The sequence below is a fragment of the Calonectris borealis genome, chromosome 15, assembly GCF_964195595.1.
Source record: "Calonectris borealis chromosome 15, bCalBor7.hap1.2, whole genome shotgun sequence".
NCBI lineage: Eukaryota > Metazoa > Chordata > Aves > Procellariiformes > Procellariidae > Calonectris > Calonectris borealis.
In genome coordinates this window covers 15,863,611-16,002,324 of record NC_134326.1, presented here as the reverse complement: position 1 = coordinate 16,002,324, position 138,714 = coordinate 15,863,611, and the positions used below count along the sequence as shown (strand labels likewise).

The following is a 138,714-nucleotide window of genomic DNA, read 5'->3' as shown; positions in this document are numbered from 1 at the left end:
AGTCTGGCATCTTGTTACCTGTCTTGGAGGGAGCGCAAACCTGTTCTCCATTAGCTATAGCTACATCTCTTCCCACCAGCTCTTGGGTGCAAGGGTCTGTAAAGCCAGCGCAACCAGCTACTGTGGGGAAGAGTTTCATGCTCAGAGTCCCCGCACATACTAACTGCTCCCAACTCAATCATAACTTTGGGTGGATGTAGGCAGCTTGGAATAATCTAGGACTGTCAGGGCTGAAAGCTGCAGAGGTGATGGAAAGGTACTTCTGCCTCCTCCTGAAGTCCTGTGCTAAGTGCAGGAATGAAGGACCCAGAAGGCTCACGCTGCTCATCTGCACCATTTCTACCATCAGCCAGGTCTAAATTTGTCTCACTGTCTAATGGGGCTATTTGCTGAGGGGACAGAAGGGGAGGATGTAACAGCAAAACAACTGTAAACTGTACAAAATAATGTGAGGTTTTTGTTATCAAACGCCACGATTCCTGCATTCTTGGACTATGGAGTAACCCAGTGTGAAGACCCAAGAGTGACACTTCATTAAAGGATGTAAAAAATAAAGAAACTTGTAAGGGAAGCAGAGCACAAAGAAATTCCAGTGGATACTACATTGCACACGGTCCATCTGAGTCCCTTTGTTATTCATCTAGCTTTTTCTGTGCTTTCTTAGTATGAGCTTCCAAGGTGTTTATAGATATCTTTGTATTTCATTTGTAACTGTTAAAAAATAACCCCATATCGGTAAATACAGAACTCCTTATTCATTTTCTGCTATGCAGTTTGTTAAAATATTTGCAATATGACATGATTCTCTCATGTGATAGAGTGAGGTGATGTTTGGGTGTAATAGCGGTTAGCGAAAACACAGTATTAGTCATAGGAGAGAATAACACTTGACTGTTTTGAATATGAAAACCTTTAGGCTGTGGAAAAAGCCAAACTTTGGCCCACTGTGTTGTTTTCAGAAGTATATGAGAACATATGGGGCAGAGTGACTCACAGTGTAGTGTCCTCTGAGTGTCACCTTGAGTGGGACAGGGCACAATATCCCGGAGAGGGAGCTAACGACCCATTTCTTTTTCCATGAAATGCCTTGTCACGGCCACCCGTGACTTGCCCACGTTGCTCATGTCCCATTTGACTTGATCAGCGTTGGGCTGATCTCATTGCCTTGCTGTGAAACCTTCAGGTGAGTCTAGCAAGCATTCGTGCTGTCCTTCTCCGAAGCATTGGACAAACTATTTCTTGATGGGGATGAATGAGGAGTGAAATCATACAGCAGCGTTGGCTTAAATGAATTTGCCCAAACATGGGACGTTTCTCCCGGGGGGTGGCCACACGCGTGGCCAGACGCCCTGCGGCTCTTGGAGCCCGTCGCAAGCTGTGATTTCACCTCGGCCGCCGCACAAAATGCTGAGCTCTGTTTAGATAGAGGCCCAGCCAAAGGGACGCTCGCATGAATACACTTCTCAGAGAGGTTTTTTTTACAGCTGCTGTGGTGTAAAAAACTCCTTTCCCAATAAAGGGGGAAGGCATCCCATAAAAGCAGCAGGCTGAGGGGAGCCCTAAAATGGAAGGGGTTGAAAGTTGGGGGAGACTTTCCTTCGAGCGTGGCAGCTCCTGGACGGCATGAGCAGCCGGACAGCCCCACGATGGTCACAGCTTCGCGTGGACGGGGACCCTGCCAGCCCCCACCCGGGGCAGCAGCCGGGGAGCCCTGGGTCTGGCGAGGGGCTGCACTGGCAGCCATAGAGGGAAGGCAGAGATGGTCTCTGATTTTAAAACTGATCTGATTACCGCAAGGTTATGCTGAGAAGCACAATGTCTCAGATGGAAAGTGGGGACAAGAGTCCAGGTGTTTTCCCAAGGCCTGCCGTAAAGATTTCCTTATGTTCTTACATATCTTATGGCCGTCTCTGAGAACAGACAGCTCTCACGTGTAATCGGGTAAATCAATAATTAACACCCCCCCCCAAATTAACTGGTTGAGCCAGTCACAACCATAATTAAGCTTCACAGAAAACAAATTAGAATTGAATAGCTAAATGAAATACAGGACTTCTTTTAAAAAAGCAAAAATAAGATCATTACACTGGAGTTATATTTGAACACAACCCCTCATTTGAACACCCAGTATTTCGAAAACATACGAAATGTGAGCCAGGGGCTGAATTCTGCAGTTTGGGCTCTGATCAATTTAATAATTCAAGGTATTTTTTCCTCTCTTTTTCCTCTCTGTCTCATTCAGGTTTAGTTCACGTGCCAGGCCCACCAGTGGGATATGTCACATCAATCAGCAATCACTTCGCTTTCCTCCTCACTCATTTTTTTTTCTTGAAAAAGAGGAACAAGAAGTGAAATTAGCTAAAGCAACTGGGCACATTCTCAAATGGTAAATACAAGAGGAGCATGAATCATCCTCTTATAGAAATGACGAGAAAGGATGGAAAAGGTAGCAGTTTGGGAGAAGCAAGTTATGTTCTACATGGCTGACTCAGCTCTCTGGACTGAAAATGAATCATCAGAATATTTAAATCATATTACCAGTATTAACACACACAAAACCCCCAAGCTCAGGAAGCCTTTGTTATGAAACAAATTTGATAACGGGTAACAAAAGAACAAAGGGACAGCTTCCTAAAAACCCTGTACTCGCTCAGCTCTGCTGCATGTCCCAGCCTGCAGAACCCTCAGAGAATTGGAGTTTGCTGCAATTCCAATTGCAAAGCCCTCGCCACAGCAGAGCACTCACAACCCCAAATCCTTCAGAAACCAAAAGGCAGACTCTCCTTTACCTTCTAGAGCTTTTACACTTCAGCAGTGACATAAATTTTTTAAAACAAAGGAATTACCCACTGGAGAGTACACGTCAAAGAGTTCATTACTCCTGAGTAGCTGATGACACGGACATCGTGGTGGAGACCACGACGGTTTGACACTGGAAGCATGGCTTTTCTTATCTAATTGTACCTGAGCCCAGGTACAGCATTAATGAAGCTGTAACACATCAGATTTCAGGCAGACTCTAGGCAGAGATAACAGAAACTTTAAAGGATGGTTTAAAATCCCCTTATTTTCCTTCCACCGTTCTGGCTGAGCTTAGCTCAGCTGGGATAAAAAAGTGATCCATGTGTCCAGAGATGTTTTCGTTTGCATAGGAAAGGCAGCAGGCTCCAGGATATAGCACAGCAGAGGCAGCAAAGCAAACCACAGGGCTCTTCTACATAATGAGTTGCAAAGGTTTTGTAGGGAAGTATCTTGTTGCTATAAAGTACATCTGTATATTCCATACAAGTTTGTCACCTTAAGAACTCTCAATGATAACATAAATGTGTCTGTTCAATAGCTGGAATCCAACAGCTGGATCAAAATGAGGTAGAAATCCATCTCCACCTAATTTTTTTTTGTGTTTTTTTGTCTAAATCTTTTAGCTTCCTTCTCAAATCTCCAATTTAGTCTTTCAGCACTAACATTATGGAATGAAAGCTTTCATTCTCTGCTAGCAAGCAAGAATCATAATGAAGATTAGCCAAAATCCTGACAAGCTATTTTTAACAAAAGCTGTTTCAATAAAAGAATGTATATTCCTGAAGTAAACATGGACAGGAAAGGCAGAAAGGGAGAGTGACAGGCAGGGAGACAAACGCATCTTCGCAAAGAAGCCTTTGAAACATCTGGAATGTTGCAGCGAAGGGTTATTTACCAGGAACATCAGCCAGTCCCCGCGCAGATGGTTCCCATTAATGTAAGATCAAGAGACCAGCAAGGCTAAAAATATGTGTTTGCTTTTTTAGAAACTGGACTTCATTTTCTGTACTTTAAAAATAATAATCACTCTTACGCAATTTCTGTAACTTAGAAATATTTTCTTGGAATATTGTTTGGCATGCTGGTTGGGTTGCAGGCTCTGTGCCATTGCGATTACTCACCACCTTTCCCCCTGAGGACTTTGGGATGTATCTTTTACATAGAAATAGGAGGGTGGCACATTACGCTGAAACCGATGGCTTTTGTTTATAAAGTATCAGTGACAAAATATCTGAATTACTGCCGTGAGCCAGTCTCTTGCCTGGCACAAACACGTGCAGCTCCCCTGGAGTCCATCAGAGTACCGTACAAAGCCACCATGGGACTGCGGGGACCGCAGAGCCACTTCCCCAGCACCAGACCCGCAGCACGTGCCGTGCCAAGCAGTGCACCTGGGGAAGGTTGGGAGTGGAGTGCTTGTAGTCTTCCTGGTAAATCTATTTGGGAATAGTGGATTAGAGTCAGTGGAAAAAAGTTGATTTACACCAGGCAGGAGTCTGGCTCAATGAGGAGGGGAGCAGGCAGCTGTGGGAACGGATCCTTGCCTCTGTAACTCTAAGTGGAGATGAGAGGTTCTGATTTCTGCTGGCATTGCCTACGAGGCACGTGGTCATCTACCCAGAAATACACCAGCCTTGCAGGCATTTGGGTCTTAAATAAGAAAAGCAGATCTAGCATTACCCGTCATAACACATTTTATCTTGAAAGCCCTCATGGTCAGCCAGCGGTCTCCAGCTCTGTCCAGAGCACAGAGAGAGAAAAATCTCATTCCATAGGGAAAGGTTCAAAGGTTCTCATTGCCACCTGGGGTTTTGCAGCTTCTGTTCAGACTTTGAAACCAAGTCTGTGTTCTCCCTGTTAGGGTAACGGTGGCACCTGTCATCTCCAAACGTAATGCATGGTATGGCGAGAAGCATGGCTCAATGCTAGGCGGCAGAGGCACTATGGGCCACAATAATACGCAAGAAGTACAAGCAGAGAAATGTTGCCTTGACTGCACCCATTTGAAGGTCCTGTGCACGTTCCTCACTGCTGGCTTAGCTCTGCTATTAAGGGCATGCAGCTTATTAAAGAAACATGTCCATGGTCTGCAAAGCAAGTGGAGGTGGACTCCAGGTCCACTCCTCACCCTCCTCTCCCCCTCACCCCTCTGTGCTGAATGACCCACCGGTACGTGGAACTGAGGTGCCTGAACCTATGGGCAATGGAGCTGGAAAAGCCCAGTCAACACTACAACCCCCTAAGCAGTAATACATGATTTGGGGTTTGATCACAATCCCTTCTCTCTGTAGAAGCTCAAAGTGAGCACATCCAGGACAACAGGAGCTGCTAGAATCCTAACTGCTGACTTCCCCCTGGGGTGGAAATGAAAGGAAAATCTTTCCAGTCAACCATGTTACATCTTCTTTAAGAAAACTTCAGTATTTACTGTCACAGAGGGAAAACTCTCTGCATAGATGGTTTTGATTTCCTTTACATTGACTTTTCTTGTCAATGTATTGCCTTTCCAATGGTAAAAGAAGTTTCTGCGTTACTTTCTCAGCATAGGTTTAACCCAATGCAAGGAAGTGGGGAAGGGAAGGGAAGGGAAGGGAAGGGAAGGGAAGGGAAGGGAAGGGAAGGGAAGGGAAGGGAAGGGAAGGGAAGGGAAGGGAAGGGAAGGGAAGGGAAGGGAAGGGGGAAGGGAAGGGAAGGGAAGGGGGAAGGGAAGGGAAGGGAAGGGAAGGGAAGGGAAGGGAAGGGGGAAGGGAAATGGGAATGTGGTCTAATGAACAATTCTTAAGTAAAAGATTTGAGCTCTCAGTGGAAATACTGAAGAAAATTGTTCACGTCTTTCCTATGGACCCCAACTGAAAAACAGGTTTTGGAAGAATGCATTTGATAAAATGGTTCCCACTGTCATTGGTCTTCCAGTGGTAACCAATCCTAAGCAGAAGAAAGCAACAGGAATGAGTTCAGCATACTGGAACTCATTACTAAAGCCAACATTTTTTGTTGGGAAAGAGAATTTGGGAGGACGCCTGAGCCCAGAGCACCAGCAGAGCCTGACCATCAGCCCTGGCTTTGCCAGCTGTATGGTGTCCTGTCCATGACTGGCAGCAGACCCACAGGAGCCTGGACACCTCGACTGTGACCTGATGGCTCAGAAACCTTCTCCAATAAGCCAGCAACTTTCAGAGTCTGCACACTGCGGGCAGCTCACAAAGCGTCACCTGCCGAAGGCGTTTTTGTATCGCCAGGGACCCGTACAAACACATGAGCCAGTAAAACACGGTCATTGTCCCAAAGACCTTGACTTTTAAGCCAGGGTACAGCAAGGTGGTGTGACAATCGGCAAGAAAGCTAATCAGATGATTAGATGAGTGCACTCTGTCAGTTAGTTTTGAATCATTTCCTTTTTTTCGTTTGTTTTTTACGGTCAGTACTGACAGAAAAAATGTTTCAAAGCGGAAATATGTGATCAGTATTTCTCTCATTGGAACTTTAATATGTGGAAGACAATTTCTCAGAGAGGCTAGCTGTTATGGGACATGCTGTTCAGATCTTTCCTCCCGGACAGGTGATCTACAAAAATGAGTTTGTGGGTCTTTATTAGTCTTTTTTTCTGAGCAGGGTAGTAGAAAAAGCACCCACTGGTGTCTTTGTGTCAGTGAAGAAATCTAGTTCAAGTAGGCAGCAATGAGAGCAGGGAACTCTCTTGTCTCCCTAAGAAAAACCAGAGGCAGCCTTAGCAGGCAGAGCAGGGGAAATCTGCCACTGCCCACGCTGAACCCCCTGTACAGAGAGAGCATTTGAGCATGTAGGGATGATTTATGGCACCTATCAACAGCATCAAATTCACCACAGGAAAAGAACAGAAGCAGATGCAAAAAACCTGAAAGTCAGAGCTAGCAGGAGAGCGGTGCAGAATGAGTAAATAACCCACCGAAGTATTCAGTGACAAATTCCAAGTCCTCTCATACATAGAGCTATTTCTTTTTGAACCCAACACTAACCATGTCTTGAAATAACATCAGCCCTCCTCCCTCAGCCCCCATCCAGGGCTATGCACCGTTCAGCAGGGCTGTCAGCTTGGCAAGTGGGCGACCTTCTGTGTAATGTATAATTCAAGTATCCAATACACAAATGATTGCAGCAGAGTCAGAGAACATGCAAATTATGTCCCACATCCTGCTGTTAGTCATCCTCTTGGGGGAACTCACCCCTACAAAGCCAGTATCCCAGAACACACGGTATGTTTGCTAATCCTCACTTTCTAAATGTTTCAGCAGCAGCTGAAATCTCACAGCTCTTCTCTTGAAAATAACCGTAACCTAAAACTGCTGGAGTAAAATACTCGGTTCTTTCCCTAAAAATAGCAAATGAATTATCTGTATTTCATTTTACTGCTGCATAACAATTAGAGGTATTACTTTAAAATATGATAGCAAATTGAAATAGAATATTTCATCAAAGGGGATCAAAGCACTTTGCATATTAATTAAATCTCAAAATAAGACTCTGAGCTAAGCTTTATTATAGAAGATAGTGAGTTCTAGGGATTCATATGGATGAGAGGAAATCAGGACATCTGGTGATTTACTGCCTGTGACTTGCTATGTAACCTTGTACAAGCCCTTCAGATCCTCTGTGCCTCGGTTTCTCTGTCTGTAGGAGAAGGATAGTTATATTTAACTTTGTTTTCAAAGGCTGAAAAAAAAATCCTCTGGCAAAAGTGATGCCTAATGGTTTACATGGCAATTACAGTGCCAGGGCGTTATACGTAGGTAGATAGAGAGATGAGCTGACAGACGTATCCAGCGGAGTCCTAAAGCTGCTCTGTCTGCCAGGCAATTTCCCACTGCGTGACAGGGCTACCGTAGAGGTGCCACCAGCGCTCCTTCCCCCTTTCTCTTTCAAATGCTCCTGAAGGCAGAACAGGGCTCTGCCCCAGGCCACCTAAGCAGCACTCGCTGCCACAGCCCTGAGCATCTCATAGGCTTGGGAAGCTGCCACTTTCACGGTGACTTTCTAAGATACCATCTACTATTTCTATTTGACAGTTCAAGGCAGTCTAAGGATGAGATTGTCAAGGTTTTCAGGGGCTATCAACAGGAATTTGGTAACAAATCTCCTTTAAAATTTCATTTGAGAGTGATCTACTGATCCAGGCTTCATGCATGCTGCCCTGCTAGCGCTCTATGTGCTCGAGAAACCTTCCTTCCTCCTAGGAGAGACCGGAGGGGCAAGTCCTGCTCGTTTCTTACTGTAGCTGGGACAAAGCAATTCATGGGGAATGGATCTAGAATCAATCTCTAGCATTAATGTCATGAAAAGGCATCCTGTTTTACAACACTGATTAACAGCGGCTTATGAAAAAAAGAATCAATATCAAATGCCATGAACAACGGTTATTTTAATTTGTACATTATTTAAACAAGTCATGTAGAATGATAAGTGCACCTATGACTAAACCCAAACAGCTTGATGTCACGAGACCAATGATAAAATTATTAAAATCAGCAACAGAAAACCAGCCCGAGAGTCAGAGACGACGGGCCACAGCATTTGCTTCTTCATTATCGTATATGTGAAGAATAAACCAAAACAAACATTCAGTCCAACCTCAGGTGAGTACATGATTAGACAGGAGTGTGCACAAGTATATCCTAATCCCAAATTAGAGCAAATACCAACTTCCATTTGCTTTTTAGCAGATGAAGAAATATTTTCGAGTGATACCTGAGTGCACTGAGATGTGTTGAATTTTGTTTGCCCTCACACACCAGGGTTATAGGACCATGTGTTGGGGGGAGGTCTGTCCTGCTATTGCCAAAGCCTATTTATCTTGTTTAATGACTTACTGGAATTAAACTTGGTGTCCCCTGCAACAGCAAAGAAGGTATTCCTATAGACACGCCAGCGCACTGAGATGCTTTTTGTTCTTCTCTTAGAAACCAGAATGGCCTGTACCGCACCTGGGAGGAAGGGGAGTACAGCTGGTCCCGTTTTACTGGGGAGAAACGGAGCCAGCGGAAGCTGAACGGGTGAGGAGGAGAGCAGCGGTCGGGGTGAGACCAGCCTTTTTGCAACCAAACCAGTGCTCCCCCCCAGGGCTGCCCTTCCTCTTTTCTACCTGAAGCAGCGTGGCATTGCCAGCAACAAAGCCAACAGAAAAGCCACAAATGTCGCTGCGACCCTGCTTCAGTTACATTTGGCAATTGGCAGAAAGCCACTTCCCCAGACAACAGTTGTGCACGGTTTGGGGCAGGGGTTTTCTGCAATCTTCATGAAGAATCCCTCGATAACGTGCTCTTGCAGAGTCTCAGTCCCTACTGGAAGCAAAGGAGATATATTCAGTGGCCCCATCTACTCCTAGCATGATGTGACAGGGCCCTCTCCCCCTCTTGTCTCATCCTCATGCAAACGAGGCACAGCATGACGGGCAAAACTAAAAGCCTCCAGGGTTCTGGGTTGCCACTGCCACCACTGTCAGCACTTGACAGAGCTGTTCTGAGATTTGGCTTGCTAATGTCTGAGAAGTTGAGATGAGAACGATTATGGAAATCAGAGACAGAAGTCTGGGACAAATGCTTCTGGATTGCTTCTTATGGTGCATGTTCTCATCTGCAGTCCTTTGTAATTGCAAAAAATGGTGCCTTGCAGATACCTTGAAGAGACTGGAGACAGACATATGCATCTCATCATCAGGAAGTCTGTCTTGATAGTCAGCCAAGATCCAAGGGGAGCGTGCATTATTTATTATCATCATCATCGCCGCCACGAACCTCATTTCCCTAGGGATTTGGCTCCAGTATAAATGCATGAAGCCTTATCCTGGGTTGTTACGCCATTTTTGTTGACCATACTGTCATACAGCCCCCTCAGTCTTCTCTGGGAACTTTCTGCATGAGGAATGGGTTACACTGACTAAAGTCCTCTGGACACTGCTCAATCTTTTTGATTGCAAGCTGCACTTGAAAGCCATGTTACAGGAAAGTGAAAACTGGAGGTACTGTGAAATGTCTGCAAAGACTGACTGACTACCTGGCTCCCCGCAGACATCAACTTCATTGGAGAAAAGCAGAACAGCAGAAAATCAATAGCAACAAGCAAAAATTGTTTATTTGTGCCAACACTGAATTACGAACCCTGAGCTTTTTGCATATTGCATGTGCAGGAACATGATGTCCACACCACTGTGCTGCAACAGGAAGCAAAAGATAAGACTTGGTGAACCATCAGCTCTTCCTGAGCACCAGCCCGTCACTATGTTTTTGTTTATGTTATGCTTTACAAAGAAGAGGTTACCAATACAAATAGTCTTTTTGGCAACGTTAGCCTTTTTTTATTTCACAAACTGTTTTAAGCTATTGCCAATACATCTTTTATTTCTAAATACTTGCCTAATTTTTAGCAAGAGGCATGTATACAAATGCTACACCATCTGCGGTTTGTGGTGTACGGTCACAACATAGAATTTCTGTCCCTTGACTGGATGACAAAGAGAAATAAACCAGAAAATGAAAAATGATGTGCTCGTCATAATTAGTAGGCATTTCAGAATATATTTCTGGAGAAGTTATTTGTCCTAAAGATTCATACGCCTTCTTTATAATTGTCAGATGACTATGCAAATATTACCAGTGACATGACAACAAATGACATTACCCCACATATGGAAATGAAGCAAAATCTAAATTTATGAACTCTTCATTTTCATTATTCATCTAAGACTAATCACAAACACTGGGAAATATCACTGTAAAATCCAGTGAGTTCTTATTTTTTCTTTTTTTCTAAACCGAAAATCAGGGGGCTGTTTCCTTATTCTGACAGCATACTGAATTTAGCACACACGGCTCGTGGTATTCTCTCATCCATGGCAGCTGAACTGAAACGGCTGAGTTTCTGGGGCCCTGACGCTTGACAGCACGGAGAGCGATGCCCCATTAGGAGCAGGGCGAGATCCTCTGCACTGCTCCCTGGAAGGAACAGAAGCCGGCACAATGGAGCCACTGATTAAGGAGAACAATCATGGAGGATTTCCTATTATGCCAAGCTTCAGGGGGAAACAGTAAGCAACGTAAAGGAAATGAGTGCATTTGCTCAAAATGAAAAGGTCAGCCAGCCACAAATTTTCAGCTTTGATATACACGTAACATTTTAACTCCCATTTTTATCACAAATTATAGCTTCCCAAGGTCTTCAGGAAGTTGACAGAGAGATTGTAAGGTTATTGGGTGGTGTGAGAACGGAACTAACTATGATTTACAAACTTGTCATTGCAGCATATCCACTTTTGTGTAATGAAGAACAAAGCAACCACCCTAACAGCATCCCTTTTGCATCTTCATCCTACAGTTTTAAATAACAGCTCCTGTCAGCATCAGAGAGATTCAGACCTCCCCCCTCTATGCGAAGTTAGTTTAACAGAATACAACATGGATAGGCAAAAGCTGGTACTCTCCTGTGAACTGCAGACTGCGTTGCAAGTCTACACAGACTCTGCCAGATGCTCATTCACATTGACATCACTCAAAGTTAAATAGCAGTGACTGTAAATACAGCAAAATCTTTGATACAAAATATTGTTGCATTGAAAAAAAATGTACAGGACTCCTGGGTTCCTTTGCCTCCCTGTCATAACTTAATCTCCTCCAACCTTAATTCCCTTGTTTATAAAATAGAAATAATAGCATTTAGCTTTCTGTCATGGGCCATCGTGAGAACTGGTGAATCTTCACTGAGTGTCTGAAAGATCACCAAATTAGTGTTGACCGAACAAAAGGACTATTTCTATTAATGCAATAGGACCAATGGGATTCCTATTATTTTAGTTATGTCCCAGCCTCCTCAGCTTTCACACAGCTCTGAAAAACAACTGTAAACTGTTTGTATTGTTTCCGAACATGTCATGATGCAGGTGTAAAGGGAGTTTTGTGCGTTTTTAGCTAGGGAAGCACACAGCACACAAAGAGTGAAACCATGGCACTACTGAAGTTAATGGGAATACTCATAGCATATAATACAAAACAGCTCCTTGTACAGCATCTATTGTATCTCACAGAGCTTCACTGAGACATGACTAAAATACCAAATCAAAAAGACTTCCAAACACTACCTCAGGACTAGACTGGTAGGACAAAATTTCAGTCTATGGTACTTGAATGTATAATGAAAAATCCATTAGTGACTCACTTTTTCTAAGGATAGAAGGCAGCATACCTTATGAGTCAGCTTTCTGCTGAGAAAAAAGTTCTACCTTCAATGGACCAGGAGACATACCATTGAAAAGAGCATAATTATCAGCCATTACATTGTGGGACAGAGTGGAGAACAGGCAATGAAAAGAGCAAAAATATATGAAGGACTTAGCTCATGGAGGAACTCTTAGCATCATAAGACTGATCTTTAAACTCAGTGAGAAAAGAGAGTTGAATCAATTCATCACCTGTCTGGGAAGTTTACTGGAGACTTCTCTGGAAGTCAAAGCACACGCTAATTCTGTAGCTGCAATACTAACCAGAGTAGGGCTAAAATAGGTAGGACTGGTTGCCACAGATGGATGTCTGAATCAATTAGAAAAGGAAAAACCGAGACAAAGGTAAACAAACTAAATGTACTGAGCATTATCAAATTAGGATGACTATAATGGATGAGAAAAATTTTGTATAGTGTTTCAGTCAGATAATATCCACAGATAAAGGAACAGAATCATACATAAGAAGAAACATGCTGAATGCTGAGAAAAATGATATGGGCTCTGAAAGATTTGAGGGAAGTTACTTGCATCTGTCTGAACAGAATTACAGAGTAAATAAAGGGAGTCACTCTTCTGTGAGCTCTGGGCTCGCAAGGCAGATTTTTTTTCATCTCTCATTTCAGCTCCTAAGTCCTTACTCAAGCAAAACTCCCACTGGAGTCAATTAAATCTTCCTTCTGATTTTAAACAACATATCTAATGCAAGACAAATCCTTTCTAGTTTGTCGACTTTTTCATACCTTTTGGCTCTCTGCAGTCATCCGCAGTAGTCAGACTATGCTATATCTGCTAGCAATATACATACACATGAGTCATGGCATCCTAGAAATAAGACAGCTAAGGAGGTCAACATTTTGGAGGTTGGCATTCTTCTCTCTCATATTAGTTTTACACTAGATTAATTCCATTGTCTTCAGTAAACTTCAGCGTGATTTTTGTGTGGGTGAGTCAGAGAATTTGGCCCTCCACCTGGAATAATATTATCTGTGGCTTTGGATAGACACAATTCAACTGCACTGCTTTTTCATGCTTCCACTCCTCCTCATTGCTCTTGCCCAGGATACGCTGCCTACACAAGGCCATTAGGAGAGGGCATGTAGTATTATGCCATTTAGCAGTAGGACTTTTTCTTATGCTTTGAATAAGCTAAATGAGTTTATTAGCTATGTCACAGATGACCCATAAATCTTACTAAAACTGATTGATTCCCAGGGAAAGAACGCTTCACCTAAATTCACTACCTCCCCCTTATCTGGCTCCCCCTCAGAATTTACAGTCAGTGGCAAGAGGCTCAATCAGTTTTGCAATTGACAGCAAAAGGCAACAGCAAACTTTCTCCAGGCATTGCTGCTGGGAAGGAATCTTCAGTTGCAGGGGTTTCACATTCAGATTCATTACCAGTTTTGACCTATTGCCCTCTCTGGGGGAACCACATCTATCTTACCCCATTTCCCTGCCCTGCCTCAAAGACAGAGGGGACATGGGAACGCAACATCACTGACGTGAACTTTACGTGGCCTCATTGGTCCAACAGGACGCAACTGAAGACGTTCCTCATTTACATAAAGCTCCAGTCATGAGTCATCTCTATCTTCTAGGGCTCCAACTTGTCACTCTGACGAGTCTCCGGACGGCAAGTGAACGTACTGTACCTTTCGTCAGTCATATGCTCACAAACGTCGGCCTGGCTGTTTCAGCGCCTGCAGTGGAAATAGAAAAATGTAAAATGTGCACATAAAATTTCCCTGCAGTGTGGGAAAGTTGTGTGTCTGGCTTCTCGTGCAGCGGAAGGGATCTGTTCATTAATTGTTAACCCACATTATCACAAGCCAACATCTCAAATGTAAGCCTTTGCTAGCTATAGTTGAATGTCCATCAGCTGTCCATCAAATCTCTATCCTCCTGGAGAAAAGTCTTATATTAATTAACATAATGACTTACATAATTTCCCATGCAGAAAACTAAGGCCAGAGGGCTCCCTGCTCAGAACTGCTTAGAAAATTGGCTGCAGAGCTGGGAAGAGAATGGAGGGATGTTGTCCTGTACAATACACCAGTGGTTACCCAATTGAGAACATCTTTCTCCATGTCAGCACAAAAGGCCAACGCATCTACAACAGCAGGACTAGGTGTATGTCTGTTGTAACTCCCCTGAAGACGAGAATGGATTTCAATTTTTTTAAGCTTTTAAGTTTTAGGCTTAAGGAGTTAATCTCTCTGGATACCCGATGTTCTCCATGGAATGAGGTTACTGCTCTGAATTGCCTCTGGAGGAAACCTTTCCCTGCACATAGGCTTGAGAGGGAATCTAGGAAAATTAGTTTCATTAGGCTAATGTTAGCCTTTGCGAATGCCCTTGTAATGAAGTTGTCATCTTCCTGACGCTGTTCACACTACTGTCGCTAGCAAAAAACATCCACTGATATGGAAAAAGGGCAGCAGGGAAATTCCATTGAAATAAGTAGAATCGGAAACTTCTCTCTTTTTTTGCATAGGGTTGTTCCCATGATGATTTCAGGGAAGAGAGTGCGTGAGTAAGAAGATGAGGAAGGGGCAGGGAAACACCAAATACTTTGAGTGTACACCCTCAAAGACAGGATAAAATTTGAAAATAGTTACCGTAGAATGGAAATATTTGGGAGAGAGAATGGAAGAAAGTGAAACACAAATGATGAGAGACTCATGTTTCAGTGCTGGAAAAATCATGATGAACAGGACAGTCATCTTTGTTTATGTGTTTGTTATACCCATACTACAAAGCCAACCAAAAGGGAAGGGGCTAAATATTGTACCACTGAACCCAACCTAATACGTCAAACTTTATTACCTTGGGCTCAATACTGTGGTAACCAAAACCTGTATATAGATTTCAGAGTCAGCACAGGCCAAAGAATGGCCCTGGACATTATCATTTTGGCAACCAGTATTGCAGAATGATAAAATATTAATTTCAGGAGAGCACAACATGGATGTTTTCTCAGCCTTCTTACTCATAGAATCTCGTCAAATGCCTGTAGATTGCATGTCAGGCGATCACAATCTGCCCACGTTTCTGACATATTCCCTTTAGTAGCCTCTGACACCAGAGATGAAAGGGTACAGACATCTTACTTTACACCATAGGATGCACCAGAGCCAAATTACATTAACATATGGCAGCTAAGATTAATGTTTGGAAGTAGCCCAGTCTCTGAGTCAGACTGATCCTTTCCGTTCATAAACTTTAAAGTGCCAGGAAAAAAGTTAAAAAGTCCAATTAAAATAAACCCCGGCTAACGCCACTGCAGGCTTACCCTCACGGCATGAGGAGGGCAGTATTTTGCTCTTTCTCCTGCGAGAAGCTTCAGCAAGAAACCATGAAGTGGCCTCACAGGAGACAGGGTGAAAAGGGTCTTCTTTGGCGAGGGCAAAGTCTGGAGACTGCTAGGCCTGGCTTCCTCTAAAGGCAGGGGGAGTTTTCTGTGAGTGTTGCTTTGTTCAAGCCACTTTGGTTTAGTGATTTCTGATTATGCACACCGTCATCTGAAAGGGACCTTTCACTTGAGCTTTGTTTCTGATGAATCAGCTCCCCAGATACATCTCCTCTTAGCTTCTGCCATAGGCTGAAACTTCTTATCCTAACCTCTAAGTTCCTGCACAAGTCTGTCTACATATCTGCTCTGATTTCCCAATTCCCTTCTACTGGGCATTCACTTCTCAAGCAGTTTCTCTCTTCATTCTTTCATATCTTTCCATGCTTCTTTGCGTGCCTTGTGTATTTACAGCATTCTCTCTCTCCATCTCCATCTCACGTACGCTAGAGCCAACGCTTTGAGATAATCACCAGTTTGGAGTCTCTGGCCAAATGGCAGATTGCTGAAGTCAGTGACAAGCATAGATGCTAGACTGGATCACAAGTCATATGAAGATGACGACCCAAAACTAACCCCACTGCAAATCAGAGGCCAGATACTGAAAAATCATACCCTAAAAATGACACTTCAGAAATGCTGAGTCCACGGGCTCCAGCTGAAACCAACACAAGGCCAGGGACGACAACCTCTGGCTTCATTCGTTAGAGGGTTAATAAAACCTCTTTACAAAAGATTTTCTCTAGCCACGCCCTGACTTCTGCAACAGATTCTTTAGCACTGAGAAAGCCTCCCCAATCCACTGACCATCACAGGACTGCCAAGCAACCAAGCAAGAATGATGAAAACACAAGTGTCATTTACAGAAGAGGCAGCCTGCTAGCACATCACAGAAGAAGCAATTAAAAATCCATATCCTCACTATGAAAAAGATGAAAAAAGAGTATGTATCTCCTGTCTGAAATGTCCCACTGGGCTTACTCAGCTCCCTGAACACTACACAATATCTAGAGGAAACCACTGAGAAAGCTGATAAGGCAGCACAGACGAGCATGCCAAAAGTAAATCGGTGAAGTGCTATTCAACATCTCACGCACACGGCCGGTTCCAATGGGTCAAATGATGGGTGAGAACCCGGTAAGCTGCAGCATGCCCACAGATTGCTGTAGTAGGATTTGCCAAGTCTTCCAACAAAGCTTCCAGTGCCTTCTTTGAAAAATTCCTCCTTGTCAAGGTTTTGGTTTGGTTAACTTGTTTACTGCTTGAGGGTCTTTGTGATGACCCAGGGCTATTGAAGCCTCACATACTCGTTCTCTTGAAAAATGCTGGTTTCCGTGTATTGCTGGCCATAGGATAGCATTCCCTCCTGCTAGACAGAGACCTGAGCACAGCCTGACCTTGCATTTGGATGCCCGAGCTGGCTTCCACAGCTCATACCTAAGAAGAAGCCACCCATTCTGAGAAGGTCATTCTTGATGCAGCAAGCCAGGCACTTAGCATCCCCAGCCCCTGCTGAGCTTTCGCACTGACTCCCCACTAAGAGCATGCCGCTGCAAGGTCTCTGGGAGAGATCCAAAATAGCACTCAGGCACCGAAGTGCAACTTATGCAGACTGCTGGCGCCTGTGCTCATGAGAGCAACCCAGGAAAGCTCTGCCTCCCCTCCTCAGCTACGTCAGATGCTGTAAGTGCCTACAGTTTCTGGTGAAAGCTTCTTTAGGCGCCAAAAGGTCTGGCGCCTTTTTGTGCCCAGCAGCCCCACTGCTCTGGGTGGGCTGGATTCTGTCAGCTACTTCTTGCCTAAGTCCATCCAGAAATCAGGTGGGGGGTTTTGCCAGTAAGGTCTTAAGGACCCAATTTCCTAGGCATGCTGTGACTGAATAGGACTCAAAGTACACAGCAGAAGGGAACTCTCCGGAGTGCTTATGTGCTTATAGGTATTTAACATTAGTAAGTCATGGATCCTTTCACCAGTATCCCAGTCCCAATATTGCCACTGTTTCCCAGCTAAGAGCTCTAATCAGGCACCCTATTCCGACACAAGAAAGTTTGCGCTCCTGGTTACACCGTGGCTCAGCTTTCAGAAGTTGGGCAGAGCACATTTTCCTCCCTTTCCCTGAATGCCCTAAAGCTTTTCACAGCACTCCCTGTTCAAACGTCCAGAACGAGCTTCAGGGCAGTGCTCCTCAGCGCTTGGTGAGTATTTAAAGTAGAGGGGATGGCTCATCTCCCAGTGAATATTTTCACTGAGAAGACTGATTCAGGTGTCCATGCCAAACGTATTACTTAAACCCATAAGCAAACACTTTTTGGTCCTGTATCAGAGTTTCACAGTGAGATATTCAGATGTTCCCTTCTCTTAAGTATTCCCTACTGGCTGACGTAGGCATCTCGCCACTCGGTGTACTAGCTAAGGATACTTCAAGTCCTTAGGTTCCTAACTATTCCTCTCCAGTGTACAGGGAATTTAGGCATTTAACTCACTACAGAGCATTCCCCCTTTGAGAATCAGGTGCTAATCCTCAACTCTTCTTTGCTGCTAATCCCAAATCTCTTTGAGATTTAGCCCTCTGTTTTAGTGTTCAAAGTCCTCTATTACAGGACTTTGCTCTAGTTAACTATTAATTTGCATCTCCCTTTGGCCATGACCTTTCATGTGTTTGCAGTCTCCTGAACTACACTAAACACTAATCAATATAGGGATGCTGCGAAAGCATGAGGTAAGCCTGTGAGAGAAGCTGAAACTTCTTTGTGAAGTTCATTTCCACAGCCGAAAAAAAACCCAAATACAAAAATGTTTTGCTCACTGTAACTTTCCCATAGTAAATTCCTGGCACCCAAAAGTAAAGCAAACAAGCAAACAAACAGATACTGTATTAAAAACAGGGTAAATTTTCTAGGGACTTTAAGAGGGTAGATTCCCCTCAGCATTGCCCAAGGATGTGCTTGCCACTGTCACAGGACAAGGAAGAGGCCACATGGCTGCACAGACCCCCTTCTCCATATTCAAACATACACACGGCAGCTGTACCCAGCCCCGTGATCTATCAAATAATCAGATTATTTCTTCTGCATATTGAGCAGGAAGAAGAGAGGTGGTTGTTATGTCTTCTTAAGGAAAAAGCTCAGATACTCAATAAAGAAGGACCTTACATAGTAAATTGAGTAGATACTAATTTATTCTACTGTCCATTTAAAGTCCAGTCTTACAATAACAGATGGACAGCATAACATATGCGATAATGATAAACACATACTACACTGCAACAAGACTTAAAACTTGCTTTTTTGTTCCTTGGTATTTGGAAAGTATTGTCAACATGTAGCTTACTAAAATCCTAAGAGGAAGGGCTGAGCTTTCATTACTGATTATACTTAGCACAGCACTTGTATTTGAATTCTTCACCTACATGCGCATCCTGTTCCTTCAGAAAGATTTCCTCACATGCTGTTATTTATATTTTTAAATGCTTTATAACATTTTCTCTTCATTCTCTAAAATGTTTTTTCCTTTTCCTGAACGGCAGTTCTGTTTAATGCCTCATGCAGTCGGCGACACACCCTGCAGAATACAACACATAATCAAGTAAGCACGCCCTGCAAAGCAATGCGCTCACTTCAATCCCCAACCCACCCTGACATGGGTGCTACAAGCATATTCCGTGAATAAATGCACAAGGATAAAATCTCGCCGTGTGTACGCTGCCACACAACATCCCAAACAAAAAGCTACGCTTCAGCTGGGAGCAAACACACCTTAGTAGCAGAGGGGCATAAGTGAATAAGCCCCGCACCTTCCTTAACAGTCACTGCACATTCCCAATTGATGAACGAAACCTAATTGACCTAAACGATGACTGTATGTACCCAGCTTTACCTTTAGCAAACAATGCTGCTCATGACCTAGTCACAGCACTTACAATACATTCCCAGTGCAAGAGCCGTAGCACAAGCCAGAGGCTAACATAAAACTCAGCTGTGTGTAAGGAATCACAAACAAAACAAAAGAGGAAATCATACATGAGTGTTACAAGATGTTATATTATCCAAACCCACGCTGAATGGGTAAGGATCAAGGCTACACTTTTTTGGGAAAGAGGAAATTTTGAGATTACAAAATAGAGATAATCAAAATTATCAAGGATTAATAGAAGCTGTATTAATGTGAAGTTAAAAGCAAAGAATAGCACATCATCTAGAAATTAGGAATATCTAGGAAACCTGGAGAAACAATGAATTTATGGAGTAAATATCCAGGAAGGTGATATAAAGCACTTTTTGGCCACTTTTTTGTATAGGAAAGAGGTACCAGTTTTGTTGCTGTGAGGCATCAGTTAGGAATCCAGATAGAGTCATCCATGATCTGATTTATCCATAAGAAAGTGAACTTGAATGAGGAAAATATTCCTTTTTGCAAGAAGAATTATGAACACAGAATTAGGAATGAAGGGATTTGCTTGGTAATTTTAGAACTGAAGCTGATCTTATTCTGTAGTCTTAGGTGAGTCAATTCATCCTTCTGCTTCAGTTTCTTCATTGTCAAAAGAGTTCTGAAAATATTTACTTACTGATTTCAGAGTAGCAGTTTGGCTCAATTAATGTTCCTAATGCAATTTGAAGAGAAACAATAGATAGTTTTCGGGCTACTGTTGTCAGGAAAATGTTAGTTTATTGCTCACATGAAACAGAGAGTTAACTTTTAAATCAGTTGTCAGTATCAGTTTACTCATTCCAGTGCTAATGATGTGACAACCACCTCGAATAAACCCGTGCTTTTAGTTCCCATTCTAATACACAACATGATCTAAGCAGCCGCACCCAGCTGGACTGCGGACAAATTCCTGTTCTTATCTCAGGCTCACTAGAAGCCTTATGTAATTAAACAATATTGTGACGAGGGTCTTATCTCAGGGCGCTAACTTCTTCTTCCCTTGGCAAGGATGTAAGTGAGCTGGACCCAATTAGAAAGCTGTCCTGGCGCTGCTCTGAGCCCATTACTTTCTTCAGAGTTTGACCTTTCAGTTGCAAACAAAATCTTCACAATGTGAGCTCTTACTGTGTTGTGTTCTTGCGCCTTGAGCCTGCAAAAGGAACGACTCTTCAAGGCCACCTCAAGATTTGTCTGTCGTACAAGTGAAGTGCTTTTGTAACCACTTCAGCACCCTCTTGGCTCCTGAGAGTTGATGCCTTTGCACAAGACAGTTAATAATAGCTAATGATATCGGGGCCTTGCCAGGGGCCTAGACGAGCACTTGGTTGTGTAACTCTGACTTGATAGGTACTGTTTTGTTTTGTTTTGTTTTTTCCACTACAGATAGTACCCGCTGGCTATGCCTATGTAATTGGTTTGACCTCATGAGAGATTAGAATTGTCTCATTAATTTCAGTGGGTTGTTCAGTTTTGGAGCACAATGCAAAGTGCAGCAGGATTTCGTGGCTGATCAGTTAGCAATCTGCTGAATATGCTTGCACAATGCGGTTGGATAATTTAGATGTCTGAGATCAAAAAAAAAAAACAATTAGGTATTTTTATCTATTCCCTGGGGGCTTCTGAGGGATTGTGCCTTGTTATCTCATCCCTGGGATTCCTCCAGTTTAGTTTTGAATATTCCCAGCATGAATTATTATCTCTTGCTTTGAAAGGCTATGGCATTGATTAACAGCTCTGACTCTTCGGTAGTTTTTCTCTGCTTGTTTCAATCTGAATTTCTTTTTTTATCCAGGTACGGGCCTTGTTCCTGGGTGAAAGGAAAAAATGGAAAGATGTGAATCTCTAAGTACAGAGATGATGACAGCAAGAGGAAGAAAGCTGCGGAATCAATTAGAAAATATGCTGTATGTTGCACACAGCATATTTAGATTGCTGTCATTTCCCTCTTTCGCTTACCCTGCTTTTAGACTTAAAAGGCAAGAGTAGTTGTATCTTGTTCCAGAACTGTAATCTAATGTGCACCGTATGTAAGTGACAGCACTTCTTAATACAGGAGTGGTCACACTTTACCTGCAGCAAAAAGCCCCTGACTGACGCTATTAGCTGGCGACGTTATTAAGGGAAGGACCCGGGGTGGTGTGTGAAGCAGTGCGGGGTTAGCCATGTGCATTGCGTTAAACCCAGCAGGGATGCAGTCAGACAAAAGCATCAGTACTTCGGGAAAAACGGAAGACTGGGGAAATGTCTCGCCTAAAGAATAGGGCCTAAAGAATTCCTTGGCCTCCAATAAAACTGCAGAAAGATTTTCAAGAGAAAGTGAAAGTGCCATGCTGGCACCAAAGGAGTTCATCCTCTACCGGGGAGGGTGCATGTCTCGGTAGTGCAGGGGTGCTCCTCCTTCCTTTATGGGCACTTTGAAGCATGAGACTTTCCCCAGTCTGTCACTGTGGCTTGACTCTGTCTCCAGACAGAGAAAAAACTACACCGCATTCACAGGCATAAGCTGTTATTATTGCGATGCTGACCGTGCAAGAGATGCCTGACAAAACCTGAAACACCGCACCCGCGCGAGCAGCCACGCTCCGGCCTGCAGGCCCGGGCAGTCCCGCTGGATCGGCTGACGCAGCCCGTGTCTGCAGGCGGCTCAGGATTGCTGCGGAGGAGCCAGCAGACTCCAATGCGGGCAGCTAAGGCGGACTGCGGACAGCCAGCCGCACAGGGCTGAGCCTGCTCTGCCGGGCAGGATCATCTCCGGGTGGCCGCGGAGGCCAGGAGCCCTGTGGCTGTAGGGCAGCTGCCAGGGCCTGGACAGGTGCCGAGAGGGCCCGCGGGCACCAACAGAGCCCTTGGGGTGCTGTGGGCACAGAGAGGCTCGGCTGAGGGGGCCACCGGGCAATGGAGTGCTGGCAGGGGCCGTGGGGGGCTGAGGGGGCCACCACGGGGCGCTGGCTGGGCCCTCAGAGCAGCGGGCACTGTAGGCATCTAGGGGGCCCTTCAGAGCTGGGGGCGGACCTCAGAGCTGTGGGATGCCGAGAGGACCCCCGGGGCCATGGGGTGCGGTGGGGCAGGCGAGGCCCGCGGGGTGCCTCGGGGGCCGGCCGCAGCCCTCAGCCCCGCTGGCCGCCGCTCCCGCCGCTGCCCGTAACCCGGCGGCGGAAGCGGCAGCCGGCTCCAGCCGCCCAATGGGCTGGGGCTGCGCGGCGGCGGGGCCCGTCACTTCCTGGCCCTGCAGCCGGCGGCAGCGAGGCGAGAGCCGGGGCCGGGGGCGGCGGGACCCGCAGCCTGCCCGGCGCCCGCCACCAACATGCCCTTTGACTTCAGGAGGTGAGTGCGGCCGGGCGAGCCGCCCACCCCCCCGCGGCGACCGGCCTCGCCTGCCGCTCGGCGGGGCCGCCGCTCCCCGCCCGGCCTCCCCCGGTCCCGCCGCCCCCGGCCGGGGCAGGCAGCGCGGGCGGCGGTGGGCGCCTCCCGCCCGGGAGCAGCCGCTTGTGTGAGGCCGCCCCGCAACAGCGAGGCGAGGGCCGGGCCCGTGACCGGCTGCGGGCGAGGTGAAACCCGAGGGAGGAGGGATGGAAGAAGTAGGTCTGGGCAGGGAAGGGACGTGGGAAACTGGGAGGCTCAGCCCAGCGAGCGGCTGTTATTATATAACGCTGTTGTGCAAAGCCAGAAGGAGGTGTGCGGAGTTTCGGGCTCCCCCGGGCGGGAGGGGTGGAGCGGCGGGGCCTCGGGGGTGAGCGCTGCGGGTGTCGCACAGGGCCCCGCAGCGGGTGTCGGGGTGAAGGCGCTGGGCCCCTTCTCCCGCAGCAGCTTTGGGAGGTCACTCGTTACGGTGAGGCTACGTGTGAGAAAAGCCGGGCGCCGTGGTTCTCCGATGGCCAGGAAACAACGTCGGCGCCTCCACCTTTGGTTGTGGCATTTTGAGCAGGTGTGAGTTGTGGGATTTGGCCTTCCTGCAGGCGCCTGTGTCCCATGGGCCATCGCAGTCAGTTTCGGATACCAAAGCGGAAGCGAAAAAGACCCCTTTGACTCAAACGGAGCTGAAATAGTAACTGTGGATTCATTTTCTTTTTGAGCCATTCCTGAACCAAAGATTTGTAACTTTCCAAATTCATAGATGCCATGGGGAAGACGCACGCATGCGTTTTCTCATGTAGGTTTTACTAGAGCATTAACATTACAATAAAAAATACAGGCATTTTTGGGAATCGAGAGATAGAGTTGTTGCTTGATGCTTCTCATGTAGGACCATCATGAACCATATATCTGCACCCCTTTGAGATGATGGGGGGAAATGGTGATGTTGCAGTTTTTTAGTTCTCCCAAACAAAAGTTGTGTATTGTATTTTTGCTGTAATTCTAAATCAGGCCTCTTATTTATACAGGCTAACAGGATCTTGTATGTGATCCATGGGGCACTATTGAACATGGAGGCAGTTGCTTCTGAATGAAAACTTGCTGAAGCTGGAAACAGCATCTGCTGGATCATGTGGGATCCGGGGCCCAGAGCCCCGTTTCTGCTTTTGTGTAAAATTTGGTAGAAAAAGTCTTCTCAGCTTTGGAGCCATTCTGCCAGCTGCAAATCCCATTGCCGTCTATTTTCAGACTTGTACAATACATGAACAATAAGGGATCCTGGGTTGTGGCTGTCACTTTGTAATAGCAGATAAAGAAAATGTTATTTCGGATGTCTTCGAAAGTGTAATTTTTGTTGGATCTCAGAATGTGCATGTGAAAACACTGGCTCACCAAGAGTAGTCATCTTAAGAGACAGCACTAGTGCTTCACTTTGGAATGGAACAAAGACATTAAGTAAAGGCTGAGTTGCAGAGTTTGTGTTAATGAGTTACAAAAACATAGAGGCATCAGTTCAGATCTGCATTTTAAAGATTCGCAATTGCAAATAACTACTTTGTCATTCAGATTGGAGGGTTAGAATAGACACTCCAAAGCACCTTCTCAAATAATGTAAGCTTACTGAAGTTCAGCTTTCTCGCAAAGATGAATTTTTAAAAGAATGCCATTGATAACAAGAACTTTATATTTAAAGGTACAGAGAAACTATTGTCATGCACAACAAACCACTTTCCTGTTTTAGAAGCGTGAACAGAGTTCAGGACCAAAATTTTTGCAAAGGTTAGACACTATCTTTTAGCTGTTGTGGTTTTTGTTCATTGTGCAGTCAGTGGAACTGCTGAGGTTGGAAAATTTTACTGTCGTAGGTAAAATATGATGCATACATTAAAAAAATGTACAGTTACTTCCTGACAACTATAGAACATACAATACAATACTCTTAGAGAAATAAGGTTACCACCTGGAGTAAATTTCTGAATGAAGAGGTGATGTTTTTCATCATGTAAAATGCAAGGTTTTCCAGAGATTTCAACTGGATGTTCTCTTTGGCAGGTACAGTTTGGCACCTTGTCTTTAGCACACTCTTTAAAGTGGTTGTTATGCCTATGTATGATTAGAGGGTTGGACTGTTACGAAACTTTTTAAATTGCCCGTGTATATCTTCTAGAGTCCAAAATTCAGAGGTTCCAGATGGAAAGGCATTGTGTTCTTATAGAGGCCACAGATTTCACAGGTCTGTGTTGCTAATGCATCTGAACAAATCACTGTCCTTAACTGCTCTGCTAGGGCATTTGGGAAGGCAAGTTCTTTTTTTGTTGTATCCTCCCCTCACTTAGAGCTTTTAGTTTTGATATTTTAGAGTGGCAGGACATTGACAGCTAACATCAGTTGTAGTGAGGGGCATAGTAGACCAGCTAGAAGTTTGGGACTCGAGCTCTGTTTCCACACAAAATAGCTCTAAGAGGAATAGGTTGCCACAGTCTCATCTGGAGAAGATAGAGACAAAAATGACAAGTAATGAAAACAGCCCATGACCAAAAAGTTCTTCACCAACTAAAAGTCAAAGAAAGCATTTCCATCCATGTGACTAAATCTCTTTCCTGTCTCCTAGACTTATGGGTTCATATTTTGGGCAGACTGAACAACTCAAAGTGCTTGAACATGTTTCTTGGAAGTTGTCTCCATGGGTTAGAGTCTGAGGTGTATTGGTATCCGATATGGAAGTAGCTTGTTTTGTTACTTGTACTTTTTCGTACTGTACTTTTTTTTTTCTGTAGGACTTCTGTTTTCTTGGCTTATCAATGGTTCCCTTTGCTAATATAAAATGCATTCAATTTGTAAATAAAATAATATTTTCACAGTAAAGTAATTTCAAGTGAATAATAATCATTCTGTCCCAAGTATCTTTAGGGTTTTAATAATACTTAGTACTTACCTAATGCTTTTCATTTTTCAAAGCATTTCATTCGCACTAATCTCTACAGTCCTGCTGTGATGTTGGTAAGGAACCAAGTTTTCAGCTTCCAGATTGGAGCCTTCAGTACAGGTCTGTTCAGTGCATGTCACGAGACACCAGCCCTCCTACAGAACTACTAAATCGGTTTGTATTTCTGGAAGGCCTGGTTCTTTCTTATTTTTTTAAAACCTATTTGGCTGCAAGAGAGAGACAGATTTTTCCTTGTTGCCTCTCCCCCTGGTTTGTTAGAACTTGTGTCAGCAAAGCAGCTTCATACGTATTTGATTGGGGATTTTGAGTTATATCACTGGAGCTGAAAGGGTATTTCCCCTTTGAGCCTTTAAGACCCAGTGTCACCTGCGTACTTGCAGCATGTGTGGATGGTTAAAATCGTAATTAGATTAAACTGTAAGCCTGGGTCATCTTGAATGGTGATTGTGGGCCAGAAGGTTTCTCACTTGTGATCCAGTTAGCAGGAAGGCTTAGCTTCAGCAGTGAACGTCAGTGCTGGACTTTATACTGCTCTGGTGTTGAGAATTAGAGAACTAAAAATGAAGTGACTCCTGTGCACTGGACGTGGACATGGTAGAGAGAAACGTTGCTGCGAGTTCTCTTGAATTTGTTGGCTTTTCTTGGCATCTGCCTATTTGCATGAAAGAGTTACTGATGGCTTTGTAGCAGATACTGAAACTTCTGAACTATTTTGGTAGCTTTAACTGATTAGACTGAGAAAAACTAAAATAGACTGTTCTGAAATCAAGTTTTTGTTCTAATTGTGGGCAATTCTCAGTTGCGCACTGGCCACTTTTTTGGCATAGAGTGGCAAATACCCGGGAATCCTTATTTTTATATTTAACTGAGAAATTCAGAATTTATTTTCCACGATTAATCATTGTGATGTTTTCATTAGGGTGTTTTTTTTGTTTGGTTGGTTTTTGTTGGTGGTGGTTTTTATGGCTTGATAACCTGAATGAAGTAACAGTATGTTATGCCTGGATTTTGGAGGTCATGGGAAAGCAGCCAGACTTAGAAGGGATTTAAATTTAAATGCTGATTTAAAGTGGAAGTTCTTTGCTGCAAAGACTCTTATTCCATCAGCGCAGTACAACGGGCCCCCATAGTCAGCTGTTCTTTGGCACATCTGTGATAAATGATACTTTTTACGTGAGTATTCTCATTCAGATGTAAACAACATTTTTGTTGCTTTGGGACACAGACGGGTCTATGTCTTTTTTAAATCAAACTGTCCAGTCTTAACCGAAGCTGACACACTTCCAACCTTGTTGCCTTTAGGAGAGGCAGTATGTTTGGTTTTAATTTAGACCTAAGAGTTTGATGGCTAATAGGCAAACTGATGCTCAAGACACCTGACCTGGCACAGTTGCGAAACCGGTGATACAGACTGCTTCAGCAACATCAGGGAGGTCTGTTTGTCTGCCTTCGATTCCCGACCAGATTAGTGAGGGCAAACCAGTAGATTGTAGGCGATTTGGAGTCTTAGGAGAAAAATCTTTTCCAGACTAACCAACCCCTTGGACAACAATTTCTCATTCACTTGTGAGCCAAAGGAAAATAGCTTTATTTTAGTCTTCAGGCTTAAGAAAAGAAGGAACAAAGCTGTCTTTGGTAATCCTTCCATTTTTCTTTCAACAGGTTTGTGAGAGTCACAACTTAAAATCTTTCTGCAACCCCTCAAATCTCACTTAAACTTGTATGGGATTTGTTCGGCCTATGTTTGAACATTTGCCAATTGTTAAGCAGAAATGGTGACTACGCGATGTTTTGGCACTGCCTAATAAATATCAAATGTTAGTGGAAACATACATATTTGCTCAGGAGTTTTAATTTGGAATCTCTTTGTGAAGTCTCAACCAGCTCCGCGTTTCTCATCGGATCGTGGTGCTCTGTACTCCATCCACCTCCTTGCTCTTTCCCAGCACGTTGTCTGACTAGCTGCATTAACACACACTAGTTCATTGGCAAAATTAGTCGCTGAACTTACTTTACAAATGAGCTCATGGTGCCTCTCCTATAGATGGTACACGGCGGCGATAGCAGCAGGTAGGTGCGTTCTTGGCTGAAACAACGTGGGGAGGACAAGAGAGAAGGATAAACAGCTAAGGCCGGCTGGTACTGCTTCTCCTGACTGAATGAGTTGTGCCTGCTGCTTTGTGTGTAGGAATGGCATATCAGAAAGGTTTGCATGTGTCCTGTACGAAACTCTGCATGGTCATGCTCACTTCCACAGCCATAGACGTTGCCACTTGTACAATGATTTTTTTCCAAATCTTAATCCTGTATGTGATTGAGCTGGTACCTGTCACTTCCTAAATTAATGTCTACATTTATAACTAGTGGCTGTAACGTCGTTCTGTGTTGGTTAGGTAGTTGCCTCTCTACACTTTGAAGGGACCTGCACTTTTTCTCTCTAGCCACTGAAGCGATAGCTTACCGCTTCAGAGCGCCTGGTAACTCTGCAGGCGTATTTTCATCTTGAACTGCAGCCACATCTGGCAAGCATGTTCCACTTCACATTGTGCAATGTCGCTGGTAAACAAGCCTTCCGAGTGGTATTGCTGCCACCTTACGTAATTACCAAAGTTGATTTTGGTGCCAGGCAGTACCATGACTAACTTTGTTTCAACAATAGCCCTTTGAGGGCACCTGAGAAATTATTCTGCAGTCACAGCAGTCAGATGGGCAAGCAGAGTTGTACAGACAAAGTCTATTGATGTTTATGCCACAAATAACTGATTATGCATAGCGTGCACATGTGTAAATATTTCTTCCTAAGTCTCCCTAATGCATTATTTATCTTAAAATATAGTTGGAGTAGAAAACTTTTCCTGAGTAAGTACAGAAGTATTAAGGTCTGGCTTTATAGGAAAGTTTTGTATTGTTCCTTCTGAACTTTAACTGTCCTCCTTTGTTCCCTCGTTGATGACACAGATGCTTTCTTCATGCCATCATAGTTCATTGCTGTGAAAATGACTGAATCACACTGTAAACAGAGTTGAAGCAATACCACCAGTGTGGAGTGAGAAGCTGTGGAAGTTGTTGAGCTTGTATTTTGGAAGTGTGCATGTGTATTTTTTAGGCTTGTAATTCAAATGGTGGAGGTGGTGAGAAAAAAATACCCTTGCAACGAAAGAAGAAATAGTAGAATCATCTGGGTTTTTTGCCTTCTGTCCAAGCCCAAGCCCTGAAGTGTTGTCTAGGTATTCCTGTACTGAGCCAGCTGCCCCCAAAATGGAAAACTTGTTCTGCCAAAAATTTATTAACCAGAATTTTGCCATAGTGTACAAAATCTTCCTTATACTGAAATGTGGAGTACACACAAGTAGGGACTGCAATTAGATAGATGGACAGTGCGATTGGCTGCATTTGAATTGTGTGTGCTTGGATGTTTGCTTTTTTGTTTGGTTGGTTTTTAAGGATGTTTCCAAATGAGATGTATCTAGTTTAATCCAGAGAAGCCAGAAAGATTGGCATTTAATAGAAGAGCCTTCAAAATACTATGTTAATATAGACAGGCATGTATTACTACTAACTGGATTTCAGGCACTAATAGCTTAGTATTTATTTAACAGTCATATCCTAAGGCAGATCACTTGCCTCCCTAATTGCTGTCCATTTCTGTAGACCACTGTGTGCTGTGAATAAAACAAGGTTGGAGAGCCTGCTAAAACACCAGTACAGCCAGTAATGTAAATATGACTGTGTGTTTTCTGATAAAAGTGAAGTCTCAGAGCGTCACTCAGATTCCACGTCACTCTAAATCAAGTGTGACCCTACTGAACTGAAATCTGAATCTGGCTGCTGCATTATAACAAGTGATATCTGCTATTAAATGCTGATAAACCTGGTCCCCAGCTACAAGCTGCAGTTCTATCTTGGGTCTGTATCAGTCACGTTTTTGTAGTGGGGTAGCATCTTACGGATGTTTCTTGGAAACTGAGTCAAAACCAGGAACTTCACTTGGAAGCTAGATAATACATTTGATTTGTACTTGCTTGTAGGTAACACAGTTATATACAACTAAAAAAATAGGACTGAGTTGTAGAAGCACATACAGAAATTCTCGTCTCCTTAGATTGGAATATAAATAGGAGAACCTGAGCTGGTCACTGCATGTTTATTGATATTGTTAGGTTAGAAACTGAAAAAGTACGATATATTTGAATCCCTGCTGGATGCTCTGGGTAAGGGTATGTTTTTTGCCCCTAAATCTTGTGTATTAAGAATGGCTTTTGTCCTATAGAAATTGCTTTGGAGGAGAAGGAAGACTTTGTGTTGTGTGTCTATACAGCAGTCAAGGCCATTGTCTACTCCCTCAAGTCAGGGTTGTGCTATTCTTAACTCTCTTCAGCTTCAGGCAAATAGCAGTCCCGTTCTGAGCCTCAGTTACTGATTTGTTTCAATTCCACTTTGCAGAGCAGTGGCTGAACAGTTTTTGCTTGGAGTGGTTTTCTTGGCCTGGTCCAGCATGAGATGGTGAGCCTAGCAGATGTCCAGGAGTTTCCCTTATTGACGTGGAGAAATCCCTCTGTCATGCAGTGGGGTATGGATGGGCCTGTGTGCTTTTGAGGGAAGCCTTCTGAAGGTGGAGCTATTTTTTTCACCCCCCTCCTTTTTTTTTTTCTTCTCCAGATATTATATTTGTTCTGTTTTGTACAAATCTCTGATTTGTGTGCTGTCCTTAAGCTGGGACTTAAACCTTTCAGAAAGCAGCATCCACAAATAAAATTTACACGGTTCTGATGCTAAATTAATTTTACCAGATCTTGTTTCAATGTCTTCAGCAGTACAAGGCAGCAGCAGAGTCTTAATGTTTTGTGATTCCTAGAAGCTATGGGAGAGACTGGTACAACTCTTTTTCCATAGCTGTGTCCTGTTTTTGCTCTGAGTTGTGTGTAGGTGATTTCTTGGAAATCACAGTCCAAGTTTGAATTTTGTTAAGTGTCTACTGGAGATCAGGACTTTGTGTCTGTCGAGAGGGCTGAGGAGTTGGCGGCTGAGGCCAGTAGCACTGGCAATACTGGGAACCAGCAGCTGCGGGCAGCGAGATGGAGCCGGAGGCACATGGCAGGAGGCAGAGGAACCCTGCGCTGGCAGGTCTCAAATTGGGAATGGGAGAGACGTTCAGGACTGGTGGGCTTACAAAGGAGGGAATGGGTGAGGGACGGTGCTGGAGGAAGTGTCTGGGGGATGCGATGGTGGGAGGCGCTGGGGAGCTGCGAGAGCAAGAATCTCTGAGCTTAAGGGGGACGAAGGCTCCGTGACAGGAAGAGTTAACAGTCTACTTATGACATTCAAGTATCTGAACAATTTACTTAGTTTGGGGAGCAGCCATATATGTTTAATCCTGTTCCCTGTTCTCTCTGCCTCCATTCTCTCTTTCTGATCTCCAGAATACGGTACTACCATTCAGAAATACAATTGCTCTTGTTTACAGTCCAGTGAAGGGCTGGATCCCTTTAAATACCAGTCCCCTTACTTGAACATTTTTTCTTCATGACACTTTTCTCCTGTTTTGATGAAGCACAGTATAGTTTGCTCACTTTATTAAAAATACATTTCTCTTCCATCCTTCATTTTGACACCGGCTTCACTGCCTAAAAGGAAGTAAAATGCTTGCTGGCAAGGCTCCACCATTGAGTATTTGAGATTATAAATACTTTCCTCCTCCTAATTACCTTTGAAATATGTTTAAGCCTACCATTTTATTTTGGAAAAAAAATGTGATGTACCGCTTCCTCTCTTCCATTCTTCAGTGCCACCTAAAATAGTTTGCACTTTTGGCGTATTTCACCAATAGCAATTGCTGTGTATTCCTGGGCAATAGAGAACAAGCTTCTTACTCACTGAAAGAATAAGAGCACAAAATTTAGAACATGGTTGACAAAAAGGTGTTATGCAGGACAGCACAATGGAGTCGGGGAAGCTGGCAGAAGAGAGAAAACAGGAGAACTAGCTCCTTGGAAAGAAATCGATTTAAACGGCAGAATGTATTCATTTTTTGTGACCTCTTTCTGCAAGTCTTTTGTCCTAGACATAAATGTGTTTGGGTTTTTTTTTCCCTATACAAATGCTGTACCTGCTAAGTAACTAGCAGACCAGATGACATAACGCTGCAGAGGCTGATGCCTCCGACATTCTCTCAGCCCCTTTCTCTAAATGTCCAGTTACCCAAAGGCTGGATTATATAATTAATGGCAGTCCTCCTGGCTAACCTTGTTTTCTTGTTCTCAGTACTCCTCCTTGTTTCAGAAACTTCCTCTGTAGGTTTCATTATGTTCTTGGAACTAGAATTAAGAGGGAGGAGCTGGCTGGCAAGGAAACCTATTCCTGCATTTCACTCCTGGGCTTAAAAGTGTGGAGAGTCAGCAGGTCAAAAAAAAATATTATTTGGAGGATCATGCTTTGAAAACTGGTGTGATGTTGTGAGTGACAAGTCAGTTATACAGAATTTGAAAATTGCAGCCTTCACTTGCTTGCAATACAGAAAAACTAGTTTAAATCCACATTAGCCCCTCCATCTCCTTGTCTGGTTCTTCGCATATCAGAGCTTGCTCAAAGTAGTTCTGGATTAAAGAGTTTCCAATATAATTTTGAAGCCTTGAGAGTTTGTCCATTAAAGCTCAATTTCTGCAGTATGTGTGTTAATACCCTATTGTGTGTAAATGAGGACTAGCTGATTACTTAATGATGTTTGTATACTATCTGCTGTTACGCAGGTGTTAATCTTACAAAATGTGTTAATAACTGCTTGGTATTTACAAGTATCGGCTTATTAGTCCTGCTCTGAATCTTTATTTGCATCTCGAACTCACATTCAGGGCCAAGCTTTGGTAGCTGTGTATTCAATGTTTACTTTCTGTGTGAAACTTAGATTAACAGAATCACCTTATTTTACTTTCCACATGCTTGGAAGTGTGTGTCCCAATTCACAAAACCATTTCTGATCAAGATTGTTCGTAAACATGCACTCTAGGCACAAGCCTCTTGCTAAACCAAGGCTTAGCTCTTGCAGTACACATCCAGTTGTTTTCATAAGCACATCTTCCTGGAGCTTTCCTTGTACAGACCTTCAAAAAGTTGGAACTTTGATTGGAAATTCTTCATATTTCTTCAGTTTTTCAATTGTAGATTTCAACGTGCTTGATGAAAAGTAGGCAAATGTCACCAGGTGCCACTCTACAAAATGAAAAAGCTGAAGAAGAAAGATTTAATTGACTGGAACAGAAATTACGCAGTGAGTCAGTGCTGGGAGAGGAACAGAATTCAGGTCTGTTGGCTCCCACTGCTGCATCCCATCCGCGGGTTCGCAGCGTGGCTGTCCCAGAAGCTCTCTGAGTTGCTCTCTGCACATTATGTTCTCATCTGCTATCAGACAGGAAACATAGAAATTGCATTTAAACAAAGAATTAATAATTGCAAAATGATGCGCTCAGAGTCAGTAGTTCCTATTTTCTTCCCCTGCTGCTGACTTCTTGCCATTGTTTTCCCACCCTATAAAACAGGGTAATAAATTTCACCTGCTTTGTTGGAAGAAGCGTTATTACTTTTTATCTGTGCTGGATTGTGTAGGAGCTAAGTGTTCTTGCAGAGTTGTCAGAGCACACGCTTGCCTTTGAATGGGAAGAAAAGCAGCATGATCTAAAGAAAGGATTGAACTAATATTTCTCCATAAAAATAGAAAATTTAGGGCTTCCTATACATGTATAGAGGAAGGCCTTAGAATAAGGCACCTCTACTTCCTTTGGACTGTTTTAGAGTGAATTTACTGGTGGTGTAGAAATTCTTCTTTCTCTAATAGATCCGTGGAACAAAATTTTGTATTTTTGTCCAGAACAGGTACAGCAAGGACCATAAGAAGTTGAAAATGCACAGGGAGTTGGAAGTCGCTGCTTTTCTAGGGTAAAGTAAGAGAGGTTTTACTTAAAAAGACATGCTGTTCTTGATGTTTCCCCAACTAAAACCAAAACAAAATAACCCAAGAGAATTAGTAGAGCTTCTACTCTCTAAATCTTCTTGTTCGATTTTAATGCTATTTCCAGTGTCCCTGAGAGAAGGAGACCCGCTTGCGTTCTGACATTACTTTGGAGGGAACACGGCTCTTCAGGTAGCTTCCCTCTCTCTGTCATTTAGAGGTCTCCAGCCTTCTTACTCAGGGGTTGCATCTTCTCTCATGCCCATGCTTTCCTAGTTTAGGGACTTGCTCCAAACTGCTAGTCAGACCAGGTCTGACTTTTTTTTGTAGCAGCTTTCAAACATCTGGAGTACATAATCCAGCCCACAAAATTGCTGAGTAGTCTCCTGTGTCACCTGCCCAGCTGTCTGCCCATTCCTCTCCTCTCTCCCAGGGGAGTCTGGTGATGTCCAGCCCCTCTCTGGGTCACTAGGCAGAGGGGAGTCTTGCCCCACTTGTTCCTTTATCATCGTTGTCCCAGATACTAGCTGTTCTCCAGGGCCATCTCTTTACAGTTTTGATTATTTCAAATATTCTGTCGTAGGCACATGGAATGGGGTAACTGGTCTTTCAGGCCATCTCTGCATACCCCAGGAGTCAGCCTGCTGTTACGCTGTTGAATGAAATCAATTTAACAAATAAAGAGGCTAATCTTTTTCTCTCTGGTCCTGGTCACAGTAGTTCTAGGTCTGGTTTTAACAACTGTGAACAATAAAAGTCCCCCCAACAACTTCAAACAGGTGCTTGGGGTTTTATTTTTATTTTTTAAGTAGATGGTCTTTTGTTAATCCAAAGAGCACTATGTGTGCAAAGCTGACTCAGCTGTGCTGTTTGTTCTACCTTTACATTTCCCTCGGCTTGAACAGTCACATTAAAAATGAAATTGGTGTTTTTTAGATTTATCCATTATACGAACGTAACAGCTTTGCTTTTAAAGATCTTACCGTGAGTGTCTGATATGCTTCATAGGAAGGAGCAAAGCCAGAAAGGTGTTAACACTCGCTGTTAGAGGTACCTCGATTAGAGGTACCTGTCTGCGTTTGGTGGAGTGAGGGCTTATACATAAGCCTGCTTGTTTTGATTTAGAGTTAGATGGCCTCTGAAGAGGTTAAAAGCTACTGCAGTGACTACCTACAGCTGAGTGCCTGATGGCTTGTGCTGTTCGGTTGGTGTGGCTGGCCTGCTCCTACTGCCCAGTGTTCAAGGGCTGTTAAGGCAGCTTTGTTGACAAAGTGGGGATGAATTGTTCCAAAGTCATTATTTGAGAGCAGTGACCCAAGGAAACAGAGGAACAGTTGCTGCCTGTTAAACAACTTTTTTTTTAAGCTTTTAGCTAAGTAATTTGATTTTTTTGGTTTAGAATCTTTTGTTCTTCTAGTAACACTGGAGTATTCTATATGCTTTCCTAGTTTCTCTTAGTTTTTCTAGCACTTTGTAATCTTTTTTTTTTTTTTTTTTTAATGTCTGTCTCAATTGAAGAAGCACCGAGAGATAAAGTCCTGGGGCCGCAATTTCTTCCCGTCTTAGTCGAGTAGCTACAGCCTGAGAATCTGTTTTGCTTCATATTTGTGTTGCAGAGTATGGGGAGGCAGATGGGGAGTGCCAGTTACTGGGTGTTCCAGTGCTCTCTGTAAGCCAGCTCTTTTGCTGAATTGCTTCATGAAACCTCTAAAACATGTCGGTGAACAGAGACCCCGCGGTACCTTGGACTGTTGGGGAGGCAGGTTTTCTCTTATGCACTTTGTACTTCTGATTCTTAAGCTTTGGTTAGATGATGGACGTCTCTTTGCCTGAGCAGTCAGCAGATTGCAAAGATACAAACGCTCCTTGACACAAAACAGCATGCCTTTGGTGGGAAGGTTGCTGTAGAAATACCGGTGGGTACTGCTGGAAGGGTGTTTCCCTTCTGCCGTTAGTCTCCAGCCTGAATGATCTTGCTCTGACAACAGTCTCTCCATAGCTTCTTTTTGATTCCATGAATTCACATAGAAGGGATTCAATATGGCCTCTTTTTTTTCTCTTTTTTTTCCCTTCTGCCTCCAAGCTACACTGATTTTGGGGGGCAAAAGGAAGCTCCCGAGGCAAACGTGGTGACTAAATTCTGACCTCTCCTTTGTAACACCAATCTCTGCTAAAGTTTTCCTGGAGAGAGAGAATGGAGTTTATTGGTGCACAGCAGTCTTTGAATGTCAGATGGACTTAATCCAACATGTATTTATCATGACTGAGTTTCTTCCTGCTTCCCATGTCCACCTTATAAATGATAAAGCATTTTATGCAAAGTGAATTGCTGGATTCTCAACTGTAAGTGGCATCTCTGCTAAGAGCCTTAATAGTGGCAGGTGTTGAATGAATCATAGTCCATAAACTCTTCTGTTGTCTCTAGGGATGCTTCTTCCAAAGGTGGTAGCGGCGGTAGTACCAGGAAGGTAAGTTGTGCAGTGGCCCATACTGCGGACTGGTTGAAAACTCTTCAGAGCCATCGTTCCAGCTCATTTCATGTGCACTTAAACATGTTTCCTGAAGTGGGGTTGAGGTTGCTCATTCTTCTTTCCCCACTTCACACCCACCTTTGGTTTCCTGAACTGTCGTGAAATGACAAACTTAAAAATAGATACAGCTATACAAATCTTGTGGGAAGAGCTGCTTGTCCGTCTCTACATCAGATCTATAGCTCCTGTGGGGAACCAAATAAAGGTGACTGAACCAACCATTTCTGCTCTCTGAATCATATGTCTGTAATACAGCAATATAAGAGAAATGCTTGAGGAGACAGATGGGAAGCAGTAAGAGGAAGAATAAAAGTGATAAAAGTGAGTAGAGTGACAAATCCCAAGGTTATGTCCTTGTCTCCAGGGAAAATTAATCCTTCTCAAAGTTAAGGATGATTCGTCTCTTCAATGGCAGCTGAATAGAAATTGTTAGTTGACTGGATTCACTGATGTCTACATGAAGTAATTAAAGAGTGGTGTAATTCAGAAGGATGTGGCCTAAAAATGAATTTATTTATAATGTCTAAATGGTAGATGCTCTCAAAGAAGAGAAGACACTAGATGTTTTCTAGCCTGTTATCAGACAAAGCTGCCTCAAGATGACTCTTAAAGAAGATGAAATGGATGCTGGCACTAGCTTGACTGTCCAAAGTTGTGTTTGGCAGCTGCCTTGCTCTTTGTGTACCTTCCACAGCGCATGTAGTTTTCATCAAAAGCAGTCTGGGGTTGTTTTGAATGAATATACGTTCCTAGAAATGCACTGTGCAGCAGTTTTTCTATTCACCTGAAAAAGAAACCCAGTATAATTAATAAATAGAGTGCTTTATCTTCTTTTGACAAAAAGCACTTTTTTTTTTTTTAAGAATGAGTTTCTTAAAACTTAATGTGTCTACTCTGTGTGGGATACCTCTGTGCTGTTATGTTTCTTGAGCATGGCAAGTATAGTGTGTAACGGTAGAAATTCTCTTTTCCACGTTGTAACTCCATTTACTGGTGAGTAGGTAGTAAATGGACTTTGTAAGGAACAGGCAAACTCTTTGTTACATTAGTCAGGAATTGATGTGTGTGTGGAGAAATACTGACATCCAGCCATCTTGGATTCTTGATATTTGAGGCCTGCAGCCATATTCTGATTCACTTTTCTTTGGTTTGCAAGAAGGACTTGACAAATGGAAAAACCCAGCAGCAACGTTGCACTTGAATAGATCTCCAGTTTGCAGGAGCTGTGCTACTTGCTGTTAAACTGGGTAAGGGCATTACCAGCACACACAGGTAGAAGCACAAGGGGAAACGAGTTTTGAAAACTGCTTTAACCGGCTTATATTCCCCTGTGCAGTGGCAAGGAAACATTTCTTGCATTAAATGATTTTTAAAAAGCCAGCCTCATGTTGTTTCTTTTTGTAGAGCAGAGAACTTAGGTACAAATTCAGTGTTAGCTGGCGTGCCAGGTTTTAGAGCTTGCTTTCTTGGTATACGAAAGGCTCAGTGGTTTTAGTGTGATACAGTCTTGCTTTTGAAAAGGTTCTGAAAAGACAGACTTATTCCTGCTTTCTGACTTACACAGCTATCTTGGGAGTGAATTAACCTGTACTGCAGATATTTAAATGTGTGAAAGAGGGAATCTCAACAGAAATCTGAGTGATGCAGCCCGTATCCGTGCCCCACAGCCTTCTACTGAAGTGGGGACTGCCACAGGGGTTTGTTATTTCTTTGCTCCTTTGTGCTGTGATTTAAACTTGAGATGATGTTTGACCAAGGGCTTTTGTTGATCCAGGAAGCCATCTCAGCTTGGGAAGGTGTATTATTCTTCATTTCTTCAGACAAGCAACCTGTCCCTCTGTGTATGTGTCATAGGTGCCTTACCTGTCTCTTCTCCAGTCTGCAGCCCCTCTGTTTCTCAGAGCAGTCGTGTTTCTTGCCAAGAAGGAAGCAATCGGGAACGGAGATTTTGCTGACCCTAAAAGCCCTTTGGGACAGTTCAGACTGCAAGGCTTCACCAGTTGGCTTCTTCTTTCTTTTCTTTCTTGGCTGGGTTTTCCCCTGTATATGGGAAACCCTAGGGACATCTCCCCCACGCCCTTTTTCTTCCCTTTGAGAGACACTATGGTATCTGATAGATTATGATGGAGATGTTGCTCCCTTCTCGCAATGAATGAGCACTTGTCCAGCACTGGGTCTCCAGTGTGCAGCATGTTGGAATACACATTCCACAGTTCTTCAAATTTCTTATTGCCGTAGCAACATAATCTTTGTAGTATTTTCAAAGTTAACTTTTTGTATCTGTACTCAATAATTCCCCCTTTGTCTAGTTTAGTCAAATCTGCTGTAAAATTTTCAGTTATTTGGTTAACTTAATAGTGAGGTTACATTTCTGCTGTTAAATGTGTTGTACTTGCAAGTCACTTCAAGTAGAGTTATTTGTTAATGAAGCAAACTGGTTCAGCACCAGGCTGTCTCTTTTTTCAGAGAGATCTCAAAGCTATTGATGTGTGATAAAATTAAGATAGTTGTTCACTGTGCACTGGACTCATTATTGATAGTGAGTAATGTCACCAGGAATTAGTGACCTTAACTTCAAATGTGGTATTTGCTGAAAAATAGATGCCACTTCTAAAAGCTGGTTAATATGGGAGGTGGAGAATCAAGCGTTGTTTCAACACCCACATTCTTCTGTGTGAATCACAGCCATGGACCCTTGCTGCTAAGACAAGATGACATGATGTATTTACGCCACCACTGACCTGCTAAAGGTGGAATGTCAGCCATGATACTGATTTTTTAAATTTTTTTTTAATCATCTTTGACATCAGAAATGTAATTTGCTATAATGAATGATCATGTCCTCTAAACACCATCCCCTTTCAGTACGTGCTGCAGAAGTACTTACTATAGAGCCAGTATGCTTCGAAAAGAAGACTAATGTTTAAATATTCAGTTCTTCTGGGGAAAAACATAATCTGTCTGAAGAACAAAAACGTTTTTCCTGCGAGCATTGAGGCTAAATTTCTGAATCATCTGAGGAGTGGAAAAGGATGAAAATTAATGTTTGCTGCTGACTTACAGTGCCTGAATTCTGTTCTGTGACCAATGTGTTGCACTTTTGTTTGGCTGCTTGATTAACTGGAATCCAAAACACAGTCCAAGAGCTGCAAACAAATCTTTCCCTTGCCCCTTCGTTAAATCAGTAAAAATAGACCTCGCAGAAGGGTATATGGAGACATCCCACTGCTGCTCGCTCCAGAGTTGTGTTTCGGTGCTCCACAGGCAGAGCTAAAGCATCTGCCGTCTCTTTGCAGCGGCCCCACGCAGTGAGTCAGTAGTGTAGGGAGATTTATGAGCTGTGCTCTGAATGTCTGCCCTAGGTGACACGGCCAGTGCGTTGGTCCTCTGTTTGTGCCGGGGACGGGTGGGCACGCTTGAGGGTTACAACAAATGCTGTAAACTGAAGGAGGAATCAGTGTTCTTCCTTCTCTGATATGAACTCCTTTAGGTATCAAGAGTTTCCCTTCACTACAAGACATTCAAATTTAACCACCGTCTAGTTAGTTATACTTACAAGTAGTACTTTTTTGTATTGCCTCAAGTTCTTTGCTTTTTGTTCATGAAAAAGTTAACAGCATCTTACAGAGTTGTTGCTGTAGTATTTTATTGAAGCTCTTTTCAGACTCCAGAGATGTCAGAGAGGATTTTTCTGTTCGGAGAGGTGGTAATCTTCAGTGAAATAATGTATTTATTGCTTCATTTCCTGAAATATTTCAGATCCAGACTTGAAACTGTTCAGGTGTATATAAAGCACGCCCTGGCAGAAAGCCCTGCCTGTAGCAGCTCCTGCTGAGGGAGTGAGCTCATCCCCGTTCTCAGGGCAGACATTTGAAGTATCTACTCCAGAAAAAAATGCAGTGTTTGGGTAGACATCTTCTGCCCTCCCTGTCACCCATATTGCACTGTCAATCAGATAGATTTGAAAGGAAAGTCAGAAATCACCCCAGGGCTGATGATGTCAACTTGCCCCGTTCTGTTGGGTTTGACCTACCATGGCCTCTGCGTAGCCAGCCTTGGACATGATTGATTGTGGCTCAGATGAGCACTACTGCATCTGCCTCTGGCTTGTTAAATACTGTGATGCTTTCTGTGGCTCTAGGAGATCCTGAAAAATGAACGCGAAGAGCATATACTTCTATCTGAAGAAAAAAAATGTTTGAACAGTCCATATTAGTCTAGGTATAGCTTTTGAAGTCCATCTGATACTTATTGGCACTTGAAATCTGCCATCCTTTTGTTCGGCTCCATTGAGGTGCCCCCATCTGCAATTTTACCTCGCTGTCCACTTGTGCAACTGCAATAAGGTGAGACGAAACATGTTATTTCTGTATTTCTGAGAGGGCTGTTGCACGCCTGTCCATCAGACAGCTGGGGTTCTGCCTCAGACCTCACTTAATCATGCTAAGGTTTGTGAATTCTCTGCTTGAACCTATTTAAGAATGATCCTTGTGCTGCTCTTCTTCATAATGCTGTTTGACCAGTTTGTTGACATTCCTATCAGGGAGGTGAGAAAGTTTTTGATTACGTCCCTTCAGCATTGGATTGAGAAAAAAGTACTGATGTTAGTTATGAATGTTGGTTCCTGCAAAACTCTCACATTGCCAAACAGCCTTTTTTTATTTCTTTGTTTGCAACCATGTTCTCCATTGAAAGAAAAGACAACAGATACACTAGATGTGTCAGGAAATTCCTTTGTTATACTGATGACAGCCTAGTTCTATCTTTAGCCTTGTATTCTGGTATTGCAAGGTCCAGCCCTCCCTTTATGAGGATACGTAGGACCTGGAGGAAGAGCTTTCCCAGCAAAAAGTTTGTTGTTTCCACTTTGCAGCTATGTCAGTTGATTGACTCAAAGAATTACTTCACCTTTTACAGGTTTTGCCTTTCTGAGCGAAGGAAGAAAGTTGCCAGAAGCTAGAGATAAATAACGTGCTGGTCGTCCTGTGGAAACTGTACGTCTGCATCCTTTGTAAGCGTAAAGTAATATCCCTGCGTGAAAGCGGGGTAGACTGCTGCACAGTACTGCAGGTTAAGAGAGCTCGTTTAGCAGTTACTGCGAGGCAGTGAACATGCTGTAAATCTACACCCTGGTTTCTCATGGTCATTTTGGCTATGACTACAAGACTATCAAAATGGATATTCACGGTGTAGTGCAGTGCGTCTCGCTGTGTTATGAGCTGGCTGGTGTAACCTTTCTGAACATCCAGTCTTCCTCCAGCATTCGTAATATCTTCCACTGCTGTGAATGTGCCAGTATCAGAAGTCTGTAAGGCAGCTTTTGCAATATATAGAGCACGAGGTTCCTCTCTGTTCCTAGGGTACAAATACTCTTCCAAGTGACCAATGCCTCAGGAACCTGGAGGCTTATTGGAATTTTTACTGCAGGTGCTTGTAGGAACATCTGACCTGAGGGCAAGTAAAACCTGTTCCCCTTTACCATGCATACAACTCCGTAGCCTCCTCCCTCATACATTACAAATCATCTATGGTGTCTAATCCTCATTCTTTTCTCTTCCCAGGACAGTGTAAGTGATCCCCTGAAATCGCTTTGAGCTCTGTGATATAGGCAGGAAGCCAGTGGCAAAAGGAGAGGGGGTTTGTCTAGTGGAGTCTAGAAGTTAATCAGATTTTTAACCCTTAGGTCTGATAGGAGCTATGGCTTTCACAAATCTCTGATTTCTTGGGGCTTAGGGTATCCCGTTACAATAACTCTTGTCAACTTTGTGGATTTATTTGAGAAGTTTACTTGATTTACTTATTTATTAGAATTACATGTAATTAATGAGGCCTTCTTTGGGGTTCCATTCTCTACTTACTGCTGGGATCTCATATCTCTTGTGTCTCACAAACATACATTTCATTGAATCCTCTGCAATTTTTATCTTCTTTTGACTCAGAGTTTAAATCAGAGTTTGCAAGATAGCTCTGTTCCCTGGCCATGCCAGCATCTCCATCATTCTCTTCAAAGTTTGATGTTTTGCTATCCCTTGGGCTTCCAACTTGCCCTTCTCTGAATGCGTAAACCCAACTACTGTTTTCACCATCCTGGATCAGACTAAAATTGTACTTTCTCAAGCTGTGGCCAGTATCAGATGCTTTATGGGAAGATGCCTGGTACCCTAAAGAGTATTTTTCCTTTATCGAAGTATAAACCCTCCTAATCCGAAGCATTTATTTTCCAAGCAGATGAGGCATGCACATACCCAGTCCTTTTTCTTTTGGTTTGGTAGTCTCTTGGACTTACTGCTATCATGTGTCAGTGAGAAAAAGCTAGCCAACAGTGTTTGTCTCTTATTCCAAACCTGTCTCTTTCCATTCCCTGGCTGTTAATGTTAATTGTTTTGATCATTTCAGCATACTCCTGCAAGCTTAAATACACCTCCCCTGCTTGCCTTCCCTTGTGCTGCTTGAGTCAGGTTCTGGATGTCATCCTTCAAGCTTCTGCGTTCATCCATAAGATCTCAGCTGAGCTTTCCTTCTTCCTTCCTACCATCCAGTCTGCTCTCATTGCTTCTTTTGCATATGTTGTCCACTCTTGATTCTGTGTTATTCCTTAATGTCTGTCCTTATCTAAAAATGTGTTAATTCTACAAAACAAAGTCGTTAAAGCTTTATGCAATTCTCCTGGATTGTTCTGTACTCTTCTTGTATGTGCCTCTAGAATGTAAGTTCAAGGCTGGGATGCTGTTTGCCTGGAGTTCTTTGCCTAGCGAGCTGTGTACGCGCACTGTGCTCATACATTAAGTGATCCTTAAAGTGCGTTAAGGGCCTCGTGTGACAACTGTTGCGAATGTGCTGTACTGTCCTTGCAGGGAGGCTTCAGCCTGTAAATACAGACCCAAGAGTTCTCAAAACTCCGGGCAAATCAGATCTAGAGACTTGCTTAAAGCCCTTTTTAGATGTGTGTCATGGTAGTAGAAGAGAGAGGGAATGTAACGTTGTGGTAGAAGAGGTGGAAGCAGAATAGCACAGAGGGGGTGGACTGTCTGTAAGCACTTAAAAGCCAGGCGATAAATGTGGCTGGGAGCCATTGATCGCTTTCAGTATTGTCTTTGCCTAATCCTAGCCTACTTACGCCATGTAAAACTTAATTTGTGGGGTTTGGGTGTTACTTACGTGATTAAAATGGCAGCCTGAGAGGAGAGAACACTGCCATGACATCAACTTTCCACTGAGTTATTTAAAAAGCTAGATTTTTTTTTTTTTTTAAATCCTGTGATGGGTCATCATTTTAATACTAGTAAATATTTCTCACTGTGAGAACAAATTTCCTTTTATAGTATCCACATGCTGCTGTTTTTACTGAATCCAGCACAGAGCTATTTCCTATTTCTAATTGTTCACTCACACTCAGCAGTTCTTGCGTGTTCCTGTGCGCTCTCTCGCTCTCTCTTTCTTTCTCTCTCAGCTTTTTTAGCCTCGCTGATCTATTATTGTGGCTTTGGCGAGACGACGCCAGCTTTCAGCGTTTAATGGGCTGCGAGCAGGAGCGATCAGCTACTTCCTCTGCCTGTGAGACCATGATGTCATCAGCTACTCCGGGTTGCTTTACCATCCGCTGCTGCTGTTGCTTTGGTGTATGTGGAAAGAATGTAAACAGCACTTTCCAGATGTTCTCAGGGCAGCTGGAGAGCCATAAATGGACTGTTTGGTTCAGGAATATTGCTAATCTTTTTAGGAGATGGCCGTGAATGGAGTCATAAAAACATATAGCTGCAACGCATATCCTGTGCAGCATGCCCTGTCAAGTGTATCACAGTGGGTTGTTGGAACGGTTAAGTGATTACATAGCGTGTTCAGGACTTGAGCTGAGTAGGAGAACTGTCTTTATACCCTCTCTCCTTCCCTCTCTTACCCTTCCTTCCTCCAGCTTCAACTCCTGAGTGAAACACAGCAACGATGTCCTTCTGATCTCATGCACAGCAAATGCTGTTTTGTTCACCCAGAGTGCCTTCAAGTTGTAAGTGATCTCAACAGATGAAGAGCGAAGAGAAGAAAGATGATCTAGTTTTTAAATTCTCGGTATAATATTTGGTGTAGTAGGAACTGCTGAATAAACATGGGGATGTTTCATCTTGGTGCAGTGTAGAATAAGAATTTGGAAGCCGGTGTCTCTCATGCCTCTCCAGAGCTGGAAAAAGCATCAAATCTCACCCACTTGTGGTATATCCAAAAAAAGCCTGTTTTGGGGGAGAACCAGTCACTTCCTTCTTTAGGGGGTGTGTGTGTTTTTAATGCATTAATTAATTTTTATTGAGTGGTGGAAAAACTGATGTCAGAGCTGCATTGCGGCTGGATGTGCAGGAACACAAGGTTGTAGGAAATAATACAGCTAACATCATAAGGGCAGTGAAAGTTTAACCATGGAGAGTTTAAAATAGCAAAGCTGAGCCATATGGATATTAAAAGATATGACTGAATCAAAACAACGTTCTAATATTAAACTAGATTTTGCTGGGGGAGTAGCAAACTTCTTGGGTTAATTTCTCCTGTGTATCCAGTCTCCAAGGGTAGGTTTCTTGTCTCAACACCTTGATTTCTGACTTTGGTGGTGTCAGTTTCTGGTTATTGCAGGATACAAACTGCAAGGGGCAATACAGGTTGTGTCTCGCTGGTTTTTTGCCGGGCCTCTTTATTCAGGAGTCTGTAGAGTATCCTTTTCCTTTTACGGTGGTCTATAAACTTGTCCAGCATGACTTCTTCCCTGGCACTTCTCACAGTTCGGATCGCACAGATCCATGACAGCAAGGGGAGGGAGGTGGAGAGAAGTGCTTTGGAAACTGGAGCCAAGAAGGAGCGCAGTTACATAATTGTACAAAAGAAAAAGGATTTTTTGTTCTGTTTTGTTTTTCCTTCTCATTTCCTTCTGCGAACTGAAAAAACGTTGTTGGAAAGCTGGATGGAAAAACTTCAGCATCATTCATCCCTGGGGGGACTTGGAATGTATTGAAATGTTCCACCTGTTTTATGGCTGTTGCTTTTCCTCTTTCAGGTTTGACATCTACAGGAAGGTGCCAAAAGACCTTACACAGCCAACCTACACAGGGGCTATTAGTAAGTAACACTTCTTTTTGATGTCCTTGCATACCCCTGGTCTAAAATTAAAGATCATTTGCTTCTCTGTCTCCGGGGAATTTTTTTAAAGGGATATTAAACACTGGAAAGGGTATCTTTTGTTGCTGAGACAGCTTATTTTGCCCAATCTGTCAGGTTGTACTAAATGGCAGAGTAATTTGCATGGATTCAGAATCTCAACAATAAAAAGTAGTAAAGATAAATTGTCATGAAAGGGAGCTCCTAGAAGCTAGTGCTGAAATACCCGCTTTGCTAGCTGCTGAGGTAGCTAGAGAGCTTTTTGCTGGTGTCTTCCCATGAACAGAAGTTGTGAGTTTGCTCCAGACGCTGGTGGGGAGGATGATTGCAGATTTTTTTACCTCTCTTTGGTAGGCATCCCCTCAGTCAGCATGAAAAACAGCTGGTAACAGTTGCATTCACAGTTAGTGTACCCAGGCATTTGCTTGCTGAAGAGACTTGAGGAACCAAACTGCAAACAGGGAATCCAGGTTCTGGATCGGTAAGGAGCAGTGTGGGTGGCAAGATGTGGTGGCCAGCGGTGAAGATGATTTGGGAAGCACATATTTCTCTCACAAAGTATTCAGGGGATTCATCTGATGTTGTAGGTGGGACTAATGAGCAGAGATCTTATTTTGTTGTTATTTGTCATGCTTTTAAAGAAGAAAAATTGCTTGGTCAGAAACCACCGATAGCGATCCACTCTCACTCCCGTGTATCAATACATAGACTTCGGCTGATATAAATCTCTTGCCTTGGGCCCGTTTTCCTTCCTTCCTCCTCCTGAGGGAGGCTGTAGGCTGAGTAATGCAATTTCACACAATTATATGCAGTGAGCGCACTGTGTGGAGTGGTAAACATTGATCAGGTTGATCCTGCCAGGCCTGTAATTAGACGCCTAATGCAGCTTTCCTGTTCCATTGAACAGTGACTTCCTTTGATCGTGTAGCTGTGCTCCATTCATCCATTCTTGTAGATGGGTCAGTAGCCTTGTATGTCATTGCTGACGTGAGTGATGTCATATCCCTTGGTGACAGCAGGCATCAAATAGAACTGAGTCAGTAGCAGTGAATCAATGGACACAAAGGAAAGCCCCCTGTGAGCTAAAGAAAATCCTCGCTGTGAGGATGGTCAAAGACTGGAACAGCTTGCCCAGAGCGGTGTGGAGTCTCCATCATTGGAGATACTCAGAACAACTAGACCCAACCTGCTTTAGCTGACCCTGCTTTGAGCAGGGGAGTTGGATGGGATGATCTCCAGAGGTCCCTGCCAGCCTCAACTATTCTGTGCTCCTGTGAAGATAGCACGTTACTCTAAATATTTACTTTCAGAGAGTCGTTGTCCTCCGTGTTCTCCTGACCGCTGAATTACTTGTATGTTGACTCCCTTTTAGGTTGCTGAAACTGTGAACAAAGGGCTTGAATAAAACTGTTTGCTAATTTAGAGGCGTATGAGATTTAGTGTTTTGAAAGAACACTTTGAACTTGTTAGTGATCCTGCTTCTTTTCTGTTTTGGAAACTAAGAGTTCCCACACTATAACTGGGCTCCCTTTGAGAATTTGTCTTGTTATGAATCACCTGCAAAAGAGTATGTTTTAGAAACAAAAAAACCCATCAAAGGCCATCCAGTGTTAGGCTTTCTGATCTGCAGTAAACAGCTCAAGTGATAAGTCTGTTGTGGGAAGGCTTGAAGGCTGTGACTCTTACTTAAAGTTATTAGCTGACTTATTTCTCTCTATTGTTATTTGCAGCTTCTCAGGCTTTGATTTTCTTCTCTGACTGGTTCTCCTTCTTTTTGTCAGAGTGTTTTTAGACAGGCTGATATAAGCTTTTGAACCACACAGTCCACCAACAAACTGTGGTGGCTTTGCATGTGAGGATCTTGTGTGCAGCTTTCCTAATGGGCTTTCTGTCTGACCAAGCCTCTGACTTGTAATTTGAAAGCCAGTAATCCTGCATGTTGTAGGAGGCTGTGAATGAGACCAGCCCATCGCCATGCAGGTTTGAAGCCTGGGAAGGTTGCATGATTTTGTGATAAATGCTTTAGGGAAGTCAGCTTGTAATAACACTAGGGGTTTGGGGGTAGGGAAAGGTTCTGCCTCATAAAAAAAATCTTCTAGGATCTAGTAAATACGTGAAACAACTATGGCTGCTACTGTATTTTGGCTTTCTTTAAGTCTTCCAAGGTTTACAGAGCAGATATAAAATAGCCCGTAGTAGCTGACTATTAATTTAGGCCCTTCCCACGTGACTTCTGCTGAAACTTGAGTTCAGTATCACTTCGGGTGCTGAAGGCTTTCTGGTGTAGGAATGGATTTACCGCAGGATTCCTACAAGGTTTTTTTGATTGTAAAAAGGCCTTTTTTTGAAAAGTTTGAGGTTTATTAGGGAAGAAGGAATAGATCAGATTACGGAAGAAAAGAGATGGAAGGTACCAGCTCTGCTTCTGACCACCAGGGTTAAAGTGGCCAACTCCTCTGGGGAAGAAGCAGCTCAGGGAGAATAAGTGTTAGGGTATTTTGGTGGAGAAGAGCAGGCGATCTTGAACACAGACAAGTTCAAAAGCCAACTGGAAGGTTATTGAGCCTTTCTGATATGTAGGGGTTTGTAATTTCAAAAATTGCAGTGAACGCGGTGCACAAGATATTTCAAATCTGTGTAGCAACCCTCCTGGCTAACAAAAATTAGTAGGAATGAAGGAACCAAGAACAGTCCACTGCAGTTTACCGGAGTGAGGTTTGTATAGAACAACATACCCGCTGCTGTAGACTTCTCTGAAAAGTGTGCAGAAGTTACTCATTCCTTTTTCTCAACAAAAATCTCTTCTTTCAGGCAGCATTGCGATCCCTGCACTAAGCCAGTCGTGCCATTGTTGTCCCTCTTCCACCAGATGCTTGTGCCAGTCTTTGCAGGCCTTCCAAGCCCTGTGTAGCGTGTCTGTGATGCCAGCACACGGCCGTTCTAACAGACCTGACTAACGTGGTGAGAACTTGGCCATGTTTGGGTATGTAGGCAGCAGCAGCACGTGCCCTGGCTGGCTGACAGTTGGCATCTGGCTGGACAGAAGCCGTCTGACTTCTTGAGAGAGAGGCCTGCAACTCGGACAGCTGCTGTAGCAATCCTGCTCTTTAACAGTCAGCGTGGACGCATAGTTTGCGTGCACATGTTGTATGCACACATGGTAATGTTATCCAGAAATACTCTATGCTGTTTGGAGGCTGGAGTTTTAAATACACATCAGGAAATATCAAAGTTATGATTCACATGGCATCTGTAACAAGACCCATTCCTTGCACTTCATAGCAGTTTGCTCCATTGAACAATAAATACTGTTAATTTTATGCCTTAATATAGACATGGATCCACGTTCTCAGTCTGTATGATGTGTTAAACACTTCGCGTTTCTTTCATTTCTTGTGGGGTGGGGAGGAAGAGCCAGGAATGTACATGGATGGGGTATGTATCAGAAGGGATATGTACAAAAAGGTTAGGTTGTTGAAGCTAGTGTAGGAAAAAAAAAGCTTGGGAGAATTTCCCATCCTTTTGGGATTACTGATTAGCCAACAGCAGTGTGTTCCAGCGTGTCTAACACCAGCAACATTTGATGCATTGATCGTGTTATCATATTAGAGTTTTAAGAAACCTGTCTTAGATGGTCCTTCGAGCTCTGTGGGAACATTGCAGTGCTCTTGCAGTGAAGCTAAGCTGTATGCATTAATTGTTTTATTTTGTCTGATCCTAGCCTTTAATCTACTTTCCCAAATATAATACAGTTGTCAAATGTGGGTGGCAGAAACTGCACATTTGCATGGAAGCAAGTAAAGGCCTTCACTATGAAATAAGTAGCTGAAGCACTGTGTGCGTAAATTCTTATGCTGGGAACGTCGTCTATGCCTGCAGCTCCACGCTAAGGAGAGGAGCTCGCGTTCTGTGTCTGAAAAAACGTTGGCTCAAGAGACAGATTAACACATAAGTCTTTCACATAAGTCTCATGCCAAAGACACCCCCCTGTCCTGAAAATGTGTGTGTACAAGAGGAGTTTAACACAAGAGCGGCCATGCTAGGCAGGTCGGTGCAAATGTCCATGTAGCCTAATATCCTCTTCCAGGAGCGGTCAGCAGCAGGTGCCTGAAAAAGAGCACGAGGGCAGGTTAAACACGTCGCCAGGCTTCGGTCAGTTGGCGGTTCTGAACTTCTTGAGCTAGAGGTGGTTCCTTTGTGTTTAGTAGCCCTCAATGGATTTCTTCTTCAGGGCATGTCTGATTCCTTTTTGAAATCTTACAGACTTTTTTTTAAGCATCCCCAACATCCATAGTCAAGAATTTTCAGATTTTAATTAGGTGTTGTGTAAAGGAACACCTTCTCTTGTTTTTAACCTCCCCCTTCCCTCCCATTCCCATACTGGAAGAGACAGTGAGTGGTTGTTCCCCATTTATCTCCTTCAGGCTGCCCATGATTTTATATACCCCTCTCATGTCCACCCTCAGTAATCCCCTTTACAGGTTGAAAACTGACTACATAGTTTGAAGACTGGCAAAAGCAATGAGGAGCTTTGAAAGTCAGTCCCTGCCAGGTGTTTCAGGGCATTTTTACAGGATTTTTTTAGATATAGGTTAGTGAAATTTTACTGTACTGTATTTGGTAATGGTGTCACAAGCCTTCCCTGCAAGAGCTGAATTGGAGGATGGACTTGAGGGAGCAAATACTTTGTATACTGGAAAAGGAGAAGATAGTTTGATGATGGAAATGGTAGAGAAGAAAGTTAAAAAATTGGAAGAAAGAGAGAAAGCTCTGGGAAAGAATTTACAGTTAGTAGTACCAGGCTTGCATAGAAGTGCTGGAGAGCAGAGAGGTCTAGCTGATGCTGTGGAAAGCCTTTACAGGATGATAAGGAGCAGAGAGGAATATGGGAAGCAATTAAAGAAGAAAGGATTGTGTCTTTGTCAAACGCTCTCCCCTGCATACTGCCAAAGATCAGAGATCTTGTGTCTCTGCTGTTCGGTGATTAACAGTAAGAAACACTGGATCAACTAATCTTGTGCCTAGGTTGCTTTTTTTGTGCTCTTACATAGGTGTACATGTTCTCATAAGAATTTGCTGCTGTGCTTTAAGTAGACCTTTCTCCTCCCCCACGCTGCATGGTGCACCGTGCCAGTGGCTTAGCTGGGTTACAGCAATGTTGTTCTTCTGTGTCTTGACAGCCAAGACTTGGAAGCAACTGTGTGACCATCCGAGGTTTCTCTTTAGAAATGAATATCCCCTCTCGCTTCCCGTTTTCCTACTAGTCTTTGACTTTGTTTTTCCCTTTTCTCTCTTTCGTCATCCTAGCTAATGGATTTTTTTGGCATCTCTTTTAATCCCTTGCACTTTTCAGAGGGTCGGTAGATTAATCCACCCTTGAAATGACTCTGATGAGGAAGGGCAAGCAACGCATTTCTCTTTCCTCAGAACTATAAACTGACTAATCTGAAGAATGAGGCACAAGGCTTTAGGTCATCGAGGGTCTGTCTCGGTATTTGCCTTAAGTGCCTCCTCTTTCCTTCCCTTGTCTACCAAGGGAGTTTGGACAGGCGCAATTGTATGATAAAATTGCTCCCCGGCCAGTTGTTGCTTCAGCTTCCCGAAGGAACGGGTATTCAGGCTGTATAGGTCATGTGGAATAAAGTTGAGGAACAGGGTTTTTCTTACGTATTTCTCAATCCTAATTAGTGGCTATGGTAAAGTGGTCATTTCCAAAGAGCGCTTGGTCATTGTAACTCTGCTGGGATTGAGGGATGAGCCAGATCGTACTCCTGTTGTCGCAGCCCTGGAATAGCATGCCATTTCCTGGTTTACCCTTGTGTATAGTGATTCATGGTGAACTTGGGTATTTTATTTAATGCAAATACACATTGCAGCCCTGTCTCCTTGTGTTGGCACATCCTTGTCTACTCCAATCATCCCTGCTCAATAGGATTTACAGCTTTCCTTCCTTCCAGCCCCTCCTGTGTGGGTCAATGACTGTGTCACTGCTGCGTGAATGTCACTGTACAATGTTTTGAATAGTTTCCTGATGAAGAGTAACCAGTAATATGCCAGTTACTTTGGGTTCCCTCCTTTTAACTCTAGGTTGGCATTCTTAGAAAAGACATGGGACTTGTGAAGTACCTGGACAACGTCTCCTTCACTGGGAATTTTCCCTCTCTGAAGAGTCACTCTGTCAGCAAATGGAGAAATTAGAGAAGTATCAGGCATTGGCTAGACTAGTCCATTATCGCCATGTCTTTGCTGTACCAGCTCTATCTAGTGGGTAGTGCAGGCTGTGAGATGACTTGCACATAGCCTTAGAACTTGACAAAGAACCAAAATGTCTTCTAATCCACAAAACACTGCATAGCTGACTGTATGCTTTTGAAGCGAGGAGGTGTTGATTCTTTCTCCTTTCTGGAGGTTTTAGTAGTAATAAAATTACATTTGGAGCAAGGGCTCTAAAGAAATCGTATTGTCAAACAGCTTTGTCAAGAAGGAGGGAGAGCTGGCAGACCAACATTGTGTGCCGGAGACGGAGAACGCAGGAGCCATGGGGAAATGGAAATCATGATGGAAAAGGTGGCCCAAGAATTAAGATACCCAGCAGGATGTTGGGTATTGTCATGTCATTGAAGTCACTGCTCTGATGGCCTCGCCTGGGTCGTTGTCTCTAAAGAGCTTTAGTTCTCAAGTGAGTCTGGGTGGCATATCCATGGCGGGAATAATATGCCTGTGTGAGAACAGTTTATGTCTTTGCTAGAGATAAGAAACTAACCTTTTCCTCTCCTTGCCTCTTTTACAGTCTCTGTCTGCTGCTGTCTCTTCATACTGTTTCTCTTCCTGTCTGAGCTCACCGGATTCATAGCCACTGAAATGTAAGTAAAAATCATGTTTTCCTTAGTTTGAATGTATGTGCGTATATGATTCTCTACAGCTTTACTCTGTTACCTTGGAAAAATGTGCCTGTAATTTCACTAGGTCAGTTAGTTGTCTAATAGTTTTTGGATTCCTTTTGGTTGAGTCTGAATTCTCAGTCAGTCATTCAGCTTTTTAATTTATTAAAGTATGCTCAGCAAAATTGGTTGTAAAATAGTTTTGTTAGAGAGAACTGTTCCAGACCTGCTTGATCCTTTATTAGCTGCATGCTGGATTTTTTTGTTGAGCACAGTGGATATTTCTCCTGTGACCACAGATCACATCAAAAGCTCTGACCCTTTCCAGTTCTCTGGTGATCAGGTGTAAGGTGGCGTGAATACTAAGATCATCAATGCCAGTCAGTTGAAGTTTCCTTCTTCCTCCTTAGGCTGTTGATTTCTTGTCCTCACCTGAGATTTGTTTCCCCTCTCCTCCTAAATAGGCACTTTCCTCTCTATTTGTTTGATTCAAAGTGATTCTCAAAAACTAGTGTATTTCTCGTCAGTGATGCCGTATGTTTAAGTGTGTGGTGCCTACTGGTTGAATCCACATGGTCTGGGCTCTGAGACTGTGGGGTCCCATTGCAGATACGGTGGGATCTCTGACAAAATGTTTTCTTTTCCCCTCGCTTCCGTGTGGATAAAATGGGTATCACATACTGCCAGTCTTCACTGGATGTTTTTGGAGATGCTTTTGGAAAAATGAATTGCATAAAATACAAATGATTATTAGTTTAATGCTAATAATACCTGTTTTTTTTAATGTCAGAGCTGAATCTCTGATACATGCAGATAGCTTTACTCACACGTGAGTTATATCTTGGTTTTTTTCGCAAGTTGAGCTTTACTTGGAAACTTAGTTGACAGGTTTTGTGCCTAAAGACAAGTTATCCCAGGTAGCCTCTTTGGGACCTTGTTTTGAGCAAAATGAAAATAATTTCCACTTTAAAAAATTGCTCATAGAACAAGTATTTTAGTTAATCAGATTTTTTTTTTTCCTGTTCTCATGCTCCTCCTGCCTTGAAGTAAACTTTTCTTAGTAACTGTTAACACAGGTACCTTTGTTTTGGGTTCTAGGAAACATTCTCCATCATCCTGCTGATGTGGCAGTGAGCTCACTAGACTGTGATGCACAGTTCCTGGATAGTTAGGAAGGGTGGAACTTTTGTCAGACTTACATGATGGTCCAGATAGCAACAGATGTCACTGCTGAGCAAAAAAGCTCTGAAACACGTTGGGCTCATGTGCTGTATTTAGATTGACCATGCTTTACGTGGCTTCTGATAACCATGTGGCTTTTTCATTGTGTTTGTGCAGCTCTGACTTGGGTCAAGAATATAATTTCAAGAACAATTTTAACCTTGAGTAATGTTTAACCTTAAGACAGTAGCGTAATCTAGCTCTAGCTATTTTTTTATGCCCATTGCACGTTAACTTCAGAGATGGTATCTTAGGTTTCTTACTGTTTCTTTGAATTCAGTTCCATGCATTTGCTTGTAAAATACTAGGGTCACCTTATCAACCCACTTCTCGCAGGAGCTGAGTTTTCTTGGTTTTCTTGTTTTAAAAAATAGAGAAAAGCTAGACAAATTGCTTCAAGTAAAATAGTACTTTTTCTTGCTCTCCTCTTAGATCTCATTCTCTCATCTGGTTTTCTTTTTTCTTTTAGTTAATGCTTTACCAGAGGAATTAGTAATATTTACCTAATTTTGATCCAATTATTTGAGTGCACATGCCTTTATGTAGTGGTAGTTTCCTGACTAGAGATTTCCTTTTGAACAGCAAAATTGTATGGCCTCTTCATGCTTTTTTCTTAACAAGATGATTGTATTTTCCGCAAAGATATTAGAGGTGTTCTAAGTTCCTGCATGTTCAGCTGACAAGTTTCTCATTAAAACCTCAGAGAGATGGTAAACTGCCTTTCCCAGCAGGAACTGCGTGGGGAGGAGGTGTTTGTACACAATAAAGCAGTAAAATTTTAGAGAGGATGTCATGGAAGAGACTGAGATGAATGCAGGAAACTGATTTGTCACGGACCGTCCAACACAATAGCTCGCAGAATATGAAAACCTCCTTCTGATGAATTATAGGTCATCAAAACCTCTCTTGCTGGCAACAGATCACCCACAGCATTTGTGAATAGGATCCCCCTGTAACAGCAGAAATACTTCAGAAAGTCACATAACAAAGTGCTTCCCAGTTCAGCAACTTCTAAAGTAGAAGTAAACTTTTCTTTTTCCATTTCTTACTCATTGCTTTCTCTTCTAAGAAACCCAGTACCTTAAAGGTGTTCAAAGATACCTTCAAAGACGTTCAAAGCACGTCTTGTGCTTCCCTCTCAAGTGTGTATTGCTGGCAGTGCGTTGCGAGGCAGTATAGTCTCGTTGTTCGGAATAAGGGTGCAGAAGTGTGGAGCTCTACGTGGTGTGGAACAAACGGTGTTAGAACTCTGTGCCACCATTTAAACTGGGCGGTAGCAAATAACAGGGGAGATATTATCTCACAAAGATATTCTGAGCCTTGTTTGCCCATAAATCAAGTACTTTTGAAGATATGGAAAATTCCTTATGTGCAAACTGTTCAATTCCCATCAACTTGTATTGCAAGCTTCGAGTTTCTTTTGTATTACGAGTCTCCAACGGGTATCTCTCCCAGCTTGAAGTTTCCTAGTGTCAGCCAGGATCTGAATGATTAACTAGAGTGTGCACTTACATGGGGTGAGCTTTCCTGCTTTGCCAGTGCCAGCTGCACTAAGAGACTGCATCAGTCTTTCTCCTCTTGTGTAATATTTCCCTTGAAGCAGTCATGCGCTTGACAAAGCCGGATTGCATGGGGATAGCTGCACATTTTTGATGGTGAGGTGAAATCGAGAGCACTTGGCCTGGTGCCTTACATCAGAGACGTACCAGGTTCGCTGATGAGGACTCATGCTTACCTCATAGCCCTATTATGCCGAGTAATTGTGCATGGTGTGTGTGCATTGACAGCCTGCTTCAGGGCAAGTCAGCAGCAACCTCAAGAGCAGTGGTACCCACAGGATTAACTGTCTAACTCTCACCAACGGGAGGTTTCTTTGGTATCTGCATCTAAAGTGAGAGGTCGGTGTGGTTTGTTGAACTCATGCTGCAACATGAGAAAATAAGGTCTGCTCCGCACCGCGCTAACCCCTAATACTTGCTAGTATTGCTACCCACTGTTGGGCTTTCTTCTACTTTCATATGACTGTAGCAACTTAAATTCCTGGTATTACTAGAAATCTCAGTTTGGTCACTCTTGCCCAACTGCAAAGGTGTTTTTCCTTGACCAGCCCATTGTTTTAGCGTTTATAGTCTCAACTGCTAAAGACTTGTCTGGGTGGCAGAAAGCCAAGAAATTACACCCTCATCTTGAGGATAACAGTCATAAGACTAAAACCAAACAGATTACCTATGTGGGGAAGACGGCGTGCATCACAATGGCTATGTCATAACTCGTGTGGGCATTTCTAATGAGCACTAAGATTGCGCCTGTGCACGGGAGCTTTACTGCAGTTAGGAAGCCGAACTAAGACACCGTGCGCATTACAGCAGACACGCAGGAAGTTCATGTGCATGGGTAACACGCTATAAATGCACATCCGATTTTGCTGCTGACTAGCTTCCTGTGTAGATGAGCCCCGAGTAGGGTAGAAAACTCCTCGTTTCTCATCTTCTTTATTTATTGCGTGACCCTAACAGGCAGTCCTCTGAGCAGCCACGAAGGAAGTCAAAGCTTGGTTCTTAGGTGGGGCTGCATCCTTTTCAGGAAAAGCACAGTGAAGGGCTGGTGAGGGAAGAGGTTTTTCTTTCTTTGCTCAGCCACAACCCATCATTGCAGTTAAGGGGAGGGTGAGTTTAATTCTGGAAGTCAAGGATCTTGATTTATTTTGTTTGTTTGTTTGTTTGTTTTGTTTTGTTTTCCATCCAGACTGAGAATGACTGAAGACTTAGTCCAAAATAAGAACTTAGATCAATCTCCTCAATTCTGTAAAAGACAGATAAAGAAAAGGAGGTCCATGCTCCACATTTGAACCTCTGTAAAATTGACAGTATCAAACACGGTTGTCCCACTGAGCAAATGACTCAAATGGCCAAAGAAATGGAGCTAAAGTGTTAAATGTGTCTGGTATTTCCTGGGCAGGATCGGTAGTAGATTGAGAGCCAAGAGTAGATTGAGGGCTAGAAATTGCTTGGCATACCTTTAATGGCCTTCCTCATTCATCTTGCTGTTACGTTGCAAATCAAGAACGTAGAAATCATCTCTTTTCTCATTAACTCAGATCAGTGCTAGAAGTCAATAGCTGGCAAGATGATAATCCTGCAGTGTTATCACTGTAATTAGGTCACGAATTATGTTCTGTAGGATCAATAAGAGTTTTCCAAGTATTCCATCATTAAGGAGGAAAGGTGTAATTAACTAATCTAATCTGCCTTGCATTGGCAGCCAGGGGAAGGGGTAGGAGGGTATGAATATGATGCTTGTGGTATGAATGTAGCTGCTCAACAATAATTCATCTGCCACAGCACGCTGCAGAAAGCAGCAGACCATTCCTGGCAATGTTTTCGTTTTCTTTCTTTTTTTTTTTTTTAATGAAGTAACTGGCACTGAACAGACTGAAGTGACAAGTTTGCCACTTGGAAGGCTGTGCCCCCCTGCAAGGCAATTAATTAATCTTCAGGGCAGAATATCTGTAATAAAAATACTGCCTTTGGATAAAAGCATAAATCATCATCAATGTCCAAATCATTTGTTCATTTAAGGTGACCAGCTCATTCACTGGGACCACCTGTTTGCTTTAATCTTTATGAGGAATACCTTGGCCAGTCTGTGAGTATCGAACAGCCCACCTCCTACGCCGGGACCACATCACGTGCAGCTTGACTTGACTGTTCATGCAGGCGGCCAGGTACCCCAAATGTGGGAGGAAGCAAAACACCAGGAGCTTCTGAGACCAGCATTGCTTGTTCACGCTGGATTCATTTGCATGCCCAAGACCGATCCTGCAGTGTAGCAGAATTGTTGTCATACCTGCCTTCAGAGCTTTTTTGTCCGTTAGCTCTCCAAGGTATGTTGAATGTGTCTTGTGGCTCTTGGCCCATGAAAATTTCTCATAACAACCTGCAGGGTCAAGCTGCACCTGCTGTAAGCAGCAGAGTGTGATCCTGGTGCGACAGGAGGTCCTGCTGGAAACCATAACCTTGGAGCATAAGCCATCTGCACTGGTAGCACAGTGCTACAATTCTGTCCTGATGCAGGTCCCAGATGCTAAGCTGGAGATGCAATTCCAACGCCACCAGCTCATCCAGTTGAGGCAGATGAAATGCTGGAGCAAGCTAGACCAGCATAGGGAATACAGCCTAGTAGTCAGAGGGGAATAGGAGTTGTAATCTTGCTCTGACCATGGACTGACCTTGAGACAGACATTTTTCCGTAGAAGGATGTAATACTTAGCTGCCTACTGCTCGGGGTGCTAAGAAGCTTAATTAATGTTTGCGTAGTAACTTGGAGATTACCTAATAAAAGGTGCTATATATTTGTGAAGTGTTGTTATGCCGTTTGTCCTAATGTACATGTGTGGGTTAGCAGGAAGCGGAAGGTCGTGTCGTGATGTCATTTGCAATTTCTGACTCAAATCTACACTGACGTCTTTTGAACCCTTCTCCTTCTTCCTGCCTCCTGGAGAACTGTAATTCCTTCCTTTGTAGGACAGCGTGTTTTCTGTGCTTCACAGCTGAGCCAAGACCTCATCTGAGACAACGACCTTCTCAATGAATAACTGATTGAGATTCAGGGCACAGAAGGAAGAAGATTACAAATGGCAGAGCAATAGACATATGCACAATTTAGTACACAGTAGAGAATTTGCTGACCTGCTTGTTGTTGTCTTTGCACAAATTGAGAAGAAGATGGGTTGTTTGTGCTATGTTGGGTCTTCTCTGGTCTGGCACAACTGAGAAGAAAATAGTGCAGGAATCTCAGCTTCGAATGGTTGTGTTTCTGGAAGGTGGTTGATTAGAGCTGAAATGGCAAGCGGAGCCAAGAGAGCTTGTCTGAGAAAGTCTTTTGAGAAGCTTTGGGCTCCCTCAAGAAAGAATGATTATTTTCCCTCTTAGGCTTAGGGTCCTAGAGACCAGAGAGTGCCTCCTGAGAGTTGGAGGACAAGCTTGCTGGAGTAAGTGGTTGTATTTTCTGTATGGCTGATGACTGGGGAGGAGGGTGCCTGGTTGCTTGCTTTGAAAGAGGGAGAAAAAAGGCTAGAACTTGAAGCAGAGACTAGGACGAGGAGGACAGAGGACAAGGAAGATGCATTTAGAGAGCACCCAGGCAGTGCGTGAAGCTCTGAAAGGTCAATGTAGAGTGCCTCCTCTTGTATTCAAAGCGCCGCGGGCTCTTCAGCTGTTGAAGTGCTGAAGTGTCTAATATCAGTGGCCAGGGCTGCTGGGTGGAAATAAGTTGCTGAGGAAGTTTTGTTTCTGGGCAAACAAAGCTGTTGTGTCATAAATCTAAGTCCTAAAGCATGGAGAACGGGTCTGGCTTTCTTTGGATAAAATCTTAAAGAAATGCTGAGCCCTCTTGCCGCTGTTTCCCCCCTTTCATTCTCTCTTGCGTGCCATTTGCATGATCTGCGATCTTAGCCAAAGACTCCCTCCAGCTTTTTCTGTGTAATGCTGCAAGTTTGTAAGCAATCGGGATAAGCAGCTGAGAAACCCAGCAGCACCGCTCAGGAATGTGAAGTATTTTGAAGTGGCTCTTTCTAGAAGTGAAGCAGATTCTTTCTGTGTGGATCATGGCTCCTGCTGCGTGGAGAAACTTTCCTCCCTTTCCTTGAATCAGTGGTGGGAGGCCCTGCGGAGGGAGAGGTCCACCTCTCACCTGTCCTATTGCCCTCATTGTACTTTCATAGCTCTGCACCTTACCTCTGCTTTATTGTGCCACTTTTATTCAAATAGTCCTTAACAGCAACCAGTAAAATACCAACTCCTATGTGCTTAGGGTCTTCGGAGGAGGTACGTGCCATCTTTGGAGTCACAATACAACCCTATATACTGCCTCTCTAAACAGCCATAGAAGCAGCTGTGATTACAGTGTCTTTCTGCCTGACCTTGGGTTTTATTTCCCTTGTGACCATCCCGGGCTCGCGATTAAGCGCTGTTACTCCTGGGACACTTCATGTTCCAGGAGGGACGGCTATAAATTAGAGCCAACTTCATTTCTTCCACTGGAGACGTTATCCCTTCAGGGAGAGTTGCTAGAGGTGGTAAATAGTGCTTTTCCCAACATCCCAGGATTGTCCAATTAAATAATAGGAAGGCTGTGTGCAATTTGGCTGCTTGGCCCTGGGGAGGAGGAGAGCAAGGGAGGTGTGAGTGCCAGTTCTCTGCTAGCTCCGTCCAGACTTAGGTGGTGGTGGTTCAGGAGGAGATCCTGGAAAGAGTAGCCTTGACCCTGGAAGTTTGCTTTACCTTGAGGTTTCCAGAATGTATTTTGGGAGTGAAATTTCCAGTTTGTTGAAAATGATGATGTTTCTTCTGAGGTTTGCCCCAGCGAGCGTAGCCTGTGGTGTGTTGTCGTTGTGCCCTTGGTTCCCCAAAGTGAGAGGAATCTCAGTAACAGAGCAGGTCAGCGCAAAGTGTGCACTTTGGATCCCCTGATAAGAAACCTTGCTGGGTTTGTTAGCCTGGGCCCTCTGCAAGAGCTGATGCTGCCGGGAGGAGGCAGTGGCCGGAGCTGGGAGGGAGAAGCAGGGTTCAGCAGGCAGGGTGCTCCATGAAAGGTGGCACTGCAGGTCCAAGGGCGGGGAAGAAAGGACAGACTGTCACGAGCGGTCAGATGTCTAAGGAGCGATAGACAGCGTTATGAAATTGGGAACATGAGTAGGAGAGGGGCAGGGGGCTACTAGGTAAAGAGGAGGAGGAGGAAGTGGCCGTGAGCCTTGCCCAAGGGACAGGTTGGGAACCGTTGGTCCAGTGACCGGAGTGCAGGACAGGAAACCAGTTTCCTTTATCTGCGACTAATGGGCTGTGTGACGTGGACAAACTGGCCTACTTCTCTTTGCCTCAGTGATCCAGTCTGCAACCGACTGACCTCACCGCTTGCCTTCCTATGTAAGAGCTTCCATGGGCTCCCGGTGCACAGTTTATTCTTTGACTTCTACCAGCAACCGCTTCTCACTCGCTTGTCACTGCAAGGCTTATGTGCCTTTGCTCACAGACCGTGCCTGACCGCACGTTTTCTGACAGGTTCAGAATTGGAAATCAGCAAATACAAATATTGACCTTCCTAGAGCTTTCCTCCAAAGAGCTGGAGGATGTTCAGCTGGGATGCCGAGGCTGAGCTGCTGAACCTGACGTGCTTCTCTGCCAGCCCTGGCACGAATGCTCCTTTTTGCCAGTAACATTAAGTTGCCTGCAGCACTGGCTGGGCATGGCCCACATCTCAGACGGCAGAGAACTGGGAAGAAGCCAGGTGCTGTTATGAAACAGGTTGGCTGGCAACTGGGATCTTGATGGGAGGACTCGGGGAGCGTAGAAAGGTGCATTGCTTTGGGGGATTAACGCCTGTCCTGGCTGGAGCTGCTCCTCACAACCGTATTTGGGCATATGACTTAATCCCGATCACTACCCAATCTGCCAGTAATAAACACGTAGAAGATTTAATGCATTCCACCCAGGAGAAGAGGGCTCAGCCAAGAAGCTTCTAACTAGGTCACTGATGAGCAATCTTTCCCCTCCCTCTGTGTCATTTTTATTAATCACTTGAAAAATACGTTGAGTAATGATTGCAAGCAACTTGTCAAGCCAATTAAAAACAGAGAAAGGTAGGGCTGTGAAGCTGAAGACAAATGCTGTGCTGGTTTTAAATGAGTGTCTGTAAACCCCACTGACCTGTGAGTAATTACCTCCAAAAAAATTGGCAGCTGTGTGTTTCTCGGTGTGAAGGGTTGTTTCTCCTGAATCCACAGGGCAAACAGTTCATTATGGTCCAGAGATGTATCACCAGAGCAAAATCACTTTGCCTCTGCCTTGTAGTTGCCCTTAGTCTGGTTTGTCTATTAGCATATAGACTCTTCGGCAAGGGCTTGTCAAAGGGTTTCATGCACTTTGAGCATTAAATAAAAATAATACAGAGCACTTACTAGTGAAGGTAGTTTATTTTATGTAGCTTGCCTGAACATAAGTTCCCATAGCTTTATAATCTGTCTGACTGGAAGATAAATTGTCAGATCATTTTATTTGATGAGGCTGAACAGCGTTGGACTTCGAGGGAGAAAGAGCTGCTAGGTAATCTCACCATCTTCTCGGTTCAGTGTGGTGAGTTTCCCTGGAGTGGATTCTCTAGGACCATTCAACTAATTCGGCTGTGCTTGCGTTGGATTTTTTTTGTTTATTTTTTACGTGTCAGATGGATTGTATGTGCCAACAATAAATATTTATACTTCTGTATTTCTTCTACTCCATATCTGTATTTTGTCTTCTGTGAAATATGCGCCAGCACTGTGGGTGCGTGAAACAACATTACTCTTTGGGAGACTGTTGTGTAGTGTGTTAGATCCTGCTGCCCAGGATGTTTCTTCCCATCTGTTCCTGGCTTAAATCCTCTTCTCAATTTTAGTCATTGCTTTTGGTTGCCATTCATAGATTGAAATGAGATATTAAGGAGAGAGATACAAGTATGCTGTGCTGCCTTCTCTTGCCGCTGCTCTGTCAACTGGGTGGCAATAACAAAAGGCAATTAGTTACACAAATAAGCTTTCCTGTGGGATAGTTGAGAGCGGCCTTTCTCTAAAACTATTTATGAAACAGATCGAAAAGCACATGCTTCCCTCTTTCCTAAAAGGAGTAACAGCCCAGGTACGCAGTGGGCTAGCATGCTCTGCCACCTCTTCAACATTAGTTCTTGTTTTGTATCACCTCTGGAAACTCACGTCAGGGAAGGAGGCAGGAAGCATAAATCAGAGCAGGAGTTTTGTTTTTCTGCTGGTGCAAGGGACTTGTTTAAAGCCTCCTGCACTTGCCAAGCAAGAAGTAAAATTAAATCGTGATTTGCCCCCATGCAGTTGTGGAGGGCTTTGCCTGCTCTCTGTCTTGTAACTCCGTTGCAGTTGTCACTCAGTCAAACCCCCTGCTTCAAAGTCTCCCTTTTTCCTTTCCCATGCAAGTTGTTGGTTTTTTTCCTGTGGAAAGTAGTTATGTGCCTGAACCCACCTGTGTTTTCTGTCCTCCAGAGTTAATGAGCTCTACGTGGATGACCCAGACAAAGACAGTGGAGGTAAAATAGAAGTGAATCTGAACATCAGTTTGCCAAACCTGCATTGTGAATGTGAGTAGCGCTTTTCACTTACCAGTTTTTCTTTGTATTTTAAGTAATACTTGAAATGGGCCCAAACTGGTACAGTGGCCCTTCTTCTGTAACAGGGTGGATGGAGATCAAGTAGCTGCAGCCTTTGCCAATGCCCCATCGCTTTCTGTTCCAGGCTAGGACATCTGTTTTCTTGGACCCTGTGCTCGCCCTAGCCTGTGTTAGTGGCTGGCCTCCCTCGCTGGCTTCTTTCTAAACTCATTTCCTTTTTTCATAGCAACCTTTTTTGTGTCTGGGAGCATTCGTAACTCTGAATGCACCAGCTAGTTGTTGGCTTTTCACAAAACACCTGCCTTGTCTACCTGAAGTTTATCTATTTGTGTAATTGAGATTGCAGTCAGCTGGCAGGATATGGGAGGTATATTTGTGTCAAATAGGCTGTCTAAAAAGTTTGGTTACAAAGTTCTTTCTGAAGAGCTGGTATAACAATTAATATTTGACAAATGACGTTACTAGCACAGTTTAGTCAAATGTCAGGAAAAAAGATGTGGATTTTTTCCCAGTAAAAGCAGTGCATGCTTTTCCTATGCAACCTTCCTGTTATTTCTTTTGTTTTGATTTCTTGTCTCCTCCCCTCCCACCCATGCAGTAGTTGGACTAGACATCCAAGATGAAATGGGAAGGCACGAAGTGGGTCATATTGACAACTCAATGAAGATACCTCTCAATAATGGGGATGGCTGCAGGTTTGAGGGCCATTTCAGCATCAACAAGGTGAGCAGGAATGACAGTGGGTGAGTGTGTGCTGGCTGGGGAAACGCTAGCAAGATCCATTTGGAAAATGCTCATGAAAATCTGTGTGTCAGTGTCTCTCCTGCAGAGTGTACGTTCCTGTCCCTAATCAGTGGTAAGGTTAAGTCTCTCAGTGCTGCAGAACAGTGTGGGGAGAGGAGGCTGCATAGTTAGACCCACAGAGAGTGTGTTAGATCAGGCTTTTTCTTCGTTCTCCAAAACAGGTAATTGAAATAGCATTGCTTAACAGCAGAGAGCAGCTCTGTGTCGCGGCCAGTGCTGTCTCTTTCCGTGCAGCAGCCCAACGTTTAGGGATGTATGAACTCCCTACAAATGCCGAATGGCTTCTATGTTTACTCGTCACAACTTTTGCACCTCCAAAATGTGACTCACTATGCAGAGGTCTTTGGCAATGTCTCTATCCAAGTGCTCTTTTGTTCTGAGAGCCGCAGAATGACAGGAATGTTCCCTACTAGAGGGTGCCAGCGTAACAGAAGCGGCTCCGTGCTGAGATGTTTGGAATACATGCACGCGGCCTCTGCGCATGCTTTGTCGGGATGCTCCGCTTCTGTCTCGAAGAATGAAAACCCAGGCCTGGAGGAGGCTGCTCGCTGGGATGGGTGTGTTCAGAACTGAATAATCTTGCTATGTAATGCTGGAGATGACTAGCTGGGGTGGGGGAGGCAGTGGTGGGGCCCACTGATGTCCTAAGAAGGACGCACCCTTTATTCACGCCTCCTCATGTACCACAGGCTACAAAATCCTACTTCCTTCTTTTCCTCACAGGTCATGTTAAATCGCATCTAAAAATAACAGGCAGAACCTCTTACTGATTTTGTGGCATGGAAAGGATTAGGGACTTAAAAAGAGGACGTTTCTTTCCTCGCCTCTAAGCCACCAAGATTACTGGCAGCTGATAGCCCACAAAACTGGGAAAGGGCTTTTTGAAAGGTAGTTCTTGTTCTGTTAATTCCCAAAGCGCAGAGCTGAAATACTTGGGGGTTTGTCTGCTAGATGTGGCGTGTTCTGCTCACAAAAGCAACTCAAAATGGGGTTGCTATATGTAGCAGTGAGGAGCTCCCTTCACTGCTTAATCTGTGAAAGGCCACTAATTGTGTTGTCTCATAGAGTGGTTGGGACTGCTGTCAGAGGGAGGGGACCTGATCCAGGATTTCTGGCTCTGAAAACCTGAACCTCTCGTGTGTGAGCTGGAAGTCTGCAGTCCCTTGGCAGAAATTGTACAGGCTTCTGTATGAGCTGGTATCTGGAGTGGGACATGACCAGGCTTTGAAACTTGACAAGAGTTGCACTTGGGTGTTATTCTCAAACCTGAAGAGGGAGGACAAGGTAATAGTGAGATGGCTGTGTGTACTACTTACTGCAGAGTCTGCCACCCTGTTTACTGAGCTTGTGTATGACACAGCTTGTGTCCACACCTGAAAGTGTTCCCAGGAGTGCACTTCTGTTCCTCAAGTCATTTAAATTAGCTTTCCTGAAAGCACATGGAACCTGCATGTGGCCTCCCGTGGCCCTGCTGGTGAGGTGTCTCTGCAGAGAGCACAACAGGCACCAGTTGTATAACCGTCCTCCCACTCTTGTCTTAGGCCATGTCAGATTGCTCCTCAGTGTTGCTTAATTTCCCAACTTTTTCTCAGTAGGAAAAAATTCTTACATCCTCCATAACAGTGATTGAATGGGATCTGCTGAAAGACTTCACGGAGTAGGGCTGGTGACCTGAAAATTGTGTGCATGCTAGAGTGATCCCATCAGAATGACACCAGTGCTCATGTTCTGTCTTGGAACTGAGTCCTTAGGTGAAATCTGTTTTTTTCAGAACTTTGTGTTTCCCTCTGTCTAAAAAATGAAAAAGAGAAAATCCTGTACTTGGAAGGGCTATTGCCAGGGCTCAAAGCTGAAGGTCTAGCTTAGTTTGTATGGGAAACCCCATTGTTTTTGGTGGGGTTTTTTCTCTCTTTATATAAAACTCACTCTTATGCACAGTGTTCTCAAATGTAAGGTTGCTCATGACCAGTACTACAATAAGAATATATCCACAGCTTTCTTGGGTTGTCCTGCAGCAGTGGGCCCATTTACAAATGCGAGATGTGGGAGTAAAACGTTAAGCAAGTGTTTGTTGCCTGTCAGAGACATGAATCTTATTTTAATAGGGATGAAAGACATAGCCTTAAGTATTAGGAATCCCTAACGTTGGGAGTGATCCACTCATCACCTCCTAGTCAGCAGCAGTAGCAATGTGAGGGTGCCAGACTCTTGGGCTGCGGGATGTAACCGATCTCCGCTCTGTATGCAGTATGGTGGTGGTGGTCAAGTGCAGGAAGGTATTTCAGAGCCTTTCTCTGACGTGCCAGAGGTTGTCTACTGCTAAGTAGATACAGCCTGCCAGGCTGGATGGATCCAGGCATTTCCGCTTCATATCACAGAGCCTAGCAATGCCTTGAGGGATAAAATGTGAAATCCCGTCTTCCTTGTCTTGACTAATTTTAGGTCCCTGGTAACTTTCACGTGTCAACGCACAGTGCCACTGCGCAGCCTCAGAATCCTGACATGACTCACGTCATCCACAAGCTCTCATTTGGGGACAAGTTACAGGTGAGTTGTCTTCCCTGAAAATTCCCTGGCTCTAGGGGAATGAATGCAATGAGAGTGACTTCAGTATTAGATGCTTTGGCTTTATGGAAGGGCCATGTACAGTGTGGGGAGGACATAAGAAAGGACAGCCTGGGTAAGCAAGCCCATCCCTTGCATTCATGCAATGCGCACTCAGTCCGGAAGAGTTTGCAAACTGTTTACTTCAGGAAGGAGCAGTGTTCAGTCATAGAGTAACTTTGCTGTTTTCATCTGAAACTGAAAGTGCTTTTGGAAAACTATGTGGCTATCTTCCTGCAGGGAGTAGAAATGAGGATTCATGGCTTTGCAAAATCCTATACAGTACTGTTTTCAGTGTTAATACAGCACACAAATCTTGGCTGCCTTTGCAGAGGAGCAGTGAGTATACTAAGGGAAGATGTGTGCTCTCTACTGTCTTTACCATGGCACCAGTCAAGTTCTTTTTAATTGACTTCACAGTACTTGTACAGCAGACACCTATTAGTCAAATTTGTTCTATGAAACACAAGTTAGACTTAGACCTGCCAGTTCCCTGCTGGGAAGAAGCTGGATGTGTGCACTTGCCCAGTGGATAGAGTTTCACCAGGTGTTCCAAGTTATGTAATAATTCCTGATTTCTCAAGAAGGACAGATTACAGCACTTCTCTAGCCTACTTCCAAGGAGCTAGCATCATAGGTGGGAGTTATATATGTGCACACCCAGTTTGCGACTCACCCTAAACATTGCTTACCCATAGTCTCTCTGTAATCTTCTTTCCTCAGCACAGACGTCTCATTAGTCTGCTTCTTGTACACCCACTTCCAAAACCCTTTTTCATGCTAACAAGTCTAAGCGTTGCTTTGTAGTCTTCTGATTCTGCTCCCGGCTTCTTTTAGGAAATATCTTGTGTGGGAACGCTGAAATATTAGCATATAAATAAGCTTGGCTTAATGTCTGTAAAGCACACTGAGATTATGAAAAATATTAGGTAAGTGCTAATAGGGAGTTCTGCAGTTTGCGTGGGAAATCAGTGCTCTAAGGTAGCGTTCCCATTGTTTTATCATCGAGTCTTTGAGTAATGGAGCTGAAGTGCGAATCAGCATGAATGATATGAGAAGCCTGGACAGTTGGGAGCAAAGGAGCAAGCGTCTTCAGTTCTGGTGGTGAGAAACATGTCTAGCAAACATGTAGTTGGCTCCTGGTTTGGAGAAGTTGTGATTAGTATTTTCAAGGTTCAAAATAACTGCTCATCATCTCCATGCACAAGAACGGAGCATGTAGGTGCTGCTGATCCTGTAGGCAAACATGAGTTCAACAGCACAAATTAAAGAAGGATATGTTCACTAAACAGATGCTACCAAGACTCAGCAAGCAGTGTAGAGATCCAGCAAGTATGGAGAGCTTTAAATATATCTCGATACACCTTTGAATATTTTGGGTTGTCTCCACCTGTTTTGATGTAATATACGCTCATATTTCTTAAAGAGGGTGAGGAGCTTCTCATTCGCTTGTGTCACGTGCTGGGATTTAGTTCTTTGTAGGTTGTTACCAACTCTTTCAGAATGATCCACTAAGGTACATGCTGTGTTCTCCAGAAAAACCAGTCTGTTTGAAATAAAGATTTAAATCTTGTCTGGCATTGAATGAGTTTCAGTTCTTCAACAGTAGTTCATGCACAATAGTGGCAGACTTTTTGTAGATTTTTCCCTCGTGTAGATGAGACCAAAATTCAAACCAATGAGGTTCTTGCATGTCAGGTAACCCAGTAAAGAAAGAGATGTGGAAAGTAGGAGATTATACGTTTTTAATCATAGAATTCTCTTGAGTGCTAGATCATGGTGTTGAATAATCCTGGTTTTAACCTTGTGAGAGGTCCTGTCTTCACTTGATAGTTGCAAGGTTGGAAGTTGTTTTAGCCTGCTGTTGGACTCTGAGTTATATGTCCAGTTATATATCTTTGCGTGTGTTTGTAGAGGTTAAAGCCTAGGGTGTTCAAGGCCCTGGCAAGCATATTTTTGAGGTCTGTGTTGCAGGAGAATAAAGTGTTGGCACTGTTAAACCACCGACTAGCCTCCTGTGCCACTACTCCAAGCACTAGATTTGGTCTTGGTAGTGCAGGACAGTCCTGAGAACGTCTGGCTGAACAGGCTTGCTGAAGTTCTCTGTTGCAAAGCAATTTTGTTACTGTGGCCAAAAGCTTACTCTTTGTTGAAGTCCCTCCAGGTACTTAACAAGGTACAAACAAGTATGTTCCCCCAAGGAACACACCTGTGCACTTTGTAGAGCAGAGATTAATTAGCAATCTATGGACAGCAAGTATTGTAATGGGAGTCCAGAATATTCCACAAGGAAAACCATGGTAAAACATCAGACTGGGAATTACAGGTGCCATCCGTGTTGCAAGACAAGAGAGGCAGATGCACCAAAGCACCTGATGGCACAGAAACAGGCAGTTGTGGAGATGTCTGATGGCTTTGTCTATGTGGAAGCTCTGTAGCTCGCAGCTTTGCAAACTGTGTAGAGAGGTGCAGAGCAGACAACTTTTACAATTAAACAGAAGTGTGGATGCTGGGGAGCGAAGGACAAGAATGTAAGTCCAAATATACAGGTACCTCACAGGATAGATACAGTTGTTTGCTGAGTAACCACTCAGATATTTACTGTTAGAGTGTTTGAAGTGGACCTTAACGTTTCTGGCCCAGGTATGCTATAAGAGACTTATTTCTCAGCTGTGTCAAGAATGGAACATAATAGTATAGCCCAGTCCAGGCACTTTTCTTTCTTCGTATGCTTTTTACAATGAGTAAAGAATATGTACAGTCTGCATGTGTAGTTCGGAAATGGTTGCTGTCGTGTAAAATATTTGAAATGCCGGCAGACTAAAGGCACTGTAGAAGGTTCAGCTGTTGCTTTTGCTCTGTGCTTGTGACCAGCATCTTGCCAGTTGAACTTGCTGATGATTTTCTCTCTGTAGAATTTCCTTTCTCAGGAGAGGAACGGATTCAGTTGCGGCTTCCTCCAAACCATCATCCTCTCCGTAGCATTCAGAATAGAGAAACAGCCATTAGGATGAGACAAATACATCCATGTGCTATCAGTTGTTGAGAGGGTCTGGGAATGAGATTGCATTGCCCTGTTAGTGAGGTGAAACTGTCACGCCCATGACCAAATACCCTGTTGTCTGGCTTAAGGTCAGGAATTTCTAGGTTGTGGAGTTATTTGTCCTTTCTGTATAGCTTATTGTACATTATGTGAATGATGCAACCTCTAATCTACAGCTGTTGCTGTGGGGTTTTCCCTGTCTAGAGAGTTCACAAATTGATTATGCTGTTGGTGGACATCAGACTCCAGATCATAGTATGTGGAAGGCATGGGACGGAAATCCGGAAATTCTGGGCAAACAGATACTTGCATGCCTGGGACCAGCTGCAGGAAAAGCTGAATGGATGGCAGTGTTGGCATGTGTCCTTCCCATCTCCAAGGGCATGGTGTGCGTGGTGTGAAAGCTGGGCTAATGAGTTAAAGCTGTACAAGCCCAACTGCTCTGACATGAGCTACCTTTACAGGAGAACTCTAGAGTTTTAACCTGAATAAGACTCTCATTTGTTTCCCTTTCAGCCTGATAAATTAATTTCACAGTTAACTATGCAAAGCTCTTAGGAAATATCTCACAATGAAATTTCACAACTGGCCTCTTCCAACTGCAATTCCTTTAGCTTTGGAGTGGTTTTGGAGTTTCATCTTGTAAGACGTTGTGAAATCAACTTTTTTACTTGGAACCAACCTCTGTGGTAATGGTCACTGAAAGATATTTCAAGTCATCTTTTACTGGGTTGAGGCTTTGTTTTCGGAAAGGTTGAATCAGGCTGATCTCCTTGTTACAGGGTAGGATAGGGAAGCAAAGGTCAAGAGTAGCAAGTCAGAGCATAGTTTTTTCATACGCCTTTTTGCTTTCCAGGTCCATAACGTTCATGGAGCGTTCAATGCCTTGGAGGGAGCAGACAAACTCAGCTCAAATCGTACGTATTCTTGGTGATTACAGGTCTTAGTCACTCTCTGCAGGGGGGAAAACAGGGCCATTCATGCAACACTGGTGTATCCAGAAGTCTTTAATCTGCCTCTTTAACCAAAATGATCCAGACATTGCTAACTGACATTTCCATTTTCTCCAGTACCATAGAGAAGTCTTAGCCCAAAAGGTCCTTTGCAGCCTTTCTGCAGCCTGGACATTGTCTCCAGCTCTGTTATGATCGTTATGACTGACTCGGAGTTACTGAGCTTTTTATCCATATCCTATTCCTATAGCTTCCCTTTGCTGCTGTCACCACCACCAGAACTTTTCCTTGTTCTTGTGTTGCAAGTTAGCTCTTACCTTAAATTCTACCTTGTGGCTGGAGAGGTAGACATTTTCATTGCCCTTCTTTATGACCAGCAACACAAAAAGAAATTTCCAGTGCGTGCTACAATTCAGCATAGTTTTTCTCCTTCAAGTGTTCAGGCTCCCGCAGGATATCAGTCTTGTCCACTTCTTGGAACAAAATTTCTATGGCTGTTCCTGAAGCTAGACAATTGTGTTGTGTTTTGTTTTGTTTTTTTCTCCAGGAGCCAAATGTCATTGTGTTACACTTGGCCAAAGGATCTTGCAGAGAAATCATTTAGAATTCTGTTTTAGAACTGTTTCAGCAGACACAAAAAATGGCACAAGCCATTTAAATAATGAAAAAATGAATTAATAATTGTTAAGCAGCCGTAGGAGAAGGAAGAAGAGAAAGAAAGATAGATGGATGCACAAGGAATGGGACTACACAGGTTGTGATGCCGCAGCTTTTTCTGTCAAAACAAGCTCAGTGAGCTGCAGCTCTAACCTGAGCTAGTTCTTGATTTAACCAGGACAGCTTTTTGTGGTCTTGATAAGTCTTATCATTTATAGCTGCAAGCAGTTAGGAAGGTTCAAGTGACCCAAACTCATCTCCTTGGGTCGTGGTACTGCAGAAGTCTTAGAATGGTGGGCAGGTTCTGATGTCATCCGAGTACCTTACAAAGTTTTGTACAAAGGACATAAATGTAGGATGTGAAATTGTCGCTTTGTCACAGAACCTGAGATGAGGAGGAGGGAGATACCTTTTCTGTGACTGACTTGTTTTAGTTGATTTCGCACATTTACTTTGAAATGTTATGTAGGCTGTGATTCCTTTCTCTGAATGCTAACTTACACTTTCCTTTCCTTTCCTCTCCTGACTGCAGCTCTTGCATCTCATGATTACATCTTGAAGATAGTCCCGACGGTGTACGAAGACATGAGCGGCAAGCAGCGATACTCATACCAATATACTGTAGCAAATAAGGTAAAGAAGCAGGTAGTTCTCAGAGAAGCTCCCCATTGCAGCCCAGTGGATGCATGGAGGATCTTCAGTCGTCATTCCTCCTCCCTCTTGCTCCTCTGCGCTGCAGCCCTGTGCATTTGTCTGTAGGTGAGCAGTAGCCTCTGCTGGGAGAAGGAGGAACTGAAGCTCTTCAGACTGGGCCTTCCTGTTGCTTGGCATTTACTAGGGTTGGGATTGGGAGGGCTTGTCAGAGCAGGTGCTGCTATTGTTTTAATTCTAGAGAAAAGTATTTTTACTCCTGACTTTTTCATACGTCAGTTTAACTGATCTAGATTTCTATAAATTGTGTGGAAGGTTTTTACATGCTGCACTTGTGATTTGTGTCAAGATGCATCTGGATGGAAACTGCAATCCAAGTGAACATACAAAACAGCACTTATACATGGTTTTATTAATGAAACAGTCTCAGCTGCGATGAATATATCGGACAAATAAGTTAACAGAGTTTTTGGCTTTTTACAAATGTTGATTTCAGATATTAAGCCACCGAACCTGCAGCAGCAAATATGTACTGGTTGACTATTTCACAGTGCCTACTTTATTATAGTGGATTATGGTAGTTATTGTAACTTTATAATTCTTAAATTAATTTACATTAAATGTGAAGATATTTGTATTTTAATAATACATTGTATTGAACTTTAAAAAAAAAAAGACCCTATTTACTTTTTAAGGTAAAAAGCCTCTTTCAATTTAAAATGATTTGCTGGTCAGGCGCTAAGTGAAAGTCCAGAATCTGTTTACAATATTTAATTACAGCTAGTTTGCCATAACTGAGAATCAACCATGCACTCTCATGGACTATTTCTCAGATTAACATTCCTGTCTAGTGACTTTTGGGCTTACTTTTACAGTGTGTCCCAATGATTTGGATGTCTCTCTCTATTCAGATTACAATGTATTTGTTCTGCTTAATGTCACAAGTGTTGTTCTGATAAGACTCTTGCGACGCAAGTTCTGAAAGTAATTTGGAAAATAGACAGCAGGAGCTTTTGACACTTCTGAGAGCGTGGTTGCAAATGGAGGCGTTCGGCCAAGACTGACTCATTAGGGCAGGATTGCTGGTGGGGAAAAGGGGAGAGGAAGGAAAAAATGAGGTCAGTTCTATCGAAACTGAAGTGCAGAGAAACAGTGCTGCCTCTGCGTTTTCTTCTCCTTAAAAACAAAAATTCTCTTATCGGTGCTTTAGTCCTCGACTCCCATGCTGATCGGTGGGAAACAGAAATCGGAAGCCATTGGAATAGCCTGGCACAGAATGACTAGTATGAAGAGATTAATTGCGTCTCAAGTGTGGACTGTCTGTCTCCTCTCCCCTTTTACCTCCTAGACCCTCTGTTTCCTCACCTCCCCAGATAGCCACTGTCCCATGATACGCTGCAGAACTTCTGTAATAAAAGCCCTGAAAATATTATGATTAGGGATTTCAGACACATTCTGCTTCTCTTGTCATCCATGGAAAAAACCATGAATAGAGGGAAATTTGGGATTTATACAAGATTAATGAAGGAGATAGATGCTGTTTCACTAGCTCCCTCTGAGCTCACGGGGAGTAAAATTATCTTTTTTGTATCATGCTCATGGGTGTCCTATTGCTTGTCCTTTCTTCATCTTTCTGAAGTATATGAGGTTGTCTTTGCCTCTGCGTGAAGGAGAATTAAAACAGAAGAGGTCATCTGAGTTGGCAGGCATGTCGTAGGGCTACAGAAGGGAGGAGCAGCTGGGGTACAGAGGCAGCGTGTGCCATGCTGGTCCTGATGGCTCTCCTCAGATTGCTGAGACCCCAGCCTGCTTTTCTTTGCTTTTTCTTCAGTCTGTCAAGGTAAATGTCCTGATCCTTGAGATTTGATATATATTTCTGCTGAGAGCACAGCCAAAATACCAGCTCAAAAAGATGTGACTTTTGATGCTAAGTTGATGTTAGTATCTGTTCCACATTGGCATTGTGCAGTATGTCTTGCTGGGGTGTTGTCCTGTGACTGATTGATAGCACTGTACCTGTTACTAAAGAAACGCCTTAAAGGAGATTATCACTGGCAGTCTGAAGATGTCTCTCCCAAACGAGCTTGGAATATTTTTGAACCTTTGCCAATAATTTTCTGTATACAGTTTCATTTTGGCTTTCAGCATGATTTTTAAACATGGTTTAAACATGGCTCTACGTGATTCATACTTAGTGGACAAAGCATTCACATTGTCGGTCCCAGTGCAAAGGGGCCCTCACAGGCGGGAGCTGCTGCTTGCTGTTCTGAGTGCATGGACAAGAAGGGGTTTTCACGTTCTTGCAAACTAAATTCTGTTTGTTTGATGAATATCCCACTATACGATTTACCTACTGACAGTACAAAAACTTCGCCTGCAACCACTTAGAGACTGCTTGTATTTAAATAGAACAGATCCAAGTTAGAGAAATCAATGGCAGCCTTTCTGTTTACTTCTGTAACTTTGAATGAAGGTGAGAGTAAGCACCATCACTCTCTGTTCCCAGCCATATCATTATCAGACTGTAAAGAACTTATTTTCCTATTTGATAAGGGTGGGGGGTGAGCAGTCATATAGCAACTAACTGTCAGTCTGATCATTAGTAGATAACAGTGGAGTGAGGGACAGATCCACAGAAGCAGTTTTAATGCAGACTGTATCTGGAAGGAGATTGCTCACATTTTCTGGCGTTTTCCCCTACTTTCTTTTCTAGGAGTATGTAGCCTACAGTCACACTGGCCGCATTATCCCAGCTATCTGGTTTCGTTACGATTTGAGTCCCATCACAGTGAAATACACAGAGAGGCGACAGCCTTTGTACAGGTTTATCACATCGGTGAGTTACTCTAAACCTCTAATTCTCCTTTCTCCTGCCTGCCTCTCGTTTCTCTTCTGAGCCTGTCTTGTCCAGAAGAATTGAGTTTCTGCTTCAGAGCATTGTGACATAATTGAAATAAAGGAGTACATCACTGCAATTGTACTGAAGTGTAAGTGAGGTAACTGGTAAGCCCTATGCTCTGACAATTTGATTTAATAGCTAGGCACAAGAAGAAAGAAAATTATCCTATTCCAGAAGTGCCAAACTCTGTCTAGGCAGGATGGGCACTATTGCAGCATACTTGGAAGTAAAGCTAATGTGGTATGCAGTAAAGCATGCGGCAATAAACCGTCTCTCTAATGATGAGATCTAACTTGCAGAGAATGCAGGGCAGTTGTTTTACTCGGTGCTGCTGCTTGGCTTAATATGGGTATGCCAGTTCCAGGCATTTACTCCTGGGTAGAAGTGGAGAAGAGCTGCATTATCAAATTCCAGAGGTGTTTTCCTGACAAGTTATATTTTGATCTATCCAGATAACATCCTGCAGTACTGATCTCAGCATCTATAACAAAGCTGTACTGTCCAAACTGCCAGTTAGGCAAAGAGCTATTTAAAGATCTTCCAGAACTTTAAAAAAATGTGTCCTGAGGGAGTTGGCTTAAAATTTAAGCTGCAGTCTGCTGTGCAGAATGTGAAGGCATGGTAGAATGTGAAGTAGTTGATAAATAGGCTGGAATGAAGACCTCAGATTTTGATTTTTAAACTGTTTGAATATTTTAATTGGAAGTAACATAAACAGTGTGGCTGTGTTGCACTTGAAGATTTTGATTTTGCAGCTTCTGATAAACACCAAGTTCCCTTCACTTAACTTCAGAAATGCATGTGATCTCTAGGATACACAAATACCAAGACAAAGGGGCTTGAAGCAAAATCTAAATGTCGTGGTTTAAGACCTTCTCTTCTTAGCACATCTGTTTGGTTTCAAAACATAATCCTAAAAAAGATCAAACGTCAGCATTTTATGACTTGGCATCTCATATTGCCTCTACTTGTTTCCCTAATAATATGCTCTCATATGCATAGGTTTCTTATGCATCTTGTTGGGGGTGAGGGTGCGGAGTTAACGGGCAACAGTGTTTGCAAAGGATTGATAGCTGGCATTATTCTTTGTCATGTCTGTTGCTCACATTGATTTACTATTAATATGCCATTGTATGCATATAAATAGCTTCTCTGTGGAATTTGATACTGTGCTTCAGAATTTACATAAGGAGTCCACAGGAGAGGCTTTCCTCACTGATTGCCACAATGACCTTTTGGATTTGAGATGGCCCCAGCTAGAATTTTGCCGGATCCTGTCTGTAGAGTTAGCCAGGCGCGTGCTGGCTGCTAGACTGCCGAAGAAGAGTTTTACAATTGATTTTTGTCTACTTTGTTTGGTCTTATAAATGGCTGTAGTCTCAAGCAGCTCACTTGGAGCCGTTCCGATTGAACGTCCTTCCGATGGAGATGTGTGGGTGACGCTGGTGTCTGCAGTAGCTGTCAGTACGTCAGACAGGTGTGCCATTCCCTTTTCAGACGTGGCTGACTTAGAGGCAGATCCTTGTTAGAGATGCTATACCGTGGCTATCGGTCTGGACCATCTGGCCCTGGTACAGATGACCTGCCCTTGCTCTCTTTTAGGCTAGGAATGTTTTACAGTAGGGCAGCCTTGGCTGTGTATGTGCTACACTTAAAGCTTTACAGCGTTCAAGGTGGCATTGAAAAGGTTGGAAGGGGGGAGCCGTGCCGCAGAGGATCAAAACACCTTTTGTCCTAGGTTTCCTTGCCCTGTTTTGATGACGTGATCTGTTCCGTTGTCCTTTCCGCTGCTTTAGCCCCTTCCTGTATCTCCAGCACGGCCTTTTGCATCACAGTTGCTCTGGAGACCAGTTAGTGATAATCAGCACTGGGCTGAGGTCCAGACAGAGATTGTGCTGGGGCATCTGGAGTCATTGCCGAATGGGCTGGCCATGGAAAGCATCAGCTTTTTCTGAGCAGCAGCTGCTTAATTTAAAAACCACAAGAGAGGCTGTAGGGTAGGGGGGGATCACCAGCAACTCCTGTTAGCGAGCAGGTTGTTTACTAGGGCACCCATGTGGCTTTCAGTAAATTTAAATGTGTCCCGGGGATGGGGAAGGATCCTGTGGGCTTGAAAGAGGCTTTAGCAGTCAGAGATGTAACACAGTGTGTGGCGAAGTGTGGCTGCCTGTCAGGGGAACGGTATCCATGCTGGAGGGAAGGATATGCTGTGGAGGGGCGGGAGAGAGGTGTTGGCTGTTCAGCAGAGAGCCAAAGGAATCTCGTTCTGCTGCTGGGAAGGTTATCTGATGCTCTTTGTTAGTAATGGGTTTGCCCCCAAATAACTTCAGCGCTGCTAAGGGCAGCATTATAGCACCATAGCAGTGTTCCCAGGTCTTCTGTGTTCCCAGAGACCCTCTCTAACTCATGCCTGCTCCTTGGGTTTTTGCGGTGTGAAGAATTATCCTAATTTTCTGTACTGTGAGAGGTGCTTCCTGCGCAGGACAAAAGGTATTGGTTTAGCATAGATTTTACTTCACATGTCACGCTTCAAAAAATTCAGTACTAAATAAGATTTTCTGTTGCTTGTGGGTCAGTGCAGCCACTGTTAACTGTGCTGTGAATTTGCCGTGGATCCTGGGGTTAACCACAGATACCTGGCACAGTGTTAAACACAGTAGTTTTTGCCTGTTAAAACGTACTGGTTAAAATCAAGGCATCTCCCCATAAAGAGAAACCATTCATGGCCTCGTGGTTGAGGTTATGGAGCAAGGGGGAAAGTTTCACTGCTGAAAATTTATGAGTTCCTGTAAGTGGCCAAACTGAAAGAAGGTTTTATCATGAGGTCAGTCTAGGGGCTGGGAGGGGAGAGGAGGCAGAAAACAAGCCAAAGTTCTTGGTGAAGCATTCAAATCCAAAGAAAATAATAGAATTTTTTTCTTGATATGAGAGGACTCATCTGCTCTCTAGGTATGAAAAAAATTAAACTGGAAATAATAAGGGGAAAAATGGCTGCGGTGAGAATTATTTCAGCCAAGGGACCTGTTACCAACAGGTATCATAGACTCAGTCCTGTGGCTGAGTGGTTTTTAAAACCAAGACAGTGTTATTCTACAAGATGTGCTGCAGGTCATCCAGAAATCTCTGAGTGGGATTCTGCAGCTTACCTTATTAGGAATTACCTGGGGGTCCTACTGGTCCCCTCTGTCCTTAAAAGTAATTTTCAGATTTTAGGTCATCCCAGAGGTCCGCACTCACGTATCTGACACTTGCCTTTCTGTCATTTTCCTTGCAGCCTTGCCTCCTCCTGCATATCTGCTCGTGTTTTCCTTTAGACTTCAGTCTGCATCCCAGCCACTAACCTATAATCGTATTCTGTTCAAAACCCTCATGTGTACCCCACGTTGCATGGTCTCTCACTGCTGTCATTGTTACACTTCTATATTCCTTTTCCTTCCTTTTTTAATGATTGGGCCTGAGTCAAACTGTAACCTCATGGAGCCAAACACAGATCATTCCCGGTATAAAACTCCATTAAATATAAATAAGTGCATGATGCCTAACTTCCTTCAGTGGTGCTAAGGATCAACGCTCCATACGTATTAGAACTGTAGTGATAAAGAAACGCGGTGGTGCAGCTTCTGTGCAGACCTAGAGACCAACCCTGGTGCTGCCTTTTTGTTGTGACAAAAAAACCAAGAGGGCTGTGTGCGTGCTGGGAGGCAGGCTCCAAGCAAATACCAGGTGTGTGTGACTCATAAACACTCAGCAGTACAGAGCTGTGCAGATGAATATATATTTTTTTCTATTCTCCACTCCCTTGCACTGCTGCACTGAAATCAGATTTTCCTACCATATGATGCAAAATCTTAGTGTTGGACGGTTTTTCTGTTTGCGGTGTAACATCTCCTGTCAGCTGAGCTGCTGTGGACTGAAATAACCCAACTCCATTGCGGTCATTTTCCCTGAAAAGTCACCCTGCGTCATGCTCCGAGGGATAGCAAGGAGGGGGGCAGAGAGGGCAGGAGCAGGACTCGTCCCCTAAATATACTGACTTTGCCTCAGGCTGGTGCTCTGTTTTTGAAGCCTTTATCTGCTGGAATGCCAACTGTCCTGCAAAAGCCGCGTTTACTGCAGCTCCTCATTTCACCGAGCTCGCTAAACGCATCTATCCTGGTCATAAATACGAATGTAAACGAGTGCTTTATTTCTTGCTGCCTTTGCTCACCATTAATGAGCTGTTTGTTCTGTTGCCACCACTAACTCCCTGCTGAGCCGAACGCTGCTGCTCTTATGTTACTTTTTTGTCTGTAACTTTGTGGGGTGTAGTGCTGTGTGGGAGAACAGACGTGGCACGGTAGGTCTGGTGTGGCACCGGTTCCCTTTGTGTCGGTTGTATGGCATCTCCCTGATACCCTGCTACATTGGCTTACTGATTTTGGGTTCCTCTCTCTTGGCTTCTAGCTCACAGCAAAATCCCCCTTGTCCTAGGCAGGCCCTTCTCAGAAGATAAGCACCGTGTCTTGTCCCCTTCTCACTGACCCAGTGTCTCTTATTCTCAAAGCCACTTAATCCTACGCAATGTAAAAGACCAAATTAAAAGCACAACACAGTTATGAAGTCAAAAATGTGGGAGTTAGGAAATGCCAGGTCCTGTGTAATTATAACTTGGCTGTTAAATGTTATTAGGTTACATTATTGTGTATCGTACTTTCCGTGTGAACCCTGCCCTGTGCAGTGCGCGGGGTGGGGTGGCACCCTGTGAGCAGCGTTTCTTCCCATCCTACGGTATTTGCCTGCTGCCCTGTTACTAGCAGGTGGTTTGTATTAACCCGGTCCTGAGTACAAGTCTCGTGTTTCCACAAGGACTCTGAGACAGCTCTTGTAATGGTATCGAACCCTTAAATGCGTTTTCCTTCGCAGTTTCTCTGGGAGGCAAGTTTGGCGTTGTCCCCATTTCGTACGTAAGGGAATTGAAGCGACGTGTTGCAAAGTCCATAACTGGTGCCCCCTGATTTTGGGTGCTCCAAGCCAACGTACCTTTGGTTTGACATGTCAGAATACTTTTGTGTTTTTCTAGCACTTGAGAACTGAGATAGGTTGTTTTGCTAATCGGGACATTAATTTTTTCCCTAAGTCTGTTCTTGAAAGTGATTATGTGTTTTTACTGGTGTTTAAATAATTCAACCCGAGACATCTTGCATGGAAGACTTTGGCCCACAACGAGTTAAGTTGGCAGTGCTTTTGTAAGCAGCCCTTGTAATGGAAAGTGTTAGACAGACTTAGCTGTAGGTGTCACTGGTAGCTAGGGTTCTCTGTTAGTCACTGTCCTTCACATGCTATTTAAGTGTCTTTTGCCTGTTTGCAAATACTGTATCTTGTGAAATAGGGAAAAGACTACAAGGCCGTGGTATTTATAATAGAAAACAGTAGTAGGAAGATATGAGCAATACAGAGCTTCTAGAAAGCTTTGTTAGGTGGAGTTTAGCCCAGAAAGGAACAGCATTCATGCTGTAGGCTCCTAGGAACTGAGATTTATGATTGGCTCAGGCTATGATGAGTTCAGGATAACACTAAGTTATTCCACTGTAAGGAATGGTTTTCCTGAATGATTGTCATGTAATTATGTCCCCAGTACTGTTACCCAGTTCTTACTATGCTTCCAGAAAATACCCTAGCAGTAGGCAATAATATCCTTCCCCCCTCCAGTTTCCAGCTGTGTAAAGTTTTCCCTCATCACTGACAAACCTGTTTCCTCTCTCCGTACATTTCAGATATGTGCCATCATTGGCGGAACATTTACTGTAGCTGGGATCCTCGACTCCTGCATTTTCACAGCATCAGAGGCCTGGAAGAAGATCCAGCTGGGGAAAATGCAGTAGTGGTGAAACTCTACCCTAGTCTCCAAGGACAGGAGCAAAGATTGAGAAATCTACCACTACTTGTTTTTGTCTTTATTTTCTATTTGATTGAATCAGTAAGTTTTTCTCTAAATCAGGCTGTTCAGTGAAGACGTCTTCAACAAATCAAAGAAATCTCCATGCATTTCAGAGCTCTGAGAGTGAAAAATCAATGGAATCAGGGCGTGGATTTCAATCCTCTCCCCCCAGAAAGAGAGGTTGAAATGCCATATATGAAATACACCATCAGATCTAAGTAAGGATGACAGTCTGTTCTCTGGGGGGTTCCTAAGGCAGTGTACAAACTAGGTAGTAGATTGCAAAGAGTTGAGCTGTCTTGTGGCACTTTTTGGAATTCTGTTGGGTTTGCATGATTAGACAATCGACTTTTGTATAAGGCAAAATTATACATTAGGAAGAAATTCCACCCGTGGTGCCAAAAAGGTGATGTATCTGTTGGAGAAGAATGGAAAGTGTTAGTCCCCATCGCAAACTTTAGAGACAGAGGGCAGAAATAACATCAAAAAATGTTTTGTGCTTTTATTGAAAGCTCTTTTGTTCAGATATGACCTTTCTAATGAAATGAGCAAACGAGAAGAGGAAGCCTTCCCCCAGCTACCTTTTCCTGGGTAATCTGTGATCCAGGCAGTGGAGGGCCTTTCTTTTACTCTGGATGTAAAAGTGGTTTCATTTCTTCCCAGAAACTGAATATCCAGTCTTGTGTTTACAGGTGGCATGAAGTAAAAACCAAACTGAGCAACACAGTTTTATGTGGCCTTTGCTTTGAAAGGGAATAGTTGTCTTTACAGCATTAGCTTTTATTCTTTCTTACGTTTTTTAAACACAGACCACCCAACAGTCTGGATTCTGCACTTCTGCTTTATTATTATTATTGTTGTTATTTTGAAAAGGGGTTGTATATTCTATGTGTTCAGAAAAATGGTGCAGTCTTCTGAGTGGGTGATGAGCACAGGTTACTGTCTTGCTTTGTGTGTGTGTATTGAATACACCTGTCAAACACAGGAAGCCTGTCTTTTCAGGGTTCAAGGTGCCTCCCTTTTCCTTTAAAATTCAGTCAGGCATCTTTTCTGAGCCCTAGACTGACACTGTTCACCCACAGGTACACCAGTAGCAGGGCAGGCATTCCCACAAGCTGGCCCCTGCTAGTAGTTGTTTTGGTTTATTCCTTAAAATGGTACCTGAGCTTCCATGCCCATTCATTCAAGCCTTGTCTTCTGGGGCCTCCAGTAAATGGAGGCGTGCGGGGAAAACTACTGCCAGGTGTGGCTTGCATGTAATGGTAGACGTGAGTTCACTAAAGTTAGACCAATACCCACCAGTGCATTTTCCATAGCCTCCTAAATGTTCCTTGAGTAGTAACAGTCTCTGCATGCTTTGTAAATGTCTGAGCTGAGGATACACAAATTTTAAGTGTTCCAGGATGGATAAAAATCATAAAATAAAAATCTTTAACTCAAATCAATGCTGTAAATTCTAAGACGGGTGCAGGATTTCTCTTGAATAATATCTACTGCCCTTTCCTGGAGGCAAAAGTATCCAAACATTATGCTGTAATAATATGAATCTTTGAATATTCAGTGTTAACGCTAGAGTCAGATGCATTTCAAAAGTATTCCTAATACATATCTGTTGAAATTGTCTCGTTGCTTTGGAAGTAGGGAAGGTAGCCAGTTTTATCCACACACCAAAAAGAAGCAGCGAACCACCCTCCCCCTGCCATCCTCTGCCCTGTAGTGACTTTGGACAAATTACAGCATTGGAATTTTTTCCCTGTTGTTATTATTATGGACTGATTGCTATTACTTTAGGTGTAAACTGGATTGTGTAACTTCCTGTATCTGTTAATGTATGGATAGATTTTATACATTTTTTTCCATTTACAAAAATCAACTTGAAAATGAGATGCTTGTCTTCATTTCAGTGCGTGCGTCCGCGTGCCTGTGAGCAGGACCCACTGGATGGCGGCTGCCTGGTGGGAGCCGGGTTTTTCCATTGCAATTGCGTCTCTTGCTGGCTGAAGGATTTCCTCTAATCCACTGTGACCAGCTGAAGCTTGCAGCAAAAATATCCTGGTTTTCCTTTTGAATTTGTTGAGTCTTTCCCCACAGCTTGTGAACCCAGTGGATTACAAGAATGTCATTTTTAGTATCTTAGCAGTACATCCTTCTCCTGAGCTGTGCAAGAGAAGATCTTTGTAGCGCGGTGGATTGTACTGTTAGTTTTCTGATATTTCTTCCCTGGTACAATTTGTTTGACACAAACAAGCAAAGCTGGTTTCAGATTCCTTGTGTCCCCTGGCGTGTTATTTCTGCCGTTCTCCCCATCCTCTGTCTGAATTAAACGCTGCCTTCTGTGCAGTCCAGGCCAATTCTCTAAACCAGACCAGTGAAATTGTTTGGCTTTTTTTGGAAATAACAGATGCATACTTCAGTGTGCCTGCTTTCTCTGCCAAAATGTCCACTGCAATAACCTAATAAATCACATTTTTTTGCTAGATGTGGAAACCAAATTGTAATCAAGTTCTGGCAAAACTCTGCTGAAGAAACAGTCCGCACCTTGCTTCTCTAAACCAGGTCTAAGCCTTTGCATACTGCCAGGGCAAGGCTACCTTGTGGGTCTGCTGTAAGTTGTGGCGAGCTTGTCCTTCAGACATGGCTGGCTTGGGTCACGTAATGATGCTGCGTCGTGTGTTTACAGAAGAATCTGCTCTTCATCTCTCCAAATGTGAAAGCGAGGTAGTTACTGTTACAGCAGTCCTGCCCCGTGCATACATGTCTCATTAGATTTCACTTTTATTTTCAAACACTTTCTAGAGACGAAATAAGCTTCGTTATGCTTTTAAACGTCAATGCAAACAAAAATAATTTCAAGCCGTAGTGGAAGGAAAACCATCGATCGTAGGTGTTCATCCATATTCCTGACTTTGCTCTTTCAAGTCAGTATTTTGACAGAAGTATTTGTGGTTTTCCAAGAAAGACGTCCCTGTAGGAGGTAAAATATTTAGAACTTGTATCTATTCCAGTTTAAGTAAGTCCCTCTAAAGCTACGCTCCATCATATGGTGAGAACTTGTGGCGTAGGATGCTTTGCAATGGTGGAGTTAAAATTTTTAGCTCTAGGGAAAGCTGTGCTTAGGTATATTTTAGGCAGTTTGTGGACCGCTGAAGATGATTTTTTTTAAGGAGAAAGGGGAAATGGGGTAAGAAAAAAAGGGAAATGGGGTAAGAAAAAATTGGAAGACATGCATTTGTGAATGTTTGATCTGATTTATCAAATATTTGCATTCAACTACTGCTCTGTAAAAAGTGAAATCTGCAGTGTAGATGGTAATGTCTGTAGTTAATTTCTGAATATTTCTTATTTAAAGTTGTTTTCTATTTGTGTGATACACAAACTGTTCGGGCTCAAAGTGACTGTGATGAGGATCTGCTTTAGCACAGTCCTTTGAAGTTTCAGATGAAATATGTCAATGAGGTATTTCTCAATAGTCCTTGAAGAAGGGAGAGAGGGGCAGGGGAGGGAGGACGTAGTCCTGTAGTGTGTTATGGCGAAGTTTAAAGCACAAGTCTATTGCATTTTTACAGTGGAGATTATTAAGGAGTTCTGGCATTTCTCTTTTAATTTGCAACCTTATGTTAATAAAATACTAGCCTTTTTAGTTCTATAATTAAAAATAAAACTCTCATGTGTTTTGATTGCCTTCTTATTGCACTACTATTGCAAAATCAATCTAAAAGGGCTTTTTTCTTTTGTTTTTAATTATTATTTCAGTAAACTAAGCGTTATCACACAATGAAATCACTGTAAGCCAGGTCACTGTGTAGAAAGTTAACACGAGGCTCTTTTGTAATCGGCACTGAGTCATGTCTGGACATTCAGTGCTTGGTTTTGAACAGTACCAAGTGTCCTAACCTCCCTTTTTTTAATGAGAGGTGAGTGGACTGTGCTTGGAACTTGCTGGGTTTGGCTTTAGTCACTGTGCCACTTGGTATATAAAATAACCCGGTTTTTGTTTCCTCCCCCTCCTTTAATTTCCTTTTAGCCTTGCTTCACTAAGTATTTAGAAATAAGTGTCTGAAGCAATTATTAAAGATAGTAAAGGGTTACAACACAGTGAATTTGGGCACTATATATCTGCACCATATTAAGAAACCAATTCCTTTTAAGTTCTGGTATCGCTTACTTACGTTGGTGTCTACTCTTCATGAAGGAAGAGATCCTGCCCACTTCCAATTAACCTCAAATACAGATTGGAACTCAGATTTCCAGAAGTGCCAGGATGGTGCTGAAGGTTCCTTACTCCGCGTAAAAGATGAGTAAAGGCACTGGGAAAGGCGTTTGTCCAACTCTCAGCCTGCTGCAGCTCAACCGTCCGGAAACTTTTCCAGCCTATCTTTATAAACCAAAACCCAATCAAGGGTCTGTACTGCTTCTCACCCGATTCATTGGTTCATTTCTACCAACACCACATTCTGCCATAAATAATTTTCCTTGAGAATAAATTAATCTGTGTCCTGAAAAAAATGTAATATCACTAAATGTACCTGAAATGCAAGCGGTTTGTGCAGGTAAGTTAGTTTTTGGAGGCGGGGATGCAGGTGACGGTACAGGAGCAGGGTCTGGGCTGAGGAATTTGAACTTGGCAGAAGCCCCAGGAAACTGGTCTCCCTTTTGGCTGAGGGACGTGGGCTTTCCGAGCGGGGCTGGAGAGGGGGAAGCTACTTGGGGCTTTCTCTGTTTTCATCCACATTCGGGGAGGGGCTGGATTTGGAGAGAAGTAGCTGCTGCTAAATAGCTCTGACTTTGGGCACGGTGATAGGAGGGGATGCGGGAACAGATGTGGGGACGCCCGGGTGGGTACCGGGGGAGTGATGCTCGGGCGGGTACCGGGGGGATGATGCCCGGACGGGTACCGGGGGAGTGATGCCCGGGCGGGTACCGGGGGGATGATGCCCGGGCGGGTACCGGGGAAGTGATGCCCGGACGGGTACCGGGGAGTGATGCCCGGGCGGGTAGCGGGGGGATGATGCCCGGGTGGGTACCAGGGAAGTGATGCCCGGACGGGTACCGGGGGGATGATGCCCGGGTCAGTACCAGGCGGGTGCCCGCCCCGCCCTGGTGCACTGTGGCCTCCGGCCACCAGGGGGCGCAGGTGGCCCCAGCGCCCCGCGCAGGATCTCGCGAGATGCCGGCGGCCGCTTGGGGAAGCGGAAGTGCCTCCTGTTCCTCTTTCCGGGCGAGCGTCGCGGCGGCAGCAGCGGGGTAAGGGCGGCGCGGCCCAGCCTGTCCCCATCCGCCGCCATCCTGCGCGGCGCGGCCCTGCGCTGGCCCCCGCTGGCCGCGGCGGGGCGGAGCCCCCGCGGCGTACCCGGCGGGGCCTGCTCGGGGAAGCGGGAGGGGGGCGGGAAGGGGCTCGGTCGCCTCGAACCCTGCTGGCGCGGCCGCGCCTGGAGCTCTGGCCTAGGCCCTCTTGGCGCGGGAGGGGGCTGCCTGGGAGGGGAGCGGGCTTGGCCCGGGCTCGCCGGCCCCGAGGCGGGTGTGCCCCGGGGGTGAGGGCGCTGCTGGCGTTCCTGGGTCGGGCAGAGGCGGCGGGTAGGCTGGTGTGGGAGCCCGGCCCTGGGGTCTGGCTGCAGGGGCGTCTGGTGGGGCAGGCCTGCCCGGAGCTGTGCTCGGGTGTCTCGTTGCGAGCTCGGACTCCAGACGGAGCTCACGCTCCTTCGGTCTGTGGTTTGATAACGGATTATTCGGTTAATACAGCTCAGGCTGTGTTCTGATTTGGGGGCAGCATGCCCCGACTTGCCGTACAGCCCAGGCTAGCGTGCACAGGAGGTGCGAGTGTGTAGTACTTGAAAGTTGCAGAGTTGAGCAAAAGCGTCATTTAATGGACATGCCTTTGTCAGCCATGACGGACAATCTTGTAGTGCAGCTGTTAAGATTTAGGGAAGGCCAAAAGTATCTTGGATTTCCAAATCTGGTATATGTGCTAGTCTGTTGGTGTCCTTTATTGGAGATATCTAAGCAGTATGAGTTCCCTGTCTCTGCGAGTCCAAAATATACGTTCACTTTCAAAATGAAGGTGGTGTATACTACAGTGCAAAATTAAGACTAGTCAGGTGCCCTGACTTCTGAGAACAGCGAGCTTTGGATTAGAAGGAATGGTCTGATGTGCATGTGTGTGGCACATCATGACTGACATCTGTCAGTCACAGGGTCGTTGTCAGTCAGGGAAGAGGCTTAAACCTTATTTGAAGTCCAGTTTGTAAGGGTATATTAACTGGGGGTGGGATTAAAAATAGTTAAATTGCTTTTTTATGTCCTGGCATACTTTGTGTGGGTAGATGGTAAAGAGTAGTGTGTATGAGTTACAAGCATCTCTCAAACTGTTGTTTTTCTTTAGGCAGCCAAAATGAAGTTCAATCCATTTGTGACCTCAGACCGCAGCAAGAACCGCAAACGACACTTCAATGCGCCATCTCACATTCGAAGGAAAATAATGTCCTCCCCGCTCTCCAAGGAGTTGCGGCAGAAGTACAATGTCCGCTCTATGCCCATTCGAAAGGACGATGAAGTCCAGGTAGCTGCGCTGTCTGTCTTTTAAGTTGTGCTGTCACACGTGAACTTCTGTCTGTGTTTTGGTTTTCATGCATAGCCTGTGCAAAAAGGAAGGGCTAGACAAATTCAGATTGATGCTGGAGGTTTGCCATGAGTCTTGCAGAAATAATACAAGTTAATGTAGTCGTAGACTTGGCCTGTTTCTTGAGATCACATCAGTGACAAGGAAAATACAAGGAATGCAAGTGTGCTGGTAACTTTACTGCACTTTAGTTACATACCTTGATTGTCACGCTGGATTAAAGGCTTTTAACAATAAAGCACAAAACAAAGAATTGTTTCTTTTCTTTTTTTATAGACTATTTGCTACCTGTGATATTTGAAAGATCAATTTAGAAGTGAATCCAAGTTAAGTGGCTTTTTTAATATAAAATGCAGTGGTAGGTGAAAAACTGTTGACGTTGACCGTTAGCCTTCTGGTTGAAAAGATACAGAGTTCCTCCATTAGGGTTTACTGCAGGGAAAATGAGGGAAAAGTACGGTTCTGATTCATTATATTTTCCATTTTAGTGAAATTGTCCAGTAATTGATGCCTTTGTGGCATGTGTATACAAAGAGCAGAGTTGGGATTTCAGCCTGTGCAGTTCTGGTTTTCTGTTGGGATAATTAGATAGTGCTTCTTAAGATCTAGTAATTGTTTAAGGGGTGGTTTTGAAGTATGGGACAGTGTGCTTCTTACATTTTTGTTTAGGTTGTTCGAGGACATTACAAAGGACAGCAGATCGGCAAGGTGGTCCAGGTGTACAGAAAAAAATACGTCATCTACATTGAACGTGTTCAGCGTGAGAAGGCTAATGGCACAACTGTCCACGTGGGGATCCATCCCAGCAAGGTACGGTGCATGAAGTGAGATCTGAAGTACATGGAGAGACCTTGTTGGCAAATGAAGACACTGCTGCTGGCATGAGTAGAACCTTGTTACGGCACATGGAATAACAGATTGAGATACTACAGCTTTGGGGGGGTAATAAATAAGGAAATGGCAGGTTTGGGTTATGGTGTCATGATAGTGGAGAAGTGACAGTTGAAATCAAGAACTTCTCAATGTTTCTAGGGCTTATTTAGTGAAGAAGTGGCTAGAGACTTTAGTCTTGCTAAAATACTTTTTTGAAGAGCTTGATATTTTTAAAGCACAAAACAGATGATTTAGAACAATCCTTCATCTCTGCTCTGTGGCATTTGCACTGGTTAAGGAGGTGTTGGAAATGTTTAGGTAGATGCTCAGAATCGTGATTTGTTCTTCTGGGCTATTGTGAACTAAGTTGTTCTGAATCTGGTTTTAGCCTGAAGTGATTTACAATGTTTAGAGTTCGTGAAAACCAGGCAAAGCCTGTTTAGATCATAATGGGAAAACATTTCAAGTTAAACAGAACAACTAGCCAAAACCTGGTTTGAAGCAGATGAAATTAGTCTGCTTCAGCCTTGCCATGTGGGCACGCATACTGAAGTGTTGGTGGAAGAAATCCAGTTGTAACAGGTTTTCTGGTCTAAATGGTTGGTATGTTCAGCAGAGGCAGACAGAATTATTCCAAAACAACATAATGACTTGTGTGCAGTAATAACATTTGACGAGCAAGGTGACATTGCGATGGAGCCAGCGTACATACTACTTGTGTGGTAAATAGCAGTGAAAGAAATTGAATTTTGTGCTGGGCCTTTATTTTTGTGAAACTTGTCTCTAATTGGGAATTGGACCTTGATAAAGCTCTGCGTGAAGATTCTGATTATTAATGCAAAAGGAACAGAAGAACGATTTGTTTGTTGCAAACTTGCAGTGGGGTGGATGAACAGTTTCTACCCTTCCTAGGTAAAGAGGTAGGAATTAATTATGAGAGACCTAAATGCACAATGGAACTGAGGAGGAGCGTGCAGCTCTGCTGCAGCCTGTATGTTTTTTCTAGGATTTGTTTGTCAGTTGTATTTTTAAAGTACTCCTTTCAGTAATATCAACACATTTATTTCTTTGCCAGTTTGAGCGGGCACAAAGAGCACCAAAGGCTGCTTATGGGCTAAAAATCAGAGCTTCGGTTTGCTGCTGCTTTGTTAGAAATATCATTAAGGCTGTGGCAGCAAATGGTCTGCGCAATTTACCTTTTACGTTTCCATGTTAGTAATTCTTGATAATCGCCTGGCCACTTTGCAACTGTTCACCAGCAGATGCGTTCTTTAAAGTGTCTTTATATGAGTCACTATGGTGCGTGAACTTTTACTGTTGCCTACATTTTAGCCAGATGCATTGGCTATTCCAAACGCTACAGCAGTCACATGATCTTGGCCAGTGGCAGCAGCGTGTTTTTCCAGTGTTCCAAAATTTAGTAGTATTGTTTAAAACATGGAGAAAATAAAATAGTGATCCATTACTTGCCTTTGTGGTGGTGGGATCAGCTATATGCTGCGTTTCAGATGGATGTAGTATCCATCATGTTTGAGCAGCATAATGGAAATTAGATTTACTTCAAAGTAATTATTTTATTATGTAGATAAACAGAAGTTTGGCTGCTCTTCAGTTTGTGCAAATGTTTTGGCTGTGCATTGAAGCAACTGTCCATATACTCTGATCCCTGAGTGTATCTGGGAAAATTGTGAAAGGTGGAGGCAAATCAGTACCTCAGTTCTGCTCAAACCAAATGAGATAGTCCATGGAAATAACGCCGGTGTGCCAGAGCTGATCTTCCTGGGCCGTGCGATGTTACCACAGTTCTGTCAGGTTGCTGTGCTTTAACACTGAAGAGACACTAAATTCTTTGTCCTTTCTCTAGGTGGTGATCACTAGGCTAAAACTGGACAAAGATCGCAAAAAGATCTTGGAGCGTAAAGCAAAATCTCGCCAGGTTGGCAAGGAGAAGGGCAAATACAAGGAAGAAACAATCGAAAAGATGCAAGAATAGATCGTTTCCTATTTGACGCCATTAAAGAACTGCTAAAATTAAACCTATTGTTGTGTCTTTTCCTTTAGAAAATCTTGATACGGTGTGTCTGGTTAGCGTTTAAATATTCAAATGTTAAAAAATACTTCCACTAAATTAAAAAGCTTTTTATACCTTTTTTTACTTTTAAGAAAACTAAAGACTTTTTCTTCATAAAGGAATGTTTCAACCAACGTTAGAAGGAGTAGTGCAATCCTGGAAACATGCATCCAATGACCATTGTACTTCTGTCTCTTCCACTGATCTTTGATACTTACTTAGATGTGGTCATGGTTTTAAATGAACATGTTAATTCTGTGCGCTGTATATATTTAATATTTTATCAGACATTTGAAGTAAGCTATTTCTGGTCGTGAATCTGTTTCTGTAATCCTCTTAAATTATGTTTTTTCAACTGTCTTATGAACTTGACAGTAAAGGATGACATTTTAGGGGTTCACCAGGCATGTTGTGGCCAAGCACAGCACTGAATTTGCTGCGTGATATCTCGGGATCTTACATTAATGCTGGAGCTTGAGGACGGGGTGTTTACCTCACCGGTGCTGGTGAGGTAGAGCTGTCTGGTTTGAAAAGGGTGGGAGTGAAGGCAGTCTCCGTGCTGTTGCTAACACTATTTTGGATTAATTTTCTGCAAGAGGAAATCAGATTTTTAGCGCTTTATACATACATAATTGAGAGCTGCTGCAGCGTGTTGAAAACAGCCCTGCAATTAAGTGAATCTACCGGCTCGTAAATGGCCCTCTAATTGCTGCTATAGAGGGAAGGAAATTCAGCTCTGCCTGAAGAACACTGCAGTCTGGGGAAGGGGAGGCTGGCAATCGAGGAAAACCACATGTGCACTTTTGCAGTCCTTCACGGGCGTTAATCCCAAGGCTGCTTTAGGAGGCGCCAGGCTTTGAGTGTCGCTTCTCTTATGCGGGTTCAGAGGTTTTACCCCTCGCAGTTCATGCCTGCACCCGTGCTGCTTAATTCGGTTTTTCTTCACCTTGAGTCAGTGTGCCGAACTCCTGGGCTTCGCTTTCCCCGTCTGCCCGGGGCCTCTCCAGCTGCCGAGCTGAAGCCGGAGCACGGCAGGCTCTCCTGCGGGAGCCTTCTCCATCCTGGCGGTTCTTCGATGAGCTCAAGACCAGCCCGTACCCCAAAGCCAGGCTCTTCTCCCCTCCCCTCTCCTCTCCCGCGGCGCTGGGGGCAGCCAGCGCGGGGCGGGCCCGGCTGCCGCCCGAGGGGGCCGGGCGGCCCCGCAGCGCGGGCTCGCGCCGCCGGCAGCGCCGAGCACAGGGGGCGGGGTCAGGCGCTCGCGCCCGTCGCGCTGCCAGGTGCGCGGCCGCCCGATGGGCTCCGGTGACGTAGCGGGCGCTGATTGGCGGACGCGGCGGGGCGGGGCGCCGCGGCCGGCCGTGAGGAAAGGGAGGGGAGGCGCCGCGCCGGGTCGGACCGAGCAGCTTCCCTCCGCCGCCGCCCCCGCCAGCCCGGCCATGGCGTACGGTGGCCTGACGGTGCCCATCATCGTCATGAGCGTTTTCTGGGGGGTGGTCGGCGGCGTCCTGCCGTGGCTCGTACCCAAGGGGCCTAACCGCGGGTGAGTGACCGGGGGGCGGCGGGAGGCCGGGGCCGCTCGGAGGGGGGCGGCGGGCCCCTTCCTTTCTTCCCCCTCAGGCACGGGGAGGGGGGGAGTGTGTGAGGAGGCCCACGGCGGCGGCGGGCCCGGTACCCCGAGGCGGCGGCGGCGGCCTGGCGGAAGCTCGCCGTGCCCTTGCGGGCCTGCCGGGCAGTAGCGGCCTTGCGGCTCCGGCTCTCTCGAGTTCCCCTTTCCCCCGCCGTCGAGGCCCGGCGGCCGCCGCAGCGCCGTATCTGCCGCGCTCGCCGCTCCGCCAGGCCCGTAGCCGCCGCCTCCTACCGCAGTAGTCCTGGGGGCTCCTCGTCGCCGTACTGGCGCAGCGCGGCGGGCGGGCGGGCCCGGGGCCCAGGCGCCTGTGCCAGGCGAGATCCAGCCAGCGGCGGAAGGCCGGAGCAAACGCCTGTGAGGCTTCCTGAGCGTGGGGCCGGAGCCAGGAGCCGCGCCTCTGTACCTTTCACGGCTTTGCGTTTTCCCCTCAAGCCCTGTAAACGTCTGCATACACAGCGTCCTGCGGGAAGGAGGTCTATTGTTAAGTTAGATGGTGTTGGAGCAATAATTTCCTTTTTCTTCTCTTACTTGACCTCTTCTAACTTACTTCACCATCCTCTAGTTCCACGTTGGATGAGACTGAAAAAGTTACTGTAATAGATCTACGTTCTGTGCTTCAGTGTATGCTAGTGGCCTTGTAGTTGTGGTGGCCTAAGGACAAAAGCGGGGCATCTAAGCAGAGACATTTTTCCTGCAGTGGTTGTAGCTGCTCAGATTAAAAAGTAGACAAGTTTTTGTCTTTCTCTTTTTCCTAGGAGATAATGACTTCTTAATCTCTCTTCCTCTCTCTGACATCCCCTCTACTCCACAGGTACCAACTGTCTTTTCTCTTAGTTGTTTATCTAAACTTGGAGGAATTTTCCTCAAGTTCTATTTAGCTCTGACATTTACTGCCTCAATTTCAAACCTGAAGTGTGTTTTGTGCCTGAAAACTTGCCTGCCCTCAGAAATACCCTGCAAATATGTCTTCCAGGCATCTCCTTAAAGTATGTGGGTCACCAACAGATGTACTGACATTATTCCAAAATGGGATTGTTTAACAGATATGAATAGAGCACTGCTGTGTTCTGATTCTATAGCATGTCTATAGTAACACTGTGTAGTCTGTTAACTTTTCATCTTCTTAAAAAACAAAACAAAAAACTCTACCCAAAGTCTGTTTCTGAGTAGGATTGTTCTTTTTCTAACAAAAGAAGTAAATGCAAACTTCAGCTGACCTAAGAATTCACTCCCAAACAATGACTCTGGGACTCCCTGGAAAGGAGGGATTCCTGAAGCTTAATCCAGGCTATGTAGCTTTGTTTGAAAGTTGGCAAGGTGGGTGTGTATTGATAGATGAAAAATATTGAATGTTATCCATGTCACAGAACAGCTGGAAGTTACTGAGCTAGCATGATTTTTTGTTACTTGCTTTAGGGAGGAAATACATAGAGGGAAATCCCTTTTTATAATTTAAAAAGAAAAAAAAACCCTCCACTTTGCTACCAAGTTCCATGAGCTGCATAGATCATTCACTGTTAGAAAATCTCATTTCCTTTCCTCCCATTTCAAAATCATATGTGTGTGTAGTTGCAGTTTTACCATTTCCAATTTCAAGAGCTGCTTGGTTCTTGCTTCTTTTTAGCTTAACTATGGTTTCTGACACAGTTTCCTTTCAGCAAGAAAGGAAAATCTTACCCTACAGATAATTTCATGTGGCTTTGAGATTTTATTTTGTATTCAATTCGCAAAACCCTCATTCATTATATAAAATAAAATTTTCTGTAAGCAGAATTTTGCAGATGGAGAAAATGTTTATTGTTTACTGTTAGCATTAGAACATCCAGTTTCAGTAGTTTACTAACTTGCTGGTAGAAGTGACTGTGAAATGGAGCAAGGACACAGACTGCATAAGATTTTGCCCCTCTTCAGAATGATTTTTGTTAAATACAGCTGTATACTTCTGTTTGCTGGAGCTGTGTCAGTTCTTTTGCAGAGTCATAGCTGTGCCTCTGCAACTTACTCAGCTGGAAGAAGTTAGAACACTCATGTTGAGTCACCTTCCATATGATCAAACTTGAACTTGTTCTTGTTTGCTGTTTTTTGGTTTTTTCCAATGTATCTTGTGGTCAGTCATAACATGACACCTAATCAGCTGTTTCTCTCCTTCCTTTTTGCAGTGTTATCAACACAATGCTGGTGACATGTGCTGTTTGCTGCTACTTGTTGTAAGTATAAATAATGTCTTGCCTCTTAATCAAGGCACAGTTCTGATATAACAGAAAGTTCCTTTCTTTATATCTTCAAGACATTTTAGAGGAAGCTTTTCAAATGTGTCACAGAGATTTAGACACATGGTATTCTTTGACAGCTCTTAGAATTCTTAGTTCTAAAGACTTTCAACCTGCTGAAGAAAACATTTTCCTGTTGGTGGATACTGAATTAAAACAAACCTGAATTCCTCTTGTCTTCTGACACATAACTGTTGAATAGTGCTCTGCGTTGACTTGGTATTACTTCTTTCCAATTCACTGGCTTATTTGCTCAGTATAATGTAAAGTATAATGGCAGTTTGTCAATTCTAGAATCATAGAGTCATAGAATAGTTTGGGTTTGAAGGGACCTTTAAAGGTCATCTAGTCCAACCCCCCTGCAATGAGCAGGGACATCTTCAACTGGATCAGGTTGCTCAGAGCCCCGTCCAACCTGGCCTTGAATGTTTCCAGGGATGGGGCATCTACCACCTCTGGGCAACCTGTGCCAGTGTTTCACCACCCTCATGGTAAAAAAATTTCTTCCTTCTATCTAGTCTGAGTCTACCCTCTTTTAGTTTAAAACCATTACCCCTTGTCCTGTTGCAACAGGCCCTGCTAAAAAGTCTGTCCCCATTTTTCTGATTCATAGCAGAGCAATGACTTTTTGCCTTTTTCATTCTTTATACCCTTATATTTATTTTTAAGGTGATACTAACTTAAACCGACTGATGAGTTTTGCTTTGCTTAGTTTGGTTGAATATATTCTCAAAATCTGGTAGAGCAGTGGGTGGAAAACCTTATATATGGGGTTTTTTTGATATATGACAAATAATTTTTGTGACAAACTTTTGATGAGAAAGTATGGTTATTGTTTTCTCTATCTCCCTCTCTTCCCCCCGCCTTTTTCTTCTGTGTGTTTTTTCTCTTTAAGACTGTAGAGACGGATCTTGTCAAAGAAAGCGCTATGCAGAAATAACTTTGAAAGGTGTTTGGGAAGAATTTGTTATGGAGAGTAAATTGGTAAAAGGCTGGTTAGATCTCTAGAGTTAACTTGTAATAAAATAATTTTTCAGAGTTCCACTTGAACCTGAGTAGTATTTGTATTTTCCTGAAGTATTTAGGCATTATTTATGCTACTCTAAGGAGCTTAACATGAATATTTAGAGAAATGCGTCTCTAATCTCAAGACTCATTCTTGAGAACTGGCAGCCAAAAGCCATATTATCAGTGTCGGCATGTTCCAGGAGGGGCCTGTTTGGTTCCATGTTGGGTTGGGCTGTGGCACAGCCTCATGCAGGTTTGATCTAGTTTAATAATGTGATACTCAGGTTTTATACGGGTGAGGCCTATTTTTTTTTTTTATTCAGAGTATTTGACACGTGAAGTCTTAAGAAATCATTCTTCTGGATAATTGTAAAATTGCAGAAAACTTGGTTCTGTATTTTGTGTCTATGATAGTTTTTTAAATTAAAGTTTTGCTGAGCAGATGTAGAAACTTGAGAAGAGCTTTGTAGTGCCAGCAACTTGAATTTGGGATTGAAATTTGGGAATTTCAGTGCTCTGAAAGCCTCCTTGCCTGCACATAAAATATGTAGCAGCCCAATCTCATGGTGGTTCCCAAATGCTTGGCTAAGAAAGGGCAACTGGATGCTCATTTTTACTAGGTTACAGTAAGTTGGGGGGGCGTGGTGTTTTGGGTTTTGTTTTGGGTTTGTTTAAGTTTAAAGTTCTCACTTGAGTTCTTCCTACTCTGTATTTTAACAGAAATAATGTCCTACTCTTCTAAAATCCTTGAAGCTTAGGCTTTTTCTTTATTGTTTGAAGAAGGGCAGTTTCCTTGAAGCTGAGGCCACATGGCATCTGTAGAATCCTCTGGATTATGATGTGGAATGTATTTGTTGTAGAATTTCTTAACTTTGACTGAATGCTGTGAACTCTTCAAATGTACAGTGGTATTTCACTTGCAAGTTTAGTGAATTTTTTTTTTTTTTTTTTGGTACCGAAACAGACCTATTATAGATCTAGTGTCATTAACGTGATTTATAATCTGTTCTTGCATGTCCAGTGAGGGAGTTCTTTCGTAATCTTGTGGGCTCTAACTTGTTTTCTGTATTACCTTTGGTTTTCTCCAATTACACCTTGAAAAAAGAGAAGCAGCAAAATCTTACTATGTTTTAAACCATTGGTAATTATACCCAACCACATAAATTACATATATAGTGTCTGCTTGCCAGAATACAACAAAAAGCAGATTTTTCTTCTCATGTTCCAAGATAGAACTTGCCTCATCACACAGTCTTTTTTTTTTTTTTCCCTTCTTTGTTTCTCTCCATGAATTCTGTATAGAATCATAGAACAGGCCTGGTTAGAAAGGACCTCGAAAGGTCATCTGGTCCAACCTTTCTTTCTTCTGTTTTATTCAAACAGATTTAAGTTTGTTCTTGCCATATCCTTTTCCTTTTTTGGGGGAGGCATTGAAAAAATTTCAGACCTTAATTTTAGTGACTAAGGGAAGAGACTCGTTTTCCATGTCTTGAAGAAAGCCCGAAAGAACGGTTTCTGAGGATTCTTCTTCGGATATGTTAGGGTTAAAATAACTTGTTGTGTTGTCCCAGGTATGGTCTCTGTATTCGTGTGTCCTTAGTAGGTGGCTGGTACTGTTATCTACTTGTTTTTAGTTGTTTAGAACTCTATTTGAGTTACCTTTCCAGTTGAAAATAGGGAAAAAACAATTTCCTGTCTTCATTAAACACCTCCTGATTGACAAATTGATTTGCATCAAACTGAATTTGTGGTAACTAAATTTAAAGTCAATTACATTTTGACTTAAAGCTATTTCTTCTGTGTTTAGATTTAACAGTGATTGTTTTGAATAACCATATTGATCACATGGTGTTAATTTGGTTGTTCTATGGAAAATTTTTGCATGGGTAAGTGCATAATTTGTGTACAGAAATTGTACCCAGAAGCCTTTTGCGGGAGAATACATGAGCCTCAGGAATATGCCTGATAAAATATAAGGCAAAGTAGAAGGAGTTACTGCTGCAGAAATTATAGGTTACCATGTTGTAAGGTACTGTTAAAGTCAAAAACTATTTTGTTGTTTACAAAACAGTTCCTGAAACAGTACCATGATATTCTACGAACAGAGGACAGGATCCTTGAAAAAAGGTATTATTTGCTACTGATTCTAAAAGGATTAAAATATGGTTGCTCAAATTGACATTTAAACAGAGATAGCAGGACCTTAATTTGTAGCGTGTAGCATAGACAGATGGCAGTTATGGTAGAAAGACCTTTTAAAATATCTTCCTGGTAGAACATAAGGGACTTTAATTTCCTTGTCTGAGCTGGGTAATTAACACTAACTGTTGTAAGTGGAATCTGGTAGAATTTAAGGACCCGTGGGTGGCTTGAATGCTATACCTGGTCTTAGCAACTCTAGAACATTACACATTGGATACAGAGGCTTACTTTGTTTTACTTTGAATGCCACGTTTTGTTTTGCGTTGTCATGATAGATTATTGTATAAAGCAGCATCGCTTAACAAAACGTGGGAAAAGCTTTTTCATGACTTGCCTTGAATGCAAGGGAGTCGTAGAGTTCAGTGCCTAACTACTGCTTTAAATTATTAGGCCCTAGCAGAGCAGGGAGGAGGAATATACTATTGACCTGTAATGCCACTATAGCTCAGAGCTTTGGTATCCAGCATGGTCCCAACAAATAGCTTTTCAAAACTGCACAGTGCTTGCCTAAAGCATGGTTATACAGCTGGGACACGTCAATATTTTGAATGTGCTTCCAGCTCATTTAATTCACAGCCATGCTGGGTCTGAACTCAAGAAGCATAGAGAGGTGATATTTGTGCATAGAGTTCCTTCCTTCTGTACAGTGAGAAAGAGAATAATGTGCTTTAACAGGCTTTTAGCGTTCCTACCCTCCTCCCACTTCTGTTAGTTCAGGATGCCGAAGGCAGATGGTGCAGTGCTCTGGCACCCCTTCTATCTGTCTTTTGTATCTGAAAATTAACCCTTGCAAAATAAATTCCATGGTATTTTTAAAAGCTACTTTGCTTTTCCCTTAAGTAAATGTAACATAATGATTAACATGGTTTCAAAATACATTGTTGTCGTCGCTTTGGATAGCAAAGTAGAAACATGTCAACCTAAAGGTTATTGGCTCTTCTTGGTGGTGTCTTGCTGATGTTCTAATTGCTTTGTAGAGCCTGCTACGTATTTCAAGGCTTGCATGACTGATAGACTGCTGCAGGCTCAGCATGTCGTTTTAACTAGAGACCTACTTTGTGCAAAACTGAAAGTGGCATTGAAAATAAATATTTGTAATTTTTAAGACTATTGATGTGTTTTCTTTAAGTCTGGCCCACATCTTTTGCCCCTGGCTGTTCTAGCCATTTTACAGCAGACCTGCACTTCATTTGCTGGTCAAAGCGTCAAGGTTTGTGTGGAATTTTCCATGACTGCCTAAGCACTCTGATACATTTGTGGCGGCTCCCATTACAAAGCTGCTCTGCTTTTTCTCCTCCTTACAAAGCATTCTAGAAATAGCAGACAGATGAGCCAGTGTATTCACTAAATGTGTTTATATAGTTAGTATTTAACATAGATTTAAATCCATGGAAGCATGCATCGCTTTCTCTGAATCTTGTAATATTTACAAAGCAAATATATCTTTTAACAGTGGAATATTTATTTCTGTTTAGCTTTCCTGGATATTTTCCACAAACTATGTTCCTCTTGTTCTCGGTTCTGGCTATGGCTTCTGCAGTGTTAGTTTGTGAACTGTTCTGATGACAAGGCTGCTGTTGCTGATGATCTGGGGTTTGTTGTCGTTGGCTTTGTTGTTGTGGAGTTTTTAAATTTGTGTGTGTGTTCCTGTAGCATTGTACCCTTTTGCTTCAGGTCCCTGTCTCATGACCTCTGTGCCAGGTTTAAATTCACTTTTGTTCAATCTCAGATGAAAAATATTCCATGAGTGCAAGGTTGTCATGTACTGAAAATAAGAGCAAATGAGAGAGACTGTTTCTCAGAGGTCTTTGTTTAAAGGATGCTTCAAAGGCACTGAGAAAAGGTTTGTCTCTCTTATGTTTCTATCTTCTGAGCCCACAAATACCTGAGTTTCATATGTCTCAAAACATGTTCCTGTCAAAGAAAAAGTACGAGAGAAACGCTGTCAGGTGTTTTTGCGTTGCTTTAAATTGGACAGGACAATTTATTGTTTCAGTTGCAGAATGATTCAGTACCAGATCTTCATTGGTGGTCTCTGGTCTTTGTGTATGAGCTTGAGTAAAATTTTGGTTTGATATCAGACCTTCCTGAAAATCATCTTTTCTATGATAGTACTTGTGCTTTGGACAAGCCTTTCCATTATCATAAGCTTTGTAATTTGGCTGATGTTCTCTCTTTTGGGTTGGGGGGGTTGTTTTGCAGTTGGCTGATTGCGATTCTGGCTCAACTCAACCCTCTCTTTGGGCCGCAGTTAAGCAATGAAACAATCTGGTATCTTAAATCTCACTGGCCTTAAGGATGTCTGTCCTCTGCTGCGATTTATTGACTAGGTGAGTATGATCAGATTTATTAATATATTTGGTATGCTAAAGCTTCAGGAGAAATTGAACAGCAGTGTAAGCAGTGTGTTCAGAATTGCTAGCTGTTTTGCAGGAGAAATCTATCTTTCTATAGGCTGCAACAAAACATCTTTTGGATGTTAATCTTGACTGGATACCATGAAAAGCTTAGACTGAATTCTTGTACAGTTATTTTTTCCGCTATCATGTCATATGGTGCTGTGTTCAGTAAGCCCAGGTTTGTAAGGAGAAAAGTACGTTTCTTCTTCCTACAAAAAAAAAAAATTGGGCTGGGGTGTCTTTTAATAGCTAGCGTAAGTGGATTTCCTAATCTTTAACAATTGTTAAACCTCTCTTCAAGCCTACTACCACTTCATTCAAGCCCTGTCCTGATTTCCAAGGCAATGTGCAGTTGCCCTCATTCATCTGGGAAGTCAGAGTGAGAACTGCAGTTAGAATGGTTCTTTATCTCCTGTCAATATATAGCACTAACACTGAGCTTACAGATGAATGTTTTATTTTTTTTAATGATAGCCTGTGTGCAACTTTAATCATAGATGAGCCTGGTGGTTGCTATCTGGGTAGTGCTATTGGAATGCTGTTGTGGCAGTTCTTCGGCATGCTTTCTGACATGACCAGCAAAAATACAAAGTCTTGCACTCAAAGTACCATCGTGACTTCAGGTTTCTCTAGAGCGGCAGCATTTGGAATCAAAGGTTCAAATGAAGGATAGCTGTGGAAAGAAGTATCCATAATTTTAGGTTTTATGCTGGTAACTGAATTAAGTTTTTTACCGTTGTTTTTTTTTTTTTGGTCCTTTTAGGTTTAACTGCCTACCCCCTTGCTGTTGTTACTTTAACTTCTGTTTACAGAAGTCCAGTAGCAGCAGACAGATGACAGTTGATGTTATAGCACAGTTAAATGCTGTCTGTAAAGCATCCTGAACATTTACCTCGAAGCAAAGCTCCACTGCTTCAATGTAGGCTTCATCTGAACTGTGGTGTTGTCATACTGTGGCCTGTGTATGTGTCTGTATCTTCTCTTTTAAGCAGTAAGCAGAAGCTAAAGGTAGACTTGACCTGCTTCAAGTAGAGGCCTGTAATTAGCTAAGTCAGTCAAGCTGAATTGCCTAGGTGCATTTTCACTGCTCATGTGTTAACACATAGTTAGCTAGCTAAAACAAGAGACCAGTGTATTCTGGTAATGGGCATACAGATCCCTGAATCCCATAGGATCACTCAGTTGCCTGGGATCTGAAATGGAAATGTAGTTATCTGGACAAGCGGATGCCTTGGATATAAAAATTGGGCTTCCTTCTGACTGATAAATGGTCTGTGTGTTGCAACCAGCAAGGACAAACTGGAGATGAGCTACAATTCTTGGACTCTAGGCACCTGCTGAAAGAATCTGTCCTTTCCTCGTCCCTTTCAGTGAAGGATTTTCCAGAGAACTGGAGGTAAATTTGTACCAAGGAAGAGAGGGAACAAATGCATTCTAGGATGGCCAGAAAGTTTGTGAGGAGCTGTCATTTTTAAACTTACTAATGGAGAATTTCAGATGTATATAGCACACGCTGTTTTGTTATATGAAGCAGTTTGTTTTAACGTTTTATATATCTGATTTCATTGGCTTAATTCTGGAATAAAATGAAGGTTCTTGTCTTTGTGAAAAAGAATGCTTTAAAAGAGGAAAAGCATATAATAGTCCTCCAATATCATAGTTAAATACTGTGTTCTTTCTTGCTAGAAATGTGCTGTTACAGGACATGCTATTCTCCGTGGTCTTGTTTGAATTACCCTTGTAGTGTTGAGTGAGCTAAGTGGCAAGGAGGTGGCTACCTTGATCAGGCTGCGGTGTCTTTTGCTGTTGTGTGCCTCTGCACTCAGAGCCTCCTGTTGAGTTTCTCACTAGACAGGAGCTGTGAATTAGATCCCATCTGAAAGAGTTGGGATATATCTCTCTGACACTGCACAGAATCCCATAAACATAGCTACCACTTCTTGTTTGACCAGTTATTTTTGTCTCTTAAGATGTGCTTTTCCAGCACTCAAGGAGCATGAACTATACTTTTTTCTGCCTCCCGCTTCTCTTTCAGTTGAGGTTTGGCTGGATTAGTACAGACAATGCAAAGAGTTAAAGCAAAGAGAATGAAATACTAACTCCCAAAGTGGAGAGATCTTACTTAAAAATTAGTATAGTCTAAGCAAACCTATTCTACTTGACGAATGGAGCAGGCTGAAAATGCACGCAGGCTACTGCATTCTAGTGAGGATCTTCTACAGATGCTGACGTGATTGATCTATGCCAAATTACAGAAGTTTGGTCTTTCTTTTCAGTCCGTATCCCTCCAATTTAAGTGGTGATGATGCCAAATTACAGAAGTTTGGTCTTTCTTTTTGGTCAGTATTCCTCCAGTTCAAGTGATGATGACGTATCACATGACTTGTCTATATAATCATGTTAGTGGCTTGGATGACAGTATGTAAGAACATGCAAACTTCTGTAGCTGTGGTAGATATGGGCTGTAGCCTCTTCTAAGCAATGTGATCTAATGCTGCCTTTTCTCCTTACCTTGCCAATTTACAGTCTGTGTTCTCAGACCGGGAACTTTCTTCATGCAAGTGCAAGAAGGGCTAGCATCCAGATGACTGGATGCTGTTACAGCATTGAAAACTTTCTAGTAAAATAGTTGTTCTACCAGCTTATAATGTAACTAAAACTACTTGCAGTAACTTCAGAAGCGAAACTGCTAAGAAAGCAAGAAAGTAGAGATCATTCTTGAAGCTCCATATAGATGGATTATCTACAGTTCTTGACCATTTCTCATTGCATTTGTGGAATGAAATAGTTGTGGTTAACAAACAGGTCTTCGATTAGTAAATTGTCTCCATGGAAAGGAATAATTAAGTTGCCTCTTGCTTTGCAGGTAAAGAAGAGATTTCTTCCAGATGAAAAACTCCACTGACCCAAAGATGCCCTTAACGTAGTTGGTTGGATACCAAGCCTGCATTAATGCCTTAACCTTCAAATGGCTTGTTCAAAGCCCTATATTTTCTCCTACTGTACTGTTTAACAGTGTGCCTAATGCAATTTATACTCCTCTTCCATACTGTAAATTTTTGTCTGTTAACTTCAGATGTGATGAAAATTTCTAAAGTTTTTATGGGTCATAGAGTCAGCTTTCGTGTTCATTTTACTCACTCTATAGGAACACTGTATATATCTTACAGGTCTTAGGTTGTCTTTGCTGTGCTGTTCACCCCTGTTGTTTTTGACTGCACTTGAAAAAAATGTGTGCAATGAAACTGCATGAGGAGAGGAGAAACAGTGGTGCCACATGTTGATGGCATTTATTTTTTAAAATTAGTTCTATTCTTGGGAAATTTGGTCTTAAGTTTCTCATGCCTGGAAATAAAAGTAATCCTCCGCTTTATACAAAATGCTCTTGTGCCATGTTTAACTGTTAAGATGTACTTTTCTGCGGTTCTAATCAGACCATAGTTAGCCAGAGTTGAGCTGAGGAACTTGGATGATATGGATGAACTGTAATAAAGTCATATAGTGTGATGAGACGAGCACGCTTACTGCCTGTATCAAGACCCCTCGGATAGGTCCCCTTAGATAGGACTAAGTTTGCAATCTAAAATTGCTGAAAGGTCTGCAGGAAGAAGTGAATGCCTAGCTTGAGCCTCTTCTCCATGAACTTCCCATTGCCTGATACTAGGGGACTCAATAGCAGAGATAACATGGCTAGTTTGAATGAAGCGTAAATATAGTAATTTTGATAGGAGATTGATTTACTCTCTGGCCTTTTTGGAGGATACATGTAGTAACAAGCAATTTGAATTGAACAGAAAACATAGCAATTGTTTTATACTGACTTGACGCTTGCACATGGAATTGCAGACCTGATAAAGCACATGACAATGTAGGCCGGAGGTGAAAGATTTCTGAGGCTCCTCAATGTCGGCAGAGGCCGTGGGGTTGGGAATGAACCTAGTAAGTCATTTGCTAAGGAATAGCTTCAAAGGATATAAATAAGGCTGAATGCACAGGAGTCTTCCTGTATACTTTCTTATCTCCTTACGTCATGTCCAGATAAATTGCAATCATCCCTTACTGTGTTTTATTGTTACGCACAAGGACATAACGGAGCGGTTCATTCTTTTTCCTTTATCCTTTTGGATAGCACTGTTAACGTGTTCAATGAGATAGCACTCATTACTATACAGGAAATTCCGAGATCCTGACAAAATGCTGTAACTTGTAGTGATCGAAAACTGGACAGCGTGAATTGCAAAAGAAATAAGAATGTGTCCATTATTATGAATAAGCATAGCGACTGTTGGGCCTGGAACAGTGGATTTTTTTTCAAGTTACCTACTGCTGAGAGCTGTATTTTAACATGCGAGAAGTTGTACGCCATAATGCTATATAGTCTGTGGCAAATAATTCCTAAGAAAATTGGAAACCAAATGATCTTGTAAAAGCTTAAGTTGTTGTTTGGTTGGGTTTTTTTGAAGTGTGTGGAGGGTAATATATGTTGACATTGTATGGGGAGGAGAGGAGAAATGCTTCAAGACATCGTTGACAATTTTGAGTATGTAACAGTGTTTAAAATATATTGATCTGCCTGTCATATTTACCTTAAAGTGCGACGTCAAAAAAGAAAACATCCGGTGACAAACAGTGGTATTAGTATATTGGTATTATCACTTTCTTTAACAAGCTTTCTATTTTAGGCTCTAAGCTATTGCTTAACGTAGAAGATAGAGAGTTCACATGGCATGTTTCACTGTTGGCGAATTTAATATAAAGAACGATTTAAAGCCTGGACGAACAAGCCATAGTTCAATTTTTGTTTAGGTGCTTTCCAGTTAAAGAAATTTCCCTTTATCTGAATGGCTAATATTTTCTGACACAGATACGAGGTAGTAGCATGATTGAAGAAGTTGAAAAAATAATGTTTTGTTTCAGTTCTGCTGAATCTTGTGTGACCTACTGTCTGCATCATAATTATGGAATGGTCTGCTCCATGTGTGCCAGGAATTAACACTGCTTCAGATAATTTCTTGTTTTGCATGACTGCAGGAAATCGGAGCAGACGGATTCAGCCCTTGGCGTTTAACAAACAATGCAGGTATCGAAGCCTTTACAGCTTCCTCGTGCTTCGTGACAACAGAAGAGAATGCAAAATGTTAAAGTGTCTATGACGGAAGCTTGCTAGTGCTTGGGATAGGTGGAAAGCTTCGGTCTGCAGGGAAACAGCCTCATCTCTGTATGCGTACTGGTATTTTGGGGGAAGGTAACAAGTGAGGAAGATAAAGGAAACTGGCTCCATAGTCAAGTCTTGAAGTCTTTAAGTCATAAACATTGGCAGCAGGTAGAGCAAGTGTTTAGGTCAGGGTCATTTCAAATGCTTTTAACTTCTTTTGTTCGTATTGTTTAGGAGATTCAGGTATCTGCATCTGTGCCCCTCACAGGAAATTGTTCTGAAGAGTTTCTGGAAGTTTGCTTTTCCTCTGCTGGAAATCACGGAAGCATTTTACTTACGCGCGAAGGGCTTTAAGTTACTTGTCAGAGGAGGGTGGCTGGTCCCTTGTTTCCAGGATCATGTGTTACAAAGTCCCTGGGGCAAAAAAAAAGTGGGGGTTTTGGTGTAGTGGGGTTTTTTTTGTATTGTGAGGCGTGATGAATTTTAGGTACAGTGGAAGGAAGTTTTATTACTGCAGAGGGGTGAAATGCAAAAAGCCGTCTAGACAGCAGAATAAATACTCTTTACAAATAGTAAGATAAGAATGGTCTTTTTTTTTTTTATTAGTAATTTTTCCAGTTGTGTCTTAAGTGGTGGAGGCCAACCACCTGTCACTGTGAAAGGGGGCTCTGTGCGTGGCTGTGGACGGTAGCAGACGCACAAAGCTGCAGGTAGAAGAGGAACGACGAGACTCTGCGGAGCCGGAGCTGCCGCCCCACCGCACGCCCTTCCTTAAATACCGCCCGCGCGCCTTTCCGCCGTCACGTGACGGGGGCGGCCCCGCCGGGGCGGTGCCCCATTGGCTGGCGGGGCGGCGGCCGGCCATTGGCTGGCGCGGCCTTCCCCCCCTCCCCGCCCGCCCGCCCGCCCTCCCCACGTGAGGGGGGCGAGTCACGCGATTTCCGGGAACCCGTCAGGAAGGGACATAAACAAAACAAACCCCGAAGCCGCATGGAGGGTCCGGGCCGGAGCGCGCGGGGCGGCGCCCCCTGCTGAGCCCCGGCCGCCCGGTGAGTGCGGGCCGCGGGGGGCGGCGGCGACCGGGCCTGGCAGCGGCCCCGGCCGGCAGCTGCGTCCGGGGGAGGCGGGAGGGCAGCGCGGGGGGCTGCGAACGGGCGGTGGCGGGCGGGGGGCGTCCTGGCGGGGAGGAGGCGGTGTTCGTGTGTGCGCGCCGGGCGGGGGGCTGCGGGGCGCGGGAAGGGGTGTGTCTGCCCGGAGAACAGGACGGGGATGGTGCCCAGCGGGCAGGAGGGGAGCGGAGCGGCTGCAGCCCGCCGCCCCCTCCGCTGCCCTCGCTCCGCTGGGGGGTGTGGCTGCCGAGGCTGCGGGAGAGCCGCTGTGCGCGGGGGGCGTCCGGCTGCCGGAGCTGGGGTTTCGAGCCCGATGGCTGGGGGGGCAGCACCGATGTGGCTTGAGGGCGCGGCGAGAGGGGCTGCGGAGGGGACGGAGCACGGGCTCAGCAGCGAGTTGTCAGCGTCCCTTCCAGCCTCCATCCGTCAGGGGCGGCCCGTGCCTTTACAAGGAAAGCGAGTCTCGCAGCGAGCGCCGGGGAAGCGAAAGCGCCGTCCTGCCGGGGGAGACCGGTCCTGCTGGGTGTGCGGGTGGAGGGGCTGCTCGGCTGCCCGGGTACGCGGCACCGGTGCAGGGATAGGATGCAGAAGGGCTCGGCAGCTCCTGCGCTCTGTTGCCTTTCAGGCTCGCAGTCGCCTCCTCCGCTTTCGACCTGTTTGAATGCTCGGGACGGCTAGGGGGTGACCCGTGGGTGTGGGGGGTTTCTCTGCCTGGGGCGGCTCTGGTCCGGAGGAAAGGCTGCGGGGCCGGAGGAAAGGCTGTGGGGCCGGAGGGGGCGGAGAAGGGGTCCCGGGCCGGTCTGCGAGTGGCGGGGCAGGGCGGCGGGCGGGACTCTCCCCGCTCTGGCACGGCGTTTTATGTAACTGACTGGGGCGGAGGGGTATGGAGGCTCACGGGACGCTTGGGAAGGGGCTTCCTCCGGGCGGCGGGGGCTGCGCTCTGGGGGAGGCCGCGCCGGCCGCCCCCAGCCCTCGCGGGGGCCGCAGGGCGGGGGCTGCCTCCCGCGGGGCAGGGGAGCCCTCCGCGCCCCTTCCGCTACGCTGGGGCCGGGGGGCAGGCCGGCGTGGGCTTCCAGTGCCCCGCGGGCGGGCGGACGCGGCTCGGCGGCGCTCGGGGCGGCCTGGGGGGCCCGGGGCCGCGGCCGGTCCCCTCCGGAGCGGCGGAAGGGGGTTTGTTTACATGTCGCCTCACCCTAGCTTGAAAGGACCGCTGGGCGGGTGAGCGGCGTGGGCGGCGGCGAATGGGAGCGCGCGTGGCTGAGGAGCGAGCCATTGAGCGGGCGAGGAGGGCGGGGCGGGGCGGTGGTGGCCGGGCTAGGCTGCGCTCCGCGCTGGCTGGCGGGGCGGCCATGTTGGCTGGGAGGTGTGTTAGTGGGTCAGGGGCGGGGGCGCGGTGTGGGCCGGGGCCGCCCGGGCCGGGCGAGAGCTGCTCTGCCGAGAGCTGCCCTGCCGCTGCCCGCGGGAGGGACGGGAGCTGGAGCGGTGCCCCTAGCTGCGGAGGGTGCCCGCGGCCCCGTCCCTCTGGAGCGCTTTGCCTCGGGGCGTCTCGCTTCTGGGGGTCGGGCCACTGGGGTCCGCAGGCGCGGCCGAAGCCGGCCGGCGGCCGGTGCCCAAGGCCGGGGGGGGGGTAGGCAGTGCCCGTACACAGGCGGTCCGGTTCCCCCCCTCCGAGGGGAGGACGGGGCGCGTTCCCGCCTCCTGCTGTGAGCCAGTTCCCACAGACTTGACTTATAAAACACCGGTAACTTCCCCGGGCCGCCTCAGCAGCTGCCTCCGGCTTTCAGCGTCTCCCCACACGGGTCTTCGACACCTCTCCGGGTCTGGATTCAGTTCACGCAGGCTTTGAGTCAGGGGCAGGTTGCCGAAAGCCCCTCATGTCACCAAGGACCGAAGCCTGAACTTTATTTCCCCTCCGCCCTGAAGGTCCACAGCTTGGACGTTATTTTATGTAACGATGCCCACGGTATTACTGGTATCCCTGTGAGTTGGCAGTGGTTTAACACAACCGCGCAGCATGGCGAGGCCAGCCCACAGTGTTTCTCAGGGCATCATCTAATGTAACTGATCAGATATCAAAGATAATTTAATGACCAGAATTCACTGTGTCACGCTCCAGTATAAAACACATGCTCTTTTTCAGGCTTCTCTACACAACAGGCTGAACAGTTTCAATCATTCAGCTGTGCCAGCTGAAATGTTAACTTCTCGTTTAAAGTAAGCATAATCTTTATGTTCTTGGCACTTGAGGGTAACTTGTTGAAATCATGCAATACATAACGTGCAAAACAGAATCAGATTCTGATATTATCTTTCAAACACTTAAAAATGTTTTAAAGATGGTGATAAAAGGTTGGTTAGCCTTTGGCCTAAGATCGCTTAACCAAGTGGCTTCTAAGCATCCTTGTGGAGAGGGTTAATTGTTATTATTATTATTACCTGTATGTTTTCATAGTAAGAATTACAGAGGGGCAGACACAGGTGTTTTAGAAACTTGGTTGATTTTTATTGTTGGCAACTTAAATGAGAAGTCAGAATTTCTACAGGAACTATATTGGGTGATTGTTCTAGCAGCAAAGGTTTCTTGTAGAGGTATCAATGCTCAGTGACAGTACTTTTTAGAGGCGTGAATAATAACTCAGAGACCTCTTAGAGTGCTTTGTAGCCAGTAGTTTACCTGAGCAAAGAAAGAATTGTTCTGTGTTTGATGAAGAAAATTCTGCGGCAGAGGCATCAAGCCATTGAACATCCTTGCCATGTTTTTTTTAAATGAGAGTGGCAAAAGAGCTTTTTGAAGGACAAAGGTTTGAAGTCCCTTCAGCATTAGCAGAAATTAATTGGGAATAAACAGAAGCTTCTGTCCAACTAATAGACTGGTAGTGTGGTATAAATAAGGGAACGCACTGGTTTAGATTCCCATGACTTGCATGTCCATGCTGTGTGGTTTGTGAAGCCTAATTAAATGATGTTTTAAAAGAAAAGTTTGATAAGGATATTGGGCACTTCATAAGAAGTGCTTGAAAGTTGGCATTGGCTTCAAAGTCAAGCCAAAAGTTTTCTGAAAATCATAGATTTTAAGGTTTAGACTTTGCTATGGTTTTGAATTCTTATGCTGGTTTTTTTTTTACTTTTTGGACTATTTTGACAGGTGTGTTTTTCTGATTTGTTGCTCGCTTTGAAGTATGCTGTACTGATAACCCATTTCTAACAAAAGTATAACAAAACATAATTTTACAGTATAAAGAGTAGACTATACCATTCCCTTCATCATAAGAGATTTTTTCCTGGGAACTATAGAATTGATTTTTTTCTTACCCTGGAAGACTTTGCACTGTCAGAAAAAAAATATAGAAAAAAACATCATGTAGGCATGTAGAATATTCCTGGAGGTTGTAAGCTAAATTGTTGTCTAGTTTTGCTTTTGTTTTCTGTCTTTGCTTTGGCCGCGCTCTGCTTCAGGGGAAATCTCTGGCTTCAAAAGAAATGTGAATGTTAGTCTTACTGCTAATTCTCTTGTGCAAACAACTCTCCTAACTCTACAGTGGTATTTTAATACAGGTTTATGCAATTCATATTTTAACTATAAAAAGTTTTTTAAATGAATTAAAGTGTGTTAATATAGTTCTAATAAGTTTAACATGCTGCACATCCCACTCTTGACGCTGAAATAATAATAAAATCTCAGTCTTTGTTCCAGAATGTACAGAAAAGCTAGCGCTTCTAGTAGGAATATATTATTCTGGGCATAGTTGTTATAAAATACGTAGATGCAATATGGTTTTTGTTGGTTTTTAAAAAAAAAAACAACTTTTTTTCTTCTGCCTCTTACATTATGATCAGTTATTGGCATCTGTCTATTTGCTTATGCAGTCGTGCTGAAGTGGAATACCCCCTCCAAAGCTGGGTAGCTGGCACGGATGTGTAGGGTTATTAATTCAAACAAAGAACATAGTGCTGTATTCTTTTTGGTACTTCATCAGCTCTTTTACCTGAGGTGCTGCATGTGTGATTGGAGACCAGAGTTTCTGTTTAGTGGTATCACTTCCAGATCTTGAAGTCTGTCTGCAAGTAGGATTAGAAAAATAATATTGGGGGAAGGGAAGGTCAGCAGAGGAAAAGGAACAAAGACAGTGAAGTAGCAGTTCCCCTCTCCTGAAGGGAAGAGGCTTAAAAGAAGTGAAACAGTCTTCCTATCTTTAGTTCTTTCAAATGGCAATGCTCCATCAAACTTAGGATCTGGGTGTCTTAAGCAGCTGTTGTTTCCTCTCCAGGACAGAGAAGGCAAAGGGCATAATGTCTTAGATGCTTATGTTGGCATTTTAATACAAATATATTACTGAGAAGGTAGAGGGACGTGGCTTCTTTGGATGAGCAGGTGAATGAGGCTACGGTGCGTGGGAGCAGAGGAAGACCTTTTACAAGAGTGTCTTTGCTCACCTGCTACAAAAAAAAATAAAAAAAAAAATCACAAAAGAAAACTTAGCGATTTTGTGGTGGGGGAGAAAAGTAAAAGCGTTTTTTTAAGTCTGGCTAATAATTGAAGAATCATGTAGAAAGAAGCAAAAAAAAAAACCAAGAACATTACACTCAGAAACAAAACTAAGAAAAATACGTTCTGCGCTTGAAGACTGCACTGAGCAGAGCATGTTCTGTAATAGGAAACAAATTGGCACAAACTGTAGAAGGAAAAAAGTTTTAAGAGAAGCGTAGGAGAACTTCTTGCATCTCTTAACTGTAGTACTTCATAAAATGTCCATATACAGCAAACACTGCATAGTACATAATGGTTCTTTTAAAATATGTGGCATAGTCTTTGCACATTCTCTGAAATTCAAAGTTCATAATTTTGAATGTTTTATCCTGAATTTGTAGATTTAGTATTGACAGGCTCTCGTGACATGCTATTTTTTTATCTGCATCAAAAATGTAACTTTGACCAACTGTGCTGTATGATGCACAGTCACCATCATGAAAAGTGTAATTGTTCATGTAATGGATTTATAACAGGCATTTAGCTGCTGTGATAATAAGCACTGTACAATCAACAAAATGGTATGGCGACGCTCTGTGTGCTTTTCAAATTGTACAAAATACAGATCTGAATTGAGACAGAAATAGCAACTTTAGTTATAGCTACAGTACAAATGATTCATACAGGTGACTGAGGAAGACTTTCAGAGTTGTCAAGCTGAAAGCTGGCAGTTTAGGTTGTTCTCTTATAGAGACTCTTTGGAGATAATGTATTGTTGCAGAAGGGTGTTTTCCTAGTCTAGGGAAATGGAACGTGCATGGTAACTGCCATGTGTCTCCTTAATGCGGCATGTTTTGAGTTTATGTCCTGCTGTCTGCCAATTTAAGTGTACTACTGCATCAGTAATGTCATGTAATAAGCCTGCCATTAGATTGTTTGAAGTTCAGTCTTCCCAGGTGTCTTGGGACCACTATTAAATTATTTTAAATGCGCGTTTTCAAAAAGTAAATATAAATGCTGAGGATTTTTATTAGGATTTGTCATTAGATTAATGAATTATTAACTCTATAGAACAGTTTTTGGTTACTTATTGATGACCGATGGGGATTTTAACCAATGTATATATGCATGCCTCCATCAGTACCCCAAATTCGTAAATGTTAGATGAACATAGCAGTTCCTGAGATGTCTTGCCCTTCCTCACGCCCGAGAGAAGGAGCGAGCCCTCTCCCAGGAGCAGAGGCGCAGCTCTGCACTGATGTGACTCAAGAATCTGCAGACACAGAACCAACTCAGGGACTGGTTCCTTAATCACCTTAATCTGATTTAACTGCAGGCTGCTGCCAAAAGGAGTGGCGGCACCCTGCCCGGTGCCTCGGGCCGTGTATTCCACCTGCGGTTCAGTTGGTGTGAAGCAACTACAGGATTTCACCTCTGTATCTCGCGTTTGGGAAGGGCTGATGTAAGGCATTAATGAAAATTGTCCTTAAGTAGAAACGCCTGCTATATTTATCTTCAGTAATTCTTATACTGCTGTTCTTAAGCTCTGCCACAGATCTTTCAGTTCATTCAAATCTGTATTCATTATAGATAACGTAACAACTGTACTATTCTGTTCTAACTCAGTCTTGAGCTGAGAGTGCCAATAATGATAAATTCTGTAAAAATTCAGCTGTGATCTACAAAGTTACTTCACAGCAAATTCAGATTTTACATCTGTGCTTCCATACGTATCGTTGACTTCTACTATACATCTTAATTTACCAGTTCATGAAAAAATACTGGTAGTTAAGTGTGAACACTGGGAGTCTTTTAATGAAGATCTTGATGATTCTGGGAAATTTAGAAAGCAGTCAGAAGTAGGTCTGCTTTGTTGGGGGCATGAAGCATGCCTAGATTGTGCAGCTCCCTGAGGCAGTGTCTGTCTTTTTATGGCCTCACCATGTTTCCTCCCTCTGTAGAGCTACCAAGAAAAATCTTACATTGTAGAATACTTGAATAGATCCTAACGGGATTCAAATCACATTTAAATATTAATATTATAAAATGTCAAGAATGAAATATAAAGAGAATTATGGGAACAATCAGATTAGCTGATATACTGCTTTGACCTGGGAGGACTACACTGTCATTCTTAAATGGTGCTATAAGTTTATAGCTAAAAGATTACTCCAGTCTTTGAGATGGTAAAGGTATTTTAAACGTTTATGTCTGTTTTGAGGATTTGTAAATGATGCAAAAGCTCCCTGATCCTGACACTTGGAAGCGTTGGTCAGTTGTTACTGAAATCAGTGTCAGTACAGAAAGTTTCATCCCCCTTTCCTAATTGTGTGTGAAAGACAGTGGAATGGCTTGAGGTAGGTGTTCAAAACATAAAAGCAAAGAATAACCAGTAAAGAAGCAGCAAACGTCTCCTTTCTTTCCCCTTTATATCATGCAGTGGCAGAACTTTGACAGTCTCCCATGTGAATGCAGATGGTGGTGGTGGTGTTCTGGTGTTGACGTCAAAGTATTAATCTGATGTTCTGTTGAAAAAGACATCAATGTCTGCCACTCTGTGTGGAAAGTAAGATACTACTCAGGTGTAGATTGGTATTAAAGATGATACCCTTCTCGCCTCTTTCTTTGCGTATGAGATCATCATTTACTTGTTTTAAACAACAGGCCCTTTCTCCTAGATCAGGCTAGGTTGAAAAGTCAATTAGTCATTCGTGCCACTTTAACAGCACAGCCAGGACTAATTCTGCTGCGGTGTGGCCTTTGCTGGGTGAAGGGAGATGGGGGTTGTTGAGGCATGTTGTCCTGGGACACAAACTTAGTTTTAAATGTCACTTTAAGATAAGTAAAAAGAGTTCCCTGGAAGATTTAGAGCAGAAAGAAAATTTTCTCAGAAGGAACTGGCTCTTACTTGACACAGGGCCCTACAAGGAAGGGCTTGCTTTGGCACTGATAGCATGGTTTTACTGAGAACTTGTGCGTAACTGGACTTGTAATTGTTATTCTTTATATTCTAGCTGCTATTTGAAAAGCAGTATGTTTTGATGAGTAAAGACTTTCTGCGTAGTGTCTGTTTTTACCACAGTCTGATGGTATATATGCTGAATATAACAAAATCACTGAGATACTGTCTGAAAGTAGGAATAAACACAGGGATGCCGTCATGTGCTGCCGGGAGGAGGGTTCTGAGCATAGCTCCAGTGTAGGAGAACACTTTCACTTTACTATTTGTTTTTCAAAACAAGATAATAAACATAGCCTGAGCAGATTGCACCAAAGTCTGACTTAGGAGCAATGCTAAGTGAAGAATTCTGCTCAAAGAAACAAATATATTTTAACTGATAATGCTGAAACACTGTACAAGTATGATGGATCAGTTTTTTGATTATGCTCCTCTAATGCGGCTTTTTTGTTAAAGAGACTTTTTATATAAGGGCAGGGATCTTGCAGGCAAGCGAGACAGTAAGAAAGCAGCATCCTTGAAGACAATGTAGTTACATTAGATACTGAGGTTCGATACCATGGATAACTTCTTCTTATTGTTTTTGATATAACATTGTTCTTTTTTACTTTCTGTTACTTATTTTATGAGTCTTTTGTCATACGGTTAGTGTAGATATAGTTACTGATGTTTGTGCTAAGTGCTTGCTTTTCTACAGTTCAGTTTTTCCTTATGTTGTTAAAAAATGCAGGATTAAACAGGATATGAGGTTCGGAAAAGTCTTTAGATATACATCTGAAGTAGCAGCAGGTCTATAGAAACTACTAAACTGGTAAAATTACTAATAGATAAATTGGACCAATTTCAACATGTGCCTTACTCGAAATTAATAGAGAAGATATTTTATTAGGCAACTTTGAATTTGGCACAATTTTTAATTTGTTGTGTTGCGGAAGTCTGTCTCTTCCCTTCCTCTACTGCTGGACGGTGAGCATGCTTGCTGCAATCCCTCTACCACTAGATGTTGCTGTATGAGTGATTGATACAATCTTATCTGATGCTGGATGCATTAATCTCTTAAGAAAAGGAGGAGATACGGCTGAAACAGTTATTACTGCCTATTTTGAAATTAGTATTTTGAGACGTTTGCCTGGCACATTTTTAGAATTTATTGGTTTTGTTATATTAGTCATAAAGGTTGTTTCTCTCTTGTATTACCCAGCAGTATGCTAGTCATTATTTCCAATTAGGCAGGCTTTTCTTTTCATAGGTCTGTAGAGCTCGTGGTCTCGGTAGCGAGGAAAAAAGGCAACAAAATGTAACTCAGTCAAAAAGGTTTTTGCAGGAACTCTGTTCTGTAGCATCTGTGGCTTTTCATTCGTTGAAAGATGGCAGGGGAAGAAAATTGTTATATATTCCAGCATGAGGAATAATCAGTTTTCAAGGGAAATTTTTGTCTTAAGCACCACCTTTTTGGTGAAGGATTACTTACTTTCTTGGGGGTTTGCTGTGTTTGTTCTACACAGAAGCCTACAAATAGAAGAGCTCCATCAGGGTGAACCGAAGTTAACCTAAGGAAAAATTTAATTGCATGGATTGTGTAAACTCATCGAGACTGAAGTAAAGCTGGAAAGAAATCTACAAGTGAATAAAACAAGAAGTTTGGAATTGGATTTGGGGAATCTGGGCTTGGAAATGCCTCAGGTAAGTCTGTTATGATTTTATTTGCTTCTGTAAATAATTCTGCTTCCTTATTTAAAAAAAAAAAAAAAGAAAGCTTAAGAGCAAATTTGACTGGCATTAGCAGGGAGAATTTATAAGAGATTAAATGGTGTATATTTTTTAGGGTCCTAGTAGTGTCTATGGTGGAAGCTATGTTGCTGCTCTCGGTACTGTATTTGTTCACACAGCAAGATTCAGCAGAGTTGTCGTCTTGATGAGGGTGGATGCCTGGAGAGCAGCCTTTTATTACTGCAGTGATTCACACATCAGCACACTGAATGACTTTCAGCAGTACAGTGTTTCTCCCTTCCCAACCCTCAGGGCAAGTGTGGCTAGAAGAGAAATAGAGGTTTGGAATTAAATGTAGCAGAATGCCTTGGTGCCCATTCCCTGCATGCCCAGTCATCCTGCATAATGTTTTTTTGCAAAGTTCCATTTCGTTCTCGAGAGATACAACACTCTTGACTTAGTTGTAATAAATTTTGCTTTTGTTACAATCTCAGGTGGAGGTTTTGTGAGTTCTAAAACCAGTCAACACTGCTTTAGTACAAAATGGTTTGTATTAGGGTGAAGGCCCTGCAATCGTGTAGTGCCTATTGATACTCGCAGATCTTGCCAGTACTCACTCTCCTCTTCTACAAATGCTAACATATCCCTAAACTTGGCAAACGCATGAGAATTTCAAACCAACAAAAAAGAATGAATGAGCAATGCTCTTGCAGCTATATGATGAATACAAATGTGTCCTTTGATTAGAGCGCTGCATGTTGTTAGCAGCTCTTAAAGCATTCTGTCGCTCTGAGAACTGACACGCTTATCTGTGTAGATAAAAACCTTCCAGATGCAAGTATAGCACAAGTTCAGAGACTTGGATGAAATGGCAATACTCTTTATGTTTTGTTGAAGAAAATAATATGTCTTTTTATAGCATGCTTCAAATGTCAGTATCAATTTTGTTGTAGCCCAGTGTGAGTGGAATGGACCCTCCTTTTGGGGACGCCTTTCGGAGCCATGTGTTTTCAGAGCAGACTCTGATGAGCACGGATCTCTTGGCAAGCAGTTCAGATCCAGACTTCATGTATGAACTGGTAGGTCATCTTTCCATGTGTGTACATAACTTCCTCTCCTTGACTAATACCCTGAGTTCGTGTAGTAATAAAGGGGTATTTGTTCAAGAATGCTAGAAGATTATTCATTACTGCTAGCTACTGATTAGGGAAGAGCCTAACTGCTTGTCCAGCAAATGCGATGCTTCCTCAATAGACGCTTGTTAAAGCTGGCCATCAGGAGAGGCTTGATATACAAGTCTCAAATAGAGCTGTGTTGACGTTATGTAATGGTGCTTGAGACTCTTTGTTACGATCTTTTCTGCAAGAGCAGCTATATGCTACTTCACCCAAGCTGTGAATGCAGGCGAAGCAAAATAAAAGTTGGCTCATGAGCTACTTACACTAGCATTCTTTTTTTTTTTCCCCTGCATCAAAGGAGAAAGGTAGCTCATAGTCGTTAATTGATCACGTTAGAATGAGTTTTCCAGTTAAACTTGAGCATATTCTGTTAAGCACGCAGCAAAGATTGACCTAGGTTAATAGAGACTAGAACAGCCTGTGATATCTTTTGTATTTTAAATACATGGATATTGGTAGTAGTCTAGTTCCTGATGACCAGATGAATTTGCAATAGCAGAAAAAGAATCCAGTGGCATTTGACTTGTATCTTTAGCAATCTCTTCAGAAGGATCTGCTGCTGAAGCATGGAAGGTGGACTTCATTCTGACACTCAAAAGAAGCTTTTAGTTGGAAGTTGAGGTATCTTCATATGTTATCACTCTCTTGCACTTCACTGGAGTTAAGCTCACCACACTAGATTAAGTAGAGGACAGAGACGATTGATACTTTTCTTGTATTAATTTTTAACTTGTCTTATTATGCACAGGACAGAGAAATGGACTATCAGCAAAGCTCCAGAGACAACTTACTTTCAATGGAGGACTGCAAAGACCTTGAGAACTTGGAGTCTTTTACGGACATCCTGGACAAAGAAGCTGCTCTCACCTCAAAGTGGGAGCAGTGGGACACCTACTGTGAAGACTTAACTAAGTACACTAAATTAACCAGCTGTGACATCTGGGGAACAAAAGAGGTGGATTACCTGGGCCTTGATGACTTTTCAAGCCCATACCAAGATGAAGAGGTGATAAGCAAAACACCAACACTGGCTCAGCTTAACAGTGAGGACTCCCAACCTGTTTCTGATTCACTCTATTACCCTGATTTGCTCTTTAGTGTAAAACAAAACCCTTTAAATTCTTTGTTACCTGGCAAAAAAATTGCAACCAGAGCAGCAGCCCCAGTCTGTTCCTCCAAGAACATTCAGGCTGAGGCACCTTTGTCGGACTGTGTTCAGAAGGCAAGCAAACCTGCAACTCAGCCTGCTTCCAGTACACAAATCATGGTGAAGACCAATGTGTACAATAATGAAAAGGTGAACATTCATGTTGAATGTAAAGACTATGTTAAAAAGGCAAAAGTAAAGATCAATCCTTTACCACAGAGCAGACCAGTGCTGAGCCAGACACATGCTGATGCAGCAAAGGAAAACACCTGCTATTGTGGTGCTGTAGCAAAGAGACAAGAAAGAAAAGGAATAGAATCCCTGCATAGTCACAGTACGCCTCCTATTTTGCCTTTTAAAGAGACTCAAGAACTGCTCCTCAGTCCACCCCAGGAAACCCCAGGGCTTATTGTGGGGGAGAGCAGTCTTTCTGCCAGCACATCGGTGTCAGATTCTTCACAGAAGAAAGAAGAGCACAACTATTCTCTTTTTGTAACAGACAGTTTGGGTGAACAGTCAGCCAAAGGAGACCCTGAGGAAGATGAGGATGATGAGGACGATATTGAAGATGAGGACCATGATGAAGGATTCGGCAGTGAGCACGAGCTGTCTGAAAACGATGATGAGGAAGAAGATTATGAGGATGATAAAGATGACGACATCAGCGATACTTTCTCAGAACCAGGTACCAGCAATATTGGGCTTTGTTAAGATGGAGATTAATGGATTTGTCTGCCAAGTGGGAAAGAATGCTTTTGAGTGCTTTATAGTTACAGATGAGCAACACTGATCTTAAATTATGATCTTTCATCCCAGATTTTCTAAGTGCTTTGCAAAATGTAATTAATGAGAGCTATACAAGGTCTCTGTTGCCCTGTTTCGAGAAAAACTGCATAAATGGCGGTCATGCAACAAAAATAATAATAGAGAATACAGGAAACCTAGCTTGTAGCTAAGATCATAGAGCAACTACCTGCAATTGCTGTCGTCTTTTTTCGTGGCTTGATGATAGGATCTGCAGAGCTTTCTAGTCCTTCAGTAGGTTGCTTTGTATTTATCCAGAGTTGTGTCTCTTGATAGCTGGTATGAAATCATAGCCCGAATGAAATAATTTCATAATTACTTAAGTCCTACTGTAGGTACAGTTTTCCACAGAATCCAAAGAATACCTACCACTGAAACTAATAGAACTGTTTCTTGGTGGTTTTCAGCAGTAACACTTAGTGGGTCTTCAAAGGATACTGAATTCCTCTCATCTGCATGTAGAAATGGAGCCTTAACAACAGAAATAAGAACTAACCTTCACCTAGAAGGTAACAAAGCGGTAACGTTATGTAAAAATAAAATCTGAAGGGAAAGGGACAGGACTGTAACCAAGTATTAGTTACATTATAGAAAGTATTATAATATTCACATTTTATAAATGCTTTGTAGTAGAGTATAAGAATTAAGGTATTCAGACATTTGGCAATATGTAACTTCGGGGGGGGGAAAGCAGCTGAAATTTTGCCTTTTTAAAAACAGCAGCTTCCCTAAAGCTTGTCAGTGTTTGTCATAATGAACTCTCAGATTAAATTATTTTCTAAGTAGATTTCCTGAGTTGGTATTAAACTTGTTAAGCATTATGCCCTTTATGTTACTTTTACATGTACATAACACATTTTTATGAGCATTTTAAAACCTCTTCCTCCCTTCTGAATTGAACTCCCTCTACTTTCTGGGGCTTTGAGTAGCTATTACAGCTCTGTAATGATTGCTGTACTGCACAGTGCTTTGCAGCCCACGGAGGCATGTTGCACAGAAAGCCTGGTAACCCTGAAGAAGACATGTCATATTAAAATGCTGGGATTTCAGCTGGTGGAATTATATTAACTATTTGCCGTTTGTTCAAATTTTACTGACAAGCAATCGCTCTCGCCTTCTAAATACAACTACCTCGTGCGGTACAGTAGCTGAGGACCTTGGCTTATACAAGCTTCCTAGAACTTTAAGTGAATGAAGCCATTCACCTCGAGTGTGGTGATATGAAAAGTTTCACCATATGTTTTGATTATATTAGAAGGTAATGTCTCCAGGTATTTTGATTATGTCACTCTTGTACTTTGTGTTGCTTTTTTACCTTTGGAGTAAAGGTAAATACTGTGGATCAAGTTTCTAAGGATCGGCATGGCACAGAAAGATTTAACCTTCCATAGTACTGAAACCAAAATCAGTTGATAAATTTACAGTGAAGATGTAATTTACTGAAAGGACAAAAACTTACTAGTTATTGCTGACCCTCTGATGTATTTTGTACACAGTTTGCTTTTGTTTGTTCTTCTTCACATATGTTTTTGGAGTGCATGAAATGCTTTCTTAAAGTGTTGTCTGAGGAAGTACTTAGATATAGTGAACTTCAGGAACTTGGAGAAATAGCTAGGGATCTGACTGGCTGTCAGGCAAGTTTGGGCAACAGTGTTTTTATTATCACCATGATACAAATTTAGCAATTTTGGTCACCTGCAAAGGTAATTTATTATGGCAATTATCAGCCCAGGCCTTTTCTAGCACTTCAACTTTTTTTGCCAGTACTAGGGTATTTTACCTATCTCATTTAATAGAAATATTTGTAAATGTCTGCTTTTCCCATCAAGTAGTCAAGAGATTCCAGAAATGGGAAATGGAACAACAGATTCAGTTTTCAGTAGCACTGGAAAAGAAATAGCTGAAAGGGAAAAGTGCTTGTAGAGACGTGGAGATTGTTTAAAGAAGTTGCATTGCATCTATTCTGAGCACCTGGACCATCAGCTGGGGGAAAACAGACTCATAAATGGTTTGACAGAAGTCAGTATGATTAAATGGTAAAGAGAAGGGTTTTTCTGGTTTTGTTTTGGTGAGGTTATTTTTGCTTTTAATCTGGTAAGATGCAGAAGTCATGTCTATCCTGTTCTCTGTTTTACTTAATTTAACCCTGGTGAATTTAAACCTAAAACTATAGTAAGGGATGCAAACAAAGACTTTTAGGAGGGACTTGCGAAGGGCTTGAAAGGTAAGTACAAGAACCCTTTCAGATTTCTTAGAAGCCTGCCAAAGAAAGTGAGACTGCTATATGATCTTTGCTAAGAGGAGAATTCAAGGAAGATGAATACAGTGCAGAACAGCTAAACAGATTTGTTGCACTCCTGTATGTTACGGACTAGGTTAGGACATTGTGCAGTAGATTATTCTATGTAACTTTAAAATGATAGCAGGTCAATGTTAGAATTGCAAGGCAGGATGCATTAAGTCAACATAATTTAAGTTGCTAACTTAATTATAGTTTAAATAAGCAAACAGGAAGTCTTGATTTTAACCTTGTACATTTGTACACATCAGCTCTAAAAGAGATCTGTTTTCATCAGTTGGCTTAATTCTGTGTTATCATGAAGATGGGCTAAATTTTTACATATCTATATAATGAGTTACATAGCTTGACATGTTTTTTCAAGTGGAAAGTAAGTGGGTTTTTTAAGAGTATTTTGATACTTATGTCAAACAGCATTTGGGTAAAATGGAAGTACAGTTAAAAATATTTATGGTATTTGAACTATATTTAATGTAAATTGTCATAATAATTTTGGCTATACAAGAAAAAATGTTTTAAAAAGCATGTTTCATTGTTTGATTTGCCTTTAAAATACTGTCTTTTTAATAAACTAGAGAATCGAAGTAAATGAGTTGATGAAATTATTAGAAACGGAACTTTAGAACTGATTTCATCCTTCTGCGCACCTAACTTTTATTCATACTTTGGGTTATGAGGTGAGAGTCAGGCCAAAGCAAGAAAGTTTGTTTTTCCTCTTTCGACTGGCTTTTCAAGTGCAAACAGACTAATTGAATGGACTGTTTTAAAAAGAAGAAAGTGATCTTTGTGCTACTGTTAAAAGTGAAGCAGAGCTCAAGCATATAGGGTCAAGGCTTGTTAAGCTTGCAGTCCGTTCAATAGTTGGCTTTTCTTTAAGCTTCATCGGTGTATATGATGTTTTGAAATGCATTCTTTTTTAAAATAAATGTGTAAACTATTATATAGCATTTTAGTACAAAAGGCGATGCAGTGGTTTGGGGTTTTTTAACCTTAGTATAGGTTGTCTTTATTTTCTAAAGCATACGTAGGATTTTAAAAACTGGTTTGTGTTTACATAATGATGGAATAAATATTTATGCAATGTGGATAGTGGCATTACAGTTTCAGTGGACTTCACGAACAGTTCATCATATCAAGTGCATCATAATATACCTCTAAAATATTGTGTAGCTTTACTGTGGATCATTTCTCTTCATCCCACTAAAGAGATGAGGAAGAGATTCAACAGCTTGTGTCCAGATCCCTTCAATGTAGAGGTCTTTTCTTACGGGCTTTAGGTCATTGTCCTGATAACAGAGCCCCCTTCCTCTAGTCTAATAGAGGTGGGTGGTTTGATTTATTTCCCGAAGGTATTCAAACTCAAGGAAGAGCATGAGTTGGAGTAGATGATCCTAATGGGTCCCTTCCAACTCAGAATATTCTATAACTGAGTAATTTTGCTTTTTTTATTAGTGTTTTGCTAATCCATCTTTATTATCTGCTTCTCTTTCCATGCTTTTTGATTAGAGATTAATTAAAATGTGGAGGCGAGTTAGGATTATGTTCCTGCAAATTCATGGAGAAAATTGTAAGGATGGAAGAACACTCTCCAACAGCTGTTGTCTGTACTCTGCAGTGGTGGGATTGTGGGGGAGAAGAGCAATAGAGTTTAAGGGGCCAGAGAACATAAAGGGGCTTTCAATGCATAAATAATTTGTCTCTTTTCAACTAGTAAAGCACCATCAGTGGTTCAGTGTCTATCCCTGGATTTAAAGCAAGTACCCAGCAGTAGTTGACGCTGAAAACGAAGTCTGTTAGATAATGTAAAACAGGCCTCGTCCGTGGTTTTGCTCTTGACTTGAATACTCAGTCCACCATTAAAGGGCTAGAAACAGTTTTGTCAACATTATATAAACAATGCAATGCATCCTTTTAGGGTATGAAAATGATTCTGTGGAGGATCTAAAAGAAATGACTGCAATATCCTCTCGGAAAAGAGGCAAGCGAAGATACTTCTGGGAGTACAGCGAACAACTAACACCATCACAACAAGAAAGAATGCTGAGGCCATCTGAGTGGAATCGAGATACATTACCAAGTAACATGTATCAGAAGAATGGTCTCCATCACGGTAAGAATGAAGTCCTAGTTACAAATCAACGTCTTTCATTCTGACACCTTCAGTAGCCAAACTCCCATACTTGCAAGCGCTGAGAAGTTGTGTTTTGGCCATGAAAATAAATTATTAAAACACTGCAAGTCTGTTGCTCAATTAGCAGAGTTCTGCACAGTATCCAAGGAAGGCACAGTGAACACACAGTAGTAACTTTCAGTGTGGTTTCTTCCAGAGGAAGGTGGATGAATTGAGAATTGTAACTTCCAAGGGCTTTCAGTGGAAACCCCAAGAGTTCAAAATTTTCTCAGCGCGATACTGTAAACATATTGGATGGGTCGCTTGACTGATATTTGCTCCTCGTAGCTGTTAGTTTCAGTCTTGCTTGTGTTAGAAGTAAGCCTGAAGTGATCTGAGATACGCAGTTCACGTTAACTGCAGTATGAACTAAAAGACAAGCAATAAGGCGTAACTGTCTCTTTTTGTTCCTCCCTACTTGTTTCTCCCACCTATGTGAATGCAGCACAGTGAAGCAGTTACTCTTCTGTGAATAAACTATTTCTTTAAAATACCCTCTTAGAAACTTAAACCAATTGATCTAATAACTGGGTTTTATTCCCGTAACTTTTTGATCAGCGATTTGCTCTACTGCACACATGACTAACATCACCCAGAACAAACCACTCTTAGGACTAATGTTTGTTTTCTCGTCACAGGACCTCTTTAGTAGGCTGCTCCATTTGATTTTGACTTTGAAGGAGAAAATGAAACCAGCTTCCCTGGTTGTAATGTTAACATTCCCTTACAGTTGAAAATTACTATCTTTAACATGGCAGTTTACCTTCTGTGAAACAAAAAGATTTTTTTGTTGTTGTTACTTGTAGATTTATTCAGGGAAGAAAACTTCCCCCCCCCCCCATCTCCTTAGTTTTTATATGCTTATTTATCTTGAAGTGAAATATCAGTACCTGAAGCCCCTATCACTGCTCCTTATGAAGGCTTATATCCATACTTGCTATTAAACAACAAATAACCAAACATGCCTCGAGGACTCGGTCCCACCAGACACTTGGAGGAGCAATTGACCTTTAAGTCAGGTGTGTATGCAAGGGATTTGTAGGATCAAACACTACTTAACATCCAGAAGCTACAGGATATAAAGCATGCAGGATTTTTTTATTTTCACATACAGACATGTACCAAGATCATCTAGTACCTCAGATAGATCATGCTAAATTATCAGCTCACTAATAAATATTTTTGGTGCCGGTTTTGTTATTAGTGTTTTCATGCAAGTGTCTGTAACAACTGGCATTTTTAATAGAAATCTAGAAAAAGACACGTATCAGTGGCAGAGAATCTTAAGGAGTAAAGATTTTGACTTGAATATGTGTATTTCCTCAGGAAAACCAGATTTTAAATAGCTTCAAATACATATAAAAGGGGTTGACTAGCCTTTATGTGGATCATTTAAGTTCAGTATCACTGAAGATGGTATCAGTACCAGCCCTGGACACTCTTTCTTAATACAGAACTTTAGCAATAAGATTATTTAGGAATTTAATCAGCTTGAGCATGCAAGAGGATATATTGGCTGAACACATGAGTTAACAAGTTACATTTGGGGCAAAACAACTGGGTTTGAACTTGTGACATACATTTTTCAGCACAGTTGTGTGTATACTGTCTATCACAGCCAGTAGCCTGGCCAGCAGTATTTGCTCTTATCTGATCTGGATATGAATTCTACAAAGCAGTTTGTCTGGAAATGCTCTTTCTATTGTGAAAGGCCACATGATTCCAGTCCATTCTCTTGTAATGAACAAAGGGACTGAAACTGCGCCCAAAAAAATACTTGTATTTAAGAGTGTTTTTTCACAGGTTCGTGTATGTATTGTGTCACTTCCCAACCCAATTTTCTGCATATTTAAAACAGGAAAATATGCAGCAAAGAAGTCACGAAGGACTGATGTAGAAGACCTGACTCCCAACCCCAGAAAACTTCTACAGATTGGTAATGAACTGAGGAAGCTGAATAAGGTGATCAGTGACTTGACGCCAGTCAGTGAACTTCCCTTAACTGCCAGACCAAGGTCAAGAAAAGAAAAGAACAAGCTGGCTTCCAGGTATATATTAGATAACACTACATGGATGAGTAAATTTGGATTGCTACAACTGTACGATTAAGATCTAACTAATTTTTGCCTCAAGAGATCCTGGTTCTGCAACGGGCTAATTACCAGTTTATCAAAAAGCGGGGCAACTGGCACTTCGGAGATGTAGTTTGCCTGTTCCCTAGATAACGATGTATCTCCACTGGAAGCTGGCTTACGTAGCTGCAGGGCAAATGATTGATACAGTAATAAAATTCATAAGTGTGAAATGTAAGCAAATACAGGTAGCAGAGTGCTTTCAGCGAAGGTGAGTGACTAGATAGATGATTTTGTACGTCACAGCACTGGGAGTATTGGTTGATAAGTTCGTGTGGCAAACAAACAGATGCTCTTAGTATTCTGGAATTTTTGTTAGTGTTCTAATTCTTCCCCTCTTCTTACTATAGGGCTTGTAGACTAAAAAAGAAAGCCCAGTATGAAGCCAATAAAGTAAAACTCTGGGGTCTCAACACGGAATATGGTAAATACAACTCTTCACATCTTAATTTTTCTTTTGTTCAGACAAGTCTGTGTTTTGCACCATCGTGTAACCTGGGTCATACCTGGCAGTTTATAGAGAAAACAGGGTTGGTATAAACCCAACAATTTTGTTGGTCCAAAAACAGTCCACTCCATGACGTGTACGTAAATTGGGTTACCTGCAGTGTTGAGCTACTTTACAGATGTAAATTATGTAAATGTATGCTTGTAATGTCAATATTTTTGAAAATATGTTTACAGATGTAAACTATTACATCTTAATTTTACAGTAAGTGTGATGTGACACCTTTGACACTTACAGATAACAGTGTGTGGACAACTGTGGATCTCTCTTGCTCCAGGGGGAATGTGCTGTAAATCTAATCCAGGTTTTTTTCTTTGCAGATAATTTGCTGTTTGTGATCAACTCCATTAAACAAGAAATAGTTAATCGGGTGCAGGTACCTAAAGATGACAGAGGAGTCAACATGGAACAAAAGTTGAACGTACTTATTAAAGACACTCTTGGTAAGCGGTAAACTTCATGTATTCGCATGTATGTGAAGAGACATGTAATCTATGATGCGTTAGATTGCAAACAATTTCTAGAATAGAGAAAAGGAAGAAGCGCTTCCTAATTTCAGTTGTCTATGTCTTTTGGTTGGTTACTAACCAAAGTGTTCATTGGCTTTGTATTACTTACAGGAATGTAGAAATACCTTCAATGAATAGTAACCTTACAGCACGTTTTCTTACCCTCCCTTTTTAGGACTACCTGTAGCTGGACAGACATCAGAATTTGTGAATCAAGTTTTAGAGAAGACTGCAGAAGGAGACCCCACCGGTGGCCTTGTAGGGCTGCGAATACCAATGTCAAAAGTTTAAGACATGACTTCAGCTGTTCTCATCGGTCAGACTCTACCTGTGTTGTCAAGTACTTCATTGTAAATTGCATTCTGGTCTGCATGGCAGTTTAGCGTTATGTAAACACCTGCAATTAGGTTCCATTGTTTTTAAGTAACAATGTAGTAAAACAAATCAAAGCATGATATAAAATGCTTAATAGCATTTTTGGAGCATAAACCAGATAGTTTCAAAGCTGCTTTAAGCTTAAATACAGAGATGAGGATTCTTTTTAAAATTATCTAGGACCAGAATATATCACTTTTGTTTTAGAAGCAAAACCATGGTTTTGCTAGTAAAAATTTTTAGCATATGCCAGACATTGTGACAGGTTTATGCTCCAAGTAAAAGAGGAAGCGTTTTTTTGGTAAAGCTGTCAATTTAGGGAATTTTTTGTTCTTTTTTTTTTAATAATTGGTTTTTCTTTTGTTCTTTTAAAAAACAGTAAGCTTTCTTTGCAACCATTAACTTGTACATAGCACACATGGCAGTAGAGCTAGTGTGCCATATAAGACTTTAATTTTCTGAGCTTAATATAGTATTTAAATGTCTGTGCAAGCAAGAGAAAAAAAGTATATTCTTTGTGCCTTGTATTTTGGGGGGAGAGCTATCAGTATAAGCTGGTAAAGTTTTGTACGAAGAAAACCCTGAGGGGAAAAACCAAGATGTATAGATGGTAAGATTATGGGGTTTAATGTATTTGTTCCAGCTCTTAAAATTTTTGAATGTATATAGGAATATGTTGAAAATGTAGATATATGCCACAGAGTCTATGTATTGTATAAAAGATGGCTCTAGAAAACTCAATTTCGGTACTTTGGCCGGAAGAAAACAAATACTTGCACATTAATGCGATTGTTTATTTTTGTACCAAAGACAAATGCAACTGATATGGCGAACTGCCAGTCTAAGTAAAGTTTTGCACAGCTTATATGATACTGTACTGAATGTAAAAACAAATGAAAAAAGAAAAAAAATTAAAGGTCAGGGTTAGGGATCTTACTGAACTGTGAATTTTTTTGTTTGGGTCCAATTATCTACAGAAGGAGCATTCATACATAACAATATTATTTTGCTGTTCTTGTAGTTCGCTTCCATGGTAGATAAGTTGGTGGCCGTCTCGGAGTCTTTAAATCTTTTTTCTCTGCACTTACTGTAGGAGATTTTAATATATTTGGATTTTAGTAAGCTATTGGTAAAATAGTTTTCAACTTTGAGAATTTAAAAAAAATATTTAGTTTGTTGTAGTATACTTCCACCAAACAACCAAAATAAAATTATTTTTATTGTAATGTGTATATATGTAAAGAGAAAAAAGAGCTACAAATATCTAATTCCTTAGTTGCCACTTTTCCAGTTGATGTATTATTATGCATGTGATGTTTCCAAGGATCAACACAGGCTTCAAACAAAACAAAAAAAAAATTTATAGACTTTTATATTTTTGTACAGGTATTTCGAAACTAGCTTCTTCAAACTTATATGTGACTTATTCTTGTTAATTCAGTAGTTTCTATGATTGAGGAATATTAACACACAGTTCTTATTTGCTCTTCTGCTAATAAGAGTTGGCTTTGTAGTCAGTGTTAACGTACAGATTAAAAGCTTTAGCCTTTGATGAGAAAGTCCTTTATCTCAAGGCAAGATCATTCTCTGGTTTCATGGACCCCCCCCTTTTCCTCCCTGTTCTTTCTCTCCCTATTTAAAGATGACAAAACACTGTTTACTGAAAATAGAAATACCAAATATTTTCAAATGTAGCTGCTGAAAAAAAATGCAAAAGTCCATGAAGGCTTTCTCCCCACTCCCTTTGGGGAATTTCTCCACTTCTAGTTTGTCTAAGTTTGTTTGTACTGTGATTCCTTTTGTTTATAAGTAGATTATTTTTATATCCAAGCTTGTACTATAAAAAAAAGTCTGAATCCTAATAGTGCAGTAAGAGTGGCCGATGAAGGTGGCAGTCCTGCCACATACTTGTGAGTGTGCACACAGCTTACTTTGTATCTAAATATTTTGGAAGACTCAAAAGGGAGGAGGAGGCCAAAATACCACTACTGAGCTGTACAGAAAGTCTTTCCTACAAGAGACTGAACAAATACCCAGGGCAATTTAGGCAAAACTTTGTAAATCCACTTAAGACTTGCAAAATCTGAGTGGAATGTGGGTGTTTTTGTTTCAGGTGTTTGTTGTTGTTGTTGTTGTTAGGGTGAGGTGAGAGTTGGCTGCTGCTTTACACAGTGGGTCAGATGTATTCCTATTGTAATTATTGCCGATGTTGCAGTTATTCCGGAGATGCATACGGCCCATAAAACCCCGACAAAGAATGTCTCTTGTGAAGTTAAGGCCATGTCTGTACCAAGATTTGAATACTGTTGTTCCTTTCTGATGAATGGTGTTAACGCACTGCTCAGATACGAGAGGTCCTTATGCTATATCCAAACTGTGTAGACAAGGCAGCATTTCTAAACATTAAGAGAGCAGTTTTGCAATCAGGTAAAAGCTTCTGTGACAAACTGACAAGGTATTAAAAAGCCCCTTTTTCACTGCTCGGAAATACTGGGCAAATATAACTTTGTAGCTTTTTATTTTTGTCTGAAAACCAGAATATGATTTTGGTCTAGCATTTCAAAGTAGACTTTGAATCTTTAGTGAATTCCATACCCTTGCATTTCAGTGTTTTCTATGTATTAAGTTAAAGCTTTTAAATAGTTGAGCTTTTTAATGTTGACACTTTATTTTGTACCTATTTATATGTATGTATATCTTAGAAAAGCACTTTGTTTAAAAAAAAAAAAAAAAAGAAACTGCGTTTTATATGATTCCTGCCACTTGCTGCTAACTCTGGGCTGGTCAGAATGCTGCAGCGATACTTGATATAAATAAAACCTGGCAGTAAAATGTAGAGTAAAGATAAGACCTTTTGCTGGTTTAACTTTATCATAAAGGTGACATAGGCAAGCTGTGCAGCTTTACATTTTAACCAGGGGACTCTGTGGCATTTAAACCGTCTAGAAATGGTTGTACTTTAATGCCAGTAACAATCTGCTTCCTCTAGTGTCATTAAAATATATACATTTAGTGTATACTTATCACAAACAAAAATCTTATAAGGGTATAAAAACCAACAAATGTACATGTTCTGTTTTTTGGCAATTGTGGCATGCATTTTTTGGATGATCTTTAGAAAAGACCATTTTCTAAAGATTTTCAGTGTTCATACATGGTATGTGGATCTTAATGAAGTCCTGGATTTTTTTTGTTTGTTTTTGAGTGTAGGCATTGTGAATATTCACTTTTAATCCTATATCCAAAAACAATTATACATTTTTGATTCAATACAAACAAAAGCTCTTCCTTTTTCTGATACACTGGATTCTCTAGAATTTGTTTCCATGTTAAAAGCATGCTGTCATAACCGCTCTTGTTGAGATCTCGTCAGTCTGAACTTAGGTGCCACACTTTGAATTGATGGACTGCTTGTTCTACTGTACCATGTATGATTTGCGTCCTTTCCTACTTCCTTCATGACAGATGATGATGTGGCTTTATATTGTGCCTTACTTGTACATCTAGAACTAAATGTTTTTCGTTCCCTCTGAACTCTTCAAACCTAACCCTTCTGAAATTGAATCAGAACTGATAAAAGCATCCTGAAGAAAGTCTGGATAGATCTGATTTCAGTTTCTCTCAATAGTAGTCCTTTTTGTATTTATATGGAAGACCAGTTTTTGAACGGCCTTGCAAAATGTGGGGGTGCTCATGAAGGGTGTTTTTTAGCCCTAAACCCCTTTTGCTAACGCTTCCTTTTATGGTTTATTGAACACATTTACTGATACTTGGTGAGTACTTTTTGGATGAGAGAGACTTACTACTAAAGCTATGTTTACGTGTGGGTGGGCTGGATTTTCTTATCATACCCGTTGGAATCATTGTGATTTAATGAAGTTGCATCGCTGTAAAGCTGATGTGAGAGTCAGGCTCAGCTGTGTTCAGTTCCTAATTCATTATAAATAGACTTTTTTCCATACTAAGAGGGCCAGGAAAAAAGTTTTTTTTAAAAAAAAAAAACAACCAAACAAACAAACAAAAAAAAAACTAAAATGGGTGAAGGGTCTTTTAACTAACCTAAAGGCAACCAGACACTTCTGAGATACAGCGGTGTCAGTTTTGATTTTATTTTAAAAAGATCCCCCCGTAATATTTATCTGATATTTGCCTTCATTAATAAAACAGTTAGCTTGTTCACAAAATACAAAGACTGGCTGTGCTTTTCTTTTCCATAAATCATTTAAACATAGCTATTTTTTTAAAGCTCTAAAAGGCTTTATCAGGAAAATTTCAAAGGGTTGTATACAAGTTGCCTTCAGCAGAAATAGCAAATGCAATTCTGTTCCTCAAACGTGCTTGCTAGTCTTCCTGAAATTCTGTTGAGGCATAACCCAATTATGTACCGTGAATGTTAGGATCTGTATTTGGCCTTGAGACCTGAATTTCAAGAATGCATCTAATCATGATTTTATTTTCTTTTTAAGTTGGAGGCTTCAGTTGGAATCATCTAGTTAAGTGTGCTGCTAGATGTGGTCTTGGCTTTTTGACACAGCCTTGTACACAGCTGAGGTTTATTTTGTTTACCCCAGGGATCGTGTGAAGTACATTTCAAACAGTTACTGCTTCAGTGACTGATTCTTCTTGTAACTGTATTAAGGGCATTAGTATGTTGAGAAAACACCACTCTTGAATATCTCCCAATATAAATTGGGATTCTTAAATGTCATTAATGAAAGATGGCACTCTTAGGTTCTATCTTCTTTGCAGCATACAAAAATGTCTCTATCTTTCTACAATTTACATTTCACAATATGCCATGTTTTTTCCCCCAATGCTTCTAGCATAATAAGAAGGTGTGTGTGCGCACTGAATTACAATCCTCAGCCTCTTAGACATTCATGAACTTCCACAAGACCAAATACTGACTATGCATTTATTGTCTTTCTAATGAGCTGTGGAGCTAAAAGTGGAGCCATAGTTATTTTAAGCCACACTTTTTTTTTCCATAAAAAAAATAAAACTCCGAACTTTTTAGATAACATCAGTGTTCAGAGTTTTTCTTGAATTAAGAATATTTTGTAGTCGGGTATCTGTGTAAGTCAAATTTGGGTGAGTTAACTAGCTATTGTAAGGAAAACTTCTGGATTGGATTTGGTATTGGCAGAAGCACGCTCCACCCTGTCAAAATCTTCTGATTAAGAAACAGAATCTAGTAGTAACACTTAATTTTATTATAATGATGGATATTTATACATTCTGATTTGAATCATCTATCCCTCCCAGAATATTATGTCCAAGTAAAACTTACTGCTCAGTATTTGTGGTTGGGTGAACTCTTAAGGCTGATGGCACATGCATGGTTGACAGGCAAAAAAAAAAAAGCATTTTAAACAAAACATGGCATCCTGTTCTGCCTATGCTTGGGGTCATGATTGTAATGCTGTCCTTGATATTCTATAATCAACTTCCAACTGGAGCTCTGAAAAACTTACTGAAAGTCTTGTCTCTGTTAGAAAATAAATTTACCTTGTTAAAAGCATGATCTGTTAAGAGTTGCAATGTTTAATGTTGGTTAATAGTTGTGCAGTTTTTATTTTTTTGAAAAGAGGCACAATTAAACTATTGACTTTGTTTACTCTGTCACCCTTGATCCCTAGCACTTCTATTCAGATACAAATTCATCAATGTATGCAACATCCTTTGTAATTTAAAATAAAAATTGTGGAGGAAACATCGTCTCGAATCATTGTATGTGTGGAGCGATAGCGAACGGCGTGTGCTCCCTTGAAGTAAATGCCCACGGTCTCCTGGTGTTGTCAGCAACTTTCCTTTGGAAGGGATCATAGCTAGGTAAGGAAATAATGCGTTTTCCCGCCCTGGTCAGCGCTGATACTAACAGCTGCCTCGCAAGGCCGCTGGGTCAGCACGGTGGAACCGTCAGGAGAACCTGGACTGCAACCCACCAGGTCCTTTGGCTTTCTGCAACGGCCGTGAAAATGGCCTCCGTCTTCAGCCCCGGCTAGCTTTGTCCAGACCTGGTTTGACACACCGGTCTGAGGCAGGAGGGGCAGGACGTGGCAGCAGGGGAGGAGCTTGTGGAAAAGGCAAAAGGGCCATTGCGTTGACTCCCCCTTCCTCCTTTCGGGGGTACAGAAGGTACCTCATGTTGCTCCCGCAGCCTCCCTGCTGCTGCGGGTCGAAGGCCAGTCTAGGCCTGTCCACCCAGAAACCTGGGGAGGTCTCTCGGGTGTAATCCTGCAGCTTCTGAGGCCTTTAACGCCCTGACGTTATCGTGCTGCTCCCGGTGTCACGGTAGGTGCTGCTCTGGGCCCTTTTTTTAGCTCATCAGCTAATAAACCACCTTTTCATGCTTTTACACAGTGCATGACGGAACGTTTCACTACCCGAAGAACTGTAACACCTAATACCGGCAGCACTAAGGGAAGGCAATACGCGTTATTCAGCACAGGGCCGCCACTGATGAACAGAACAGCCGCTCGCCACACCGCGGAGGTTCGGCGCCCCCGGGCCCCTCTGCTGAGCCCCCGCGGTGGCTCTCCGGAGCGGGCGGGAGAAGGCCCGCGGCGGCGGCCGAGGCCCTGACCGCGGCTTGCGGCTGCGGCCCGTCCGCTCCTCGGTGCCCGCAGGGGGCGCCCGCGGGCCGGGCGGCGGGGCCCCGGCCTCCCCCTCCCCGCCCAAGATGGCGGCCGCCGCCTGCGTGCCGGTGCGGGTCTGCCACCAGGAGATCGTCAAGTTCGACCTGGAGATCAAGGCGGCCGTGCAGGTACTGCCGCCCGTCCCCGCGGCGGGTCTCCCCTGGCAGGGCTAAGGGGCGGCCGCCGCCTTGCGCGGGGAGCCCCGGCCGGGCCAGGCCGAGCGATGCCCGCCGCGGGCCGCGCTGACCGGGCCGTTGTCTTCCAGGACATCCGGGACTGCCCGGGGCCGCTCAGCGCCCTCGCGGAGCTCAACGCCGCCGTGAAGGAGAAGTTCCGCCACCTCCGCGGCCGCATCCAGGTGAGGCTCCCGGCCGGGGGCTGCTCCGGTGACCGGCCGTTGCTCCAGGCCCGCACCCTGCGGCCTGCCCTCGGGCTGCCCGGGGGCGGCTGGCGTGAGGTGGGGGCGGTGGGGAGCCCCGGCCGAGGGGTGCTGGTTTATCGGATCAATCTGCTGTTAATTCACTCCCTACCCGGGGGTGGGGTGTGCGAGTTGCAGGTGGCAGCAGTTGTTGATGAGATCTTCGTGTTTCTGCTTTCTGCCAAGGAGCTCGAACAGATGGCGAAGGAGCAAGATAAGGAGTCGGAGAAACAAGCCTTGCTGCGGGAAGTGGAAAACCATAAGAAACAAATGCTCAGGTGGGTCGGGCAGCTGGTGCTGTTTACAGGTCCCCTGTAACCAGAGATAATCTGACTTCTGTACAGCCTCTTTCGGATCCGGTTTTGCAAATACAGTCGCTGACATGATGCTGTTTTGCCCAAAACCAAGAGAGGATCAGGGATGGAAAGGGTAGGACTCCCTTCTCCTTTCCTCTCTCCTGTCCCCTCTCCCTAACCATGGTCTGCCCCTTTGAGCAGTTGAGCATGTAAGTAGGTGGCTTGAGAGTCTGTCATTTGACAGCTGGCACAGTTTTCTTCTTCCCTTGCTTCATAAACGGTACACTTAGGAGAAGAAATGACAGGACAGTATAGTGTTATTTTGTGGTGCAATATAGAGAAGGTCCATGCACGTATCTGGGGAGCTCAGTTACAGTGGTGATTGCTTTGTGAAAATTGTTTTTGCTTGCAAGGTGTTACCATCATGTTACAACGTTGTACTCTTGTGATTTCAGCAATCAGGCAGCTTGGAGAAAGGCAAATCTAGCTTGCAAAATTGCTATCGACAACTCTGAGAAAGATCAACTGCTGCAGGGAGGAGACTCCTTAAGACAAAGGTATTAGACTGTCCCACTGTACGAGCTGAGATTTAAACAGTGTATGCTATATTCACTAGTTTTAAATGGAAGTGACATAACGTTTTTAAGTTACTTAATTGTATGTGGAACATAGCTTTTCTTTTATGAGTGCAGTTACCTTTTGTGGAGATTTAAACTGTTAAGGATTGTGATAATTTCAGGTTATCTTGGCATGACTAAGCAGAAAAGGGGATAAGTTAGCCTTCATAGTTTTTCTGACCGTCTTTAACATTAGTTCCAATCAGGGTTATAAAGAAGTAATGGATCATTATGCAAGCTGTTTTCATGTGCAAAACTGGATGTAAGCTTATGTAATTTCTGTATTGAAAAGTTGGTGTTTTTAGTATCATGAAGCAACAAATGGGATACCCAGGATAATAAAGTGGTAGTTTGTATCAGTGCTTCCATACCAGCTAATGAAGTTGTGTGGTCATAAGTGGTGAAATTTGGGTCCCCATGAGATTCTGAGCCACTAGCAGTTGTTTTGGCTCATGACTTTTAATATTTTGTGATTTTTTTTTTTTATTGTTTAGTGAAGATAATCTGAATTTCTCATGTAGTAAAAACTAGTTGGTCTTTTGTACATTAGCAGAGGTGTTTGGTGCCGAGCTCTGTTCAAAGCTCCCTGACAGCAGCATTTTCCCTGCAGTACCCGAAGACATAATTTTATCCCTTCCCGCTTTACTTTTTCCCTTTCTTTTTCAGGAAGACTACAAAGGAAAGTCTGGCAGAGAGTGCAAGTAACATCACGGAGAGTCTGATGGGCATTAGCAGGATGATGTCACAGCAAGTCCAGCAGAGTGAGGAGACCGTGCAAACCCTAGGTACAGATGTTATTTGGGTGTTTGGGTATGGACTGGGTGATTGAAGCACCTTTCTCCAGTTCTGTTAGGATGGGGAGAGGCAAACTGACATGGTGTGGAGCATAGTGGGAACCTGCTTTGTAGGAGAACGTACTATGATGATAATTAAAGGACTGTCCAGCAGAACTCCTCTAACAGTTGGACATAACCAGAAAATAATAATGTATGTTGCGTGGAGCTGTTTGTTGGAGTTTCTGCTTCGTGATTATGAAAAGGAAAAGGGGGCAAGGTGAGGAGCTTTTGCTTTAGTTTCACATAAAAGCAATTGTAAAAGCAATGGGAGCTCACACGGTGCTAAGAGCGTGTTTGGTGTTACTCTGTGCTACTGGCCTGGCGTGCATTTGGTAATAGCAGAGAAAATAAAAGCGTAGGTACAAGTCCGTACACAGAGGAAACTTAGTATGGCTGGAAGACTGTTTTCACCCAGTCTCCAGCTGGGATGACTAAGAGACGAGGAGATCAAGTGACTTGAACCCGAGGTCACTTGCTCTGTCAGCAGTGCATCAGGGACTGTGAAACCAAGATTTCACCCAGTTCTTTGGCTTAGACTCCTAAGACAATAAATCAAGTGACCTGTCAGAACTGGTGATTCATGAAGCATTTGGAAGTTGGATCTGTGTTGCCTGGGCCTCTTACTAGCCGCGCTTTTGGGCAGAAGAGAGAACAGTTTAAAGACGAGGATAAATAACACAACTTTTGCCCTCCTTGTTTTCTGCAGCCATCTGAGGATGGCAGCTGGGCACAGTTTGTTCACGGAAAAGTAGCATGTTTCTTCTCCCATTAAAAAGACAGTTTGGCAGACGCTTTTTCACCCTGTTTCTGACTGAACAGCACTTGGAGTTCATCAAGGAAAAAACTATCAAAGGTCATTTACAAAACCCAGCTGCAAATTCTGAATCAGTAGTTAGAATTTCCTTTTTTCTGAGCAAGTCCTTCCCTAGTATGCAGTGCATATATGCGGCTGTGAGGCAGGAGAGCTCTGCTTTGTCATTAACAATGGGAAAAGTTTTCTATTTTCACTTGGATCAAAACGCCTCTTTAAGATGGAATGTAATGGTTTGCAAAATATTACAGACGTATTTCTACTATGCTTGTTTTTGTGAACCAGACAACATGCTTGGAGTTTGACCTTTCTTTAATCCATCAGTTCAGTATAGAGTGATATACCAGCATTCACTGTCGTACGGGGTATGCATTCTGTAATATAAGAAAAAGGGGACTCCTGGGCTTTTGCTTTCACTTAATAACGTGAAAGGAGGAAGGCTGAGGAGTTTGGGGTGGTTTTTTGCTTGTTTGTTTTCTCACAGGGGAAGAGAAGTTGAAAGGGACTGATGTTCCATCTTGCTGTTTTGGCATATTCTCAAATTCTGGCTTCAGTTGAGACCCATCAACACACTTTTTCGCTAGTTGATTTTTCTCTTTTTTATTAGGAAAAAAAGCCAAAAATAATTATGTTTGTCAAAAATAACTATTAAAAACTGTTTAAATTGTTTAAGCTGAATAATTAAGGATCTCTTACTGCTGCATGCTGCTTTTTCACTTTCTGCAACCCCATCTGAATCACACTGATTTACTGCTCTGGCTTAGGGGAACAGTTTCAGTTGTGCAATTAATATGTTCAAATATTGACCTGTCCTGCTGCTGCTAGAACTGACGCTGATAGTGATGGTGATTTCTCTCTCTTTAACTTGGTGGTTCTAGCACCATTCTTATTTCACTCTGCTTCCAGCGAGCTCTCGGGTAGCACTGACTTTGTTCTTAAAAAATGTGAACTAGATTTGATCTGGTAGCCTAAAAATTAAAAATTCAGGAACAGGACGTAGGGCCTTTAAGCCATTCAGTACTCTTATTTTGCTTTGCATTTTTCCTTAGCACATCAGGACTACTGAGTTGTGAAAGCTTCTGCAAGAACACAGTCTGCATTTGTCTCACCCATAAGTCAGTCTGACCCAGGAGGATCTCACAGGCACTATCTGTATTGCCAAACATTGCATGCTTATATCCTTTGTCATGTATTCTTGAAGCGCAACCAGCTGAATTTTTTTTTTTCCCTTAATTTCAGCCAATTCTTCACGAACCATCCTGGAAGCAAATGAAGAATTTAAGTCCATGTCTGGGACAATTCAGCTGGGGCGAAAGCTAATAACAAAGTACAATCGCAGGGAACTGACGGACAAGCTGCTAATCTTTCTCGCCCTTGCCTTATTCCTGGCTACGGTGCTCTATATTTTGAAAAAAAGACTCTTTCCATTTTTGTAAAATTCCAAAGCTAAACTGAACTATTACGAAAGATCAGAAAGAGACGGCATAATAACGGTAGGGCTTTTAAATAAAATAATGAAGGGATATTGCAATAGCTGAAAGAGCGTTAGAGCAGGCATGACTGGCATACTGTCCTCACGGAGTGTGCGACCTGCCTAAGAAGAGCTTAAATGAGAACGAGTTGGGAAGAAGCAGGTAGATCAAGGTGTGGAAAGAAGAAACACCAATTTGCCTGTAGGTTTGGGGAACCAGAGAAACACTTGAGGAACTAGGCACTCAGAGGTGCCAGTCTTAACTTTCAACCTCTCTTCGTTTTGCCTTGAAATTAACTTTTGTCCTTGGCTTGGACTGGAAGCTGCTTTGACATCTGTGTATAAGGTGCTGAGAGTAAGAGGAAGGATGGAAGAGAGAAACTCGCATACATTCCGTTAATAAATTATTTATTGTATCCGTGTAAACTGAGTTTTGTTTAAAAAACAAAGTCTGATGGATTGAAAGAGCCTGAATAACTTCCAGTGTAAAAATTCTGCTTAATACTTAGCAGCAGTGGTTGCTTATGGATTGTTTTTTCTGGGAGCATAGCACACATGCAGTCTGGCTCTGTTCCTCTGGCCTTGGGAGGGCTCTGACAAAAGCAAAAATGGGAACCCCATTTGTTACTATTAATTCAATATATTTGAGAATTACATTGCCAATCTGTTGAAATCAAAAGCCTTTTTGCTCCTCCTCCTTATAAAATTCCACTTAATACTTTATATTTGAAAAACACTGCCAAGTTTTAAGTTTGAAAGTTTTTCTTGCTCATACAGTTGATCTTTTCTCCGTTAGTAAAATCTTTTACAATTACTACCTTCCCTATCTCTTGTGCTTAAGTAATGAGAGTTGATTTGCTTTAATAATATAAATACCAACCTGCCACACTCCATGTAGTACCTTGAAGTACCAAAAACTGCACTGCAATGTTCTTAAAACTGATGTTGCCTTCCCCTCTGGAAATGGTTTCATTGTTTGTTCAGAGCTGACCGGTAAAGTTGACATTCTGTTTAGGAAATTCTCACAGAATGGTTAAATACTGCCTTAATTTAGTAGTTAGAAGTAAACTTTTTTAAAAGGCAGTGCTACATATATCCTAAGAAATACAACGTCAAGCAAATTGCAGTATTTAATTTTATGTGAAATTTGAGGCTAGGTGACCTTTGTAGTTAGTTCTCAATAGTATGTTTAGAGAGAAGAGGTGACCAGTTGATTATCTTGCCATTGTAATATTCATTTACTAGAACTTACAGTAGTCACAATTTACCCCTTTGCTGGCAGCTGCTACAAGCTTGGTTAAATATGGAAGTGGCAGTAGGTTGTAGTAATCTAAACCGGAGTACGGGACGGTTGAAGTGGTGATTGCATGGCTACGTGCATAAACAAGAAAAGTTGGAATTTGTAATTGAGTTCAAAATGAAGGGCTTTGCCTGAAGAGTTGATACCGGAGCCTTTCTTCCTGGGGTAGTAACAAGGGATTTGGAAACCTCCGCGCTAGGATTGGTACATCCCGCAGAGGGCACTACTGCATGGGAGTCGGGAGCGTTTTCTTGCCATGAAAGTCCTATAATACGCAGACTAGACAGAATGGATGTGGCTTTTTCCGTATCGTTTATTCATCATATTTCAGTGCAGCCTTCCTAATAGCCTTTACTGAGATACAGAATTACACAAAGATTGAAATAAACTGGCGATGCGTGTGTTCTGGTTTTGAGTAAGAGAGAAATTACTCGGCTTAAAAAAGATACGTTGCACAAAGTCAACACGTGTGTGCTTTTAAATAATAATAAAAGCCTTGCTTTGGAAGAAGTCTTCTGATGAGCAGACTGCTAACCAAGGAGAGCGTTGTGTAGTCTGCAGGTTGAGGCCACAATGGAGCGAGTTTCGTCCAGCTCAGTGATGCTGGCTGTTGCATTTCACACGTGTCATCCCTAGCGTCAGGCTGCTGCCCTCTCTGGAGCCCGCTCGCCCCTGCGCCCCTCTGCACAGACGTGTACAGACGTAC

The 138,714-nt window shown here is 43.0% G+C and overlaps 5 protein-coding genes across 15 annotated transcripts; all 5 read left to right on the top strand.

Moving 5' to 3' along the window:
- The first annotated feature begins 22,528 nt into the window (after nt 1-22,528).
- On the top strand, nt 22,529-83,706 carry ERGIC1 (endoplasmic reticulum-golgi intermediate compartment 1). The gene is made up of 10 exons (XM_075164397.1): nt 22,529-22,649; nt 45,134-45,195; nt 52,025-52,097; nt 62,380-62,474; nt 63,103-63,227; nt 65,751-65,855; nt 69,812-69,872; nt 71,098-71,198; nt 73,930-74,052; nt 79,869-83,706. Exons 1-10 carry the CDS (start codon nt 22,630-22,632, stop codon nt 79,974-79,976), a joined length of 873 nt encoding a protein of 290 aa, XP_075020498.1. The 5' UTR covers nt 22,529-22,629; the 3' UTR covers nt 79,977-83,706.
- Nucleotides 83,707-85,190: 1,484 nt separating this feature from the next.
- On the top strand, nt 85,191-89,557 carry RPL26L1 (ribosomal protein L26 like 1). Its single transcript, XM_075164396.1, has 4 exons — nt 85,191-85,276; nt 86,416-86,588; nt 87,318-87,458; nt 89,386-89,557. Exons 2-4 carry the CDS (start codon nt 86,421-86,423, stop codon nt 89,512-89,514), a joined length of 438 nt encoding a protein of 145 aa, XP_075020497.1. The 5' UTR covers nt 85,191-85,276; nt 86,416-86,420; the 3' UTR covers nt 89,515-89,557.
- A 1,382-nt stretch (nt 89,558-90,939) lies between these two features.
- Nucleotides 90,940-103,539, top strand: ATP6V0E1 (ATPase H+ transporting V0 subunit e1). Its single transcript, XM_075164395.1, has 4 exons — nt 90,940-91,132; nt 93,379-93,426; nt 98,902-99,029; nt 101,965-103,539. Exons 1-3 carry the CDS (start codon nt 91,029-91,031, stop codon nt 98,993-98,995), a joined length of 246 nt encoding a protein of 81 aa, XP_075020496.1. The 5' UTR covers nt 90,940-91,028; the 3' UTR covers nt 98,996-99,029; nt 101,965-103,539.
- Nucleotides 90,972-131,334, top strand: CREBRF (CREB3 regulatory factor). Of its 10 annotated transcripts, XM_075164387.1 has the most exons (11): nt 90,972-91,132; nt 93,379-93,426; nt 114,295-114,472; nt 115,453-115,578; nt 116,426-117,509; nt 118,036-118,137; nt 121,843-122,037; nt 123,956-124,145; nt 124,580-124,653; nt 125,058-125,180; nt 125,422-131,334. In XM_075164387.1, the coding sequence occupies exons 3-11, from the start codon at nt 114,464-114,466 to the stop codon at nt 125,535-125,537; spliced, it is 2,019 nt and encodes a 672-aa protein (XP_075020488.1). In that variant the 5' UTR covers nt 90,972-91,132; nt 93,379-93,426; nt 114,295-114,463; the 3' UTR covers nt 125,538-131,334. The 10 variants fall into 10 exon arrangements, 6 of the variants coding, with proteins under 6 accessions (XP_075020488.1, XP_075020491.1, XP_075020487.1 ...); XM_075164390.1 differs by lacking the exons at nt 90,972-91,132; nt 93,379-93,426 and adding an exon at nt 105,177-105,302 and having other exon boundaries at nt 118,039-118,137; XM_075164386.1 differs by lacking the exons at nt 90,972-91,132; nt 93,379-93,426 and adding an exon at nt 105,177-105,302.
- Nucleotides 131,335-132,260: 926 nt separating this feature from the next.
- On the top strand, nt 132,261-137,134 carry BNIP1 (BCL2 interacting protein 1). Of its 2 annotated transcripts, none has more exons than XM_075164394.1 (6): nt 132,261-132,387; nt 132,525-132,617; nt 132,864-132,955; nt 133,429-133,530; nt 134,257-134,375; nt 136,477-137,134. In XM_075164394.1, exons 1-6 carry the CDS (start codon nt 132,304-132,306, stop codon nt 136,671-136,673), a joined length of 687 nt encoding a protein of 228 aa, XP_075020495.1. In that variant the 5' UTR covers nt 132,261-132,303; the 3' UTR covers nt 136,674-137,134. The 2 variants fall into 2 exon arrangements, with proteins under 2 accessions (XP_075020495.1, XP_075020494.1); XM_075164393.1 differs by having other exon boundaries at nt 132,816-132,955.
- Nucleotides 137,135-138,714: the final 1,580 nt, after the last annotated feature.

Excerpts from the sequence above, each read along its gene's own strand:
- BNIP1 (XM_075164393.1), top strand. The coding sequence starts at position 132,304 with ATGGCGGCCGCCGCCTGCGTGCCGGTGCGGGTCTGCCACCAGGAGATC. Across the intron at positions 132,388-132,524 it reads AGATCAAGGCGGCCGTGCAG|GACATCCGGGACTGCCCGGG; the intron begins GTACTGCCGCCC and ends GTTGTCTTCCAG. Across the intron at positions 132,618-132,815 it reads ACCTCCGCGGCCGCATCCAG|GTGGCAGCAGTTGTTGATGA; the intron begins GTGAGGCTCCCG and ends TGCGAGTTGCAG.
- ERGIC1 (XM_075164397.1), top strand. The coding sequence starts at position 22,630 with ATGCCCTTTGACTTCAGGAG. Across the intron at positions 45,196-52,024 it reads AACCTACACAGGGGCTATTA|TCTCTGTCTGCTGCTGTCTC; the intron begins GTAAGTAACACT and ends CCTCTTTTACAG. Across the intron at positions 69,873-71,097 it reads AGACAAACTCAGCTCAAATC|CTCTTGCATCTCATGATTAC; the intron begins GTACGTATTCTT and ends TCCTGACTGCAG.
- CREBRF (XM_075164387.1), top strand. Across the intron at positions 124,146-124,579 it reads AAGAACAAGCTGGCTTCCAG|GGCTTGTAGACTAAAAAAGA; the intron begins GTATATATTAGA and ends TTCTTACTATAG. Across the intron at positions 125,181-125,421 it reads ACTTATTAAAGACACTCTTG|GACTACCTGTAGCTGGACAG; the intron begins GTAAGCGGTAAA and ends CTCCCTTTTTAG.
- RPL26L1 (XM_075164396.1), top strand. The coding sequence starts at position 86,421 with ATGAAGTTCAATCCATTTGTGACCTCAGACCGCAGCAAGAACCGCAAA. Across the intron at positions 86,589-87,317 it reads GAAAGGACGATGAAGTCCAG|GTTGTTCGAGGACATTACAA; the intron begins GTAGCTGCGCTG and ends ATTTTTGTTTAG. Across the intron at positions 87,459-89,385 it reads TGGGGATCCATCCCAGCAAG|GTGGTGATCACTAGGCTAAA; the intron begins GTACGGTGCATG and ends TCCTTTCTCTAG.
- ATP6V0E1 (XM_075164395.1), top strand. The coding sequence starts at position 91,029 with ATGGCGTACGGTGGCCTGACGGTGCCCATCATCGTCATGAGCGTTTTC. Across the intron at positions 91,133-93,378 it reads CCCAAGGGGCCTAACCGCGG|TGTTATCAACACAATGCTGG; the intron begins GTGAGTGACCGG and ends TCCTTTTTGCAG. Across the intron at positions 93,427-98,901 it reads GCTGTTTGCTGCTACTTGTT|TTGGCTGATTGCGATTCTGG; the intron begins GTAAGTATAAAT and ends GTTGTTTTGCAG.